At 39.6% G+C, this 144,179-nt stretch overlaps 1 protein-coding gene across 4 annotated transcripts; it reads left to right on the top strand.

Moving 5' to 3' along the window:
- Window positions 1–31,351: 31,351 nt before the first annotated feature.
- On the top strand, window positions 31,352–124,260 carry LOC132824245 (Wilms tumor protein homolog). Of its 4 annotated transcripts, XM_060838565.1 has the most exons (13): window positions 31,355–31,751; window positions 45,533–45,655; window positions 51,343–51,445; window positions 52,083–52,086; window positions 65,209–65,247; window positions 76,821–76,829; window positions 89,670–89,695; window positions 90,732–90,739; window positions 91,720–91,811; window positions 95,932–96,082; window positions 116,636–116,725; window positions 117,821–117,913; window positions 124,139–124,260. In XM_060838565.1, the coding sequence occupies exons 1-13, from the start codon at window positions 31,355–31,357 to the stop codon at window positions 124,258–124,260; spliced, it is 1,257 nt and encodes a 418-aa protein (XP_060694548.1). The 4 variants fall into 4 exon arrangements, with proteins under 4 accessions (XP_060694550.1, XP_060694551.1, XP_060694548.1 ...); XM_060838567.1 differs by lacking the exons at window positions 76,821–76,829; window positions 89,670–89,695; window positions 90,732–90,739 and adding an exon at window positions 65,686–65,729 and having other exon boundaries at window positions 31,352–31,751; window positions 91,709–91,811; window positions 117,821–117,904; XM_060838568.1 differs by lacking the exons at window positions 52,083–52,086; window positions 65,209–65,247; window positions 76,821–76,829; window positions 89,670–89,695; window positions 90,732–90,739 and having other exon boundaries at window positions 31,352–31,751; window positions 91,709–91,811.
- The last annotated feature ends 19,919 nt before the right edge of the window (window positions 124,261–144,179 follow it).

The raw sequence follows: 144,179 nt of genomic DNA, 5'->3' as shown, positions 1-144,179 counted from the left end.
ATTGTCCTCATTGTTAGGTAGATGCAGTCTTGACTAGGGGTAGTTGTGTTCTAGGCATAAGTCCTCATTATGTTATGGACTAGACCAGCCCCCCTCAAAACATTTCAAGAAGGTAGCCCAGACTCTAACTTTGCTAGTTGTTTTAAGCAGGTGTAAAGTGCATATTCCAGGAGAGGTGCAGCTGATCAAAATACTTAGTTTTAAACAAAACAAAACTTATTTACAAGATTACTGAATTAAACACAAACAAAAGAAAACAGAATACCGATTAACTTAATCCATCTGAAAGCCCAACAGATCATCCCAACTTAATGATGCTTGCAACAATCCCCACAAACACCCCTTGGCACAATAGGTAAAATCAAACATGTGTTCTTACAGGGTAGAAGTCAGAGAGACAATACCAGCCTGGACCTGCTTCTTTGGCTCCAGTAGTTTTTTTTCACATTATTGTCAAAAACCAAACCAAACCAGGAAAAAGCTGAGCTGGGAGAACTAGCCACACCCCTTTCAGTGTACAAGTGTTTTTTTTAACTTGAAAGCTTCTGCCTGAGGCAGTATCTATTAGCTGTATTCAAATTGGCCCTAAAACCCTGCACCCCAGAGTTTTCAGTGTCTGTATCGTTTATGACCTCTCTGAGAAAAATAAGCTAAGGATTACATAACCTTGTTAAAGGAGCAGCTTTGTCACGAGTTCTACTGATTGATGTTATTATTAATATAGATGTCATGGTGATGACTTAGAAACCTTTTCACTGTATTTTTCATGTAAAAATACACACAACAATAAATTTCTATTCTATTTATACTTTTATTCTATTATGAATGTTGTCAGGACGAATAGCCTTTATTCTGTACAATGCCCCTCGCCTTTTCTTGATATCACATGATGTGAATCAAATAAGCTGAAGACTGGTGTCTGTAATGCTTGGGACCTCTGAAGGAATCTGAGCTGAATTATTCACTCAGCACCTCTGGCTGAATATTAGAACATAGAACATAGAAAAGTACACCACAGAACAGGCCCTACGATGTTGTGCCGAGGATCATTCCTCATCTAAAATAAAATAACTTGACCTAAGCACTACTCAATTCACTGCTATCCATGTACATGTCCAGCAGTTGCTTAAATGTCTCTAATGACTCTTCTTCCACCACCACCGCCGGCAGTGCATTCCATGCATTCACAATTCTCTGTGTAAAGAACCTACCTCTGACATCTTTTCTATACCTTCCTCCTAACACCTTAAAACTATGACAGTCAATCCTGCCTGGGGAAAAGTCTCTAGCTATTGACTTTATCCATGCCTCTCATTATCTTGTATATCTCAATCAGGTCACCTCTCCTCCTCCTCCTTCTCTCCAGAGAGAAATGTCTGAGCTTAGTCCACCTCTTTTTGTAAGACAAGCCCTCCAGTCCAGGCAACATTTTGGTAAACCTTCTTTACACCATCTCCAAAGCCTCTGTATCTTTCCTGTAATAGAGTCACCAGAAATGGACACAATATTCCCAAGTGTGGTCTTACCAGGGTTTTGTGGAGCTGCAGCAAAACCTTGCGGTTCTTAAACTCGATCCCCCTGTTAATGAAAGCCAAAACACCATATGCTTTCTTAACAACCCTATCCACTTGGGCGGCAACTTTGAGGGATCTATGCAGTTCAATGCCAAAATCCCGCTGTTCCTCCACACTTTTTCAAGAATCCTGTTTTTAATCCTATGTTCAGCATTCAAATTCGACCTACCAAAATGCATCACTTCACATTTATCCAAGCTGAAACTCCATTTGCCATTTCTCAGCCTAGGTCTGCATTCTGTCTATGTTGCACTGCAGCCTGCAATAGCCCTGCTTCCCCTATCTGATCAGACTCCACACACAAGTTCCCTACGCTATCCCTGATTGGCCCTACCTTCTCCCTGATCATTCTCTTATTCCTCACATATGAATAAAATGCCATTTGGTTCTCCCTAATCCTTCCCGCTAAGCTTTTTTTGTGCCCCTTCCTGGCTCTCCTCAGTCCATTTCTGAGCTCCTTTCTAGTAAGCCTGTAATCCCGTAAAGCTGTGCTAGACCCTTGCTTCCTCCACCTCACATAAGCTGTCTTCTTCCTTTTGATGAGACGCTCCTCTGTTCTTGTCATCCAAGGCTTAATCTTACCCCTTCTTCCCTGTCTCAGAGAAACTAATTTGTACATCACTCGAAACAACTGTTACTTAAACAGTCTCCACATGTCTGATGTGCCCTTTCTGAGGAACAATTGCTCCCAATCTGTACTTCCCAACTCTGTCTGATAGCATCATAATTTCCTTGTCGCAATTAAATATTTTCCCATAGTACCTGCTTGTTTCCCTCTCCATGGCTATGGTAAATGTGTGGCAGTTATCATCACTGTCACCAATGTATTGTTGCAAATTATTCAGCCTTCTCTTTTGCACTGATGTGTTGGGCTCCCCCATCATTGTGGATGGGGATGTTTGTGGAATCTCCTCCTCCAGTGAATTGTTTCATTGTTTCATTGTTGACCGCCATTCACAACTGGGTGGCAGGACTTCAAACCTTAGGTCTGATTCAATTGTTGTGAAATCATTTAGCTCTGTCTATCACTTCCTTCTTATGCTGTTTGTGCTGTGCCTTCACCATGTTGTTGGCACATTTTTAAGTATGTCAGGTTCTGCTCCTGACATCCCTGTGTGGGAAATGCTGATCCTACATTATGTTGGAATACAATTCTGCTACTGCTAATCACTTACAATACGTTGCAATTAGCAGGAGGTTTCTCACCATGTTTGACCTGACACCATGAAATTTCATGGAGTCCAAAGTCAGTATTGAACCCTCCTCACTGCCAACTGTGACTGTGCCACAAACTTTGCTGGGTTCAGCCAATGACACAGGACATAAGCAGGGATGGTGTTGGCATTGCCTGGAATTACTTGTAAGGTATGATTCTGTGAGTATGACTATGTCTTGACTGGTTTGTGAGACATCTCTCTTAATTTTGGCACAAGCCCTAGGATGTAATAAGGAGGGTTTTGAAGGTTTGCATAACTGAGTTTACCATTATCATTTTAGGTTCTGTGGTTGATGCCAGGTTTTCTGTCCAGTTGCATTTCTTTTTTGAGACCTTCTAGCAACTGATATAACTGAGTGGCTTGCTAGGCAAGAATCAACCATATTGCAGAAGGTGAGACCAGGTAAGGATGGCAGTCTTTCCTTCTGTAAAGGACTTTAGTGAACCAGATGGGCTTTTAACCACAATTGTTTCATGGTCAACATTTGACTTTTAAGTTCAGATTTTTATTGGAGTCAAATTTCACAATCTACTGTGGTAGGATTCAAACCAGGATATCCAAAGCATTACATGGATCTCTGGATTAATAATTTAGTGACAATGCCATTCCCATCAGTACAGCTGAATGTAGCGATCATTCATTGACTTAAAATTTATAGTGCTAGAAAGGGAAGCAGTCCAAAAGGCAAATGCAGATACTGTTAGGTTCCTGCGCTTACTTTAGCTGTAGGTGAATGCTTTGAAGCATTTGAAGACTTTTGTGTATGAAAAGATCCCACATTGAACAATAATTGTGTCATGTGGAAGAAACAGGGGCACTGACTCACAGCTGTTTCTAAATGGGAATGTTGCTAAAGATAAGTAAACCGTATGTGGTTTGCTGCTTAGACAGCATTCGATGTACAAATGTGCATTTGTGTGTGCAATAAGTCGAGAGTGTGGTGCTGGAAAAGCACAGCAGGTCAGGCAGCATCCAATGAGCAGGAGAATCGACAATCTGGGCATAAGCCCTTCATCAGGAATAGTGTGCATTGAGTGTCAGCCATGCCACCTTTATTCCCTCAGAAGCACTGGTTTATTCTTGCTTTCCCACTATCTACACAGTTCAGCACAACTCCTGACTGAAAATACTTGATTGGATGCATAGTTGGATTCAAAAATGGTGATGTCACCAAGAATCCCAAGGTATCCTGGCAGTGCCAAGAGTTTTTGCCTATGGCAAATGGGAGAATAAGATAAACTGGGTGCCACAGTGCTGGTGTCTTGTGGCTTGTGGCAGCTCTCAGCCTGGTCTCTCAGCAGCTCATGGTGGGTCCCAGGCCTGGTCTTTCAGCGGCTCTTAATCTAGTCTCTTGGCAGTATGCTGGCTTGTCTCTCAGCAGCTCATGGCAGTGTATCCACTTGGCATGTGAGTGGATCCTGCCTGAGCAGATCAGAGAGGCAGCAGTTTCAGCAGCAGAGATGAGATCTGTGACGGTGATGTTGAGAACAGACAGCAGAACGAGACAAACGGAGAACTTATCAAAGTCTGTTGAACTTTAACTTATTCCTTTATTTTCCTAGTTTAAACTACGAAAGATTTTAATGTAAATTATCACTATTTCTACATCTTTCTAATACTCTATGAAGTAATACTTGACTTTTTAACTCTAATTTCTCTTATTACTTTGTACCTAAGTTTCTTATGTATCTAAGATGGCACCATTATACAACTTTCATTGTAATCCTGTACTTCTGTACTTGAGTACACGTGACAATAAAATGTAAAACCTAAAATCTAGTTAATGAGGCATGTTTGGGACAATAATATGAGATAACTCACTTAGGCTCATGGACAGAAACCCCCGCATGAAACTTGGCAAAAATACACTTAGCCAATTTCTGGTAAGTTTCAAACCTATCATTCCCTACTAAATCATTTCAGGCCATGAAAATCCCAAGTATAATATTGAGATGTTGGAAGTTAAAATTTAATTGTCCATATTTAAAGTGTTTGAGGCACCCAGTGATTTTGAAATGTTATATAAATACAAATCTTTCTTTATGCCTTTTGTTTACAAAGCATATAATTAATAAAAAATAATGAAATGATAGCAAAAACTAATGTCAGGATGTACTAGCCAAAAACTTTATTTTAACTCTATCAATCATTTACAATTGTCAATTTAGTTCTTTCACATAATATTAGCGAATTCATTGGGCATGTTTCCAATAGGCAGCTTAGGTGCTTTATTGCTATTGTTGTTGCTTTATCATTCCATGATTAAATGTTACAACAATCCTTGTATAAATATCAGACACTAGGTACAATCTGTCCTGCTAAATAATGTGTGTGATCTATGAAGCAGTTATAATAATCATGAGACCACACCATACATTCTGCAGGAAAATGCAGGAGGATTTAATTTTTGACGTATATATAGGCTGGACATAACATTGGTCTAGAACAACAAACTCACACACTACATGGGTTTATACCTGTACAGCATGTACTAGCTTGACTACACTATTGTCTCTGAGCCAAATGAGTTCATGTCCCCTTTTTAACTCATCATATATCAGACGCTTCAATTAGAGGTACCCATTGATTTAGATATTCAACTAAAATTCTCTCTGGAGTATGGTGAAGATCACAAACCTCCTTTTGAAGAAGAGGGAGGAGTTCTCCTAGCACTCTGGCTAACATTGAACAAAAAGAAAGATTAACCTGTCATTCATTAAATCACTGTTTGTGGGGCATTTCTGTGTGGAAACCAGCTGTCATTTTTAGTGTTTGCATTATGTTTAAAAAGAATTCATGTGAGGGGCTTTGATGTATTTCTCATGGAAACAAAGTGGTGTAATATGAATGCAAGTCTCTTCTAAATCATTTTCCAAGTATTTTTGTTACAGTTTATTGGACCTTGGGCTATAACTGTGAAAGTTTACTTAGTTTTCATTGAATGCGTCACTCTAATATAATACTTCAACAATATTACATATTGAGGATAAATTGCACAGCTTTTTCTAATTTTGTTTTTTGCCATTTTCAGGATGTGTTTTCACATGCTATGAAATGTGCACAACAGCATGCCAAGAGCTGCAGCAGGTACAAACAATCACCATCATCCCATGGGACTGTTCTCTCATTCAAAAGGACCGACTGGTGATAGTTTAACCTCAGGGTCACCATGATTCAGGTGAGGAGAGACATTGAGAAGGAGAGTCCTTCATGGTAAACTCAGCGGATCCCACTCTATTGGTGTCACTGCATCACCAACCAGCCATCCAGCCACCTGAGCAAGCCTAAAAATGAGGTATCAACCTAGTGAAGCCACATACAGAACTGCTTGCATGTCTCATTCCATAGTGCAGTATTGACCTGTCAGTCTAGTAGACCTTATAGACCTGTCAGCTCAACCCTCTGGAGACTTAATAGCTGTAGGGTTTCAAACACTCACTGATCAGGAAGTCAGTGCCTCAGCTTAACACATCATTCCATTGATGGCATCTCTAGTATTTTAGCATTTTCTTTTTTTTAATGGACATTGTTTCAGCTCCCAGTGCTTAGTATTGCCTGAACTACAATCCTATAGTGTATCTATTGGGCACATTTGGAACACACTTCTAAGATAGTTAAGCACTTTTGCACTCTGAGTTCTCTGATACTTTACATTGTAACTCTGCTGACAGGCTGCTTTGTGTACAGGGATGGGCACCCATCTCATGAATCAGATCTGGGAGAACTCAGGGCTCTGAGCTTGCTTTCTGAGCACTCAATCAATTTGCATCTCCTTGGATGCTCACAGTAGCTCTGGCTTGCCGTGCAACACAGAATGTTCATCAGGCACCTTGTCAATGTTTAGAAAAGGGAAATGTGATTCATTAGGGGGCTGGTCTTTCATCTATCAGTAAAGGTGGTGAGGTGTCTTGTGTGAGTGAGTAGGAAGCACAGATGGTTGGAAGGGTTAGCAATTTGAGGTGCAGATGGTGTGGGTGAGAGCCATTGAGGAAAGATACTGCATCTAACACTGAAAGTGGTGGACCAGTATGCTTGGTGGGGGGTGGGTGCAGAGGCAGAATTAGAGTGAGCTTGAGGAAACAGAAAGAAAGAAGTTTACTCTTGTGGGGCACTGTTGGTCATTAACCCACTTGTGGCATTGTTACATGTTCTTCCAGACCATGGACACTGCACTGATCCTGGTGAATAATTCAGACCAGAATGACCTAGTGTACAGCTGAGGTTTTAAATATGACACCCGCACTTTGAATCTTGGATGGTCCTGGCACCAGCCATTTCATTGTTACTGTACACAAGATAGAGTGAGCAGACTGTCATGGAGGTATGGTGTCTATGTAATGAGATGAGCAATGAATAATTGAGTGAGACGGCTCACTAGAGCTCACTAAGAAAATATTCTCCATGAAACTCCGCAAATTGACACCTGCTGATTTTTTGTATAATTAGCCCAACTCAGTTTCTCTCTCTCTCTCTCTCTCTATATTTCTACACACACACACACACACACACACACACACACACACACACACACACACACATATATATTGCTTGGTCTGCTGAGTATTTCCAGGATTTTCAGTTCTTTCTATTGTATAATTAATGCTAGGTTTGGACCATATTGATGTAATTTAAACAATATATTTTATTTTAAGGGATTGCTACTTCCAAACTACTAGGACAGCACTTGTAGAAAATCATTCATAACAAAATATTAACAATACTTACTCCATAATGAAAATCTTTCCCAAATCAAACTGGGGATTGGAGACTTTCAAACATGAAGAAAAACATTTGGATGATTTGAAAAGTTGATAATGTTGAAAGCGAGAAATCATTTTCACTGGTGGAGCAGTCTTGAGGGGAAAGAAAATCTTAAAATTAGGAATCTTTTTTTCATAAAAGGACAGTGAAAATCTGGACCTCTATCCCCTAAAATGCTGTCAATTTGGGGGTTGATTGATGTTTTCAAAGCTGAAATTGAGAGGAATTTTTGTTCTAGGTATGATAGGTTCAAGAATCCAGATGGTCAAATGGGATAAGAAACAGGTCAACCACCAGAGATAGTGCAGGCTAACAGGACTAAAGTTCTCTTTCTGTTTCTCTATTTCTGAAGTAAATTAGCATATAGAGAAATCCCTGTGCTGAAACATTAAGCTGTTTCTATTTAAATCCTTGTTTATATTGATAGATACGTTTTGGAAACAAGTGATTTAATGCACTCTGAAATTAATATTTTTATTCGATATTAAGGATCCTAGAAATCTTCATTCCAGAGATCACAACAAGCATGTTGTTCTCAAAGCAGCAAGAACTTGTATATTTAAAATGTTCTATTATGTAAAATAAAACTTGAATACTGTCATATGGCTTTGTTTTAAAAAAGACGATAATATGCAACCAGTTAAAAAATTGGATTTTATGTCAACATCACCTGGTGCTTATGGTATGTCATCCATGATAATACACAATCAAAATGTCAATAACTTCCTGGTTTGAAAAGAAATGCAATTTCTTTGGCATTTCATAAAAGATTCAGTTCAGACTTGTGACCTGTTAGAAACCTCACTTCCGATGCACCTAAGAAGGGAAATTTACTGCCTGATTGTGACAGGGTATATAGCGTTCTTTAACTGAAGCATTACTTGTCTCACAGACATGCTTGGATTTTAACCTTTTGTATGACTGACAGATTTGTTTGTGTTTTTCTCGCTGGATGTTCATCTTCCTGATTTTAATGATACTAAACATTGTGGGGGATCCAGGACAAGGTCTCCGTGGCCTATTTTGAGAATTGGTATTGTGGGTGAGAGTGAGAGTTGGATCAAGAATTCAACTTTAAATAAATCTCATTGTAAAGTTTGGCAACAAGGCTGGAAAAGTGCCATTTGGCCCTTTGAGCCTGCTCTGTTATTTGATAAGATCATGGCTAATCCAATTGTGTCCTTGCTTCCATCTCCCAGCCTACAAGCTTTGACTCTCTTGTTAGTCAAAAATCTATTTAATTCTGCCTTTACAAATACACAAGGATGCTATCTTCACTATTTATTTATTCATTCACTCTCTTTATTGGCTGGGGTTGGCAGATGTTTGGTGCAGTTGGGGAATGGGGAGGAAGTGTGCTGTGGGGATCAGCTTCTCATAAATCGTATATGTATCAAGGCTGATTATAGCTTTGTATGCTTTTCAATTGTTTTGTCACTGCTTCCTTTGTAATCTGTTGACACCAGAATGGATTGCAACGGACATTGTTGCAAATTATGTTGATTATGGATGCCAGATAACCAGGATTGTATTTACTGTAAACCCTACTGCTATCTGTTTGCAAAATCCCAGTCTCAATTGAAGTAAGGCAAGAGGCTCACTCCTGTTGTCAGACAAGCCAACATCAATCATCACAGTCCCTACCCCCTTCCCCCAGTCCAATAAACTTCTACCACACCTGGGGAAGATTTACTCAGTTGATTTGAGAAGTTCAACTTAAACAGGTGCAGAGACTTAATTTTTTTAAAAAACAATAAAGTATAGATGTAGAATAATAGATACCAGGAGCAAGTTACAAGGCTGTAATTCATTTGAGATCCTGATGATGTTATAAACTGTGAGCACATCATTCAAGTAGTTCATGGACGCGACTGGAATTTTTGATTGAATTACAATCTCAAAGTGGAGTTAAACACCATTGGTGGGTCACTCATTTCATTACTCATTCCTGTCAGTTTAGTTACTGTGAAACGTGTTTCAGCTGTTTCTCCATCCTCTTCAAGATGAGTCTATACTTACCTATTAAATCGATACGACCCACCAGCACCTAGCTTGCTTGCTGAGAATCATAGTGAAACCAGGTAGCTCTGAACTAGTAGTTCAATGTAAAACTTAGCTCTAAAGCATCAGCTTACTTTAAAGAACTATTAGTCATTTGAAACAGGATGTTACACAAGTCCGGAGCGTACTCATAAATTCACTGTGGTTGATGAATGAAAAAAAGCAAATTGCTTTGCTTTTGCATCCTCCACAAAGTGTTTTACTGTCAATTATGTTTTGAAATTTATAAACTTTTGTAACACAGGCAAATGCAGTAGCCATTTGTGCCTAGCAAGCTCCAACACAAGCAGATATAAAGATAAATGACTCCAGAAATCTTTCTGGATTGAGAAACAATTAAGTGTGGGTGGATTGCTACTTTTCAAATGGCACTACATAGTATTTAGCATGCATCTAATCAAGCAGGTGAGACATCGGTTTAATCTCACCTGAAAGATATTACCTCAATAAATTATTCCCTCACTGACATGTCAGTTTACAAAATGTGCTTCAGTTCTGGAGTAGAGTTTGGACTTTAGAGCCTTGTTTCCAGCCAACTCAGAATTTCTCTGCCATTGAATCAAGACCTTGCTCCACTGGGCTTTTATGGTAGTTGGTGTGTACAGACATTTTCAACCCTAACACCTGATGAATTTCAGGCTCCAGAACGTCAGGACCATTAAGGACAACCAACAATGTCAGACCTGAATGTAATAATGTTGTCATAGCCTAGAAACTCTAGCACAACATTGATATCACTGCCCTGAGCAAGATATGACTGGCAGGAGAAAGCAAGTTTAAAGAACAAGTTGAAGCTTATGCCTTCTCAATGGGGTTAGTTTTCCCATTAAAAAATGAACTGGTTGGTTGACTCAAGAAATCCATCTGTAGAGCAAATGAGTTCTCTTGACCTTATGGCTTACCATGGTTCAGAAGAAGTATCTCACAATCACCAGTGCTTATGCCTTGACTCTAGAGACAATGAATAACATAAAAGAGGCATTCTACACCAGCCTCAATTGATCACTGTCCCACATCTGAAAAGGAGATTCTCCTCAGTGGCTTCAATGTCAGAGTCAGGAGGGATGGAAACCTTTGTAAAGGTGTGTTAGGCAAGGAAGGCACTAGGAAAACAAACTCCAGTGGAGTCTTCCACTTGACGTAGTGCCTAGAACATAACCTTGTCATAAAGACACCCTACTCCAGCAGAGGGACATGTACAAAACTTCATGGCAACACATCTGCTCCGAGCACTGACACCATCTACATCATCATTCGAGTGAGGAGGGCAAAGGTGATCACATCAGACATGCCATAGCCAGAGCTACTGACTGCTGGACTGACCACCAACTGATTCACTCTACCAACTCCATCAACTTAGCCGCAAACCAGTGGAGGTAGTAAACAACTCTGCCACAGGTGAAATAATGTTGCTGGACTGAGAAGTGCCATTTGGTCCTTTGAGCTGCTGGACTGAGAAGTGCAATTTCCTCATCTTCTGCCTCGGGATCCTTCAACCCCATGGCATCAATGTGGACTTTCACCAGTTTCCTCATTTCCCTCACCTACTTTACCCCAGTTCGCACCTTCCAGTCAGCACCATCCTCATGACCTGTCCCACCTGTCAATCTTCCTTCCCACCTATCCGCTCCATCCTCCTCTCCAACCTATCACCTTCACCTCCACCTATTGCACTCTCAAGCAGCTGAAGGCTCAATGCAGCTTCCATCCATCAAAATACACAACGGCCAGGATTATCAGTGTGCGACAAATCCAAGCGAAGTACTGGGAACAGCACCAGTCTGTACATGGCCTTCTGTAATCACACAAAAGCCTTTGACTGTGTGAGGGAATGTGAAACATGCTTTTGAAATTAGATTGTCCATAGAAATGCATCACCATTCTCTGCCTGCTTCTCAATGACATGCAAGCTGTAATCCTTACGAACAGATCCACCACGTACCGAATATGAGTGCAAATTTGGGATCAAATAGGACCATGTCATTGAACGGAACCTCTTCTCTAACTTCCTTGTGGCATCATTTCACTCCATCTCCATGAAGCTTCCTGCTGTAGTGAAGGAATAATATATAGGAAAAGCAGAAAACAGTCAGCTCCTCCCGGCAAACCCAGCCCACGCTGAAGACAATACATGCATGGATGCATCCTTGGAGGCAAGCTACAAATTATCATTAATACATTCACCAAGGTGTACGAGAGAATGAGCCTCAGACTAAATATCTGGAAAAGAAAGATTGTCTATTAGCCCACTCCTGCCACACTACACTGCCCTGCTAATCATCAAAATCCATGACAAGCCTCTGAACAATATGGATCATTTCCCATTCCTCAGGAACCTCCTTTCAAGTGAGCAGACATTAATGATGAAATCCAACATTGACTCCAATGCACAATATGGCTTCAGATGCCTGAGCAACACAGCCTTCAAAGTTGAGGACCTCAAACCCAGCACCAAGCTCATGATCTACAGAGCAGACATTTTCCCCGCCCTTCTATATACATCAAAAACATGGATCATGTACAGCAGACACCTTAAATACCTGGAGAGTTATCACCAGTGTTGCCGTCACAAAATCCTGCAAATCCATTGACAGGATGGGCGTACCAATGTGAACATCTTCCCCCAGGCCAATATCCCCAGTATCGAGGCACTGGTCACACACAACCTGCTGTGACCGATGTGCACATTGTCAACATGTCCAGCACGCAAAACATCTGAAACTAATACTCTGCTCTAAGCTCCATAATGCTAAGTCATCATTAGGAGCACAGAAATCATTACAAGACACCCTGAAGGCCTCCCTAAACAAATGCAACATCCACACCGACACATGGCAATCACTTGCCCTAGAATGTGCAAACTGGTGAAGAAGCTTCTTTGAAGGTATCTACCACTTCGAGCACCACTGAATGGAGCATGTAGACACTAATGAACATGCAGAATCCGGAGCATCCCACCAAACACTGCCTGCCCCACCTATAGCAGAATCTCTGCTCCAGCATTGGACAATTCAGCACTGCAGAATCCACAGTTGCTCAAGAAAAAAGAAGTGAGTTTGGACGCTTTTTTTTAAGATTCAGACTCAAGAGTGCAGCCTATGAAATGGATTGAAATTTTGTGAACACACAATTGCCTGAGTCCAGTTTGAAAAAAACACAGTGGAAGAATTCTCCACTGCAGTCATCATATTTTACTTTACAATGCTGCACATTTTCTGTGAGAAACTAACTATGAATACTCAACTGAGATAATGAGCACAGTGCAGGAAGCAGCTTAATGTTACCTGGAAGAAGGTACAGAAGCTTTTTCTGATTTTCCTAATGCAGGGTGTTGAGGAAACTCCGGTTTCCTCCCACAGTTCAAAAATGTGCAGGTCCGGTGAATTGGCCATGCTACATTGTCCTTAGTGTTAGGTGCATTAGTTAGAGGGAAATGGGTCTGGGTGGGTTACACTTCAGAGGGTCGGTGTGGACTTGTTGGGCTGAAGAGCCTGTTTCCATACTGTGGAGAATCTAATCAATATCTATGGGGCGGCATGGTGGCTCAGTGGTTAGCACTGCTGCCTCACAGGGATCCTGGTTCAATTCCCACCTTGGGCGACCTTCTGTGCACATTCTCTCTGTGTCTGCGTGGGTTTCCTCTGGACACCCCAGTTTCCTCCCACAGTCCAAAAATGTGCAGGTCATGTGAACTGGCCATGCTAAATTAGGTGCATTAGTCAGGGGGAATGGGTCTGGGTGGGTTACTCTTCGGAAGGTCGGTGTGGACTTGTTGGGCCGAAGGGCCTGTTCCCATACAGTAAATAATCTAATCTTAAACCTCAACAGGTTAGCAGCATCTGCAGTGTGAAACAGAGGTAAGGTTTGGAGTCAGTTCTGAAGAGTCATACTAGACTCAAATTGCTAATTTCTTTTTTCTCCACAGATGCTGCCAGACTGCTGAGTTTATCCAGCATTATAAATAGTTATATCCAGTAGTCATAAATAGTTTAGCTCTTTTGCAGGTACTTGAGCACTGAATGTAGATTGGTATTTCAGCGCATCATATGAGAATATTGTGCTCTGAGGTATGTTTTTTCTGATGAGATTTTAACAGAGGTTAACTTGCCCTTCTCAAATAAATGTAGAATATCCCATGACACATCAAGTAAGCAGGGGAGCTATCCTCAGTGTCCTGGGTAATATTTATCTCGGAATCTGATTGTTTACCTCAATGTCGTTTTTGAGGGTTTGCTGTACACAACTTGGCTGTCACATTTTATATAACTGAGACAATACTTCATTTAAAATACAAACTGCTTTACTGGCTGTAAAAATACTTTATAATGTCCTGACACTGTAAAAGACACAATAAACAAATGGTTTTTTTTTGGTGAAATACTATATGTTTTTCCCAATCAAATAATGTAACTTTAGTTACCTTAATTCAATTTACAAGACACTTATCTAATATTAGCCTGTGGAGAGAATGTAGTAACTAATATTAGAGGACAAAACATCATTAAACCTTAATGAAAATGTTTATTTATTAAAAGCAGACGTTGTGAGACTGATGTATAGTCTAGTTCAGTGTACGCTGAAGAGTTGACAAGATTTAGCTTATGTTAATTGATTTCAAACATTATGCTAAACTCAAATCTAGATGCTGTCATCAACAAGGGAGCTATATGACATTACAGATTTTTATTTTCAAAATATCTGATTTAAACCAAACACAAGAGGCTAAAAGAAAAGGCTGCTCCAAGATGCAAGATCTAAACGAAATACGGAGGAACATGCCCAGATAGGTAAAGGTTCTTCAAAGGAGTTTGCAAAAAGATAATGGAAGTGTGAGAATTCAAGCTTCAGAGACAAAAAGCAGATGGGAGGAAGAATTTCAAAGGAACTCAGCATAATTGACTTTCTTGTTTGGTAGAATCCTTAATTCCTCAAAATTAACAAACCATCTTTTAGAGTTTTGAACTGTATGTAAAAAACTGGGTAAGGCCAGCTAGGATACAGACTTCCAATAAGAAGGCTTTGAGAACCATCCTCAGACAGGGAGTTTTAGCCAAGGGAGGACAAAGAGAAAAGATATACAAAAACCAGATACTGTTGAAGGAAAGTCAAGCAGTGTGAAAGTATCATAACCACAAAACTACTGAAGATCAACAAAACTCTCTCCTTCTGAAAGTCTGCATTCCTGCTCATCCAGGAAACAGGAAAACACTTACCATCTAACTACAGAAGCTTTCACAGCCATTGGATAGAACGTCAAATCTTTATTCCAGCAACAGGGAACTGGGCAATAGACCCAGTGGTGCACTTAATGTGTCCGTATCAAAATTTGAACAAAGCCTGGCAGATAAATGTTAGCAATAACTAATTGGCGCGTTCTCCTTGGCAAAGTATCCACCAATCAGCACTTTTATGCAGTTTCAGTATTAATATTTCTCTTGAACTGATTTCCTTATGAGTACAAGATGAAAAATTTTGCCGAAATGTGTAATGTTTCAGCAATACTCAGTTCCGCACTACCAAACAACTATATGTAAACTTTTACCTGCTTTTGTTTGCATCATTACAAGTTAACACAAGTTATCGTAATATACAGTTCACTGATATTGTGGAGGACATGCCTGATAGTTGCAACAATACCATGAAAACACTTCAGTCAAAAGATTATTTAACGTATTGCACAAAATGACTAGTGAGTTTGGGAAGATCGGAGTGGTTTTATAAAGCTGTGAATTTCAATGATGCCCTGAATAACACCTAAACTACACTCAATTTGAATTTTAAGTAATAGTCCCTGTCCAAAGCAGACTAATTTGAAAACAAGCAGCTTTGAAATCTGATGAAGATATACACTCAGATAGCACTTAATTGTCAATAGATATAAGTTAAATAAGTTTTGGGTTCTATTGCAACAATGTCAGCTATAGCTTGATGGAGTAGTTCTCTGCCACTTGAATCAGAAGGTTGTGGGGTTGGGCCTTATTCCAGAGATTTGTGCAGATAATGAAAGTTAACCATTCTGCTGGAGAATCTTTTATTTTTAGATTAGACTTACAGTGTGGAAACAGGCCCTTCGGCCCAACAAGTCCACACCGACCCGCCGAAGCGCAACCCACCCATACCCCTACATTTACCCCTTACCTAACACTACGGGCAATTTAGCTTGGCCAATTCACCTGGCCCGCACATCTTTGTGACTGTGGGAGGAAACCGGAGCACCCGGAGGAAACCCACGCAGACACGGGGAGAACGTGCAAACTCCACACAGTCAGTCGCCTGAGTCGGGAATTGAACCCGGGTCTACAGGCGCTGTGAGGCAGCAGTGCTAACCACTGTGCCACCGTGCCGATTTACTTGGGGGACATGGGCATTGCTGGCTGGACTAATACTTATTGCCTGTCCAGTGTCCTTGAGAAGATGGTAGTGAGCTGTCTTCTTGAACTGTTGGAGTTCATGTGCTTACATAGACCCCAATGCTGATAGAGATGGAATTCTAGGACTTTGACCCAACTAGATCTAAGTACTGATAGAGAAGTGCATTGTTGGGGGTGCCATCTTTTGGATGAGATCTTAAACCTTGCCTGTTCTCCCAGGACATAAAATGTCATGGCAATATTTGAGGAAGAAAAAGAAAATTCTTCGAAGTATCCTGGACAATATTTTAGTCTCAAACAATAACTTTAAAGGAGATTTCCTGCTTTTATACTGAGGTTTGTGGGAGCATGCTGTGTGCAAATTAACTGTTGTGTTTCTACATCACAACAGTGACTCTACTTTAAAGCTGTTTAATTTGTTGGAAATTCCTTAAGATGCCCCAATGTTGTGAAAGGTGTAACATCATTGCTAGTTATGCAGTGGCATCATCAGAAGATAATAAACTTGATGGATTTTATTTATTAATTCACATGGTCAGAGTATCGCTGCCCCATTTCTAATTGTTAAATCAACCACCTTGCTATGGGTCTGGAGTCATGTGTAGGCCCGGCCAGGTAAGGATGACTACCATACTTATGGAAGGATGTTAATGTGTTGGAAGCAGTTCACAGAACGCTAACCAGACTTATATCTGGAATGAGCTGATTGCTTTATGAGGAATGGCTAGGCAAGCTAGGCCTGTACCCTCAGGAGTTTAGAACAGTCAGAGATAACTTAGAGTAATAGAGTCAGAGAACTGTACAGCAAGGAAACAGACCCTTCAGTACAACTTGCCCTTGCCAACCAGATATCCTAATTTAGTCCCATTTGTCAGCATTTGATCCATATCCCTCTAAATCCTTCCTGTTCATATACCCATTCAGATGCCTTTTAAATGTTGCAATCTTACCAGCTTCCATCGTTTCCTCTGACAGCTCATTCCATACATGCAACACACTCTGCATGAAAATTGTCCCTTACGTCCCTTTGAAATCTTCACCCTCTCACCTTAAAACTATGTCCTCTAGTTAATTGAAATATATAAGATCTTGAGAGAACTTGATCTGATGGATGGTGAAAGCACTTTTCCACTTGTGGGAGAATCTAGAACGAAGTGTTCTGATTTGAAAATTAAGGGGGCACTCATTTAAAACAGACAAGGAAATATTTTTCTCTCTCAGAGGATTGGGAGTCTTTGGAATTTCCTTCCAGAAAATATAGGGGATACAAAATCTTTAAATATTTTTAATGCAGAGGTAGGTAGATTCTTGAGGATCTGCAGGAATGTAGAGTTGAGGTTAAAATCAGGTCAGCCATGGTGTTATTGAAAGGCAGAGCAGGCTTGAAAGGCTGAGTGGCCTATATATTTTCTCCAAACTAAAGGAGTTGCCATGGGCACCTGCATGGGCCCCAGCTATGCCTGTCTCTTTGTAGGATATGTGGAACAGTCCATCTTCCGCAACTACACTGGCACCACCCCCCACCTTTTCCTCCGCTACATCGATGACTGTATCGGCGCTGCCTCGTGCTCCCACGAGGAGGTTGAACAGTTCATCAACTTTACTAACACCTTCCATCCCGACCTCAAATTCACCTGGACTGTCTCAGACTCCTCCCTCCCCTTCCTAGACCTTTCCATTTCTATCTCAGGCGACCGACTTAACACAGACATCTACTATAAACCGACTGACTCCCACAGCTATCTGGACTACACCTCCTCCCACCCTGCCCCCTGTAAAAACTCCATCCCATATTCCCAATTCCTTCGTCTCCGCCGCATCTGCTCCCAGGAGGACCAGTTCCAATATCGCACAGCCCAGATGGCCTCCTTCTTCAAGGACCGCAGACTCCCCCCAAACGTGATCGACGATGCCTTCCACCGCATCTCCTCCACTTCCCGCTCCTCCGCCCTTGAGCCCCGCTCCTCCAACCGCCACCAAGACAGAACCCCACTGGTTCTCACCTACCACCCCACCAACCTCCGTATACAACGTATCATCCGCCGTCATTTCCGCCACCTCCAAACGGACCCCACCACCAGGGATATATTTCCCTCCCCTCCCCTATCAGCGTTTGGCAAAGACCACTCCCTTCGTGACTCCCTCGTCAGGTCCACACCCCCCACCAACCCAACCTCCACTCCCGGCACCTTCCCCTGCAACCGCAGGAAATGTAAAACTTGCGCCCACACCTCCTCCCTCACTTCCCTCCAAGGCCCCAAGGGATCCTTCCATATCCGCCACAAGTTCACCTGCACCTCCACACACATCATCTATTGCATCCGCTGCACCCGATGTGGCCTCCTCTATATTGGGGAGACGGGCCGCTTACTTGCGGAACGCTTCAGAGAACACCTAGGGGATGCCCGGACCAACCAACCCAACCACCCCGTGGCTCAACACTTTAACTCTCCCTCCCACTCCACCGAGGACATGCAGGTCCTTGGACTCCTCCACCGGCAGAACATAACAACATGACGGCTGGAGGAGGAGCGCCTCATCTTCCGCCTGGGAACCCTCCAACCACAAGGGATGAACTCAGATTTCTCCAGTTTCCTCATTTCCCCTCCCCCCACCTTGTCTCAGTCGGTTCCCTCAACTCAGCACCACCCTCCTAACCTGCAATCTTCTTCCTGACCTCTCCGCCCCCACCCCACTCCGGCCTATCACCCTCACCTTGACCTCCTTCCACCTATCATATCTCCATCGCCCCTCCCCCAAGTCCCTCCTCCCTACCTTTTATCTTAGCCTGCTTGGCACACTCTCCTCATTCCTGATGAAGGGCTTATGCCCGAAACATCGAATTTCCTATTCCTTGGATGCTGCCTGGCCTGCTGTGCTTTAACCAGCAACACATTTTCAGCTATATATTTTCTTGTTCATTTTTCCTAACAAATGAATGCCAACAATTCTGTTTGAGTTGCATTAGTACTAAATTCCAATCTTGAACTAAACATGAAATAATTCTTAAATTAGTTCCTTGTACTTTTATTGGCTGTTTATCTTATTTATATCACACAGCAGAATTGTGCTATGCTGGGTTCATTCAAAATTAAAACTTAGAATCATAGAGTCATAGAGATGTACAGTATGGAAACAGACACTTTGGTCCAACTCGTCCATAGCGACCAGATATCCCAATCCAATCTAGTCCCACATGACCCAGCATCTGAACCCTTCCAATTCATATACCCATCTAAATGCCTTTTAAATGTTGCAATTGTACCAGCCTCCACAGCTTCCTCTGGCAGACTATTCCACACATGTATCACCCTCTGTGTGAAAAAGTTGCCTCTCAGGTCTCTTTTATATCTTTCCCCTCTCACCCTAAACTTATGCCCTTTAGTACTGGACTCCCCCACCCTAGAGGGAGACTTTGTCTATTTATCCAATCATATCAATGCCCCTCATGATTTTATAAACCTCAAGAAGGTCACCCCTCAGCCTCTGACGCTCCAGGGAAAACAGCCCCAGCCTGTTCAGCCTCTCCCTAGAGCTCAAATCCTCCAACTCTGGCAACATCCTTGTAAGTCTTTTCTGAACCCTTTCAGGTTTCACAACATCTTTCTGATAAGAAGGAAACCAGAATTGCAAGCAAAATTCCAACAGAGGCCTAAGCAATGTCCTGTACAGCCACAATATGACCTCCAAATTCCTGTACTCAATACTCTGACCAATAAAGGAAAGCATACAAAATGCCTTCCTCACTATCCTATCTACCTGCGACTCCACTTTCAAGAAGCTGTGAACCTGCACTCCAAGTTCTCTTTGTTCAGCAGCACTCCCCAGGACCTTACCGTTAAATGTAGACATCCTGCTAACTTTTGCTTTCCCATAATGCAGAATCTCGCATTTATCTAAATTAAACTCAACCTACTATTTCTCAGCCCATTGGCCCATCTCTGATAACCTTCTTCACTGTCCACTACACCTCCAATTTTGGTGTCATCTGCAAACTTACTAACTATACCTCTTATGCTCACTTCCAAATCATTTATATAAATGACAAAAAGTAGTAGACCCAGCACCGATCCTTGTGGCACTCCCCTGGTCACAGGCCTCCAGTCTGAAAAGCAACCGTCCATCACCACCCTCTGTCTTCTACCTTTGAGCCAGTTCTGCATCCAAATGGCTCATTCTCCCAGTATTCCATGAGCTCTAACCTTGCTAACCAGTCTCCCAAGTATCCTGGCCAATATTTTAGTCTCCCATGGGAAACCTTGTCGAATGCCTTACTGAAGTCCATATAGATCACATCCGCTGTTCTGCCTCATCAATCCTCTTTGGTACTTCTTCAAAAAAATTCAATCAAGTTTATGAGACATGATTTCCCATGCACAAAGCCATGTTGACTATTCCTAATCAGTCCTTGCCTTTCCAAGAGCATGTATATCCTGTCCCTCAGGATTCCCTCCAACAACTTTCCCAACATTGACGTCAAGCTCACTGTTCTATAGTTGCTTGGCTTGTCCTTACCACCTTTCTTAAACAGTGGCATCATATTAGCCAACCTCCAGTCTTCCCACACCTCACCTGTGACTATTGATGATACAAATATGTCAGTAAGAGGCCTAGCAATCACTTTCCTAGCTTCCTGCACAGTTCTAGGGTACACCTGTTCAGGTCCTAGGGATTTATCCACTTTTATGCATCTCAAGAAATCCAGCACTTCCTCCTCTGTAATATGGACATTTTTAAGATGTCAACTTCTATTTCCCTACATTCTACATTTTCCATGTCCTTTTCCACAATAAACACTTTTACAAAATACTCGTTTACTTTCTCCCCCATCTCCTGCAGCTCCACACAAAAGCCACCTTGTTGATCTTTGAGGGTCCCTACTCTCCCCCTAGTCATCCTTTTGTCCTTAATATATTTGTAAAACCTTTTGGATTCTCCTTAATTCTATTTGCCAAAGCTATCTCATGTCCCCTTTTTGTCCTCCTTATTTTTTTCTTAAATATGCACCTACCGCCTTTATACTTCTCTGAGGATTCACTTGATCTATCCTGTCTATACCTGGCATATGTTTCCTTCTTTTTGTTAACCAAAACCTCAATTTCTTTTGTCATTGAGCATTCCCTATACCTACCAGCCTTTCCTTTCACTCTAACAGGAATATCTCAGATAAGATTAGATTACTTACTTACAGTGTGGAAACAGGCCCTTCGGCCCAGCAAGTCCACATCGACCCTCCAAAGAGCAACCCACCCAGACCCATTCCCCTATCTAACACTACAGGCAATTTAGCAAGGCCAATTCACCTAACCTGCACATTTTTGGACTACAGGAGAAAACCCACGCAGACACCGGGAGAATGTGCAAACCCTATCCAGACAGTTGCCTGAAGTGGGAATTGAACTCAGGTTTCTGGCGCTGTGAGGAAGCAGTGCTAACCACTGTGCCACCATACCGTGCTGACCCTGTACTCGTTATCTCATTTCTGAAGGCTTCCCATTTTCCAGACATCCCTTTACCTGCGAGCATCTGTACCCAATCAGCTTTCGAAAGTTCTTGCCTAATAACCGTCAAAATTAGCCTTCCTCCAATTTAGAACTTCAACTTTTAGATCTAGTCTATCCTTTTCCATCACTATTTTAAATCTAATAGAATTATGGTCGCTGGCCTGAAAGTGCTCCCCCACTGACACCTCAGTCACCTGCCCTGCCTTATTTCCCAACAGTAGGTCAAGTTTTGCACCTTCTCTAGTAGGTACATCCATACACTGAATCAGAAAATTTTCTTGTACACACTTAACAAATTCCTCTCCATCTAAACTCTTAACATTATGGCAGTACCCCAAGTCTATGTTTGGAAAGTTAAAATCCCCTACCATAACCACCCCATTCTTACAGATAACTGAGATCTCCTTACAAATTTGTTTCTCACTTTCTTTCTGACTATTCAGGGATCAATAATACAATCCCAGTAAGGTGATCATCCCTTACTTATATCTCAGTTCCACCCAAATAACTTCCCTAAATGTATTTCTGGGAATATCCTCCCTCAATACGGCTGTAGTGCTATCCCTTATCAAAAGCACCACTCCTCTTCCTCTCTTGTCTCCCTTTCTATCCTTCCTGTAGCATTTGTATCCTGGAACATTAAGCTGCCAGTCCTGTCCATCCCTGAGCCATGTTACTGTAATTGCTATGATATCCCAGTCCCATGTTCCTAACCATGGCCTGAGTTCATCTGCCTTCCTTGTTAGGCTTCTTGCATTGAAATAAATGCAGTTTAATTTATCAATCATACCTTGTTCGCTGTTTTGTCCATGCCTGCCCTGACTGTTTGACTCGGCTTTGTTCTCAACTGTACCAGTCTCAGATTGTAATCTTTCCTCACTATCTCACTGGGACATGGAGAGATTTGAAAACCAGATTAACCTATTAAAGTCAAAACATTAAATGGGAGCTAGTATTTGTCAGTGAATACAGGATGAATGTTGTATTATATCTCATGGCCATAATTACTATATCATACCATGTGACTTGAGGCCATTTCACTTGGGATCACTTGAATCATGACATTTTATTGAAAGCATACTGCTCTGTGTAGTTTACTGGTTTAACTTTAACAAAGATACTGATGTGTCTGTGAACATAACTTTACTGGAGCCAATATATGTCAGTGAGCACAAGGGTGATCGATAAATGGGAACTTGCTCAAGTTTGGATGCAGCTAACAGAGTTTTGGGTGAATTTAAGTATAAAATGGAAGTCCAACCAAGGGAGTTTTGGAGAAGTTTCTAAAAATGTCTATATGTTTATAAACTAATGGTGGGTGTCCTTTCCTTAGAGTAGGGGATTTCAAGATTAGGGGGGCATATTTTAAGGTGAGAGTAAAGAGATTAAAAATAGACATGAGGGGCAATTTTTTTACACAGAGTTCATGTGTAGAATGAACTTCCAGAGGAAATGGTGGGTGTATGTATGACTACAATGTTTAAAAGACATATAGATACGTACATGAATAAGAAATGTTTGGAGGGATATGGAGCCCAAGAGCAGGCAGGTTGGCCAGCATGGACAGGATGGACTGAAGGGTCTTTTTCCATGCTTTATGACTCTATGCCTCTATAAGTCAGAGATAGATTTCATGTATCAATGAGGGTTTGGAGAGATGATTCTGGAGGGAATGGAGGTGGTGGCCCATTAAGCAATGTTACAGATAGTCTGTTTTTAAAGATGTTGGTTGTGGGATAAATATTGGCCATTCCTCCTCTGCATTTCTTCAAAATAATGTTGAAATATTTTATGCAAGAACAGATTGAACCTTGGTTAATTTCTCCATGCAAATGGCTGCATCTCCAATCCTTCATTGCTCCCTCTGTGCTATACTAGAGTGTCCACCTAGATTTTTTGTTGTCAAGCACCTAGAAAGGGATTCAAAGCTTCAAGCTTACTGACTCAGAGCTGAGCATTCTACTACTGAGCCAAAGTTGAAACAAATTAGCAGTAATTCAAAGTGTGTCGCTTTAGTGATGGTTCAGAAATGTGGTCAGAAGCTCATCTGCAGGTCAAGTGTTGTAAGATGTATCTATTCATCACTGAAATCTGCCAGACCAATAAGCACTAATTCATTTTTTAAAAGTTGTTGTGTAACAAAGTCATGACTTACAATCTTGTAACAAAATTGCTGCTTTTTCAGTAAATAAATTGATGTTTGTATTTATTACCAAAAGTAAAGATTCCACCATAACAATTTAATTTAATTTCATAGGCCATTGCAGAACTTTGAACATATTCTACACACATTAAGGGAAAAAGACGTGGAGTGTGGCTGTGAGAAAAACTTACATGTAATGTGATACAATCTACCACAAGTAGCAGACTGGATTCAGCTCAGAAATACTTCAAATCCAATACATCATAACTTCTGAGCAGTTCAAAACTAAATTTATTTTAAATCACAAGATTTTTATTTAAATTCAAACTGCTTTTTATCTGTGTAAACTAAAGCTCAGCAGTAAAACTCTCAGCAGAATCGGTATGCTGTAGATTCAAGCTCCACTTTAGTGGATAAAGAGTGAAAAATGAGATAAATATCCCAGTACAATACGGAGGGAGTCCTCTGGTGTTAGAGATGTAATCTTTTCATTAAGGAAGTTTAACCAGGGCTCAGTCTGTTCTTGAAGTGATGTAAGGGATCTCATGGCACCATGTTGAAGATGAGCAGAATAGCAGTTGCCAGTGTTTATCCTTCAATGTATGCCATTGAAAAACAGACTATGTGATCACTGTGGAACTTTGCTACATGCAAATTGTTCTTCTGTTTCCTACATTACATCAGCAATGATTTATCAAGATTAATTGGCTGTAAAGTGCTTTCTAAGATAATGAAAGGTGCTATATAAATATAAGTCTTTACTACTTTTAGTGAGTACTATTATACCTAAGGTTACAATTGTGACTATGTATTCGCTCACTTGCATGGTACCCGTATTAAGAAGAACGTGTATGTTTTAAAGTTCTGATACCCAAATCCCAGTTTTTTTTTCATTTGAGACTTTAACCAATTGTGAGGAAATGAAGAACTGTTAAAGCAGGAGTCCCTGGCTGGTGGGATTTTTTTTATTTACCTCTAGCATCAGATTGAGGCAATATGCTACATTCTGATACCCTTGTCCTCTTGAGCTTCTTAGTTCATTTATTGCACTCATCTCAGTGAAACTCAATCTCCCTTGCATTATTCTGATCTGACTATCTCAATTCCCAAAGTTCTGGGAAAGGATCCACCTGCGAAGAGATTCCCAGATATGCTGGTCCTGTGGTAGTGCCAATACGATATGGAGGAAATAGGATAATAGTGGCTTAAGAATCAAGTGCAACTTCGCTCATATACATTCAAATTCCTTATTGTCACAGAGAAACTGCAAAATTAAAATTGTTTTTGAGGTAAATTGTGAATGAACAAGAAACCATTTAAAAATTTGCAGCTTCTGACTCTTTTATTAAGCCCCAGAATTCTCAACCTTCAGCTTCATTGCTGGAAGAATTTTGTCTCCTTCTTCTACTAGGTTTATAGAACAAAGGTGTGGATAGTTTGTGTTAACATTCGGGTCAGCCATTTCATAATTTATTTTTTATTGTTTGATGGGATATTGCTAGCAAGGCCAGTATTTATTCCTATCCCTAATTGTCCTTGAATTGAATGGCTTCCTAAGCCATCTCCGAAGGCAGTTAAAAGTCAAACATATTACTGTGGTTCTGGAGTCATGTCTAACTCGGTCAGACTAAATAAAGATAGCAGATTTCCTTCCTGACAGTGCATGAGAGAAGAAGATGGTTTTTGTCCATGATAGCTTTGTGACACTATTACTGAGATTAATTTACTCAGTTCTAGAATTTTATTAATTAAATTCAAATTCCATATTTTTAAAATATCTACTCTTGGGATTTAGCATTACCGATTGGGCCAACATGTATTGATCATCTCTAATTTGACTTTAACTGCTGCAATCCATATAGTGTAGGTACACACACATTTTGGTAAGGATGGAACCCAGAATGTTGACCCCACAACATTGAAGGAACATGATATATTTCCAAGTCAAGGTTATAATTGGCTTGGACAGTAACATGGTGGTTTTTCTTGGTGGGATTTAAACCCATCATCCATATTAGCTTGGTCCTCTGGATTACTAGTCCAGCAGGCTGGAGGTGCTGAAAGGCCTAATCCTGTGCAAATATATTTTCTATCTGAGTCAGAAGGTATCCTTTCACATTGATATTGGACTTACCTAGTTTAAATCAAGTGTGAGTACTCAACTTCTCTCTGGAGAAGGACTTGTCCTTAGGGAAATTCAGTACACTTACCCCCTCCAGTATCCCTAAATCTCTGCTGTAATGTTGGTGACTCTCCTGCTCCTCAGATGCAGCCTGACCGGCTGTGCTTTGGCAGCGCCACATTTTTTGACTCTGATCTCCAGCATCTGCAATCCTCACTTTCTCCTAACTGTATTGTTGGTGCAAAGCCAGCTCACTTTGTTCTGATAATTTATCTAAAGTGCAATGTGCTTGTGACAGTTATGATAATTCAAGATTCTCAACCATTAATATGGCCCTGAAATTAAGTGGAGATAAATGCAAAGATTGGAGATACCTGAGCACTGATATGTAAAGATTGAAATCTCCCATCCATATGAACAATTGAATAGTAGCTACTCAGTCACGGACTCCACAAGTTCCCAATTCCCTCTCCTGGGCTGGATAAATGAGCTTCAAACCAGATAGAAATCAAAGTGAACAAAATAAAAATACTGTGAAATTTGGAAGTCCCCCCAAAAAATCCTGGAATGTTAATGCTGATTCTTGCTCTGATGATACTGTCTAACCTGCTGAATGTTCCAGCATTTGTTCTTTTTTTAACAACACACATGAAGGACTGCCTGGTTGGAGTCCTCACACTCGAAATGCTTGACTGAAAGCCTGTGTAACTGATCTGAGAAACTTCAGACATAAATTTCACTGCACATTGTACCTGTACCTATCTTATTCCTTGTTGGGGTGATACTACATTGCAGCAGCACTGAAAGTACCAACTCTGTATTATCACATATTGAAATAGGAACATGTCAATTTTGCAACATGGTGCAACTTGGTACACTGAGTAACTTTGCGCCACATTTGCTGATTAGAGGGTTAAAGAGCCATCTATATATATATACCATTCCTGGTATGTCATTCCTGATGAAGGGCTCCTGCTCGAAACGTCGATTTTCCTGCTCCTTGGATGCTGCCTGACCTGCTGTGCTTTTCCAGTACTACTCTAATCTTGACTCTGATCTCCAGCATCTGCAGTCCTCACTTTCGCCTATATATATGCCTAGCATATACGTGCTAGTGCGATCTGCGTTACAAGTATTTTTCATAAACCCATTTGGATGAGTTATGACACATCTCTGGAGCAAGTGAGGTTTGAACCCGGTTGTCTTGGCTCAGACGTCACTTCACCTCCTGTGCTTCAGAAGAACCCCTGATTATATATCAAACATCCCGAGTGTAATGATCCATCTGATGTGTTAACAACGAACAGAAAAATAAGATGATCACTTGTGATCTTTCACGGACAAGATCCTCTTCCACTTCCAGTGCCAGAGTGTAAGAGACTGATCCTAACCTTTCCCATTGGCGTGTTGCGTGTCCATTGGGAGCTGCACAAAATGAGAGTCCGGTCCGATGGAGACACCCTGACGGTAATCACTTACCTGACCCACTGGAACCACTAAAATAAAGGGACAGAACCGATTGTAAAAACCGAACCGCAAACCAAAATGAACAAATTTGTCATTATTTCAAAATGGAATAACTTCCATTTCCAAACGAGTGAAATGTGATCAAAGTTCAAACCATCAAGGAAAAGCACCCCATTCAGTACAGACTAGGCTCAATTCACCGAGGTGGGCATGTGAAAAAATTGTTTAACTGCACCAATTGACGTTTTCGTGTTTCTTAATAAAAACTATTTGCTTTTCATTTCTGAGAAAGTTTGGGAGTCGAAGATAGTCGCTCAAATGTATCTATTCACACACAAAAAAGCTCGCCAGCGGAAATGGAGGTTTAAGTGTAAAAATTAGGGTGGTTAATTGGATATTTTCCAGTTCAAAGGGAAATTGCCCTTCTCTCTGGTCGAAGAAGGCACGTTCAGTTGAAGTGATCGTGAGTCCCAGCGATAAGGACATATTGTGAAGGTAATAGATAGTCGGTCCTCGCTAATCCTTACACTGCATGTGGGACTGTGAAATTAAATGAATGACGTTCTTTAACACCAAACTAAATCATAACCTTCCTTCTGTGAATCGCGCCGTTTCATTAACGACCCTAAAATCAATTGGCTACATATAAAATAAAAACTTCCAGTTTGACAGTAAATCCGCAAGGAATTCATACTGGACACACCTCTTCCAATGGTTTCGCGCACTTTTGGATGTCTCCACGAAATTCGCAAATTCTGACAATCAACTAATGGCAAAACCAAGGCCCTTTCCCAGCGAAAAAGGGGGGAACATTGTCTTCGTTGTCGTTGCTTACAGCAAATATGCAACAAAACTATAGCTTTACACCAGCGCTCAAAGTGAATCGTGACGTGGGAAAATGGCGAGCTTTGTCATTATCCCTCTCTATCGAGGCGAATTATTTCGCCAGGTTCCTTTTGAAGAATGATTACTTTTAAATGTGCAAGTTTTTCAAGTCAAGTTGTCCCGCTGTTTCAATATCCTTCAATCTGAAGCATCAACTTAAACTCCCCTGGTTAAGTTCCGGTCTTAATCTTCAGTCTTATTCACTTTTGAACAAATCCCCTAAAATTATTTCGAAATCATTTTCAATTTTCAAAATAAACATCCATGTATTTATAAATAGATGAAACGTCTAACTTTATGTTCATTTTTGTTGTTACATTCGAAAAGTTCTATTAAACTTTTTGTTTCAAGCGCTTCCAGCTTTTGAGGGGAAACTGCATTTTTAAAAAAGCTGACATTTATATATTCGGGCAAGTTAACAGTTTGTAAAATATAACAACTCCCAGTCTTCGGTTGGTTCTAGGCTCTTTCTCACAGTGACCTAATATCGAGTCCAGTCACACCCTGGAGGAATTTAATGAAGAAAGGTGCGGTGTAACTGACTGGAGGAAAAATCAGTCATATTATTTTTAAAGTAACAGGCACTTTCCTTTCATATTGGCAATACATGACTGGATTTAATGTTAAGACTACCTGCCACAGTAGATAACGACTGGAATCAACTGATCTTTCTTCCCGGTAGTCATTTCGGAGAAAACATAATGACTGTCTTAAAAATCATATAAAATTACATCAAACATAATGCGGTATTTTTGTAAAATCTTCCGGTGAAAATTAGAGGAACCTATTTTATATAGCACAGTAATATAATCAGTATATTGCAATTAGACGATTTTGTCTCAAATGATTGATATACTTCACTATTCTTCATGCTTACTTATTAATAGACTTTTACCCCGCCAAATCCTTTCATATAAATGTGCTGATCTTCAGATATAGCCGTAAAGTCTAAGAAAAGAAGGTGCAACTATAAGCTTTAAGAAAAAAAAATGCGTTATATTACTGGATCTGCTGTAATGTCATGAAACGGTTTTGCTTATAATTTACCGAGATAACAAAGCGTTTGCATCAAGGTGTTGGGAGCTGCTTGGGGCGAGGATTTAATTTTGCTCAAAACAAGTGATTTCCACCTTTTTTTCCCCACTTCCACGTAGACACTGATACTTAACAAATCATCGTGATGCAATTAGACAGGGGGGGAAGTTCAAACGTCAGAGGTTCACAATCGCAAGCCATTCCAGCAATTGCGAATTGTTCTTTTCCATCCCGAGATTATTATTTAGGAACCTAAAGAATAATGAATGTCCATGCTTCCCACAAAGTAGTTTGAGGTGAATAATTAATAGTATTATGCTGTACGCTTGTAATCACGCGGTTTTTGTTTTCCTAATGTTGCGCCTTGGAAATAAAGGCGTGTGACCTGTGTAATTTCACACCTCACTATATTTCACTTTGTACAGTACAGACAAACTCATTCAGTTACTGGCACAGCATTTTCACTGCACAGTAACTGCGTTCCATTACTTAGAAAGTATTCTGTGCAATAAGGTAATCACCTCCACTGTTAGTCGGTTATATCATTTGGTAAATTAAGACGTTTAATCTAGGTGGAAGTGCACTGCATAACTGCACTTTTGACAATTGTTTGCATCAAACTTGCTCTGGAAGGCTATCTTCCGGGCATTCGATTTAGCTTTCACCTGCTTGTATGAAAACAGATCTCAGTTATCCCAGAGCTTTTTTTTAAAAGAAAGCAAATTAAGGACTTCGCTGTTTAACTGACCGTCGGATTCCTGGACCGTGTGAAAATTAAAAGGAAAACATGTCAGGCAAAAAGTAATTGGCTGCGAGGGGAAAGTTCATTAACGTTTAAATGGCCGTTTATGTACTGCTCGTTTCTTTAATGGATTGTGGTCTGTCACTGTGGAACTGATGCGTCTCTTCTGTTCTCTTGCGCTTTTTTTTTCAAAGCTAATAGTTTATAATATATTTCCAATCGCAAATTCTCTACCCATCCATCAACAACCCCGTATTGTGCGTTCTCAAATAAAACATTAGGTGATAAGTTGCTGGTTCACATTTTCGAACACTCTAGCGAGGATATTGCACATCAATCCATCGACAAATCAACAGCCAACTGACATTAAACTAAAAAGCATTTTCCAGGTCGGAGCAGTATAATGATAGTCGAATTATATAAAACAAAAATGTTTTTGATTAAAAAATATATGCAAAGATTTCGATTATTTTCGGTGATTTCAAATATTACAAACATAAAAAAAGAAGCAACTGGCTTGCCCAGAAACAGAACGTTTTGTGCTTATGTTTTTTTCAAAAAATCAAGCAACAGTTTAGATCGTTCTTTGAGGTCCCACCAGCAGATATCGTGAATCTGAAATCTCCGACAAATGCAATGATAGCAAAGCAAAAATAACATGAAATTCTGTGACTTTTCGTTTTTGCTAGACATATTACAAGCGCCTGATTATTCCAGGGAGTCAATTTCGCCCCCATCCAGTATTCAGGTGTACATGTGCTATTATGTTCATGTATACAGATATCAAAAATATGGAGCGCCTTATTCTATATTTTAGTTCGACTTACTGATCTGATCCACTGCCTCCATTATTGCAGAACAAGCTCTTCAGAAAAATAGAGGACAAGTTTGGTTAGGTTCACCACAGAGTTGAGTCGAATGATAGCGCCTTTCGGAATTAGGGATGAATTACCCCCCCCCCATCCACCCCACCCATAAACACACACACACACCCTCGTCCCCATCTCTCCCTCCCTGCCCCCACTCCCTCGCCCAGATTGTTCCTTTCTCGCCAACTAATCGACAGATTACAGCACCGAGAGAGAGAGAGAGAGGGAGAAACACACACACTGTGTGGACAGGGAAACTGGTCCATGTAACCAGGGAGGACGGATCTCGATCAGAGAGTTTCCAGGCTCCACCTCTCCTCAGTATTTGAGGCTCAGAGTCACCAATCCAATCCGACACATGAGCCATAGTGTTGCTGCTACTAAACACGCACAACTCGCCATCCTATCATACATACCATTTGACAGCCTCAATACAATAGCGTTGCAGACTGTGTGAAGAGCCTGGAAGTTTGACCAACAAGAGGAGATCCCAGCCCTGGGAATATTGTGTTGGAGGGGGTGGAGGGTGGAACGGATTCATTTAGAGAGGAGAACAAGAAATAAACGATTGATTCGTTTTGGTTAAAAGATTGTTTGGACACCATGGGTTCCGATGTGCGGGACCTGAACGCTTTGCTGCCGGCAGTCTCCACTCTGACCCCGGGGAACAGCAGTTGTACCATGCCGGTGAGCAGCGCTCCCCAATGGGCGCCGGTGCTGGACTTTCACCCGGGGGCTTCCTACAGCGCTCCGATCGGCCACCCGTCCTTCATCAAGCAAGAGCCGAGCTGGAGCGCCAGCGAGCCCCACGACGACCACTGCCTCAGCGCTTTCACTGTTCACTTCTCCGGTCAGTTCACCGGCACGGCCGGGGCCTGTCGTTACGGAGCGTTCGGCGCTCCACCGCCCAGTCAGGCGCCTCCGAGTCAGGCGAGAATGTTCACCAACGGCGGCTACCTCAACCATTGCATGGACACGCAACCGCCAGCCAGGAACCAGGGTAAGAAAACAGCAGCAGACAAGGAAAAGATTTTACCATTTTACCTCCTCCCCTCCGCCCCCACAAACTGTCAATTAAACCCGGGGTAAAATTCAGAAAGAGCAGCAGAAGTGGATATTAACAGTGAGTGTCTCAACAAAAAGAAAATCCTAAAAGTATTCAGTTCGGGCGATTTTATTTGTTAAATTGGTTTCTCTTAATCTCCACCGTGGATGTGACAATGTAGAACTTAAACCAGAATTTAAAAGTTTGATTCAAAAAGGGAGTGATGCTATTGCTGGAGGGGGCTTTTTCACTGCACCAAAGTAACGGTTAATGGTATGGGTTGCAGGACACTTATTCTTAAAATAAAGTTGGGATCAGTCCGACGTAGATTGGGACACCCGTTGCAACACGCGTTTATGGCTAAAATGCAAAGGCGTTTAAAAATTCTATCTGTAGTTTACAACATGTTCCCACTTCTGTATTTTGCGTTTCTAGCTCGTCTCTCTCAAACGGCCTCACGCACCCAAGTTACTCTCAGAAGCGGCGCGACATTCACTGATCAGGCGCGGTGTACTTTTTTAAAACCAGACCTGAGCACTTTGGTTTTTTTAAAAAGACGTTCCCAAGGTTGTGCACCTTTTTTAATTCCGGCACTCGGGTTATAAAAGGTCCAACCTTTTATAAATCACAGTTCTTTGTTGCAGACAGTTTAAAACTGTGTTCCATTTTGGCAACGGAAAATTGGATTGAGTGCATGTAATTTCAAATGAAACTGAAATATAATTACTGGAAAGAAGAGTGTTTATGTGATTGTAAACGTCAATTAGGTGCTCACAGAGGTATAAAAGCAGTTGATATCCACAGGAATGGACGAAAGTGAATTTATCGACCTTATATATAAAGGTCGTATATATAAAGCGGGGTTCAATATGTAATTGTGAATGCTTTCTGCAGATTGAGGTGCCAGTGGGTGTGATTAATTATAGATGATTCTTTGTTGCCAGTTGTGTTATATTAAAGAGTTGCTTTGTAGAAACTCATTTCTCATTCATGGATGGGAAGGGGTGTGGGGGTTGGGGGCTGGAATAGTGTTCCCCTCAAATGATACTTGGAGGATTGCGTTGGGAAGAAACTTTTTTTTTGTTGTGTGAAAACTCATGTTTTACATTGAGGTTGAACTGAAACATCTCAGGCACCTTCAATTTAATACACGCACTGTCTGCTGACAAAGCTCTAATGGGGTTAATAGTTTAAAGGCAAGTCATTTTTGAAAGGGAAACAAATGCAGAGTAGTTTGTAGTTACTGGTCAGTAAACTGAGCGGATTGGAAACTGCGAAATCAAAACAGAACGGGGAAAGGAAGGCGCTGGCAGACAATGTAAAAATGCAAGGCATTTGTTTTAATGCAATAATCTGAATCCCCATGTGTCGAAAATCTCTCATCACCCGTTGCTGCTGTTGTGTTGCCGTTTAGAAAGCTCTTCTACGCAATACAGAACAGGGCAGCGCAGGAGAGATTAAAACGAGCTACATAGTCTAAGTGTTTGAGATATTTTTACTGCCATCCTTTGTACAGTGTATTTTTTGTGCATTGGGGATCTCAGACGAAATCCTGCTGGATTTTTCTTCCAATATCTGATACCGCTTGCAATATATCCCTTTTACACAATCACTTTTACAAATATTACTCTTACAGAAATTTCACAGACTTTTACAATCCCGCTGGTTTTATTTTCCTGAAATATAATAATGGGTTCAATGCCCTCAGCTTACAGCTCCCTGGGGGAAACAAGTTCAGAATTAGTAAATAATGTTTCCCTTCCCCGTGGATATTGCTGTGAAATCGATTGAGAATTCCTTCTTTGGAGGGTCTGGTATAAACAGCAAATCGACAGGAATGCCAACGAATTTGAAACGAGAGTATACAATGAGCGTCTATTTGCTGAATCCGGCGCATGGACAGCAAGGCGGAATTCATCTGCCCTGACCGTGGGATGCCTGGATTATTTCTGTCTAACTGCGTTTATTGACAAATTGGGGGCGTTTCTACGGTTTTTAGTTGGGATTCTTGAATGGTAGATAGTGCGCTTTTGTTTCCTGATATCCCCACAATGTGCTAGTGAATAACAAGATGAAATGGGCTGGAGGAGTCCATTAACGCCGGCATCGACCAGTTGGGCAGAATGGCCTGTTTCTATTTTTTATTTATTCAGCCAGGTACAGGGGCAGACTGCAGCTTGTTGGACGGAGGAGGGGACCTGATGTAAACTATCTCAAGGCTGCAAGTTTAGCAGTCTGACTAGCTTTTATAATCGTGGGAAAGGCGCTACCTTGGCTCGAAGATTGTTTTCTGCCAAGTCTAAGCCGTGAAATGATCAAACGGGGGCATCTCTGACTCAGGGACCAGTTGAAACCCTTTGAAAGACAGTCTCCCAGATTTTGCACAAAAGGTGGGACAGGGAACGTGTCTAATTCTTTGCCAGCACATTCTAGTTGTTTCATTTTTGGGCACTTTTTTTGACATTCTGGCAAGACCCTCAAATAAAAGAGACCTTGCCTTCAAATGTCTTGTTCAGCACTGAGAAAAGCTTGGGGGAGGAAGAGGAGCTTCCACACTCCAAAGCTGTAGGTCAGGCTGATGAGGGAAGGTCCCCAACCTCGAAAACAAAAAGCTTTGGGTTTTTGTTCAACGGGAAGGTCATCGGTTGATTGGCCAACGCCACTGTGTAACCTCCGTGTATCAGGTGCTGCATTTTCCAATACACTGGGCAGAGGAAAGGGATGCTACAAATGTTCCCCAAAATAAGGACTAGATCATTGGGGAAGCACACACGCGCGCAAAGCCATTAAATGAAGGTGTGTTGTCTATTCGGTTATGAAGGGTGTAGAGGGATATGGGCCAAATGCTGGCAAATGGGACTAAATTAATGTAGGGTATCTGGCCAGCATGGACAAGTTGGAATGCACGGTGTTTATAAACTGTATATCTCTGACTCCGTTATTTGTTGAAAGGTTTATTGCTTAGGAACATTAATACTGTTCAAAATCTCGTTTAAAATCCTTGCAATTCTTACCTAAAGATAAAAGTACACATGAAACTTTAACATTACAACCGGAGGAGATATCTGGAAAAGAAGTTTCCCGTTTTGTTTTGCTGTATTGGCGAACAAAATGATGGATGGCTCTTTAAGGATTAATTAGCAATATAATTCTGAACCACTGCTTTGCAAATTAGAGCTCGCTTTTAATACTGGCCGTACTTTCGATTTCAAATTTTCAACTGGAGTTTGAAGTAATTGTAAAAGATCGAACCCACTCGTTAACAAAGCCTATTGAGAAATATTGCGTTTACTCTTTGAATTAGAATAAGTTGATTTTCTTGTAAAGCGCGCCATTGTTTCTCCCCGCGAAGGACGTGGTACATTCAGAATTAAATGCAGAAAGCTACATTTAATGTTTCTCACGGGAAGGTTTCGTGGAAATAAATACGGTCAACTTTCACCCAAGCGAGTTACTGTGAATGTAGCGTGTGTGCATCTGAAGATGCCCTGATAGAATTTTGTCCGTCGACCCAATACTGTGAGATGCTGCTCACAAATTCATCAGTCAGTCTGAGCGAACTTAACTGTATATTTTTCCATCCCGTTATATTCTCAGTTTTGAGGAGAGACTGTCAATACTGCGAGACAAACCAGCAGCGGCAGAGAATTAATGATTAGTTATAATGTCGGCAGCTCTGTTTCAGGCACTGATCTCCGTTTTGTTGTGAGACCGTGCAGACTCGGCATACCTGTATTTCAAAGGTGCACCTTCCTCCCACGCACACACACAAATCTTGGTCACAAAACAGAATCTTCGGCATAAATTTGCAATATGTGTAATTGCGTATCCTTTGGGAAAACAACTTTAACCTTGTGGCCGTAGAGAGATTTGGAGGATGTGGAGATGCTGAATTTAGTTTTTAATGTACTGCTGTTAAAGTGACAAATGAATTCAAGGTGTAATGAGTAACAGGGACAATTTGCTCTTCAACAGGTAACGCCAGTAGACGGACGAACTCTCTTCCCGCGTAATATGCCAATTTACCGCAGGGACTTAACAGTCTAAGATTTCAAAATGCATATATCGAACCCGGAAACGCGGTTCATTAATAACAGGCTTTCACGCGAGTGCACTGTCTTCACAGTCCATGTTTCCCCAGTAGGTGACTGGGTTAGAGCGAATTGGGAATGGAGAATTGAAAGTGACAATAGTTTCGATTTATGGGAACCTGGCTTGTAACAAAACATGTTCCATGGTCTCCCGGTTGAGACTAAACGGAGAAACTCAGACCTTTTAAAACACCTAGTTAACTTTTCAAATGTCCACTTATTCGGCTAAAGCAAATTCTATTCTAATTATACGTTTGTCCACATAATATCAGCATAATTACTTCATGTAATTCGCTGCATGTAGAGTCTTTGAGGTGTATGGTATCTCAAAGAGATCAAGCTCTCTGGACAGTCGAGATTTTTAAAAAAAATTGTCCATTGTGACTTTGCCCCATCTTTGACTCAACGCAGAAGACGCCACAAATGGCACGACAACTGATCTTATCAACCAAAGGGGTTTATTTAAGCAAAAAAAAATTATGCGTTTTAATTAAAGTAGGAATCCGGTACGTGTTTTTTTTAAAAACGTCTAGTTAATTGAAAGTGGGTGCTGGAAAGGTTGATTTACAGCGGGGTATCCTGGAGGGGTCAAATGCAGACGCGGGTCTTTTTCTGTCACTTGCAGGTTTCTCACCCCGGCTTGTTTATTTATTTATTGATCAAGACAATTAGCTTTCTGTGGTGGGAGGCTGTTTAATTTGATGGAAATGTGGAACCTGTGCGGCGGAGGTCCCTTTTAGATTTGGTATTAATTTGTCAGGATCAGCAGTATCAAGACACGGAAACGGGAGCAGAGAATTGTCATCTGCTGGACAGATGGAGGCTGTCTTTCTCCGGATAAATATTATTATAACAACAAACTATAAGCGTCCTACTTTCATTCCTATCAAAACAACACAAGCCAAGTCTTCCTTCTATAAATTACTATATATACATTTAGAATCCATGGCCCCCTTTTTGATTGTTAGTTGAAAGCACTGACCAAACCACTCGACTTCCAGCATTTCAAGATATGAAACTGATTTTATTTTAGCTTATAACTGGAGTAAAACGATGCGTCAGTCTTCTGGGGAGGGTTTTTTTATGTTGCAAAGGCGTTTTATGGTGTTCCAGACTTTCAACGTACATAAGACTGTAAGATAAAGAGCTCAAGAATTTCAGTACCACCAAATTAAAGAGTTGTAAGGTGTAGAGTGGAAGTTCCTTACGTTACGATCGTAATGCTTATTCATGGAGCAGGTGCCCCCCTCTCCCCATTCCTAAACTCACCCTACCAAATTATAAGACAGAAACTCGACCGCGCCCGTGAAGATTTTACAGAAGCGATTCGAACTCGATATTTAAAATTTAATACTAGGAATTTCAAGAAGGAAAGGTTGCCTCAGCATGGAAATAATTTCATTGTCTGGAAATATTCCCCTGTCCGATTTCCGCGCAATACAGTCCGTTTTACCCGATCATCGCATTGTATTTTTTATTTGGCACCACCAATTTAAATGCTGCGGAAAATTGAACCTGCACGTTTTGAGATTTGCCAATGACCAATCTGACTTGCTTTAGGGATATTTTCAAATAAAAGAATTATGGTTTCCATAAAAGGAACTCGTCCCTTTGAGCAATCTGATTTTTAACTCAAGTTTCGGGAGCAAAGAAACACTGCAAATTTCTTCAATTTCACTTGTAGCTACTGAAACTTGGTTTCAGAACGCTTTTTGAAATAAAATTCCAGTTTCACAATTCTCAGTATCAGTTCACTATGTCAAAATCGGAACTTTTACAAATTTCTAAAATAACTTCATTACTGGATTTTTTTGTACAATCTTTATTCTTTTATGGGGAATATAAAGAGTAGACTGGGTGATATTAATGAGCAGTATATTCACAATTCATTCTCAAAGAAACAAATTCCGAAATACAGGCACATGGTTACACACTGGGAGGACTGAAACGTGGGTTTGAAAGACGATGATGATAAAGGTACTGTATAACCACTGGAAAAGATTTTTGCAATGGTTTACTACAAATGATAGAAGTCGCGTGTCTATTGCTTCAGGATTTTTGTTGTTAATGTAGGGTGACAACCTAAAGCTGGCTTTTAAAGTATTGGAGTGGCATCTTTGCTGAGCAATTCACTGGGATTCAGTCCATCAGTTCAGTAGAAAGTGGGCTCTGTGCAGATAGCGTTGGGAATTCCAGCAGCTACCAAGAAAGACCAACACCAAAATACATTGAAACAGTGACAACCATTTACAATTTGGCGTTTTGAACTGCGCCATTCATGCTTTCTGAAACCCTATGGCGCACTTGTTGTCCTGGTTAGCTAGGGCGAGTCTCCAAGCTTGCGTTTTCAAAACGTGGTGTGAATTCAACTGTGTTTTCTTTTAGATTTTTTTTTGGTTGTCAATTTAATCGCAACATTTTTGTATTGATGTCGATTCCAAATAAAGTAATCGACCATTTCAAAACTCAGAATTCAGAGCTGAGCGATAAGGAAATGTAAAAGATTTGTACCTTTACCCTGTCCCTGGGTTCGTAACTTTTATTTCAATGATAAAGTTGTATTTTTAGCAAATGTGTTTTTAAATAGTTACTGAACTTCAGTATGCCCACCTATTTAAAGGAAAGCAACTTGAAGCAAGCAACGAAGGTACAAATCACTGGGAAGTGGTTAAACCTTTGAATTAATTGCAAACTCTTGTGGGACCTGATTTACCACCCATGATCTATATATGTTATTTAACCCATTGTTGTTGGAGGGTGGAAGGTGGGTGGGTGAACGAGAGCTTCCGACTCATTAGGACAGATGGGCTATGCTTTGTGGAATTCCCAAACGAATCTTGTCCAACTCCTGGGATGACATGAAACAACTGTAATGATTATCAGAAACTGCTTCATAAGAAAGCAGAGAGCAAAAAAAAAACTGTCCTCCAGTTTACAGAATTTACTGAACACATGCCTATATTGGAGTTTGCTTCAAGGAATTATTGAAAGTATTTAACTAAATGTCAGAGTTTACTAAGGGAAGGGAATAATTCTCTCTTGTGTCAAGGTTTCGATACTTCATAACGGATACTGTCAATATTAATATGTAGATATTGATCATTTAAGACCATCTGATTTCTCTTATTAAAAAAAAGAAGAAAGATTAAAGGACATTCTTCTGAATATCATCCCAATATTCAGATGCCTGCAATGCCAAATATTGCATTAACATTTTGCTATTTCCACCCATTGAGTCCAAATCTGAGGTATAAAGTCTGTACAAAATCAATACCTGGATCATTGATTCATAGTACATTTGGGCTCGAAATTCTGTATTCCTTCTTGTCAAAGCACTTTTCAAGTTATGAGTTGGATTTTGGGGGAACTATTACTGTACTAAGAAACACTTTACCAGGTCTGTAAACATCTTGATACGTCAATCTGGAGCTCATTGATAGCTCTTGGCTTTCTGTCCAAATTTGGAGATGGTCTCTATGTTGAGGTTGTGGAGAATAATTGGAACATCAAATTAATTTTAATTTTATTAGCTGTTTTAATATTTCTATCATGTCACACTGTTTATATTAAGAAAACCCAAGCTCCCACAACCCACTTTCATAATGTGGAATTGCAGGATTATTAATTATTAGTTACCTTTCTGTCTACTACTTTAAAACATACACATGCTACTGAAGACTGTTACAGTAAACTAATATTACTAACTTGGAATAATAATCAATGTTTCTAGCCAAACGCTATCATTTTATTTGTATTATTAATTGCCTTGCTACACTGCAGGCAAGATTTTAGTGAAAGGGTCAGCTACCATTCCTAAATTATTTTTCTTTTATGCTGCTTGCAAATATTTGCTTCATGCCTAATGTAACATTTTATTAGTATGCATCAATGGGGCAAGTTGACATGTTGATCCAAACTAATGTATGGTCTTATCAGTTTTTCCTTTCTCATCAAATACCTAGAGACAAAATTGGATTTTTTTGTGTGAAATAAAGTGATTTATATACTGCCTAATGAACCATTGAGTTTCTACTAAGTAAAGAAAAACAGAGTGCTTTAAGAGTGGAGCTGAAAGCTGTAACACAACTGAATGCCTCTGACATCAGTGAAGACATGAGTTCACCCCAACTAACAATGCTGTATAAATTCATCAAAATCCAATTATTATATTACATCTTGTAGCATATTCCTAGACTATTTGTGTCTGGTACATTTACAGGTAGCATAGGTACAAATCTCCTGTAGCATAAACATATGAAGAGTCATTGTAGAGCAGGAACACAAGGTTATGGGACAAATGGTTCTTTTGGCACAAGAACTATCTGACCAGAAATGCTCATGCACACAATACACAAACTAACTGGTGCTTGAAGTGTCCATGGACATACTATAAATCAACACTAGATTATTTTGTTTCAAATAGTATTTCTATTATGTGGACCTGTAATTTTTAGATAGTCTTCCACTTAAATTAATTTTATGCAGTATTAATAAGTAACCCATGACCTGGAATAGAGCCATTTCATTCACTGATTACATTTCTGACTTATACTATAATAAATTTTCCCTATTTTTCAATTGCACTCATTTATTGGACTTCACATATTTTACCATAACTATGTTACTTCAATTGAGTTTTCTCATACTTATTTTAAGCTCCTCAAGCTGTCATCAAATTTTATTATTTGAGTTGATTGGGTTCTTATTTCTACTTATTGTCATAAGATGGATTCTTGTGTTCTGCTTTCAAGGCCAAGATATTTTTAAGTTGATGAGAGATTGAAACTGAAACTATAACACAGATATCAAAGGGAATGGAGAATATAATGTAGAAAACAACATGAATATGATCCTGATATAATCAAATTTAAAAGACACAAACACTTAACACCACCTGAAGATCTGAGCATTTTGGTTCACAGACGTGAAATAATATGACAGAAACAATGCCATTCAGCCCATCATACCAGTCTAGCTGGATCATTCAAATTGTTTTGCAATTAATACTATGCCATGGTTATTTCCAGATGGGCATTTTATTAATCTGACGTATATATTCAATTCCTCTTTCAATGCAGTTCTGACATATTTCTGGCAATGCATTCCAGATCATTACAATTTCTTTTAATTTCTCTTGACATTCCTTTGCAAATTATTTTAAATTTCTTCCAAGATGGTGCTTGAATTTTTAACTTGTCAAGTATAGTTGTGCTTCAAATATTTGAAAAGTATTTAGAATTTGAACATAACAGACTATTTCCATTAGTAGAATGCCAAGCTTCTCTCAATTCTTATTAATACCAATCTTTGCAACATATAATTTGATTACTTACATATTTGATTTAAATATTGTAGGTATCCAATTTGTATGAACTTGAAGATGATTTTGAAAGTTGGAAAGTGAATTAATGGAGAATTGATCTGTGCAAAACTCCAAGAATCATATTCCTACATAAAAATGCTGTGTTCTGTGCTTGTGGATGTGAATATTTTAAAGCTGGCAATTATAAGCATCCGAATTTACATTATATGTAAACTGTATTTCCAGTTATTTTATATCCAGTTTCTAGTTCTACTCATGTATTAATGAGTAACCTTCTGTAAAGTTGGAGTTCACAATAACAAATCGCAGAGCTGTCTCTGTTGTACGCAATCCTTGAGTAGCAGATTACAGTCATATTATATTCTGAACCTTTCTCTGAGCTCAACCAAAACTTGCATGCAAGAAAGGCATATGAAGCTCCTTTCCCTAGCTGGAAATTTTTAAAAATATTGATACAAAGGAGCAAGTGGGACCATCTCATTTTTCATCATGTTGGCAAAACTCACAAGCATATTTATAAGCTCCTAAGAGGTCAATAATTTGAGTAGATATGCTCAAATAGATTAACATTAATTATCTTTAGAGTGACCTTACCAGGTACATAATGAAATAATTAATATTGAAATGCTTAAAATTTCCTATAGTTTTTTTTCTTTGGTGTTGTTTTTATAATCATATAAAATGAACAGTTATAAGGCATGGATTATTCTTTACAGCTTTATGTTCATTCTTTTTGTACTCTTCTGTTTTGACCTCTTGAAAATAATTACTCATGCTGAGGTAGTATTAAAGTATTTAAATTTATTAACCAAGTAGAGTCTATTTTATGCCTTAATGGTAAGTTTTAGTGGACCTTTTAACCACAAGATAGCTCAGTTTAGTGATTCCAAATCCACCTTGATGCATTATATATTGCATTATATAAATAGATTTTTCTTAGCCACTGGACAGACCTTAGCAACAGGCTGAGATTTTGTTCCTTGCATGATGTGCTATAGCTTTTGCAATGCAATTCATTGGCCCAGATGAGATCAGATAATTAAATATTTTAGTCAGAGATTAGATAAACTGCCATTTCTGTACACCAGATTCTTCAACAATAATCCACCAGGGAGGTTTTATAATTAATTTTGATATATTGCATAGTAAAAACAGAAAATATTGGGAATACTCAGCAGATCAGACCATTGTCTATGGATGGGGAACCAAATCTTTAGCTCGGTGACCTTTCTTGTGGCTTTATCTTTACCTGTGTCATATTATAGGCAAGGTATGGTGGATTATTTCATAATACTTTGATATTTACTCTTTTCTTGATGATAAGAGATCTTATCAAAAATCATTCCATTGCTTGTTGGTTTTTATTTGTTCAATATTCATGATGTTCTCCTGGACTTAGTGCTTTGACAGAGACATTTCCAATTACATTGTGAAAATGTGAAATATGACTTTTAATTCTGACGTGAAAGTAAAACTAAATTAAACTTAAAGTGTTAGCTATCCAGGAACTTACAAGGAAATTGATCTGTCCATCATTCAGCTTTGATTACTTAATGAATAGACATGCATAAATATGTATTCCCTATTTCTTTCAACATGCTTCTGAGTCTCTGCTTTTCTCTTTAGCTCCTTCAAAATGTTCTCACTCTAGACTACAATAGGGCTATACTTCAGAAGTAATTCATTGGTTGAAACTTAATTTAGGATGCCTTGAAGTTGTGCACAGTACTGTTTCAATTCAAATTAATTATTTTGCTTTTATTCTAGCCCTCCCCCGCAACACTGTTAAATGTACAAAATATTTTATTTACTCTCAATTTATCATCGTATGTTATTTCATCTGATGATGTCAGGTCTCCAGACATCTCTGCTGTAAAGCCAAGAAGGAAATCTCCCATAACTGTTACTCTCAGCTCCTCAAGTGTTTTGTCTTCCTATTGTATCTGCGACACACACACGCCCCTATTCTATCAACAAACCTTTACAGGATTAGGGTTGAATTGGGTTCCTCGCTGTACACAAATGTGTCCTCGCTACTGCTTCTTGTCTGGGAAAATAGCCTGTCACACAGCTCTATTATCGTGTTCTTTACTCAGGATAATTTGCCTGCAACTCACAAACTCTTATAATGCTGATTTGGAGATGCCGGTGCGGGACTGGGGTATACAGAGTTAAAAGTCACGCAATGCTAAATATAATGAAAGAAGTGCCATGGAGAAAAGAGAATAACAACCTTTATTTACAATGGATCCGGAGGGAAAAATCGTTATTTAACCATGCAATAATCTTTAACCATCCACTATCTGTTTAACGATTTGGATTTAAATCGTTTGAGATGTAGTTAAAGCGGTATTTCACCTCACAGTTTTATTATCGCTTCCTTCTAAATTACAGAAAATTATCATTTGCTTATTTCTACTTTGTTAATGATGAGTTCTGGTATTTTTTCTGTTTTGCGTCCATTCTCGCTAATCAGTACTTTGCGACTATTCAAGGTGAAACAATCCCGTGGCCCCAAATTAAACGCATTGCCTCAAAGCAAAAGTTGAGATTGTTCCTCGATCGGTTGAAATGATTCACAAATTGCACTTCGGCTGCATTTCGATTCTTCCAATTGTACTTATTTGTCGTGGGGCGTCAACTTCGTGTGACCCTCTTTGTTTGCACAAACATTTTTGCATATACTCGTTTCCTCCCCTCAAACACTGTAGGACCCCAAATAATTTCTGCAGCGAATATGCATCAACAGTTGTGCGAGTACCGATTAACACCCAAGACTTAAGACAGCTTTCTGCTTGCTGGAACACTGATTGCTGGATGACTATGATTTAAATCCTCTCGTTTCAGTTAGCTGTCGTTGTCCAATCTGTCCATATATGTTTCCTTATGTTTGAACGTCAATTCCGAAACTGAACAGAAACATTTCGATTCACATTTTTGAGAGCTTTATCCACTGTACTCTTTTTTTCACACTTCGATCTTATTCTATTCAGTTTCAACTTCCTTCCGCCTTTTATTTTTTAAACTGGTTTCTGCTGTTTGAGGTTTCCTTCCATGACTCATAGCGCCTGTATTAGCAACAGCGCACTATTTGCCTTAACTGCATTGGTCCGAGACCCAGAATCCATCGGTCTCCTTCACCTTCCCCAGCTTCCTCATTCCGAACCAGCTTTGTGTTTTTGTACTTTGGAGGAAAAGCTATTCAATCATTTCCATTGTCATGCGGTCAAGATAATTGACATACAGCAAATACAAATCAAACATATTTTTAAATATGGTTTCTAACCAGTGGATTTTTATGGGCGAAATGTGATTACCAATGCGACTTTATGTAGCAAAGCATTTACACAGCGCCTCGTCATAGGCATCAAATATCCGAAGCCTTCTCTGCTCTGAGTTGCTTTGATTGACAGTGAGAATTATTTTGTGGGGACGAAATTAGTCTTCTGGGCACAATGCGGTTGAGTTAGCCATGGCGGCTGTAGTGCAGTGTTGATTGAGGTAGAGTCATAGAGATGTACAGTACGGAAACAGACCCTTCAGTCCAACCCGTCCATGCCGACCAGATATCCCAACCCAATCTAGTCCCACCTGCCAGCACCCGGTCCATATCTCTCCAAACCCTTCCTATTCATATACCCATCCAGGTGCCTTTAAAATGTTGTAGAGTTTGCATTTACACTATAGTGTAAAATGGCCAGTAGAAGACTGTGGTTTGCAGCTCTCGCTATCTCTTTGATATCAATGGGATCGATGAAAATGTGTTGTGGACTCGTTACATCTCCCCACCCATTTAACACAATTGCACTAAGTCAAGATCTATCCCCGGTGGGGCTTTTAACTGGCGACCATGCCACAATGCAGCCTCTTTGCATTTTGGTTAAAATTGAATTATAAAATTCTTGATGTCTGCCATTGGTCCCTTGAGCATAATCGATCCCATGGCTCGATTGGAAAACGTCCCGGGAAGGTCCCTTGTATTCTGGTCAAGGCTCTTCCTTGGGGCGAATCCATGAAAGTTGCTTGCTGTGTAAAAAGCAAAAGCTATTGCATTTACACGACATCAGCGATCAAGTTCTTGATTGATGCAAACTGGTTGGGACTCCCCGAGGAAGTGGAAAGCTCCATATCAATGCCGGATCCTTAATTAGGTCCATTTAAGTCAATCCCACTTTACCAGGTTAAAAATCACACAACATCAGCTTGTAGTCCAATAAGTTGATCTGGAAGCACTAGCTTTCGATGCGCTGCCCCTTCATCAGGTGGTTGTCCAATCCAAACCATTTTATCAGGTTCTGACGCGACTTTTGTGTTTGTTTCAGGTTACAGCGCTGTGGCTTTCGACGGGACTCCAGGTTACGGTCACACTCCAAGTCATCACACTCCTCAGTTCTCGAATCACGCCTTTAAACACGAGGAACCCATCAACCAACAGAACAGTATAGGTAACAATTCAGTACCTCAGAGGACAAAGCAACGTTTACTCACGACAAAACAAAACTCACAATGTTTCTCTAGTGTAACTGTTGAGCTACTGAATAATAATTATTGTCATTGCAACAATAATCAGTTCCATTTTAAAATCTCTTAGCGCAGTTTGGACGGGAAATAGCATCACTTTTTTTTTAAACAAAGTTCCTGTATTTGGAGATGCCGGTGTTGTACTGGGGTGTACAAAGTTAAAAATCACACAATACCAGGTTATAGTCCACCAGGTTTAATTGGAAGCACTAGTTTTCGGAGCGACGCTCCTTCATCAGGTGATTGTGGAGGGCTAGATCGTAACACAGAATTTATAGCAAAAATTTGCAGTGTGATGTAACTGAAATTATACATTGAAAATTTGATTGTTAAGCCGTTCACCTGTTAGAATACAGTGATAGTTTCACTTCTTTCATGTGTAAATCACAAAACACTTTTTTAAAAAAGTTGCATTCTCGGGTTAGCTGTTAACAATGGTGATAGCTAGACAATATGTTGAACATATTGTTGAACATATTGTCTAGCTATCACCATTGTTGGCAGCTAACCCGAGAATGCAAATTTTTAAAAAAAGTGTTTTGTGATTTACACATGAAAGAAGTGAAACTATCACTGTATCCTAACAGGTGAACGGCTTAACAGACAATCAATTTTCAATGTATAATTTCAGTTACATCACACTGCAAATTTTTGCTATAAATTCTGTGTTACGATCGAGCCCTCCACTATCACCTGATGAAGGAGCGTCGCTCCGAAAGCTAGTGTGCTTCCAATTAAACCTGGTGGACGATAACCTGGTATTGTGTGATTTTTAACAAAGTTCCTGTAAACTCTTTTCGCTAACATGAAACGTGCTGGTCAATTTTGTGGAGGAACTTTTTGAGACGCCATAGTTGAAAGCTGGAATGAATAATAAACGCTTTTTCAAAGTTGTAAAAAGAATCCCATGAAATGCACTTTACTGATGGCGATGATACATATCAATGCCATCACTATTGTGACATTGGGAGCAACACCAAACAAATGGTTTGCTGGAATTACAAACGGATATGTTCGTAAAAATTGCCTAGTATGTCTACGCCTCCACATTCAGTCCATCACAGGCAGCGGTCTTTGTAGGATTTAATGACTGGGACGTTGGATGATTGGACCATTTGTATAAAGATAGCGGGCTAAAGTACTGGGGGAAAATGTAGGAGATTGGCATTAAGTAATGATGCTCGCTTGATGAGCCCGTGCAGGCACGAATGAAATCATACTACGCCGTGTTAATTACAGCGCTGTAAAATGCCATACACCCTGTATTTTAGCTTATATCGATACATTTCTCCTTGTCAACATGTCTCTTGGGATATAGGCAGGTAAACGTCACTGAGCTTGTCTGAAATGACTACTGAACCTTAGTTAAGATGTTATTTAAGGAGGCGAGGCCGTGTTAACAGAGAGGTACGTCAGAAGAAGTTAGATATTCATATTCCATTGTCTGACATGTACGCTTTCAAGATATGCATTAATAATCTAATACAGTGGCGTACAGGGACACATCTGATTTCTTCAAAACGTTTTTACTGTAACTCTTAAAAATACACCAGAGAGCTCTTGTTGCACTTACTAATATTAAATGTTCAATGAAAAACACTGAGGCGACCCAATTTAAAATGTCTATTGAATGTGAGAAAACATTTGTGAGATGTAATTAATCAGTAAGAGCCTGATCAATGAAATCGATAGTGGGGTCGGATTGATTGTCCTGTAGATACAATAGACTTTTCATATTGATGTAAACATTTTTGTCTACATTGAATTGCTGCAGGTGTGAAGGAAGAGCAGGTTATTGAAAAACCTCTGCACATAGTTGCTAAATGTCCCAGAGAGAACCTTCTCGCTTTCTCAGTTATCCAGTCAAGGTCAGGTTTGGCAGACCTGTAGATCTAAGTGAGGATTTAAAACTCCATGATTTCAGGTTAAATTAGATTCCCTACAGTGCGGAAGCAGGTCTTTTGGCCCAACCAGTCCTCAACGACCATCCGGAGAGTAACCCACTCTATTCCTGAGATGCTGCCTAACCTGCTGTGCTTTAACCAGCAACACATTTTCAGCAGTAACCCACCCAGACCCATTTCCCTCTCACTAATGTACCTACCTCTATGGGCAATTCACCTAACCTGCGGAAGGAAACCCACACAGACACGGGGAGAATGTGCAACCTCCACACAGACAGTCGGCCGAGGCTGGAATCGAACCTAGGACTGTGAGGCAGCAGGGCTAACCCCTTTGCCATTCTGCCGGAAAATGTTCTTGTTAAATTGTTTTTAAGCAACCTGTTCTGACATGCTGTGTGACTGACGTCAGGGGCAGGTGGAATTTGAAGCTGGACCTTCCAGCCCAGAGATAGGGACAATACTACTGCGACACAAAACCCTCCTGCTCCAGCTGGTACAATTACACCCAGTTGTGCAACTGGTCACCCACAAAACACTCATTTTCACTGAATGGAACATTTTCAGAAAATTACATGTTTATGAGGATACTGGCTAACAACTGTCCCAAAATAGTATGAGCTGTAATTTTAAATCCAATCAGCATTGCCACGGGCAGATCTGCATGGCAGGCTGTAAAGTGGGTGATCTCTGAAACCTATGATAGGAAAGTAGGCTCGGATAGATCAATATTTGCCATCCGCTGAATCCAAAAGTTCCACGTTTTATCTTTTATTTTACACCTGTTATAACAACCTCAACTCAACACAAACTGCAGCTGCTGAACATTCTCTAACTCGTTTGTGCATGTTTACATTCGCTTCCAGTAAGGATAGCCCGTATCTCGGAAAGCGAGAGTGTCTGTTATAAATGGGAAAGGCATATACAGTAGTGCTTTGTTACAGAACTACAGCTAAATCGCGTGTTAAACTACAGCAACAGTGCAAAGCACCATATAAACTGAACTAAATTTCTATGATATCGCATGTTCCAAATGCAGGTTACACGTTACTATAAAGAAACATTTATTTGTTGACATCTTCAGCTTATCCCTTTTAGACAGAGGTAAAGTAGCATTATGTGTATGTAACTGGAAGAATCAAGTTCTGCTTCATTATCGTCATACGGGATAAATGAATGATTTCCTGTCTCACAAAAATGACAACTTTGTGTTGAGGTTATTATCTTAAGAAGCACCTTTGTTTATTATAATAATTGGACATGCTACAGCCACGAAGTCGAATTATAAAATTATTTCTCAGGGCTTCCATTGCACTGTTACCTTGATTTGGAGATGCCGGTGTTGGACTGGGGTGTACAAAGTTAAAAATCACACAACACCAGGTTATAGTCCAACAGGTTTAATTGGAAGCACACTAGCTTTCTGAGCGACGTCCCTTCATCAGGTGATAGTGGAGGGCTCAATCCTACAACACCTTCAACATACTCTAGATTAGTAGTGCTGGAAGAGTACAGCAGTTCAGGTAGCATCCAAGGAGCAGCGAAACCGACGTTTCGGGCAAAAACCCTTCATCAGGACATATTGTCTAGCTAGCACCATTGTTAACAGCTAACCCGAGAATGCAACTTTTTTTAAAAAAAAGGTTTTGTGATTTACACATGAAAGAAGTGAAACTATCACTGTATTCTAACAGGTTAAGGGCTTAACAGACAATCAATTTTTCAATGTATAATTTCCGTTACATCACACTGCAAATTTTTGCTATAAATTCTGTGTTAGGATCGAGCCCTCCACAATCACCTGATGAAGGAGCGTCGCTCTGAAAGCTAGTGTGCTTCCAATTAAACCTGTTGGACTATAACCTGGCGTTGTGTGATTATTAACTGTTACCTTGAACATTCAACACTTTAAACTAAAGTCACAAATAATTGAATAAAGAAGAAACGTGGTAAAGCTAGGCGAAGCTATAAAAGGAAATCTAAATTTTTAACGGCGTTATGGGATTAAGGAGCGGTATTGGTGACTTTGTACAAAAAAAAACCCATCGAATGTACGGCACAGATGTGGAGCATCCCGATAACTGCTCGTCATAAATTTATGATCCACACGAACCTCCTCCGACCGTAAGTCATCCATTGCGTCTGTATTTCCTTCCGGATAACACTTCACATCTTAATTGAAGTTCGTGATTGACAATTAAAATCGCAATTTTACGTAAACAAATATTGACTTTGTAAAAACAAATTGGGCACATCTAAATTGACATTCACTTCCATCTTCACAGCTGCCAGAATATTATTATCCGTCCGATTTTAACTCATTCAGTCCTCACGCACTGACAGAATTAAATCAAGATTGTGCTTGTGTGCCATGTATTAGTTAAAGATAACGTAATTTCAAGGCATATGCTAATTCTTCAAGCGATGTCGTAACTATGATTACAACTCTTGGGGAGGGGAGACAGTTGAACATATATTAACTATTTTCAGAAAACAGCCTGAACTGATATGAAAGCAGGAAAGTAAAAGCGCTTAACAAGTTCACATTTAACAAGTTAAAAGTAATTTTACAATGTTTGAATCTATGTAGGTATTTAACTGGCTGACATACTACTCATAGGTGGCTGTTGGTAATCAGCATTCATTTCCTCAATGGTTCATAGAAGCAGAAACAATTCGCCAATCGCCTGCTCTACTATTCAATAACATTATGGCTCATCTGATTATGGCCTTAAACTCCATTTTCCTGCTTATCCACAAACTTTTGACAATATTGCCGATTAAAAATCAGTCTAACTCGGACTTGACCTGCCTCCCTGCTTTGGAAAAGACTTCCAAAGACTACCAACTCACTGAGAGAAAAAAACAAATCTTCCTCAATCTTTATTTTAAATGAACATCCTCTTATTTCCAAACTGCGTTAAGTTGATTTAAATCAAGGCAGATTTTGCAAGCTTTTCGTAAAACAATAATTCCTTTGTGTGTACCCGGTTGAATTCTCAATAAAATCACAAGTGACATAAGATGATACTTTAATTTGGGGAGTTTCAGATATGCAGATACCAGAAATTTGTGTACCAGTTAGATCAGAGATTTGCATGTATTTTCGAGTAATCATTTTGAAAAAAAAATACACTGGAGCAGAGCTGAATAAAATCCAAATAAAAGGTGGTTCCATACATTGATTTTTTTATTCACACGTCATTAATCAGGACGAATTTTCACTTGATAGTTAGTGTAAACAATGAGGTCTGCAGATGCTGGAGATCATGCTGGAGTCATTCCTGATGAAGGGCTTATGCTCGAAACGTCGAATTCCCTATTCCTGAGTTGCTGCCTGGCCTGCTGTGCTTTGACCAGCAACACATTTTCAGCACTTGATAGTTAGTGACTGGTTAAGTTGTTTGTCTTTGTGAAAGTATACATAAATACATCTATTTTGGCAGAATCTTCAAGAGAGTAAAATGCAACATGTTGTTCAGGCTTGGTAAAGTTTGTTTACAATTGATAGTAATGATAATTAAGAACAAAAGTTTGTGTGTGTGTTAAACATCTCTTATGCTCCAACAGAATGAAACCCAAAGTCATGAGATATCTGGAGCACATTTGTGCTACTGAATACTGTCATTATATCACAGCATTAGCAGCTCATGATTTACAATTTCTTGGCAAGTTTAGGAATAATTTTTCATCTGTAATTTATTCTGCAGGAGAGCAACAGTACCCGGTCCCTCCGCCAGTGTATGGCTGCCACAACTCTACAGACAGTTGTGCTGGGAGTCAGGCTCTGCTGTTAAGATCTCCATATAACAGGTAATGTCTCTGCACTGCACAATGCTGAGTTCACATTGAAGACATTTGGTCATTTATTTATTAATGCTGCTCATTATTGGAGAAAGGTGGGGTTCAAGTTATTTATCCTTCCTCAGTCAAAATTCTCACAGTTTGCTAAGGGGCTCTATTGTCTGGCAAAAAGTAACCAGCTGATTACCATTGCTCACTTATTGGAAAAATAAGTTGACCAGCTCTTTCATTGAAAGATCTACAGCAGATCTTGTTTATCCAAATTGACTGTACTCATTGATATGTATATCCCAGTTGGGAAATTCCTCAAGTTTAAAATTCTCATCCTCTCCTTGAATCTCTCCATGAATCTGTTTCTTTAGACCACAGTTTTTATAACATACTACATCTCAATAATCTTCCAAATTCTGGCATTCTACTCATCCCATATGTTCTGGAATTTCCCACCTTGCCTCCACTCACACTTCTTCCCATCCAAATCTTTTTAACTCTCTACTTCTTTCTCCTCTTTTAAAACATTCATTCAAATTAAACTCATTGACCAGATGTCCAGGGTGGCACAATTACATTTTGAAATATTGATGTGTATCTGTGCCACGACTGAATGAGCAGTTGAACGGGCTCTCAGGTCTCTAATCTTGAGGAGTGATGTCAACATTCAGTACTTTCCCCGAGGAACCTTGCGTTCCCCTTATGTGGCTGGTACCAAAGTTTGTTTGATAACATTCCTGTAAGTGTCTTGGAATGTTGAAGGCTTTCTAAACACAAGTAATTATTGCCAGCTATCTGCTCTTGGCATTGCTTGATTGATGACAGTTCATTCTTGCACACCCACTTTCATTCTCACCTTGAGCTGGATGTGTTGCAGCCAGCCTATCTACTTCTCTCTGTTTTACTCTCCTTCCAATGTTGAAAGTTTCACACAATGTTTGGTAAAAACAAATAAAAGCTATTAATTACCCATTTCTGCTGGAGATACCCACCAAGGCTCCCTTAGCTCAATGTTTTCCCTATTAATTGTTGGACTGCAATTGGCTAGCCCATGGATCCCCCAGTCAAACATGAGTACATGATCTCCAAGTTGTGTGTTAGTATTTAATGGAATGAATAGGAACCTCATTGGTTCTTCTTGGACTCATCAGAAAGTCTGTTTGTTAGCTTTTGAAACATTGCTAGATGATTTCTATTGCTAACTCAGACTGGCATTTGAACTCCCACTCCTCTGAATTATGGATACAATTGTCATTTGGAACAATGTCAAAATAACCATTAACAGAAACTGACCAAATAACTTGCAGAAATGTAGCAGAATGTCACAGGATAAATGATGAAGAACTGATGAATTAAGAAAAATAGGCTACTTTTCTACCAGTTGTTGAATGTTGAATGATGCAGCATTTGTAAGTAATAGAGTTGAATATGACTCAATTTCTTTTTGTATAATCTATCATTTGTTGTCATTCAAGCCAAAAACTTCAAGCACAAAATTTAGCCTAGTACTGAGTTCTATGTTACTCATATGAACAAAGAACCTGCATTTCTGTACCACTTTTCAGAATATCATGATGCCCCACAGCTAATAACTAATACTGATTTGGAATTTAATGTAGAAAACATGCAGCCAATTTGCACAAAGCAAGCTCATGCAGATTGCAGCCTAATACTGACCAAACCATCTATTTTAGTGAGGTTGATTGAGGGATCAATTTTGGCTCAGCGTAATGGGGAAGAAATTCCTTACTGCTTTTCAAAATAAAGCCGTGGAATCTTTTATGCATAAGTACAGTCTTAATGTAATGTTTCATTTGAGCAAAGGCACCTTTGATAGTGCAGCATCAAATTCATGAACAGCACTGAAATACTATCTTAACTATCATTTTCAAGTTTCTAGAGAACCCATTCATTGGTGATGTTGCTACCCAATGCCATATTTAATTAGACCTAGGAAATTATTTTACTATTGAACTGTAATAATTAGCTGATTTGGACAGTGAGAAATGACAGTGGCCAAGGACAAGTACAAATTTTCTCAACCCATGATACTAATAGCATGCCTGGGTCAGAACTGCTGCATTCTTGAGCCACTTGCTAGCTACCTCTGATTTTACATTCCATTTTAATTAATTTGTACATTTTCTCCTGTTAGTTTAAGATTTTATGTTGAAAAAAGAGTACATCTGTATATGTTACCATATAAAACAACAAGTGGTTCAAGGTTGCACCAGAATTGCAGGGATCAGTTGACCCTTGCATAATACACACAAATTTCCTCTTCAGGATTGATAATGTCATCTGAATTTCTTGACCATATTTGTGATTTTCTTTGCAATCTGCTACTTGAATCGTTATTTTGAAAATGGAGAGATTGTAACTTCAAAGTTGTTGCTTACTCCCATGAAAACATTTGCTCAAATTTTGAAACTGAAATAATGGCAAGTTTAAAGACATACAGCTAGTAATGTAGAATTGTCCAGTATGAGGTGAGAAAGTTATACCCCATGAGTGACTAATAACTGAAAATGTTTACAGAGACCCATCACTATTTTTTTGAGAATGACAGCTCACCAAGGATTTTGCTGCATTAAGTGTCCAGTGAACTCATTGGAGATATTTAGGTTTGAAATCAAACAAATTAATTCCTTTATTACAAGTAAGATTTATATTTGTAAAATGCCAATCAGTCTATCAGGCCAGGACAAATTAAACTATATAATTTACTTTCTACAGGCAGTAAGGAGATTGATATTATAGAAACAATAAATGTAATTTTTTGTCTTACTTTTCCATATGTTTTCTCTCTCCTCATCAATCTTCCTTTCCCTTTATTTATTACTTTTCTGGACCTGCTTTGACTCTCATTCATTCCATTTCCTTTTTTTCACAATCCTTAAATCTCACCAGTTATAAAGATGGACTAATAGTTCCGTCCTCCACTAAGATCCCAGATGTTCTAATATTGGATTGCGTATTGAACAATTTACACCACAAGATGTTTTTATGTTGAATTGTGAGGGCAAAAAAATCTAACTGGTCATATATTGAGGATCTGGGCGTTATTCACAGCGAATACATGAATATGTAATGAACAGTGAATGCATTTAATGGGAGTACATTCAGCAAAACAAGATAAAATTAAGAAAGGTTAATCAGACACACATGCATCCAAAAATACTTTGAATACATACTACAGTTTACGTCAAGGGAAGGAGGTAATGATGTAATAGAGGAAGGAAAGGAGCTTATCAAGATGGGTGATGTATGGTACTTTATTGACCGCGAGAATCTGAAAGCCAGCATTCGTTCAGAGTGCACAGAATCTATAAATATGATTTGTGATGCAGTTTTGAGCATAACATTTCATCCAAGTGCTGGCTTGGATGACCTTCCGTGCAGGATACAGACAGTAATACCTGGGCAACAAGGGAAAAGCATTTTTGTTAATGCTCATTGTGGATTGTGGCCAAGGAAGAAATAACGCTGGAAATCACAATGGAAATTAAAATAAGAATTTATGTCACTGCCTTTTTATAAAAAAGAAAATAACAATGTATTGTTGGTCTTGTGGAAAAGTTCACGCTAAAGAAAAATAAGAGAATGCTTGCTTGTAACAGTAAATCCAGATTTTAAAAAAACTCACTGAGTTAATTATGCCTCCTCTACTTGTTTTTACTCAAAAGTTTGAAAGTTATTTCACACACCTCCTCCACCCACCATCCCCCACCTCCATTACATGGAGGAATTCTGCTGAATTTGGCTCTGGCTTTTTAATGAACTGTTACAGGATTAGGATCAGAGTTGAAAATATATTAATTGTTCTGTAACAATATCATTAGAGCTCAGGTTACTTTTGGGGATTAGACATTTACTCTAGTTAAACTTGAAGCTAGTTTTAAAAATTGCTTTATTCCTTTGTCTCTCTGTGCAATGTAATGGTCACAATCAGCGCCCTTACTCGATTTAATTGTTCAGAATAAATGAAATGCTTTTTGCCATGTGAAGGGTTACAATATTGTAATATTCAATTGTAACTTTTGAATGGAAAGCAGGTAAACATCTGAAGGAGCAAAAAATTATAGAGGAATGCGAAACATCAGAAGAATGGGTCTAATCGGTTAGCTCTATCAAAGAGTTGATAGAGGTATGTTGGGTTGAATAGCTTCCTTCTGTATTTGTATGTGTGAATGTATGATTGAATGATATAGTATTTATAAATCTTGCACCACATAATGTTCTTACCCTCTCCCACAACAAACGCAAACCATTCTAACTTTGTTGCAGCTATTTGACTGGGCACATCCAAGGTATGAGCAGTAAGTCCTGCTCAGGAAGATCCTGCCATTTTAAACTGTATCCGAATGAATACTGTTTCTGCATACTGGTTCTGAAATTTAAAAAAATAGATTCAAGAGATCACACTTGGACTTGGACTTTCATCTACAAATTAGGTCGGCTAGATTCTAGGACTAGACTCAATTGCAATGAAACTTTAACTGTGTTTCTCTCTCCACAGGTGCTGCCTGACCAGCTGAATATTTCCACTACTTTCTGTCTTAGTCCTCATAGCAGACAGGTTGTTGGGGGTGTCTTCAAGTCAAGGAGGCATGAACTTAGAGTCAGAGGTAGGCCATTTAAGGGGTAATATCAGGAAGCATTTCTTCATGCAAAGTGTGGTGAAAACTTCTGACTCCCACATGTAAAGTTAATGAGACCATGGGCCAATTGAACATTTTAAAACTAAAATTTGTAGATTATTAGATAGAGAAGGTTATTAAAGATTATGAAACCAAGGTGAATGGGTGGGGTTAAGATACAGAGTCGAGAGTGTGATGCTGGAAACGCACAGCAGGTCAGGCAGCATCTGAGGAGCAGGAGAGTCGACGTTTCAGGCAAATGCCCTTCATCAGGAATGGTGAAGGGCTTTTACCCGAAACATCAATTCTCCTGCTCCTCAGATGTTGCCTGACCTGATGAGCTTTTCCAACACCACACTCTTGACTCTAATCTCCAGCATCTGCAGTCTTCACTTTCGTCTGGTCAAGATACACATTTGTCTTGATGTAATTAAACGACACGACAAGTTTGAGAGGTTGAATAGCCTCTTCCTGTTCCGGACTGACGGTGAATGCTGTTTGAACAAAGCAATAAGCAAGCAGACACTCCTGTACAACTGTTCTAAATGTTTTTATGATATGACATGAAAAACAGGATTTGCAGCATCTTGGGTGAAAACCTCCTTTTGAGATAATTCTACCTATGCTATAGACATGCATGCTGTTAGCTACAGCCCTAGTAAGTTACTGTCATTGGAATAACCACAAGAATACAAGTCTATAATCAGGGCATGGATAAATGATAAATAAATGTACTAGGTTGATGAGAAAAGGCTAGAGAGAACAAAAAAGAGTCGAGATTGTGGGGAGACCTTTATAAATGAAGTGTCAAAAAGAGAGCGAAGAAAAAAATCTCCTGCAGCAAATGTATTGGGCTGGCACCTCCCAATAAGAAAAGGAATCAAAAGTCCTGAAGGAATTAATTACATGAGTATTACAGGAAGAATTTGTGGAATTGCAAAGCATGTGGCACAGACCAGCACGAGGAGGCAGCTGCTAATGGGGAAAAACTCCAGGAGAGTTTAATAATTTCCAAAACAGATATGAAGGCAGCATAAAAGAAATGTAGTCAGGATAATGGATAACGCTGTCGAAAGATACTGATATATATGCGAGGTGGGGTCTGTTTTAGTGCTAGATCATTAAAGGTGAACGGCAGCAGAGAGGTACACTGAATTCCAGCTGATCTCTTCTGTTCTTTAGTGAAGTGTGTCCTGCTGGAGTTAAAATTGAAAATTCTTTTTAGCTAATGATGGAATGGGTAGAGTCTTCGGCTATGAAAATAGAAGGTACTGGTTTCATTCATCACACCTCTGTCGCATTTCTCTTCTTTTGTCAAGCCACACAGAGCTTGATCATCCATCACCAGCCACCTTGGAGTTTTCAGTTCACGAGTTGAAAACTATCAGCACATTTTGCACTTACATTTCTCATGGGTTAGTTCATTTGTCCTGCCTCTTCCATATTTTTATGTCAGTCCCCATTTCCCTTCCCCCCATTCTAAACAGTGGATTCCTTGAACAGATTACTTTTTAAAAATTTTGTTAGGTATCGCTTGTAAATCCTGTGCAGTGATATAAATGTTAAAATGGGCCTGTCTATATTAAAATAGATGTGACTGAACCTTAGGCCATCCTCGAGGGCAAATTAAACTAGTCTCTGAAAAGACAAATGCACATTTATATAGTGCTTCACAGGATCACACAAGAACCTAAGAACTAAGAGCAGGAGGAGGCAATTGCCCCTTAAGTCTACTCCACCATTGGCTGAACTCAATTGTGTTCAGTTCCACTTTGCTGCTGCACTCTGTAAACTTTCAACCCATTACTAATTAAAAATCTGTCTATTGCTTCCTTAAATTTACTCAGCGTCCTGGGATTCATCGCAATCTGGGGTAGTAAATGCAATGGATTCCTGTCTTACTGAGAGAAGTAATTTCTCCTCATCTCAGTTTTAAATCTGCTACTCCTTGTCCTAAAACCATGACCTCTCATTCTAGATTACCCCACAAGAGGAAACATCCTCTCTATGTCAATCTCCTTTAGCATCTTCTCTACCTCAACTCTCATTCTTCTAAACTCTAGAAAGTAAAGGCCTAAACCGCTCAATCATTCTTCATAAGACAAACTCCATGTCTCTAGAATCAATCTAGTGAACCTCCTCTGAATTTCCTCCACTGCAATTACAACCTCTTTAAGTAAACAGACCAAAAGTGTACACATTACTCCAGGTGCAATCTCACTAATGTCTTGTGCAGTTGCAACAACATTTCCCTTCTTTTATTCATTATTCCTTCAGCAATAAATGCCACAAATCCATTTGTTTTCCTTATTATTTCCTGCACCTGCATACTAGTTGTCAGTGGTTTGTGTGCAAGGGCATCCAGATCCCTCTGCACTGAAGCACTCTGAAATTTCTCTCAATTTAGATAATAAGCTGCCTTTCTATTCTTCTGACACATTTATCCACATTAAACTCTATCTACCAAATTTAGGCCCATTCATTGAACCTATCCATATCTATTTCCAAACGTCTTATTTCTTCATTGCAACTTATTTTCCCAAATATTTTAGTATCATCTATAATTTTGGCTGTAGTACTTTCTATCCCCACATCCAAATTATTAATATATAATATAAATATTTGGGGCCTGAGGACAGAACCCTGTGACACTCCACTAGTTCCATCTTGCCAATCAGAAAAAGACTAATTTATCTCAACTTTCTGCTTTGCGTCAGTTAGCCAATCCTCTAACCAAGCTAATAAATTACCCCAACCCCATGTGATCTTACCTTATGCATTAACTTTTTTTCTATTCAACATCTTATTGAATGCCTTTTGTAAATCCATATACACATCTATAGGATCCCCCTTGTCCATTTTGATTGTTAAAATCACTGAACATCTCAAAGTCCTTTAGAGAAAATGAAATAATTTTCAAGTGTAGTGATTGTTTTGATAAATGCATCAGCCCATTTGCATGCAGCAAACCTTCATAAGCAACAATATGATTATTTTTGTGATTTTGATTGAGAGATACATTTTGACCAGGAGACTTATGATAACTTCCTTGCTCTTTAAAATGTTGCAGCACGGTCTTGAGAGAACAGACAGGGTCCAAGTTTAACAGCTTATCTGAAATAACAACACATTTTTTTCTCAGTGCTGCACTGAAGTGTCAGCCTTATACTTGTGCTCCAGAATCTAGCATTGGTTCTGAAGCCCCTTCCAATTTTAAAATCTGGGGATTTGTGCAAAATGTTTTCTTGTTTGCAGAGAAGAGATTAAATCAAGTGAATTTAGAGTCATCTTTATTTTGTGACATCAAAGTAGATCCAAGTAAATGAAATGGTTTCCTGGTTTAAATGCAGTTTTCCAAAATCCAGTTATCCCCAATCACATTCTAGATGAAGGATTAAGCTCTCAGTATTGTGACCGAACCTCAGACCAACAACTCCTGAACTTAATTGGCATCATTTTTCTATTTCTTGACACTATTCCCTCCCTGTGTATTTTCTCAGCAAACTTGACAGTTCAGCATTGAATTGTGTTGAATGATGAGATTTTGTGCCATGGGTCCATACCCACAAGGAATTAGATAAAGACCGGCAAAAAAAATTCATCTCACTTTAAGACTTTTTATAGCTGAGAGAAAGTGAAGAATGTTAACCCATAATCATGGGTTAGTTTTGAAACCAGAACTGAAAGAACAATTTGTAGTGTTTTTCATGTGATGTTATAAACGGCAATACAAACTGGCCGGTGTCCACATGTCTTTCCCATTTAAATTCAAGTCAACAGTTTAAATTACAACTTTCTATGCATTCCTATTAGTTGTTTCCTTTAGACATATAGTTCCATGTTCTTCTGTTCCACAAAAGAATCACAAATGTCTGGCTCATTTGTTTTGACAAAGACAATCTTACCTAAGTGGACATTACCCTCACGTCTAGTCAGAAGGTACCTGAGAGTTTCAAGCTTCACTGCTGCCATTTGAGGACACAAGCTGGATGACATTCTTAATATGGTATTGAGGAGCATATTGTCAGAAATGCTGTTGTTTAGATAAAGCATTAAACTGAACCCTTGCCTGCCCTCATTTATCTCTAACATTTATCCCTCCACTATCAGAACTGTATCACATGATCTGGTTAGTTGTCATGTTGCAGTTTGTAAGAGATAGTTATGTACAAGTTGCTGCTGCAATTCTTACATTACAACAGTGACTACATTTTAAACATATTCATTAGCAGAAGTTTGGAATATCTTGAAGTCATGAAAGAAGCAATATTAATGTTTTAAGCCATAAAAAAAATCACTGTTTCACTTGTTGCAAAGAGCTGCATTCAAACTTTTGCAATGGATTTTTGCTGCAAAACCTTATCTATTACTTTTTGACACATCAGTGGAGCTTGATGATTGTTGGTTTTGGAAAGCTGCTATACTCCCCACTGAAGCTCTTCCCCCAAAATATATCTTCTCTGCAAGCAGACAAAGGGGCAGACAGACAGCACACGCACGCACACACACAAACATACACACGCACTGACAGCATGACTGCATTAACTCCAGTTGCCTTTCAAAAACATGTCAGCCAAAAAAACTCTATTTTTCAAAACTACTGGGTTTATACTCTTGAGTTCTTAATGTAATGTTAGACACTGTTATGTCTGTTCTGTAAGAAAGAAGTACATCAACCTTGACAGAGTTCCAAGATATAAAATAAAGGAAGAGGTCATCTCCAGGGAACTGTGAGAAAATTGGACATGAGACAGCATTAATGTATTGCACCATAAGACTAAGTGTGCTCCAAGAATCTACAAACAGTCCCAAATAGCATTTTACTTACCCCTTTAAAGAATTTAATCTTTTGCGAGTTACATTTTGACAGAAAAGTCTGAACACAAGCTGAGCAATCTGTGGCAAATAGGATTCCACAGTTTCTCAGGCCAATAATGAGGAACCAGTGGAAAATCAGTTCTAGACATATCCTCATTATTAAAAAGTGAAGCCAAGGTATTTAGCTGCTTTCTTAAACTGATGTTTAAAATATACAATTGCCACTACCACCACAACTTGTTGCCGGGCATTTTATCTGACAGAGTGATGATATGTTTATTAAAAATGTCTTTGGCATGTTAATCAGAGAATAACCACTAAAGGCAATCTCCCAATCTTGAGGGAACGTGTTTTAAAAGCAGTATGACTGTAATTGCATTTTATGAGCAATGTATCCTATCGTACTTGGCAGACCCACAGGAAAAATGCAGTTCCCTTTCTGCTGAGTGTAGGAGCTTGTCCACCAGATGTCAACAAGTTTTGTACTGTAATCCATCTGGAGCAGATCATCCTGTGTTGATGAGTAGACATTGGACTTGTGTTGGTGGACTTGTAGTCTCGCCATGAGGATTAGTCATTGCAGCACAAGTATGCTAACCAACAAAAGCTCTTTGAGTTCAGGAAGAAAGCTCAAATTAGTTCTGCTCATCTATCCTATTACTAAGATATCAAAGCATTATCTATTTCTGAATTTTGCAAGATGGCCACTCCAGCTACTTGAGAATTAAATCTAAGCTGACACTCCTAATGTAATACTGAGGGAACTCTGCAATATCAAATTTGCCATCTTTCGGATTGGACAGTAAACTAAGACCCTCATTGCTCTCCCAGGATTTAAAATATCCCCCTGCAATATTTTAAAGTGGAGCAAGGAGTCTGCCCTGGTTTTCTAATATAGGCCCCTTATCCAACATCTAAAATGGGGTAAGATCAAACCACTCTTGTGAGAACCTGTGTGCAAATTGGCTGCTGTGTTTTCTACACACAACAGTGGCTGCACTTAAAAACTATTTTGTTGGTTTTGAAATATTTTGAATGTTCTGAGCCAAGAAGGGCAGTACTTGATTGTAAGTTCTCTTCTTCGCTATTCATAATCAGACAAATACTTGATATTTTTTCACTTGGAATTTAATGTAGCAGTCTGATAATCTGATGAATATTTTTAAAATTTGAGAGGGATAAGTTTCCTCTGGGGACGCTCTGATAAATGTGTTAATATGAAATTTGTTTGCTCCCAATGTTAATATATTCATCTATTTGTGCTTTGTGTGCTAGTTATTCGTAAAAAATGCGTTATTATTGCTGTGATGAATGTCCCAAAAGTACTTCTTATATAATGGTTACATTATATAGGTTCACGCAATCTGTTTGGTAATGTTTTTACACACCTCTGAAGTAAGTGGGACTTGAGGCAAGGGCACTATCACTGTGGCACAGAGGTATGAGCATGTAATCAACATTTAGGTTCATAGTGTTAAATGAGTGATATGGCAGCCATTTCTCATATACACGGACAAGCATTTTAAAAACAAAGTGTTTCCTAGAGCTCCTTTCAATCTTTGAATTCAAGCAATTACGCTTTTGTTATCATGGTTCACTTTCAGAAGCTGTGTGCCTTTACTACACCCTTCTGAGCTTCTGCTTGCAGCAATTTCCAGGCCAAAATAATGTTGGGCTGAAGGATGCAGGAAAATATCCAACTAACTGAGCAGGCTTCAGCAAATTCCAGCTCATTAATTTTTATCTGAAGAACAGTTTGGCTGGTTTTATTTTGTTACAGACAGGGAGAGATGATAGGCATGGCTCCACTTTTTCACCTACCCGCTGATAGCATGTTTTTAAAAAAAGGATATTTCAATTTTTGAATGTTTTAATTGTCAGTGACTGGCTTTTGTAAGTTTTAAAGGAAAGATTAATGCTTATTGCTCAATATATGCCCACACACAGATAGACATATACTGTGGAAAAGATTAGAATTATGAAAGTGTCATGTGTTTATGATTTTTTTCAAGTGTTCTTTGTGGTACTTGCTTTCTCCTGGTGTTGAGGACTTGAGACACTGCAGGCCTTGAATTCTCTTTGCTCATGGGCAGAAGTGTTGGCACCTTAGAAAGATGGATTTGCTGTTATTTTGTGGTTATGGTAGCAGATTTCTCAACTTATGCTTTACTTAAGGTGCAATAGTAAAGCTCTGGTACAATTCCTTAAATAGGGAGTTCAAGACCAACTTGAGGCTCTGCCTACATGTGGCCTAAGTATATGTTCTTAGGGTGTTTTCCCTTTGTTGGCTCAGACGTTTCTGTCTCTCTGACTGGTATATGACTTATTAAAGTCTTAGAGTCCTTAGCTGAAACCTTGTCTCTATCATGTAACCAAAATATATTTTTTCATTATCTTCAAATAGTTTTTGATGGTTAGGTCATTGGCAGACGTTGGTGTCTGAAAATCACTCATACACATACCATGTTGATAAATCAGAGCTGTTAAAACCAATTATTTCAAGTTTGCAACTACTGAAGCTGTAACTGATTGGACCCAGTTTTCTTAATCAATTGAAGAAATATTGCATTATCACAAGAAGGGTTATTTGAATTTCAATGACTTCACCAGACTTGACCAGACATGAAAATTTGTTCATTGCTTTTAGACTTTTTATTAGCAAGAACAAAGGTTATCTGACTTCTAAACTCCATTTTACATTACAGGAAATACTTGATTTCAGATCTAAGCCTCTCCCTCATGTGTCTTTTGTCTGAAGGCAGGTCTGAGCCACAGCATGATTTCCTCCATAGGTGGGGAGGAGGCAGATCCTGAATCTACAAGAGTGATCCGATTTTCAAAAGTCAAATACAGAACACATTGAAAAGAAGATAGAGTTCCACAATGATTGATATGTTGAGCACTCACTTTCAGGAATCTGAAGTAGGGGGAGCATTTTAAGGTGGAGATCTTGTGATGACATTTTCCAGCATATATCCAGCCAGTGTTGGCAGCATTATTATGAAGATAATTGAAAAGTCATCATCAGTAACGCAACTATCAGTGGCAAAAATGTCATGACAACTTCTGTGGTAACATCAAGTGAGTAGTGGGTGTGGGCTGGGATGTGACAGAGATGGAAAAATGTTCAATGCATGCAGCATGATGTAATAGGTCGTTACAGGAAGAATGATGGAATTTCAGATTGTTTTCTCCATCCCGGCTGAGTTTATATTTGACAAAAAGGGAAAAGATGGATTCTCAACTATTTTTAGGAAAGTTTTAGGCCAACGTGACAGTTAAATAAAAATAACTCCTGTCCAGCAAAGCAGAGTCATCTTGTCACTCTATGATGCCACCTGAACCAGAACAAGAATTGAACGCCATGCTGTTGCCACTAATCTGATCCACACCAGCTATCTGGCCAACTAAGCTAACTCATTCTTAAACTCAAGCCCTACCATGGACTTACTCCATCCTCGCTTCATACCTTCTTCACTCAGTGAGGGGAGATCCTGTGGAAGTCTCTACCATGTAAAGCAATGGAAATCAAATCACTCTAGGACTAGTTTAGTTTGGGAAACTTGGTTAGCATGGACCTATTGGACTGAAGGGTCTGTTTCTGAGCAGAATGACTCAATGACTTTAGGTACATTTCTAGACACACAATGTGTCATGGAGTATGGGGATACAATGGATTTACCAAGTTGCGATAGAAGATCAGCCTTGATCATGTTGAATGGCCTAGTTTTGTTTTTTTATGTTTCTATGAGTGGAATTTTCCTAGCCCCTGAAAGATGTGGACAATGGGAGTCAGTTTGGAAAGGTGGCAAAGTCAGAAAATTTAGATTTTCGACATTGAGAAAAACTAATGTGGCTTTGTACCCAAGGTTTGAATGTGAGATGAGGGTTTTAAAAGCGGGTAGCAAGAGGCTTATTTTCATGCATTAACATTTCATTATTACCTATTCTTACCTAATTTCTATGCAGTTTGCTGTTCTCCCATACAGCGGAGAGAAACTAGATGGCAACAATTCCTGACATGAAAGTCAATACAAGTACCTTGCTGCTGCAGCTCTTCTGGGCCCCCATGCAGACCAAGTTTCCCCAACATTTTAGGGCAAGCTCCGTGGATATCAGCCACCTACATGGCTCTTGCCTCAGAACTTGGCACTGTACTTGCACCTGCTTCACGACATTATTATGGTACATCTCTGACTAGCTTAGAATACCACTGCAGACTTCAGCACTTTGGAGCACACTGTCACCTTTCATTGCAATGCTGCTCCTGCCACATTGTGCACAGCCACCCATCTCATGTGTCACAGCAAGGTGTATATGAAGTCTCTTCACTTACTTTCTGCATCTCTACCTTGTCTTGCTGTGCCTTCCCTTTGTGCAGTTAGAACGTACAGACTCACAGGACTTTGGCCTTGCCATGATGCTTCACTCTGACACAAGCCACGCAGCTTGTCATCGTTGTCAGCAGTGATCAATCAAGGAGAAGAATTGAGGAGAACAGTTCTGATGAAGAGTCATACAGGACTCGAAATGTTAACTCTATTTGTCTGTCCACAGATGTTGCCAGACCTGCTGAGATTCTTCAGCACTCTCTGTGTTTGTTTCAGTTTAACAGAATCTCCATAATTTGCTTTTATGCGAGGTGGACATGTTGCTGTGTGGTACTGTGCTACATCAATCTCACATCTACTATACATGGCAACAGCTTATGCAACACTGCATGTGCTTTGACTAAATTGCTATGTCTGAAAGTCTAAGTCTGATCAACGCAAGGGGAGCTGATGTCAATCATTTGATTAGGACGGCACGGTTAGCACTGCTGCCTCACAGCGCCAGACATCCGGGTTCAATTCCCGCTTCAGGCGACTGACTGTGTGGAGTTTGCACATTCTCCCCGTGTCTGCGTGGTTTTCCTCTGGGTGCTCCGGTTTCCTCCCACAGTCCAAAGATGTGTGGGCCGGTGAATTGGCCATGCTAAAATTGCCTGTAGTGTTAGGTAAGGGGTAAATGTAGGGGTATGGGTGGGTTGTGCTTCAGCGGGTCGGTGTGGACTTGTTGGGCCGAAGGGCTTGTTTCCACACTGTAAGTAATCTAATCTAATCTAATCGCACCATAGTCAGTATTGGGCAGTGTCCGACCTCAGTCCAGGGTTTGGACACAGTAAGTTGGCCATTAGGGGAGGTTGATGTCAAGGGTTCAATATCATTACAATCTGCAGGGTGGACCATGGTCAGTTTTGCAAATCCATTTAGGGGATTTGTGGTAGGTCAGTTGTGGATCAAAGAGATCAGACTGGGGTCCGGTCACTCATTAGTTGGGGCTGCTCGTTTAAGTCAGTAAAGTAGCTGTGTCACAGTAAGGCCTAAGGGGCCTGTCACTAAAGTCAATGGGAAATATCAGGGATCATCACTGCGGTAGACAAGTTGGGTAAGTCAACTGAGGATGTTGGAGGTAGTATACTGGGATGCAGAGAGAGCAATTATTGTGACAAGGGCCAATTCAACATATAAGTGCATTGGAGAGCATGGTTTACTGTGGAAGGAAGGGGCTCATTGTTGGTCACCACCTTGGCTTCATCTGGTGTGGGGGAGTAGGGGTTGCGGGGAGAGGGAGCAGTGCATAACTACAGTTGGCATGGTTAAGCTGTAGACCTGGGCCCCAGGAGACAATGATAAGAGATGAGGATTGAAATGAAACAGTAGAGTAGGAATTTGTGGAAGCTTAAAGCTGATTGGGTTAACAAGGAATGCAAGGAAGAATAAACATGAAGATTTGGGAGTCACCTAAATTAACACACTGCCTGTCACTCATTCCGTATCGCACAACCTGTTTGCTTCAAATTGATCAGAGTCAGAAATGCACAATGGAAATGAATGATAGCTGCAATCTCACTCCAGGTGGGTGGAGTAAGTGACTTTTTTTTTATCTGAACATGCAGGCTCTACCTGTGAGCAGTATGAGGCCCTTCAAAGGACAATTGCATTAATTAGACATTAAAACAGCGCAGCTTACAGATATCTCGAATCATAGAAACCCTCTTGTGAAATGCATGCAGTCGCCAACCATGTGGGCTCCAAAATCTGGTAACAAACAATCTTCGAGTAAAAAGTGAGGTCTGCAGATGCTGGAGATCAGAGCTGAAAATGTGTTGCTGGTTAAAGCACAGCAGGTCAAGCAGCATCCAAGGAACAGGAAATTCGATGTTTCGGGCCAGAGCAAGGGCTCTGGCCCAAAACGTCGAATTTCCTGTTCCTTGGATGCTGCCTGACCTGCTGTGCTTTAACCAGCAACACATTTTCAGCTACAAACAATCTTCACCAGGTATCATTGGTCATTACGTACTGACCATAGTCATCTCTGTGAAGCAAAAGTCATCACAGGTGATCTATAAACTTTTACCTGTTTTGTGAACATAACTGGCTTTCCTGAGGTGCAGGGCACTGAAGAATGTACACATGTTGTTTCAAGAGCACCACATCATAATGCAGCTGACTTAATCAATAGAAAAGACTTCCATTCCATCAATATGCAAAATATTTGTGAGCATCTGAGAAGTCTTTGCCAGGCACCTTGGAAGGTGCCAAGAAGCCTATATCTTGAAGAGTCCTCATGTTCCTGCTTGAGGCTGTGTAATTACAATATAAGCCCTTTCTGATGAAGGGCTTATGCCCGAAACGTCGAATTTCCTGTTCCTTGGATGCTGCCTGACCTGCTGTGCTTTTCCAGCAACACATTTTCAGTGCTAAATACGATATAGCCCATTCATCCACGAGGACCATTGTGGAGCAGCCGCCTGAAGACCAGTTGTGATGCTTGCATTGGTCTTAAAGTGGGCCTTGAAGTACAGGTCAGGTAACGTGTGCTGCACAATGCTCGCATGCTGTGCTTTGCACGACTGGAACAGACATAGACAGATTGTGATGGCTGTTGAAGTGCTGGGACTACAGTAGCAGTCTTCCGAGCAGGAGGCTGAGGACATGAAACCGGAAGAACATCACAGCATGATAGAGTGGCACAGCATTATGCGCAACAGATCAGACAGAATGTAACTGACAGCCACTTCCAAAAGATTTTAGCTGGGTGCAATGAACATTCATTGGATGTAAATTCTTTGCTGCTTATGGGGAAGCATGGTATTTTAGTAGTGTCACTGGAGTAGTAACCCAGATCACTAGACTGATGTTTTGTAGGTTTAAATTCCACTATGGCAGATGATGACATTGAACTCATTAAAAATCTGGAAATAAAAACTGGTCTAATGATGACCGTGTAACCATTACCAATTGTTGTAAAATCTGTCTGGTTCACTAATGTCCTTTGCTGTCCTAACCCAGTCTGGTCTACATGTGATTCTGAATCTGAATGTGATTGATTCTCAAGGGTCATCTGAAATAGCTCAGCAAGCCACTCAATGAGGAATGGACAATAAATGCTGGCCTTACCAGAGACACTGATGTTCTATGATGAATTTTTAAAAAAGGCAAGCAGGCCCCCTTTTCTTCCAGAAACAAATCATTTCTTTCTTTGTTTTTCTGTTGTTCACTTAAAAATAATGTTTTCGAATGTTCTAAGGCTTTCTAACATGTGATGCTCCAACACTGAATGATGACAAGACATTATACAATACTGGGCATTAGGACAAGAGTAACACTCCCTTAGGGTTCAAATATGATTTGGCGCTAATGTTGGTAGCCTCTGTAGTTTCATTTTTGTGGCTGCAGCTGCAATGAAAGTCAATCAGATGGGTGATGATACAAGATGCTAATGCATGTGTAATTGTGAGATTCTATTTTCAATGAAGTTCAACAACACCACGTATGTACCCTCAGAAACTGTTTCTTTTAATTTCCTCCCCACTATATGTACAGTGACATTATTTTTGTGGTCAGCAGCAATTGTCCTGATGCATTTCTTGGCTTTAAAAGTTAGACAGTGAAAATCCCAGCAAGTTCTGACATTGAGGAGTACTTTTGCTACTGGTGAGTGCTCAATAACGCAAGAGAAATGCCATAGATACAAATTGCATATGTAATGAGATAAATAGCACAGAATTGAATGAAATTACTCACTTTGTTTGTGGAGAGTTAAAAATCACACAACACCAGGCTATAGTCCAACAGGTTTAATTGGAAGCACACTAGCTTTCGGAGCAATGCTTCTTCATCAGGTGATTGTGGAGGGCTCAATCGTAACACAGAATTTACGAAACACAAAATTCTGTGTTACGATCGAGCCCTCCACAATCACCTGATGAAGGAGCGTCGCTCCGAAAGCTAGTGTGCTTCCAATTAAACTTGTTGGACTATAGCCTGGTGTTGTGTGATTTTTAACTCCAATTAAACCTGTTGGACTATAACCTGGTGTTGTGTGATTTTTAACTTTGTACACCCCAGTCCAACACCGGCATCTCCAAATCATGTTTGTGGAGAGAAATAATGAATGAAATTCCCTAAAACTGACCCATAGCCCATTTTTGATAAAATTCAACTTGATGTTTCTAGCTTCACAATCTCTTCCTTCCTGATAACTCAGTACTCCTCCAGTTGATTCAGCCTATGCATTCCATTTTTCAAATTATTATTTCATTGATGGCTGTGTCTTTAGCTACCTTGGGCTTAAGCTCTAGAATTTCTTCCCTAAACCTCTCCACTCTCTCATTATTTTTTAGTTACTCATTGAAACCTACTCCTCTAAGCAAGATTGTGGTCTACTATCTTAATATCTCCGCATGTGGACCAGTGTCAATTTTCATTGAATCACAGAATCATAGAAATGCTACAGTGCCAAAGAAGGCCCATCATTTCTGCACCTACTCTCTGGCCATTTCAAATTGACATCAAATTTCCTTGTAATCCTACACATTTTCTGTTTAATTGATCATCTAAAGCCCTGTTAAATGCTTCAATTGAACCTTCCTCCATCAGACTTCCAGGCAGTGCATTCCAGACTCTTAACTATTCACCGTGTGAAAAAGAATTCTTACCTTGCAATTGCTTCCTTTGCAAAACACTTTAAAACTGTACCCCTACTTCTGGATCCGTTTATGAGCTTCTCCAGTTTTAGTCTATCTTCTCTCACTAGACCTCTCATGATTTTGAAATCTTCTATCATATCAGATAATGTCTTAAAATCCTTAAAGATAATTTACTCCCTCAAAGAAACTAAATAAATGTAAGGAGCTGTTGGTTGACTTACTTCGTCTTTATAAAGTTTTTCTATTTGAATACTAGATATTTGCTAAAATATGAAACAAACAGATCGAATGCAGGAGAAACCATTTCTGAAGAACAATCATTAGATTAGATTACTTAAGGTGTGGACTTTCCACACCTTAAGTAATCTAATCTAATGATTGTTCTTCAGAAATGGTTTCTCCTGCATTCGATCTGTTTGTTTCATATTTTAGCAAATATCTAGTATTCAAATAGAAAAACTTTATAAAGACGAAGTAAGTCAATCAACAGCTCCTTACATTTATTTAGTTTCTTTGAGGGAGTAAATTATCTTTAAGGATTTTAAGACATTATCTGATATGATAGAAGATTTCACATAGGACTTTCCACACCTGCTGAAGTGCAACCCACCCATACCCCTAACCTAACACTATGGGCAATTTAGCAAGGCCAATTCACCTGACCTACACATCTTTGGACTGTGGGAGGAAACTGGAGCACCTGGAGGAAACCCACGCAGACATGAGGAGAACATGCAAACTCCACACAGTCAGTAGCCTGAGGCTGGGAATTGAACCTGGGTCTCTGGCGCTGTGAGGCAGCAGTGCTAACCACTGTGCCACCGTGCCGTCCACCACCATACCCGACTTGAAATATTAACTCTGTTTCTTTCTCTACAGTTGCTGCCAGGCATGCTGAGGTTCTTCAGCATTCTCTGCATCTATTTGCTGTTTTTTTCTCCATTTGGCAACTGAATGTTGTCAGGAGATGGGACAAGGTGACCAGTTTTAAACATGATGCGTTGTGACTGAAGTAAACTGCACCACGTCAAACACTAGTTTTACATCGCAAAACTGAATTGTAATATATGTGCTCCATAAATTAATACAGTATGGGAAAGCTATGGATTGAAATAATGGAGATCATTCGCCATTATCATGGGTTGCTGCAGGAATGTGTAATCAAAAAATTTGCTCTGTCAACTTCAAATTTCAGCAGGTAATGTAACAAATGAAGGCAAAGATGTCAACAACAAAAAAATGGGGAAACATATACCTGAACAAATCAGACATATGTCTCAGTCAGGAAATGAAATACTTTTTTGAAGTATAGTCACTATTGTGATGTAGAAAGTGTAACAATCAGTTTATACAGAGAACAGAAATAGGGATATGAACAGATAATTTGGGTTAAGGTTACGTTTTGATCTTTATGCACTGTTCCTCTTCAAACAGTGATCTTTCACATCTATTTTCAGGCAATGAGGTGAACACCTCTACCAAAAGAGGTGTTGCACTGGAGAATCCGCCAAAATAATGTCTTGAAATGTCTGGATAAAACTTGAACCAATTTTTGATTCCAAGGCAGGAACATTACTCTCTGAATCACTGACAAACCCAAACAAAATTTTACAATAGGGAATTAACAAAAGCAATGGTCACTGTTTTGTTGCAAAGCCAAGCTTCAGCAAATGTAGTGGGCTGTGTAGGAACCATAAAAACGAAGCACTGCAATGGATCCAAGTAGGACAATACTATCAAAGGCAAGTAAGGAAGAGGAGATAAATGTGGTTTTGGAATGTGTTATATTCTATGGACATGCTTTTTAAAAATGGTTTACCCCTGATTTCAAAATAAGTGTCCCAGAAAAGTGTCCCAGTGGCTAGAGATTAAGACACTTAAACTGTTCTCTTTGATTAGAGATGAATGATTTGATGGAGCTGTTCGCAATCTTGAAAATCAATCTTGATAGAGTAAATAAGCAGAATATGTTTTTAATAGCTCAAGTAATCTGAGGACAGAGATTTAAGGTAATACAAAGCAAAAATTCTCAATGGGTCTGGCAGCATACATGAACTCTTTTTCTCTCTCCACAGATCCAGTCAGATCTGCTAAGTGCTGCTAGAACTTTCTGTTCTTATTTAAGATTTCTAGTATCCACATTACTGTGCTATTGTTTTTTGACAGGTCTAAGGTTATTAGGAAAATAATAAGAAAAACAATTTTGATGCAGCAAGTAATGATCTGGAATGCCTTCCATAAAAGGACAATGGAAACAGAATCAAAAATAATTTTCAAATTTTAAAGCACAGAAGGAGACGATTTGGTCCATTTTACCTGTGTCAGCCATACATGAATCACGTTCCACTAATATGTATGCGGAGATGTTTTATCTCACATGATTTTAAGAATTTTTCAGTTGGTAAGGAAATAGACTAAGACTTCTACCATTAATGGAGACTTCAGGAAGCACAGCCAACAAGCTCGACCAATGATCTGGGTCTGCGAGTAGATTAGCCATAGTTGATTGGCGGAGCAAACTCGCTGGGCTGAATGGCCTGTGCTCCTTTATCTTATGGTCTATGGTCTTATCATTGACCTTCGCTTTGTGTTCAGTGATAGTAGTTTGACACTTGTAGCTCAATGAACATGTGCTGTAGACCACTTGATTCTTTTGGTCAAGAAAGTAGATGGGAGATTATAAACACTCAAATAGTCTTGAGGAATATGAATTAACAGTTGGACCATCTGAAATCTTGCCCTGAAAAGAGCAGTTGTTATCTCAGAGGAATCCTTTAGAAGAACATTTTAAATGGTATACACCGCACATGATTTAAAGGAATAGCTGGAACAACTGAGAGATTGTTATATATTGTGGGGGAAGGAATCTTACTGTTGACTGGTCAGGCCATTGTGCTTGTAATAGGTCAGTTTATGGCAATATTTTTGTGGCTGTTTGGTCAATTTATATATTTATATTCTTGCAGCTATAATTGGTCAGTATATATGTAATCATTCTTGCTGATGATTGGTCAGTAATGTGGTGCAGTGGTAGTACCCTGTGTCTGAGGCAGTAGACCTGGGTTACATCTCACCTGCCTCATAGGTGTATAATATTATGTCTGAACAGGTTGATTATAAAATATCTATACCTTAACATTATTGTTACCGAGTGCTTGATTGTTTAGAATGGATGCAATTTTGTTTCTTGAGAAAGTATAGCCTGGTGTCACTGATGGAAAAGCTGCTGTCCTGTGGAATGGTATGATGTTGATAGATCTCTATAGCCTCCCTGTATGTCTTATGTGCCATGATCTGATGTGTGAGATAATTTGAGAGTTCAACCACAGGATGTGGTACATAGCTGTGAGATATGTGACAATAGCTGACTTGTCTCATTCACTGTATTAAATGCAGGTTTGAAGTTGTTTGTGTCAAATATTTATCCTGCTTCCCCAGTGTGAACAAGTCTGTAGTTGTGTGATATGCTGTAAATGCCTGGTTAATACTCACATTAACTTTGTGGGCATGAAAAATGGAGTGGAGTAGAGGATATATTTCTGACTGCAGTATCTGCTGGCTTGAATATAGATTGGTTCCACCTCAGAAAGATTGCAATGTATGGGATGTTGGATCTTGTCTTGAATAACAGAAGCCGAAGTATTTGTCTTTTAAGAAGGGAATTGATAGCATTTAAGTATAGAATTAACACTACAAAGTTCTTGGTGTCAAGTTTCTTTATCACAAATGGAGTAGATTTTTCTAACAAAGATGATGGTGATGGAAAGATTGGCAGTCAGGGATCAGTTAATACAAGTAGGCTTTATGGTATTTTATAGGAGATGTGCATTTAATGACAGTGACAGACTGCATATAAAGGCACTTATAGCAGAGGTAGGTGTCAACATTCTAAACACTGTACATTTCTCTATATGCTTTGCTTTTCATTTAATAAAAGAAGTGCTATGAGAAATTTTAAACATATTTAAATTATAATTTTTTCATGCAGTGAGTGGTTCAGTTCTGAAAGGTAATGTGGTGGAGGCAGTTCAATTGAGGAATACAAGAGGGCACTGGCTGATTATTTGAACAAAATATTTTGCAGTGTTAAGGGAGAAGGAAGGGAGAATGGCACTGAGTCAAGGTGCTCATTTGGAAGACCAATGCAGGTATGAAGGACCAAAAGATTGTGTTCTGCATCATGACAATTTTATAATTTTGCGATCAAGCTTGTGAATCTACCAAAGCTGAGTAAACACAACTTTCATTCTACACCTGTAAATGGTCAAAGGAGTGAGTAATATAATTCTGTCATGGTAAGGCTACTGCTTTCAAAGAAAGAAAATTAGTCCAGACAGATTACATTACATGTGTAAATAGATGGATGAAGCTCTGTGACAGCCCATCATTTAATTCATATGTATAAATCCTTGGGGATTAGAATCAGTTGCTGATTATAACTCATGTTCAATTTTACTACATGATACGGAGCTTGGAATGATTATGACAGTGGTAGATTTAGAAACTAATGCAAGCTGTTTGCCTGTGAATGTTACTGCCTAAATGAGAGGTGCCTGAGCATTCACTGTGATTGCAAACTGCTGGCCTGGCTACAGCTGCTTTTACACGTCAGATTTGTCCTCAGTAAAATAAAAATGCTACTTTTCAAAGTGCTTGCTGTCAATTTTCTGCACATTGTCAAATGGGTGTTCTCAGCAGTTATTAAGTGTGATGCTTTAATATAATATATATATATATCTTTACCAACAGAAAATGTTGTCAGGTCTGAGATAATGAAATAGGACTGAATTGTAGTGTAAGTACTGAGCTTTACTTTTTCCGAACCATCCAGTGGTCCAAGGAGTTGCCTTTGTTTTTGGTATAACAATATCCTTAACGTGTTTATATAACACCAAAATGAAATCTAGCCCATTGTGAAGCATTGGGATTCCATTTAATAGTAGTACAGAACAAGTTAAATCCAATAAGGAATCTTGACTTTATATATAATGTGTTTAATTTCTGTTAAGTGAAATGGTGGTTAATCACTGAAACAGTTTCACATCAGGCTGCAAAGACTCTTTAACAAGAGAATGTAAGTTTATTACACAAGAGATAAAGAACGCAAGAAATATAATTATGGAAGATAGTCCAGACAGATCTTAACATTAACAATAAACAAATTTTCTATTTTTTTCCCAATGCCATCTGTTATAGAAACTCAAACCTGGAGAAATTATACTCATATCTCAATCCTTTAAGTAGCAACTTAATTGACACCCTGAAGTGAAGAGATAATTTGACGAATCATTTTTGAGTTTGTTGGAGTAAACCTTTAACAATTCTGATGGCCTAAACATTTTTTCAGTCAACTAAACAACTCGCAGCTTTTATCTCAAATTTTCTTGGAAGCTTCACAAACATTAAAAAAAACCTACTGTTGCAATGGCTGGTTCCTCTAATCTGAACTGGAAAAAGCATCTGCCAAGCGAAGACCTTTCTTGCTTATGAACTACACTCCACTGCTCTCTTCTGAACTGAAGTCAAAAATTAATGAGCCTACCATAAACTCATATGCATAAACATTTTATTCAACTAATGCCACAGGGGTCTGCTGGCACTTGATGGCAGTCAGATGTCTTCTTGGGACTGATTGCATATAAGTCACTGTTCCAGAATGATTTTCTGCGTTTTTTTAATAAAGTCACAGCACTAATCAAAATCCAAAAGCATGATACACACCTCCTCTGAAAGAAGAAATGAAAATGTGTCTTTAAGAGGATTTTAAAATTTTCTATCAAAACATTATCTTAACACAATTTGTATGATACATCAATAGTAGTAACATGCTTACATTAAACATAAACTCATTTCCTGACAATCATATCCTATACAATTCAATTTTGATCACATAATTTGGCTTTAAGCATTTTTGCTCTTGTCAAAGATTCCAGTATAATTTTGTCTTTCCAAGCCAAATAAATGATTTTAAATTGTATGACTGTGATATCAAACTCCAACAAAACAGTCTTGAATTTCTGTCATACTCTCCAAAATTTAAAGAGATTTCAGCAAATATTACATATCCCCAGTGCAGAAGATGATGTTTGTGCACCCTGAACCACTGCATTGTGTGTGGTGAAGGTGTTCCCATAATGCTATGAGGTAATTGAACCATATGAACTGAGACTAAAGTGGAGGCCGGTGGGACATTGGTGAGACCTCTTCTAGAGTACTGTGTCCAGTTCTGGTTGTCTCACTACAGGAAGCATATTATTGAACTAGAGATGGTTCGTAAGAGATGTACCAGGGTGTTGCCAAGTTTGGAAGGTTTGGGTTACAGGTTATGCCCCAGTGATGATGAAGGAACAGTGATGAATATATAAAACAAGAACAGCAATTTGAAATCATGTAACACCATTCTATAGAAGAACATTCCAAGGAGGTTCATAGACATTTTACAAGGTGGCAGTTAGACAAAATCACATTGAGATTTTAGGGCAGATGACCAAAATCAGGCACAGAGAGGGAAGTTTTAAGGATTATCTTAAATGAGGAAAATGAGTCGAGGTTTAGGGATGATTCCAGAGCTTGTTGCCTTGGTAACTGATGACCAGTGGTTGAGCGATTAAAATTGGAGGAAAACAGAACAAGAGAAATTGAGGCAACTCAGAGGCTGGAAGAAGTTACGGAAATAAGGGGATGTTGTGAGGCTGGAGGAGCTTACAAAGATGGGGAGGGTTGTGAGGTGGGAGGGAGTTACAGAAGTAGATAGTAATTTTGAAACCTGGGATGAGAATTTTAAAATGCTGGTGATACTTCACCCAGACATTGGCCAGTGTGAAAACAGGTGTGGTGGGCCTCAAGATTACAGGAAGGTTAAATGTGGGAAGCCAACTAGGAGTGTGTCAGGCTAGTCAAATATAGAGGTAAAACAAGTGAATGGATAAGAGCATCAGCACCATATGAACTGAGACTAGAGTGGAGTCCGGTGGGACATTGGTGAGACCTCTTCTGGAGTACTGTGTCCAGTTCTGGTCATTCTACTACAGGAAGGATATTATTGAACCAAAGAGGGTTCATAAGAGATGTACCATGAAGTTGCCAAGTATGAAAGGTTGGATTATAAAGAAAGACTGGCATCTTTTTCACTGGACTGTAGGAGTTTGACAGCTGACTTTATAGAGGTTTATAAAATCATGAGGTGTGTAGATCATGTTCAAAGTAGGTGTCTTTTCCTTGGATGGGGGAATTCAAGACTATGGGGCATATTTTTATCTTTAAGGTGAGAGGAGAGAGATTTAAAAAAGACATTAGGAGCAAATGTTTTACAGAGAGGGTGCTTCGCGTGTGGAATGAACTTCCTGAGGAATTGGTGGATGTGGGCACAGTTACAATGCTTAAAAGACATTCGAATAAGTATATGAATTAGAAAATTAAAAGTCACACAACACCAAGTTATAGTCCAACAGGTTTATTTGGAAGCACTCACTTTCGTATCACTGGTGGTTGTGGCCACAACCACCTGATGAAGGAGCAGTGCTCTGAAAGCTAGTGCTTCCTAATAAACCTGTCGGGCTATAACCTGGTGTTGTGTGATTTTTAACTTTGCACATTCTAGTCCAATACCAAATCATTCATGAATGATCCATGATTCATGAATCATTAATGAATAATTCATGATTCATTATTATATCATGAATAAGAATGCTTTGGAAGGATATGGGTCAGCAGCAGGCAGGTGGAACCAGTTTAGTTTGGGATTATGCTTGCTATGAGAAAGTGAGGATTGCAGATGCTGGAAATCAGAGCTGAAAAATGTGTTGCTGGAAAAGCGCAGCAGGTCAGGCAGCATCAAAGGAGCAAGAGAATCGACGTTTCGGGCATAAGCCCTTCTTCAGGAATCTTTAGACCCTTGTAGAGGGAGGAGGAGAGCTTCTTCAAGGAAGGCATTCTTGCAAGAGGATTCGCAGTAGGTTAAAATCAACTAGGAGAAAGGGAGGACTGCAGATGCTGGAGATCAGAGCTGAAAAATGTGTTGCTGGAAAAGCACAGCAGGTCAGGCAGCATCAAAGGAGCAGGAGAATCGACGTTTCGGGCATAAGCCCTTCTTCAGGATTCCTGAAGAAGGGCTTATGCCTGAAACGTCGATTCTCCTGCTCCTTTGATGCTGCCTGACCTGCTGGGCTTTTCCAGCAACGCATTTTTCAATTATTTTTGCTATGGACTGGTTGGACCGCAGATGTGTTTCCATGCTGCATGACTCTTAAAATCATGCGGTTATGGTTTGTATAAAACAAAGTCTCTTCGTAGTTCTTGAATATCTCAATTGTAAATTTTTGTAGAGCCAGCACAGCCTCTATATCTCTGTCTGCACTATTGAATATTTTTATTGACTAACATTTAATTTCTGGGGAGAAAATAATTTCTGACTACTTATTTGATCCCTATTTCATTTTCTTATAGTAAAATGACATACATGTCAACATCGCTGGTCTGAACAGCCAGTTTGAATGGATTGTCATTTTTAAGTGTTACTAGAAGGCAACTCAGTTTTCAGCACAGATTTCAAGCTGTCAGATGTACTCTAACATTCTTTTGCACAGTTATTTCTTTCTTCAATAAATTTCTTCACGGAACCACTTGAGTACTGAAGTTCAGAATAAACTGCATTCAAGCCAAAGTATTGCAGAACTGGGCTGGTGATGGCCTGTTGGTATTACTGCTAGACTATTAATCTAGAGACCAAGGTACTTTTCTGGGGACCAGGATTTGAATCTGACCATAGCTGGTGGTGGAGTTTGAACCCAATTAAAAAATCTAGAAGTAAGAATCTAATGATGACCATGAAACTAGTGTTGATTGTCGGAAAAAGAACATTTGGTTCACTGATGTCCTTTAGGGAAGGAAACCGCCATCCTACCTGATCTGGCTTACACATGGCTCTCGACCTGCAGCACTGTAGCAAACTCTTATTTGCCCTCTGGGCAATTAAAGATTGGCAATAAATGTTGGCCTAGCCAGAGATGCCCAAATCTCATGAGTGAATAAAAAATACCATGATTTGTCTTAGGCATGGAAAAATCCAAAATAGTTTTAATTTTCACTTGGGTATTTCCTGATCTTATCACACAATGTGTATCAAATTTACTGGATTTGTTTCAAATTGGCTCCTTGTAGCTGATCAAACAATTGATGTCAATATTCACCCCAGGTTTGCCTGAAGACAGGCAAGTCATTGAAATAAACATTTCTGTTACGTAGTCCTTTAATAACTATGGTTAATATTTGAAAAGTTGCTTGTATATTTTTTCATTCCAAGCCTCATGACTTTGCATTGATGAACTTCATCCAGTGTTACAAAAGCAGATATTTCTTTGGCTGTATCCATCAATTGAATTGAACAATATTCTTTTAACTAGTCAATTTTGGAGTTTTTAAAGAATTTAATGTGAGTCCATTTTGAATTGTATTGAATTTGCAATAACAAATACAAGATTCTTGTGAACCATCTAGGGTTTCAGTGCGATAATAATAGGTAAGCTCCTGCTACTATGTTCTGATTCAATAATGCCGTTATCTATCATTAACTTAATCTCTTACCTCACTTGAGCTAACCTGTCCAGATTGAATATGTAAGGTTATCGTTTTATGGTAACTCATCCCCTACATCAGCATCATGTATAGCCAAAGACCTCCTAATCTACTCACATAAATCAATTTATAAATCCATAATAGGTCACTTAGATAGTTTTCTGGAAGATAAGAATGTTATGTTCTCTCACATTTTAAGCACCTCCAGAATCTCCATTCTGATTACTGACAATTATATGAAGGGAGAAAAGCTGCAGATACAGTCAGGCAGATGGATTAACTCCTGTAAAGGTAGGAGGGGTAGGCAGGTAATGCAGGAGTCTTCTATGGCTATATCTATCTCAGCCCGAAACGTCGACTCTCCTGCTCCTTGGATGCTGCCTGACCTGCTGCGCTTTTCCAGCAACACATTTTCAGCTATATCTATCTCAAACAAGTATGGTGTTTTGGAAATGTAGGGAGTGATGGACTCTCAGAGGAATGTAACACAAACAGCCAAGTTTCTGGTAATGAGACTGGCTCTAATGTAATGAAGGGTACGTCAGGAGCAATTATGATCGGGGACTCTCTAGTCAGAGGCACAGATTGACATTTCTGTGGTCAGCAGCGAAAAATCAGAATGATGTGTTGCCTCCCTGGTGCCAGAATCAAGGATATCTCAGTGAGGGTGCAGAATATTCTCAGAGGGGAGAGAGACCAGCAGAGGTCATTGTACACGTTAGAACTAACGACAGAGGATGAGAAAAGGATGAGATTCTGAAGGGAGAATATAGAAAGTTAAGCAGGAATTTAAAAAGGAGGCCCTCGTGGGTAATAATATCCGGATTTTCCCTGGTGCTATGAGCTAATGAGAGTAGGAATAAGAGGATAGAGCAGATGAATGCATGGCTGAGGAGCTGGTGCAGGGGAGAAGGGTTCATATTTTGGATCTTTGGAATTCTCTTCTGGAGTAGATGTGACCTGTACAAGAAAGATGGACTGTGCCTGAATTGGAGGGGGACTAATATACTGGCAGGGAGATTTGCTGGAGGTGCTTGGGAAGATTTAAACTAGTAAGGTGGGGGGGAGGGGGGGAATGCTGGGACCCAGAGAAATAGTGGGAAAAGAGATCAGCCTGAGACTGGTACAGTTGGGGAAAGGATCGAGTCCATGGTCAGGAACATGGGATTGGGATAATATAGCAATTACAGAAACGTGGCTCAGTGATGGACAAGACTGGTAGCTTACTGCTCCAGGATACAAATGCTGTAAGAAGGATAGAAAGGGGGGCAAGAGAGGAGGGGGAGTGATGGTTTCGATAAGGGATAATATTACAGCTGTACTCAGGGAGAATATGCCTGGGAATACATCAAAGTAAGTTATTTGGGTGGAACTGAGAAACAAGAAGGGGCTGATCACCTTGTTGGGATTGTATTATAGACCCCCTAATAGTCAGTGGGAAATTGAGAAATAAGTTTGTAAGGAGATTTTAGTTATCTGTAAGAATAATAACGTGGTTATGGTAGGGGGCTTTAACTTTCCAAACGTAGACTGGGACTGAGTCGAGACTGTGGTGCTAGAAAAACACAGCAGGTCAGGCAGTATCCAAGGAGCAGGATGAAGGACTTATGTCTGAAACATCAATTCTCCTGCTCCTCTGATGCTGCCTGACCTGCTGTGCTTTTCTTGCACCACACTCTTGACTCTGATCACCAGCATCTGCAGTCCTCACTTTCTACATGGATTGGGACTGCCATTGCGTTAAGGGTTTAGATGGAGAGGGATTTGTTAAGTGTGTACAAGAAAATTTTCTGATTCAATATATGGATATGCCTGCTAGAGAAGGTGTGAAATTTGACCTATTCTTGGCAAATAAGGCAGGGCAGGTGACTGAGGTGTCAGTGGAGGGGCATTTTGGGGCCAGTGACCATAATTGCATTAGTTTTTAAACAGTGATGGAAAAGGATAGACTGGATCTAAAAGTTGATGTTCTAAATTAGAGGAAAGCCAATATTGACAGTATTAGGCAACAGCTTTCAAAAGCTGTCTGGGAGCAGATGTTCGTAGGTAAAGGGATGGCTGGAAATTGGGAAGCCTTCAAAAATGAGATGAATAGAGTCCAGAGACAGTATATTCCTGTTAGGGTGAAATGAAAGGCTGGTAGGTGTGAGGAATGCTGAATAACTAAAGAAATTGAGGTTTTGGTTAAGAAAAAGAAGGAACCATATGTCAGGTGTAGACAGGTGAGGTTGAATGAATCCTTAGAAGAGTATAAAGACATCAGGAGTACACTTAAGAGGGAAATCAGGAGGGCAAAAAGGGGACATGAGATAGCTTTGGCAAACAGGGTTAAGGCGAATCCAAAGGAATTTTATGAATACATTAGGGATAAAAGGGTACCTTGGGAGAGAATAGGACCCCTCGAAGATCAGTAAGGCAGCCTATGTGTGGAGCCACAGGAGATGGGGAGACACTAAATGAGTATTTTCCATCAGTGTTTACTGTGGAGAAGGACATGGAAGATATAGAATGTGGGGAAGTAGAAAATGACATCTTGAAAAATGCCCATATTACAGAGAAGGAGGTGCTGGATGTCTTGAAATGCATAAAAGTGGATAAATCCCTGGGACCTGATCAAGTGTATCCTAGAACTTTGTGGGAAGCTAGGGAAGTGATTGCTAGGCTCCTTGCTGAGATATTTGTATTATTGATAGTCACAGTTGAGGTGCTGGAAGACTGGAGGTTGGCTAATGTGGTGCCACTATTTAAGAATGATGGCAAGGATAAGCCAGGGAACTATAGACCAGTGAGCTTGACATCAGTGGTGGGCAAGTTGTTGGAGGGAATACTGACGGACAGGATGTATATGTATTTGGAAAAGCAAGGACTGATTAGGGATAATCAGCATGGCTTTGTGCATGAAAAATCAGTCTCACAAACTTGATTGAGTTTTTTGAAGAAGTAACAAAGAGGATTGATGATGGCAGAGCAGTAGACGTGATCTATATAGATTTCAGTAAGGTGTTTGACAAGGTTCCCCATGGGAGACTAGTTAGCAAGGTTAGATCTCATGGAATACAGGGAGAACTAGCCATTTGGATACAGAACTGGCTCAAAGGTGGAAGGCAGAGGCTGGTGGTGAAGGGTTACTTTTCAGACTGGAGGCCTGTGACCAGTAGTGTGCCACAAGAATCGGTACTGGATCCACTGCTTTTCATCATTTATATAATTGATTTGGATGTGAACGTAGGAGGTATAGTTAGTAAATTTGTAGATGCCATCAAAATTGGAGGTGTAGTGGACAGTGAAGAAGATTTGCTCAGATTACAATGGGATCTTGATCAGATGAGCCAATGGACTAAGGAGTGGCAGTTGGAGATTAATTTAGATAAATGTGAGGTGCTGCATTTTGGAAAAGCAAATCAGAGCAGGACTAATACACTAAATGGTAAGGTCGCGGGGAGTGTTACTGAACAAAGAGAACTTGGAATGCAGGTTCATAGTTCTTTGAAAGTAGAGTCACAGATAGATAGGATAGTGAAGAAGGCATTTGGTATGTTTTCCTTTAATGGTCAGAGGATTGAGTATAGGAATTGGGAGGTCATGTTGTGGCTGTACAGGATATTGGTTCGGCTACTTTTGGAATATTGCATGCAGTTCTGGTCTCCTTCCTATCGGAAGGATGTTGTGAAACTTGAAAGGTTCAGAAAAGATTTATAAAGATGTTGCCAGGGTTGGAGAATTTGAGCTACAGAGAGAGCTTGAATAGGCTGGGGCTGTTTTCCCTGGAGCTTTGGAAGCTGCGGGGGGACCTTATTAAGGTTTATAAAATTGTGAGGGGCATGGATAGGATAAATAGAAAAGTCTTTTTCCTGGGTTGAGGGAGTCCATAACAAGAAGGCAAGGTTTATGATCGGGGGAAAGATATAAAAGGGACCTAAGGGGCAACTTTTCCACACAGAGGGTGGTGCATGTATGGCATGAGCTGCCAGAGGAAGTGGTGGAAGCAAGTACAATTGCAACATTTAAAAGGCATCTGGATGGGTATATGAATAAGAAGGGTTTAGAGGGAAATGGGCCGGGATGTTGGCAAATGGGACTAGATTAGGTTAGGATATCTGGTCAGCATGGACAAGTTGGACTGAAACATTTGTTTCCATGCTGTACAGCTCTATGACTCTGTGACTCTATGACTACTGGAAGATAACATTCTTTTAGTTTTACTGTCTCCACTTCCTCTGAGTTTTCAATCTCACTCCCTATTTCTTTCAGACCATAAAACACTTTTCTCCTGATATTCTCACTTTCACAATATTTCTTTAACATATTAACATGAAACACTCACTGATTTTTCTTCCTATCTGGAGTATTGATTGTAAAATGCACATCATTGAGTTTTGTTTTGATTCTTTAAGGTCTAGTGAATCTTTTAATATTTTCCAAGAGATAAGTAACATTACTAACATCTTGTCTTCAGCAATAATGTTTTGAATTTTATCCATTTTAGCTGTTCTACTTTTTATTGTTCATCAATCACTTTTTAGCTGCTTTTTAGACAACTCTCTTTCTTTTGTTATTTTCTCTCTGAAACTCAAAACACAGGCAGGAAGTGTAACCTCTGATCCTTGTTATAGATTTCTCTTTGATCAATTTTAAGGGTCCTTCACCTCATGTCCATATATCAGTTCAAAAATATTAATTTTATGGGCTCATTTGGGGCAGCCCAAATGGAAAACAGAAACAGAGCAATTGTTTACCCCAATTTTTGGACGTAACTGACAGTAACCTCGAATCACGGTCTTTAATGTTTGATGACAATTTTCTCTGAAGACCCTACTTCAAGAAATCTGGTTGACACCTCCATATTTGTTAAAGGATACTGATTCCCTCTCCTGGTTTTATGCAATCTGTTAAGACTCTGTTAAGTGATTCTTCAAAAGCTGGTATTGAAATTAAAAGTGCAGGTTTAACTGGTGGTGGAGTTTTCCCCACTGTCTGATGTGCAGTGGCATCTCTGATAAATATTTACCACATCTTCATGTAATCTTGGCCAATTTAAATGTTTTAGTTTTTTTTCTAATATTGAAATAAACTGTCCTTGAAATTTCATGAGTCACTCATAACAATTTGTTATGATACAAAGGTGGAACTTTTACCTGATGGACCACCACATATTCCTCATTGACTGGTGTTTGAGGTTGTCTCCATTTTCTGATTAATACTTTGTCTTTCAAATAGTAACCATCAGGAATTGATTCTGATTCAATTTTTGAGTAGTGTGTTTGGTATAGCTCTCAATTTATAATCTGCTGCATTTTTTGAACTAAAGAAGGACTAAATATGTCAGCCCCATTCTCTCAACCTTCATCCTTTTTATTTACATTTTCAAAAATGGTGACAAATAATTGAATTTCCAGTCATCTCCCTTTACCACAGATCCCTCCTGTTCTTGACTGTTTCTATGCATATGAGGTCTAGTCAAAGTACAGTCTGGCTACAATACAAATGCTCCTTTTGTAACATCTCAGTTTCTTTTACCTTTCCTGATTATTCTACCATCGTTGGTGAGGCCAGTATGTCTGAACCAGCCAGATCATTTCCAAGATGAATTGAATCCTCCTACAGGAATTTGTAGCATTACTCCAATGACAATGCCTCAATTTACCAATTACCTCTTTCCTCTAACTGCAGTGGAACTGGTTTGTAATCTCCATCTACACGTCTAAATAACATTTTCTCCTAATTAACTCCTCCGGAAGATTTGTTTTTTTTTAACAACTTGGCATACACATTTGTAGTTGTACCTGTTACAACAAGTTACAGCTTTAGGTTCCAAACATCTTTAGCCATTTTATCTGCCAAGGTACCTGTTCAAATGAGGTGTCCAATCTTTCAACTTTATCCTTTGTAAACTTAGACATCAAGCATAAATTTCCAGTCAAATAAAATTTCGTTTTGAGATCAGAATCAACATCCAACCTGATGCCTTTTTTCTCCCTTTATTTTAACATTTTCTCTTACCAAACCATGTTGTCTGATGTTCTTATCTCTTTAGAGTTTGAGCATTTTAAATTCTATCTCCCTATCTTTATTTTTGTTATCTTTCATTTTTCTTTATTTCTCTCTCTCCTCATAGACTAATTCAAATTTCCTTATTTCTTCTTCCTTTGTTTTCCTCCCGTTGCATCTCTTTTGTCTTCTTCTTCCAATTCAAGTCTTTTCAGTTTACTTTCTCTCTCTCTCTCTCTCTCACACACACTATCTCTCTCTTTCTTTATCTCTCTGAGTTAAGTGCATTCCTTTCTAGCTAAACCTTAGTTAATTCTAGCAATAACTCAAAGTTCAGGGTGTCCCACATTGAATACTGAATGCTGGGTAATTACTTCAATTGTTTCATGCTTACAAGCTCAAATTATTTCTACATTAAGTTTATCTGTAACTCTCTCAGTTTCGTCCGAGTCAAGATTTCAAATAATCCACTGTTACATTTGTTATTTACAGAAAAGGCTTAGTAACATTTAAGGTATTTTGAAAATGCAATTCATGCAATAAACCTCGTTCCTGTTTTATCTTCAGTATCCATGTACCTAACATGACATGAATCCCTCTTAAATTCAATGAATTCTAATCCCACAAAGAGCCCTCACTTTGTTATCATCCCAGTCATGGTAATGCTGATGAAGGCAGATTGCAGAATGAAACATGGCTTGATAGATAATTTATTTAATTTTTTTTAGTTAATTAACATGATGGTTTATCATTGAAACATTTTCACACGAGGCTGCAATGTTCTTTCATCAAAAGAAAATAAAAATACCCATGTGACATAATATTCATGACAGTTTAGAACAATCCTAACTGCAAAATAAAGTTTCTATCAATTCCCAGTGTTACCTGTTACAGAGACTGAAGTCCAGGGAAATTATTGTTCCTATCTCAACTCTTTTAAATTTCCTTAGTAAGAATTGCATTTTTTTCATTTTTCTGCAATTTTGATTGTGGGCTGAAATGGGAAGAAACCTATTTTAAAAACCAAGGAATGCTGAGGGATTGCTGCACTTTTTAAAAGTCATCTGACACAAATTGTAAGTACTGTTTTCATAGCAGCTTGTTCAAGCAATAGTGAAATCCTCATTTGCAGATGAATTGGAGTCGAGGTATGTACAATTGGAGCTTTGGCTGGCAACAAATAGCTGATTGGTCTATCGACTAGAGACCAGTTATCAATGACAATAGCCTTTTGCCTGCTGACCACTTTGTGATTGGCTCCCAGTGGATGAATAGTTTGGGGATGTGAATTATTTGGCACTAAAGACTTCTGGAAGTGAAAGGGCTTTTTAACTGCTGTAAGAATAATTTCAAGCCTGAGGCTAGCCTGTTTATTTCCCCTTTTCCAATTGCCATCAGTTGTGATTTTTATTTGCTAAGTCAAAGACCTCAATAAGTGGGAATCAGTTATCCTATGTCTCTGGAGAAGGAAGATCAAGAAGCAGCATTTTGATTGGCATAAGATCATTTCAGCAAATCTTGTGGATAGGGTGCACTGAACTGCCTTCCAAGTCTTTCCATTCACCCATGACACCCACCTTTTCCCCCCTGTCTCTGTCTGTCTATATGCATGTGCAGAAGGGATATTTATAAGGTGGTTAGAGTTTTACTTTGTTGAGTTCTACGTTGATGGTTCATAACTGTTTATCTATAGGTCATATCAATTTATTTGTCATAAGTACGGAAACCGTGCATTCTGTAAACAGGTACAAAGACAGATATGCATGCTTTTTGCAATTTCTAATTTTTGTGATGACTCTCAAAATAGCAGAGCTTAATTTTCAATGTGTTACTTCAGTGAGGCATAAAACAATTTAGCTGACTCTTTCCGGTTTCCTTCTGTAAAACTGTAGAGACAATTTTATGATTCCTTTCTGAGTCTGATGGCATGAACCTCTCTCAATTCTGACACCCTAAACTTCTTCAGTTCTAACATCCTGAAGCTTCCAACCCATGTTCTCATTGCTTGGAGGCTTCCCATACAAGAAAAGCACAGCTGCTGCAGTGATTAGTACATCCAAATGGAACTGAAATGGAAAAAAAAACCTTCCTGCTCAGAAATCTTTTCTCTTTTTAAAATTAAACTCTTGTTTTCTTCTGAACTGAAGCCAAAGCAAAACTAATTGTTTTATTTTGTTTACTCTTATCATAGACTCAAAAATATAACCATTTTATTTCATTGCCACCTACCTCAGAGGGCTGCACGATAACTGCAGTCATATGTTGTCTTGATGTATAAAGATCACTGTTCCAGAATGATTTTCAGAATTTTAAAAGAACTTCATAGTATTAGTTTAAATCGCTCCAAAAATATACACCTTTTTGTTACAGGATGTAGAAGTTCATGATGCCACTGATTATGCCAAGCCTGAGCTGGTAGTGTTCAACTGTGCTCTTCTCTCCACATCCTTCACCCCCATCTGTCCTCACAATTCCACCCCCACCCAAATTGGCAAACATGTCAAATAATGGATAACTAAGAAACTTTTGAATTGAAATAGTACTTTATCTTTAGTGCAAATGTTCACACTGGTTAAAAAAAAGTGCAAAACTTTAATGTTCCCAAACTAATGGGACAAGTGCTCAAGGATGACAGAGAAAAAGGTGCTTTCAAACTATTGAAGGAAAAAGTTAAAACTTGCTTTTTTTTTAACAATCTCAGGACATCCCATTTACTTTGTTCATCACTTATTTGTGTTTAGTTACTGTTTTGGGAAAATTGGCAGCTAAATTTGTGCAGAATGATTTTGATTAGATAATCTGCTCAGTTGACTGAGGGATAATTGGTAACTAAGGCACCATGAATCGTAGTTATATAACCATATAGCATTGAAACAGACCCTTTGATACAACTTGTCCATGTTGACCAAGTTTCCAAAATTAAACTAGTCTCATTTATCTGCATTTGACCCATATCCCTCTCAACCGTTCTTATTCATGTACTTATCCAAATGTCTTTTAAATGTTGTAATTGTACATGCATCTCCACTTCCGCTGGAGCTATTCACCTTATGGTTTTATAAACCTTTATAAGGTCATCCCTCAACATCCTTCGCTACAGTGAAAAAAGTCCTAGCCTATCCAGTCTGTTTTTATAACTCAAACCCTCCAATCCTGGCCATATCCTGGTAAATCTTTTCTGAACCTTCTCCAATTTAAAAATATCCTTCCATAGCAGGTCAACCAGAACAGTACTCCAAAAGTGCCTCACCAATGTCCTGTACAGCCTTGGCATGACATACCAACTCTGAAATACAATGATTTGAGCAATGAAGGCAAGTGTGCTTAGTACCTTCTTAATCACTCTGTCTTCCTGTGAAACAACTTTCAAAGAACTATGTACCTGAACCCCTAGGTTTCTCTGTTAAACAACACCATCCAGGACCCTACCATTAACTGTATAAGTCCTGCCCTTGTTTGTTTTACCAAAATGCCATGCCTCAGCCCATTGGCCTAATTGATAAAGATCCTTTTCTAATCTTTAGATAACCTTCTTCACTGTTGGCTATGCCACTAATTTTGGTATCATCCACAAACTTACTAACCATGCCTCCTAAATTTTCATCCAAACTGTTTGTATAACTGACAAACAAGTGGACCCAGTAATGATACCTACCAAAAACCACTGATCACAGGCCTCCAGTCTGAAAAACAACCCTCCAAAATCATGCTGTTTCCTGCTGTCAAGCTAATTTTGCATCTAGTTGGTAAACTCTCCCTGAATCCATGTGATCTAACTTAACTAATCAGTCTACCATGCGGAACTTTGTCAAATGGCTATACTAAAGTCCATTTTGACAACATTTACTGCTCTGCCCTCATCAAGCTTTTTGGTTACATCCTCAAAAAACTCAATGAAGTTTGTGAGACATGATTTCTCAAGCACAAAGCAATGCTGACTATCCTTAATCAACCCTTGCCTCTCCAAATGCACATACATGATATCTCTTAGAATCCCCTCCAACAACGTACCCACCACTGATGTCAGACTCACCCGTCTATAGTCCCCAGGCTTCTCCTTACAGCCTTTCTTAAATAAATGCACAATATTAGCCACCCTCCAGTCCTCCAGCACCTCATCCATGGCAATAAAGTAAACAGATATCTTTGCTAGGAGCCCCGCAATTTCTTCCCTAACGTCCCACAAAATGCATCCTGGGATACACTTGATTAGGTCTTGGTGATCTATTAATCTTTATGCTTTTTTAAGACCTCCAGCTCCTCCCCTTCTGTAAAGTGGGCTGTTATCAAGACATTAATATTTATTACCCTGAGTTCCCTAGCCTCCATGTTTTTCTCCATAGTAAAAACTGATGTGAAATATTTGTTTCGTATCTGTCCCACCACGTGGTTCCACAAACAGAACACCTGGTTGAACTTTAAGGGGCTTTACTATCTCCCTAGTTGCTCCTAATGTACTTGTAGAATCTCTTTGGATTATCCTTAACCTTAACTGCCAAGATTATCTCGTAACCCCTGTTTGCCATCCTGATTTCCCACTCAAGAATGCTAGTGTGCTTCCAATTAAACCTGTTGGACTATAACCTGGTGTTGTGTGATTTTTAACTTTGTACACCCCCCGTCCAACACCGGCATCTCCAAATCAAGAATGCCCCTATACAAGTTATACTCTTCAAAGGATTCACCTGATTCCAGTTGTGTATACCTAATATATTCTGGATCAGTGGTGCTGGAAGAGCACAGTAGTTCAGGCAGCATCCAAAGTGCAGCGAAATCGACGTTTCGGGCAAAAGCCCGCTTTATTCCTGATGAAGGGCTTTTGCCCAAAATGTCGATTTCGCTGCACTTTAGATGCTGCCTGAACTGCTGTGCTCTTCTAGCACCACTGATCCAGAATCAGGTTTCCAGCATCCGCAGTCATTGTTTTTACCTTGTTTATACCTAATATATGCTTCCTTCTTATTCTTGAGCAGAGCCTCAATGTCATTATTCATTTATTGTTCCCTCCTCTTACCAGCCTTACCCTTCACTCCCACATGAAGATAATGCTTTTGAACTCTTGCTATTGCACTTTTGAAAGCCTCCCACTTACTAGTCATCCCTTTACCTACAAACAGTCTGCCTCGATCAACTTTTGAAAGTTCCTGTCCCATACCATCAAAATTTGCCTTACTCCATTTAAGAACTTTAACTTTTGTACAAGGCCTTTCCTTTTTGATAACTATTTTAAACCTAATAGAATTATGATCCTTGGTCCTAAAGTGCTCCCCACTAACACTTTTGTCACTTGTCCTGCCTTATTTCCCTGGAGAAGCTCAAGTTTTGCTCCTTCTCTGTAAGTACATCTATGTATTGATAAAACCCATTTTCTTGAACATATTTAACAAATTCCTCACTGTCCACACACTTAATACTATGGCAGTCCCAGTTTATGTTTGCAAAGTTAAAATCCGTTAACACCAGATATAATTCTGCTGTGCTTTGAAATAGTGTTATGGGATCCTTCACCTCTAGCTAAGAGAGTGAATGGGGCCTTGGTTTAATATCTCATTGAAAAGACAATAATGAATGCTAGTACAGTATTTGTTTGTTTGAGATGTTGAGGCAGGTTGACCCACAACCCTTTCTTACAGGGGCCAACTTGCTACCCTCTGAGCACAGGTGCATCTAAGGCAAATGAAACGTCGTAAGGATTTTTATTAAATTTATGTGCACATCACAAGTAATCCTTCATATTCTCTAAATGATAATTTTGGCATTTACTTGTGCATGGTAGTGTAATGTGCATTATGGGAATAATAAGTACTGGGAGTTCAAAACTAATGATAAGCAAGTGACGAAATCCAATCCAATAAATCTGATATTTTGTGGACTGACACCTGGAATAGCTTCTGGAATTTTTGTTGAATCATTTGGGCTGCGTTGACATAAAAGATTCCATCCCTCTATTTAAGAAGAGTTAGGAGTTCTCCCTGGTGTTGTGGCCAATATTTATCCAGCAACCAATATCTCTAAAACAGATTATTTGGTCAATTATCACATTACTGTTTGAGGGAGCTTGCTGTGTGCCAATTGGCTGCTGTTTCCTTTGAGAACAACAGTGACTGCAAATAAAACAAAATTTCATTAGCCATAAAACATTTTGAGATGTCCAAAGTTAAAATTACAGGTTTCTTACTGTATTGTACATTCATCTATTAAGGTAATAGATGCCAGCATGCAATGCCAAATTCCAGCAGATGGAGAATATGATTACTGAGAATCATTCTGTTCCTACTATCCTTACAGCCACGCGACAGGATATGAGACTGACAATCACAATGCTCCTATGTTGTACAGCTGTAGCACGCAATACAGAATACATACACATGGGGTGTTCAGAGGGCTTCAGGTGAGTGTTGGCAATATTTCTTTCTTCCAACATGTGTGTCTGTTACAGTCTTTCAAGAAAGTTAAACCTTTGCATCTGACCTTGGGAAAGCTGATTGTAGACACTGTGAAAGCAGATTGGCCTACACAAACTGTTCGTACATACAGATGGTTCTAATTTAAGATTTTCTCAACACTACAGGAGCAGCAAAGGAGATTCTGTTTTCTATCAACAGATTTTAAAAATGTAGGTTCAACACTCATTCTTTCATTTACTTAAGACACAGACTGAAAACCAACCAAAGTGGCAGCATTTTGAAGGTTTACATTCTTCAATCTTACCTGCTGCATATTTTTGAGGAGTTGGCAAAATAATTTCAATCAGTGTTGATTTTGTCTGCATTTGTAATACTTGATATTAATCATTATAATATCCTATCAGTGAAACCTTGCTGTCTGATATATTGCACACTGATAAAACATTATTTATGACTTCCTCTCACACAGGGAGATCGTGATTAATACTTGTGCTGTATAGTGTTCTTCCATCTGCAGGACATTTCTTTCAATAGAAACTGAAATGACAAACAGTTGATCCTAATATTTCCTTCTATACTTTTCTAAAGAGATAGTATATTGGGCCTTGCAGATGAGTTCCTTGAATATGAGTATTACAGGAGTACTCAATAACTTTTAAAAAAGGATTATATACACAAGGTTTTGTAAAGTTGCATTATTTTTTTAAAACACAGTTTTTCCTCATTTTCTTAGAGCAGAGGAGACAGAAGTGGGATTTAATTGAGGTGTTTAAAATTATATGAGACCTAGATAGAATGGATAGGAAGAATCTATTTTCATTATCAGAGAGGTCAATATGCAGGAGAACTTAGATTAAAGTAATTCAAAGAGTTAAGGAGTAAATTTTCACCCAGAGAAGTCACTGCCTGAAAGGGTCACAGAGGCAGAACACACATTTCATTAAAAAATTCTTGGCTGTGCAGTTGACACAATGCAACCTACAGGACTACAGACGAGAGCTGGAAGATGAAATCTCATTGAATAACTTGTTTTGGCTGGCATGGACACACTGGACCAATTGGCCTTCTTCAATGCCCCAAAATTTATATGCTATGCATGAAGATTGTATTGCTAACAAAATAGAAAAGATCTATTGTTCTCCCCTAGTCCATCATTCTTTTAGTTATATCTTATTCCTTCTCTATGGAGTCCTATGGAATATGCCACTTTTCAACCAAAGGCGAAGGCTTCTTTTTGATCTCAGAAAGTTGGCACATCATCTAGTTTTCTTCACTCTTGGCTAAACTTAGCAACTCACTGTGCGGAGAGGTATGGGCTTGAACTTACCACGTTATTCATTGTCCTCAGTGTGTTTAAGATTCTATGTAAAAGTTCTGCCATCAGTGAAGCCTCATAGCATCAATCTTAATTTACTAGCAAACCACTGAATTCCAAATGACCTTGTTCAGATAATAAGAAGGAATTATGTGTGTTTTGGACTGTTGTGAAGGCATAAGTCAGAGGCAGACACCTGTTGTAATAGAATTACTAATAGTAGGATCCAAGAATATTGAATAGTAGGGGTTTCACCTATTAAGTTAACAGATGTACTGATGCATTACAGATGTCATAAATGTCTGACTACATTATGACAACAAAGAAAGATTCATTAGAACTGGTGTCACAGGATGTCCAATATTTCTGGCTATTCATAAACCTGGAAAAATGGACTTCAATAAAGTGAGAGACTAGAGAAGCTGAGATAATTTACCTAAAGTTAGGCGGAGACTTGATAGAGGTGTTCAATGTCTTGAGGGGTTCATGGACCAAAGAGGATAAAATATTTGTACTTCCAGGAGGGCAATAACCAGAGAATAGGGATCTAGGATTATTGCCAACCAGAAAGAGACAATTCACCCCATTAAGTCTGCTTTTCCTTTCAGTGAGGTCCTAGCTGATCCTCAACTTCACTTTCCTGTCTTATTCTCATAACTGTTGATTCCCTTACTGATTAAAAATCTCCACTTCAATAATAATTAGTTCCTCTATTCTTTTTACCAAAATGGGACTTCACATTTTCCCACATTATATTTTATCTGCCAAGTTTTTGCCCATTCCTTTAACCTGTCTATAACCTTTTGCAGATTCTTTGTCTCATCCTCAGTGAATTCCAACCATTTTGTATCTTCTGCAATCTTGGCTATAGTGCATTTACTTACCTCATCCAAGTCACTAATGTATATTGCAAATAATTGTGCCCTAAGCATTGATCCCTGTAGCTCTCCACCACTTACAGGTTGTTATCCTGAAAATACCCTCTTTGTTGCAACTCTTTTTTTTATTAGTTAGCCAATCCACTATCCATGCTAATATACTGCCTCTAATATCATGAGCTCTTAACCTATTAAATAGCCTAACATGTGGTAACTTAACAAACATCTTCTGAAAATCTAAATATATTGCATCTGCTGCTTCTCTTTTATTTATCCTGCTTACAACCTTCTTAAGGAATTCCAATACATTTGCTAAGCCTAATTTCCCCCTTCATGAAGCCATGCTGACTCTGCTTAATCACATTACATATTTCTAAGTACTCTGCTGTTGCATCCTTTATAATTGACACTAACAATTTCTCAAAAACAGATGTTAATCTTATTGGCATATATTTGCCTGTCTTTTGTTTGATCTCCTTCACTTTGTAAATAAATATGTCATATTGACAATTTTCTGGCATTTTCCAGAACCTAAGGATTCTGGGAAGATTACTACCTGGGCAACCCCCGTCTCTATGGCAACTTCTTTTAAAACCCAAGAAAGCATTCCATCATGTCCATGGAATCTATGAATCTTTACCACCATTAGTTTCCAAAGTACTTTTTCTTTAGCTGAAGTTATCACAGTAATTTCCCTTCGTTTTGCCCCTTAATTAGTTAGTAGTTTTGGAATACTACTAGTGACGTTTATTGTGATGCAAACTATTTATTCAACACTTCTGCCATTTCCTAGTTCTGCATTATTATTTCTCAAGCCTTGTTTTCTAAGAAGCTCATATTAATTTTGGCTCCTCTGTTCTTTTTTATATATTTAAAAAAGTTCTTAATGTTTGACTTGAGATGCAACTTGCAAGCTTACCCTTAAAGGTTACCTTCTCCATCTTAGCATTTTTTTTGGTTACCTGGTTGGGTTTTAAAACTTTCCCAATCCTCTGACATACCAGTATTTTTTGCCACAGTTTTTTTTTGCAATTTGATGCTATCCTTAACTTGCCAGCTTAACCATGTTTGGTTTATCCCCTTACTAGAATCCTTCTCTCTCATTGGGTTGTATATTTGTTATTAGTCATGAACTATATTCTTAAATATCTACCATTGTTCCTTGACTGTCTTTGCGACTAAACTTCTTTCCCAGTTGCTAATTAAGTTTCACACAGTTATTTCCTACTCAAATTTATCTTCTCAACCGGAATTTCAAATTCTATCACGTTATGGACAATGTTTCTTGGGAAAATGGAAGGGATACGAGGAGTCAAACTGTCGCACAGCAAAAAGTTGCGTCTGGAATGCACTGCTTGAAAGGGGTCACAATGGCAGGATGGAGGAAAAAAATTCAACAGTAACCTTTGAAAGGGAATTAGATATTAAAAAAGAAACAGATATTTAGGGTTTGTATAGATATTTCAGGGAAAGTAGGACTGATTGGATACATCTTACAAAGAGATGGCACAGACATGATGGTCGAATGGTCTCTGTGCTGTAAGATTCACTGACTCTAAGAGAAATGGTTAGATATGCTTCTGTTGAATCTTTGCTTCAAACAGGTTAGCTTAATATTTAAGATTTAAAAGCTACAATGCAAATTCATACCCTAATTAATTTTATATCCAATCTATCAAGGATAAAGATGAACTGAACTATTGTTAGTTTCATCAAAGTTAGTCTAATCTGTGTATTATGATTCTACTCCACAACCACGTGATGAAGAAACAGTGCTATGAAAGCTAGTGATTCCAAATAAACCTGTTGGACTATAACCTGGTGTTGTGTGACTTTCAACTTTGTCCACCCCAGTCCAACACCGGCACTCTCCAAATCAGGTTTAATTTTTATTTGTGTTTCTTGTTTCAGGATGTTCGGAGGGTCCCGGGAGTTGCACCAACCATTGTCAGAACAAACACAGAGGCTAACGAAAAGCGTCCATTCATGTGTCCCTATCCTGGGTGTAATAAACGCTACTTCAAACTCTCTCACCTGCAAATGCACAGCAGGAAACATACAGGTAATGGCAGAATGGCACCAGCAAACTGAACTGATTCCTATAATTTACCAGCGCAGGCAGTATACTTATTTTATAACTTCTGTAGGTCATTTGTGACAATTGTATCAACAGCTATTGGATGCAGGATGTCCCCAAAATTTTGGGAGCCAGAGATGTCAGAAAATCTAGAGGGAAAGAAGATAGAACCAAAAATTTGAATGCAGTTTGGTTTACATTCCATTCAGTTTGGCTGTTTTCAGCTGATGATCAGTACCAATGTTCTGTCTAGCACTCCTGTCTTTGAAAGGCCTTTTGTAAGGAGGCTCACTAGCCCAATATAAAGGAGGCTGATGACTTACAATCATGGTCAACTTCTCACTGTAGGTAACAGCAATCAGCTGCACACTTCATTGGTTGGAAATCCATAGCACATGCATGGACTCTCTTTAATTACCGAAGAATTTATGAACATCAGAACTAAATGTTCCTGCTTTGAACCTGTGTCGTTTAATTTATTGTCAATTAAAGGGGTTTGCATTTACCTTTCTGCATCATTCATGGCAACTCCTAACCACTTCACATTTCCCTCCAAAGTGTCCATTCTATCCAGCCCTCTGGTGTTAGCAATCTGTCAAATGATTCAATGATTAAATCGACGATTCCCCTAATACGAGGGATTAGACCTAGACTCATACAGCTATGATTGTAGTGGTAGCACTGTCATCCCTGAGTTAGGATGCTTTGGATTCAAAGCTAATTCTAGTTAATGAATGCAAACAAGGAATCCTGGCTGATGCTTCACGCAGTATGAAGGGAGACCTAGAATATTGAATAAGAAATTAAACCAAAGCCCCGCTGCTGTCTTATATGGAAATGAAAGCGGTATTAATTTCAAAAAGATCAGGGATATTTTCGCTGATGTCCTAACCAATATTTATCTTGCACTGAACATGTAAAGAGAATAGATTACGTTGTTTGTGGGAGCCTGTAAATTGACTAACATTTACTAACCTGAAGACATTACAACTTCAAAAGCATTTCATGGCTGTAAAGTGCTTTGGGACATCCTGAGGTTGTGTAATGCACTATATAAATGTAGGGTTTTTTTTCTTTGCAGTATTCAAGATAGTTCTGATTAAGACACAGCATAGTTTGAATGTGATTTGCTTTGTTTGTTCACAGTGACTGGAGATGCTGAAATTTAGGCCTTCAAAAATCCCAACATTTCTTTTTAACATTACCACTAACTATTTCAATATAATTTATGAACTGCTGATAATGCTCATTTAGTTATCCATTAGGCATTAATCCATGTTAAATTTATCATTCATTTACATATTTAAAAGTCCCAGTTAGGTGTTTCAAGACTACTTTCTAATCTAGTATCACCTATACATTTTACCAGTCTATTGTAATTCAAAAATGGAAACAGTAGGAATAACAAAGAAACAATTCCTGGCACTCCACTCAGAACTCTCCCACTGTCGCTCACTAAAAAGGATGGGATGTAATTTATAATGCGTATTTGGGGAATCACCAATAAAAATAAAAATCATACTTCCATAAAAACAGCATCTCAAGGGCAAGGTGACATCAAAAACAACTTCAGCTGATATTCCTGGGCTGTAACACTGAGTTGTAAATTTACCCAAATACTCTAAGTAGAATATGTTATGGTAATACGATAAATATCTCCATAAGTAATTCATGAGTGACAAAGGTACAAGTGAGTTATTGTTGTCTCATGAATGGAGGTATTTATCCAGGATTGTTTCCAGCAAATGGGGAGATTTGGGACATATTACCTTGAAATCCAAATTTCCTATTTGAAATTTTGCCAAATGTCTAAAAAACTTATGGCTATTAATGGTTTAAATGCCTGCCAATGATAAAATCCCAATCTCCTAACCCCAAAGGCAACTTTATTTATCGCATGATATTACTCGCCAAGCTCTGTTCTTTATGTACTTGCAACAAGAGGATTGTAAAGAAACGTAATGGAGTTTATTTTATAGCTGGTAAAACACTCTTTTGCTTTGAGCAACAACTGAAATCTAATATTAAAATCACACAGAAGAGAAGAAAATAATCTTTTGTCGTTATGAGCACCATTTGGTTGATGAGAATCAATGGCTGCAGTAATGATGAGTCCTGGCAGGACATGAAGAATACTGTCAGTATCAGGAAGTAAGAACTCTAGTGGGAAAATCAAATGGAATAAGCTTGCTGACAAGCTGGAAATACTATACACATTAATTTAAAAGAAAATAGCTGGGGTGAGGGTGTGTATGCATTTATATTTTGATATTCATAACTTGTTGTTTTTTGCACTTATAAGAAGGACATTTCTTCTATCCCCTATCTGTAATAAAATCATAAATATATTCGTAAACACATTTATGATTTTACTGCACACAGTAATTATATTTGTGATGTCATCTAAATAATCAAGTGCATTCCAACACTCAGACTTGTTTTTCTCTTTTTTAATCTATTTTGCCTCTAACATGAGGGACAAAGTATTTGATAAACTAATGGGACTAAAGGGAGGCAAGTCATCAGGCCCTGATGGCTTGCATCCAAGGGTTTTAAAGGAATGGAGATGCAGAGATAGTGGAGACATTGGATGAAATATTCCAGAACTTACTCAAGTCTGGAAGAGTTTCAACAGATTGGAAAACTGTTAATGTGACAAAAACTGCTAAGGTCTCTGTTCAAGAATGGAGAGTGATAAAAAGCAAGAAACAATTAGTCAATTGATCTAATATCTGCTGTTGGGAAATTGCTAGAGTTCATTATAAAGGAAGAAAAATTGGGATACTTAACATAATCACAAACAGAGTCAATATAATTTTGTGAAAGGGAGATCATGTTGACCAATTTACTAGAGACCTTTGAGGATATAACAAGTTGATAAAAGGGAACCAACCGATGTAGTATTTGGATTTCCAGAAGACATTTGACATAGCATGATATAAAGATTGTTGCACAAGATTGGAGCTCACAGCATGTGGAGTAATGTATTAGCATGGATTGACAATTGGTTAACCCATTGAAGAGAGAGATTCTGGGTTAATGGTTCTTTTTCAGGTTGGAAAAACATAGCTAGTGGAGTGCCACAGGAATAGTTCTAGATCCTCAGATATTTACTATCTATATTCATAATATGGAGGAGGGGGCAGTGTAACGAATCCAAGTTTACCAAAAATAGAAAAATAGATAGGAGGGCATGTTCTGATAAGGACATAAGGAACACACAAAAGAAAGTAGATTAGTTGAATGAGTGGACAAAAACTTGGCAGTTGGAATTTAATGTAGGAAAGTGTGAGATAATGTACTTAGTTCGGAAGAATCAAAAGGCAGACTCAAATTTAAGTGAACAATATCCAAAAGAGTGCAGCACCAATGTTTTTGGGTGCAGCATGTAATTAAGAAGGTAAATGGAATTTTGCTATTCATAGTAATGGGTTGGAGTTTAAAAATACTGAAGGCTTATTACAACTGCACAAAATGTTGGTGAGCCCACACCTGGGATACCGTGTATAGTTCTGGACCCTGAATTCTGACATTAGAGGCAATTCAAAACAGGTTCATTCGATTGATTCCTGGGATGAAGGATTTACAAGTTGGCAATTATTTGTTGAGTTTAGAAGAATAAAAGATAATCTTACTGAAACAGGCAAGATTCTGAGAGAGCTTCACAGGATAGATATTAGGTGGATGTCTCCACTAGCGATGAAATCTCAAATTGGAAGACATCGTTACAGCATAAGGGGACACCCATTTAAAATTGAGATGTGAAGATAATTTCTCCCAGAGGGTACTGAGTATCTGCAATGTTTGACCTCAGAAAGTTGTAGAGGCTTGCACTGAAAGTATTTAAAGCGGAGGTAGTTAGATTTTTTAAATATGAGGAGTTTAGGGCTATCATAAGCTGGGACAAGGAGACATTTAGGCCTGGGGCAGATTGATCATGACCTTGTTAAATGTTGGGTCAGACTTGAGGGGCTGAATGGCTTATTTCTGCTCCTACTCCTTATGTTCTTATGTAACATGATTGGGAAAGATATGAGCGTGAATTTGCATGCAATCTATTTTTAGTCAAAATCTGATTACTCTCTTCTTTAAGTCGCTATTATTCTGCAATTGCTGCTCCTTTATTCTTAACTGTTCATACATTCCTTGAGGCAGCCACCAATGTAATGAAAAAGCTGGCAAACTTTAAAGCTGAGACTGGTTTAAAAAGGTACCTTCAGAGCAGAAACTCCATTCCATCTAGCTGCATGTTTCAGATAAGTTAATTGTGACTTATAATTAACAAACTACATATCTCTGGGGAGGCTGCTGTGTGTCTAGTTCTGAGTATCTGTTTAATTGTGTCTTTGCCCTCGATAAGGTGCAAAAGAGATTAATTGTGATGATGACGGAGATGAAAAAGTTCCATGAGAGGTTTTTGTATTAGAATAGGTAAGATTAAGAAGACATTTGATAGAGAGGTTCAGCTTTATGAAGGACTCTGATACCTTCAAAACTGAAATAATTATTTCCATTCATCAATGAGTCACAAACTAGAAGCCATAAACTTAAAATCACCCACTGAACAATGAAATGAAAGGGCAGGAGGTCAGCAGATTTTTTTAAGTAGAGGTTTGTTGGAACATGAATGGCTCTAGCAGGAACAGAGTCTATGAGGAATATTAAAACATTTTTGGTATAAATTAAATGAAACAGAAATGCCAGAGGCTAGCACGAGATTGCCCAATTGACTCTGAGGATGATAACATAGCAGTTAAATTTGATGTTCTTGGTCCCTCCCTAATTTATCCACTGTCGTGGGCGTAGGGCATAGTCAGTAAAGTGTTTTACCATCCACCGAAAGATTTAGACTTGACTAATTCCAGAAAGTGATGAGTTTATGGGAATATTTTTCCACACGCTACTGGCATTTCCTCTTGAAGCTGTCAGAAAAGCATTCCACTATGAGTTATTTGTGACTTTTGACCATTCTCATGCCAATGTTTATTTTTAATTTTAACTGCAAGGGATGATTAGTCGTCCCTTTGCACAAGTTGTTATCATTTTTCTTTTACAAAACTGATCTTACAAATAGAGTAGTTGTTGCAACATGATACTCTGTTGGCCACCGACTTAATCTTTGTACTGTTTATGATGGTTCAACTTTTAGAAGAAACTGCAAATTAGTTATTTTCAGTTGTGCAATAATGTAACTAGAATAGCTTTAGTAAGTACCTTAACAAACTAGAAAAGATAATATTGAAAAGCATTTTTTCAAATATATTGTGAAATGAATGTTTTCATTACCTTTAATATTTTATTAAAGGTAAATTGAGAAAATATACTTCCCTTGCTCAATGAGTCCCTATCTAGAGGATACATTAATGTGAATGTTATAGAAATAAGGGAGAACTTAGGAAATTACTTGAGAATCTTTGGAAAATTAAATACTTTATCAGAAACATCATTTGACGTAGAATCATTTTACTCAATGGACTAATAACTGAAAAACAAAAGAAGGAGATTGGGGAAAAAGAAGGAGGAATGGAATTTAGTAGAAAGCTTATTTACAGAGCTAGTACAGATATGATAGGCCAAATGGAAGTAAAAATCTACAGTTTATGTCAAGGTATTGACAACATTATTTGCTTTCAGGAAATCCAGTAAAATGTAACTATTAGGTATCAGTTGATAATTCAAATCTATGACAAATATATATATTGACAGTTCCAGGGGAAGTTTGGTATCCTTCCAGTTGCATTGACTGTGCAACAAAAACATATTTCTCTATTAACATGAAGACCTGCACTGGGATCAAGTCACATTTGCACTGTCCATTGAGTTTTCATTTTGTTCCTTGAGGCCTCAGTCTTTCTCTCAGTGTCTGTGCTCATCCATCATTTCTCCTCCAAGGCTTCAATGAAAGAAATAGGCATAAATTAAGTCTAGTTTGGAGACATTATAGAACATAAATGAAAATACAACCAGAAAATGAAAAGGAAAACATATGCTTATCTCGTTCTGAGACAACTGACTCTGTAAGCCCTTCCCTTGTCCATGCCTTTAACCCATAGCAGTAATAGTGGATTATCACCTCATCTGATCCATTGAGACAGCTCCACACAGATTAAAGACCCTTCGCTTGATAAGATAATTCAACATGATTTCAACTCAGGTAACGTCAAACTGCTTTACAATCAATGAGGCTTAACATTGCTAAAACCAACCTAAAGCTTTTTGTCATACTCATCAGGACTAGGTCACAAGAAATCAGCATGAAAAGTTGCTGAGTGTTAGATTATCATTGTCAAAGAATTACAGCAAGAACATTATCTGTCAGACCAAGCAGGTAGGTTCTGATTGGAATGCAGCAGATTAGCAGTTTCCACGACCTCTTTCCCAAACAAAAATTTACCATGTGTGTACAAATTCCTTTTGCCTCATAGTTTGCCTCATGGCTTTTACGCATTAATACTCTTCAGCTGCAGCACATATAGATAAGCCAGACTACAAGGTCAGCCTTTTAAATAGGTTTCCAATGTAATTCTTAGAACAGTCCAAATTATTTAATAAATGTTGTCCATTAGCAGAATCATATCTAATGTCGGACATGGTGTTCTGAGACCTGCAAATGTGGGCTAGTTGAGCACAATCGACTTCTCTGTTGTTCAATGGAACATGTGCTTGAATACAATATGCCAGTCACTGGGATGTATGGCTGACGAACCTAGGACCAAGCTAACGCTGAAACTTTATATCATATTATTCATCTGTGTGGTAGGCAAAATATCTTTATGGCTTGTTTCTTTTGTGAAAAGCATATGGGTGTTCACTGCGAAGTATCGATATGAGACAGATTATGTGTTGCTAAAACTTTTAAAGTATATTTACCTTCCAAGATAATCTAGCATAGACCGGACACTGTTCAATGCCAATGGTTAAGGTACATTGGTCCTTTTATGCATTTGTGATATACAATGAGCGATGATTCGATCAGAGGAGCTATTTTAAACAAGATGGTTTTAATCTGCCCTATCTCAGCATCAATTCCAATGGTTAGGGCCTTTTCACATTGAGGCAAAAGTGAGGACTGCAGATGCTGGAGATCAGAGACCAGATTAGAGTGTTGCTGGAAAAGCACAGCAGGTCAGGCAGCATCTGAGGAGCAGGAAAATCAACATTTCGGGCAAAAGCCCTTCATCAGGAATGGGGGTATCTTGTAGCAAGTGGAACTGTAGGAATACATATACTGATGAATGTTAATCAGGCAATCAGTATCTACTTGCCTGATCTGAGAACAAAAAGTGGAAAGTTGTAGAGAAGTGGGCTAATGTGAGATCGAAGGCAGAATTGGATGAGTCACCTATTTAGATAGGGATGAGGAGGAAATGTTTCAAAGAGATGCCATGATGGTCAAGAGGGTTGACAAATGCTGGATGCCAATGTCTGTGGATAGGATGTGCATGTGGCTGAAGCCCTGAGGTGCTGTTTGTTCGTACACAATATGGAGATTTTTCAGATGAATCTGTGGAATTCTTTACAGCAGGGGCTGTCGAAGCTGGATCATTGAGTCTATTTCAAAGCGGAAATAGACACATTTTCAATCTGTAAGGGAATCAAGTGTGATATGGGAAAGGGGATTACCATGTTCAACCATGATCTCAAGCTGAATTGATGGGTTGAATGGCCGACTTTGGCTCCTAAGTCTTAGGGTCTTACGATCTTAAAGGAACACTCACTTTATTAAAGTTCTGCTTTCTATCTTACCAAATGTACTAAACCAGCTAGACTTTGAGAAAATTTGATGGAGAAACCAGAGCAGGTACTGAAAAATTCAGCTTTATGCTTGCTCTGACGAATCTCCATGTTAACAAATGGCAGTGCACTAAGTCAATCTCACACCTACATCATGTGCCAGCAGCTTCAATGTCAAACACACTGAATGTATAGTAAGCAGCCAGCCATGTCTCATTGTCTTACGGATGTTCTCCTCGCTGAAGTCCATGTAGGTCCATATTAAGGGGTGGAACCTGTATCTGCAATGACAAATACAGTAAAACATGGATAAGAAGGGGGATCATGTGAGAGGGGGTGGTTTCGTTCACTGTCAGGAGCATCCTGGCTTCAAGGAGGTCACAGTTTGAGACCACACTTGACATGATCGTCTCAAATGCCTGGATGGGAAAGATAGAGAGTGCAGGGATATTTAGAAAGGTTGGTTTGGAATCTGGGGACATTGAAGTTTGGGACCTCACTGACGTATAGAAATGGATGGTGAAAACTATCTCCTCCTGAAGAGTAGTTACCCTCTGTCATCTTGGAAATCGAAAGTAGGCGACAGCGAAAAAAATGGCTATGACCACAGTTGGAGAGGGTAGGGTAAGTGACTCAGCCTGTGAGGGTGGGACTTCAGGGATCCAATGATGTTCAGGCTTTTAAAGGGAGAGAACCATGAACTATACAAACACAGAGTTGTGGGGATCCTTAATCTCTGGCTATTCTAATGCATTGCCCGCAAATAAAAGTAAAATGCTGAAAGTCTGAAATAAAAACAAAAAGTGCGGAAGCAACTTAGCAGATTTGGCAGCATCTGTGAAGAGAGAAACAGAGTTAACATTTCAAGCACAGTTTGACTCTCCTTCTGGCCAGTGGTTTTAGAAATGATGTGCCAATGAGTGACACTGACAGTGAGGTTACTGTGAGCTTCAGTTGAATAAAAAGTGGTGCTTACTTTGTTGGTGGAACATGGATGTTTTGACATCCCTGCTGGACCAGTTCCAGTCTCCTCCTGTAAGGGCCAGGATTCTCTCCTCTTATGGGGTGAGAGCTTAATATCAAGCACCCCTTCATTCATACAGGTTCTTTCTGCCCTGTTATAGATTTTCTTCTCTTGTAATGAAAGGGAAGAATTGAATGAGATCAAAGTGGACCACATAACTTCACTGTTACTGAAGGTGGGTACAAGAAGGTAAAGTGTTCCAAGGGAGGGAGTAGGCCGCACAGAAGTCATGCTGGCTTAGTGTTGGAGATTGTGGGAGATGAGAGTGAGTCAGGTCGAGATATTGCAGGCACTAGTGAGAATAGTAGTGTTGTTGGGCAGTGGGTAGGATAGCAGAGATAGAGTGAGTGTGTGCAGTAGCACAGAGAAGCACGTGGCACATACCCTCATGCAGCAGGCATGGTCACTGACTTTCTTCTGACACTGCTGGTCATTCCTCCAGACTGTAAAGATCGCATTGGACAATACTGCCTCACCTTTGTATTATCCTGTCTAGCAGGACCTCTAGATCCCTTTTGGAGAATCAGAGTGCCATTTTTCCTTTCACTAACATCTTCAGCAAATATCCTTGACTGCAGGCCACCTTCAGAATACCAGTGTTTGTCCAGGTGTACAGCAGCCTTGGTACATTTCTTGGCTAATATCCACTGAGTGGCAAGTTGTTCTGGGAATGGCAAGAGGGTAAGTTGGGGCCAGAATCAGACATAAGGATGCTATTAGCGCAGGATATGTAGTTAATGAGGTGAGTTTGATAAAATTACAATGAGAAAATTCACCAAGCTTTATGGCAGAAATGCCTCCAAAGAAATCATGCAATTCTGACTTAATCAGTAAAACATATGATTCAATCCCAAAAAGGTTCTCAGTAAATTATTCCTTCTGCATCTCTACATTGATAGTGGCACAACCTACCTGTTCTCATATTGTATAAATTGATGCTCCTTTTCCAAGGCTAGTATCTTGCATTCTTGTCCCACAGAGTCCAAGGCAAAAGGTTTCAACTCCATGTATCCTTTTAGTAATGTTTAAGTTTGGGATTACTAAGCATTTATTTAACTAGTGAGGTATTTTGTTAATTCTAATCAGTGAATTTAATGTGTATGGGTGAAGGGTAATTTGGTTGGATAAAATGGACTTGACTACTGCTAAAATATCTTTGATCTAGAAATTGGCATCAATAGTGACTAGTTACAGACATTACAACATTACAAGGTAGGGCAGAGAATGCACATGAGATATTGGCTGAAAACATGCCTCGCATCAACTCAATGAAGCTACAACAGAAGGTGCATTGCATTCCAAATAGTGGAAGCAATATGTGACAGTATGAAGTGATTTCCCCAACATAATTATCAAAATTTTGTTGTCCTGCCACATCAGTCATGAACGGCGTTGGGTATTCAACAATGAACCAGAGGAAGAGGCTGCAAAAATATTCACAATCTTAATGCACATCAGTGCACAAAACAAAAGTGAAGCATTTTGAATTTCAGCTAGAATTATTTAGGATATTAACAGTAGTCACATGGGAAAAGATGGGTTGATTAGAAAGAGTCAGCATGGATTTCCAAAGAGGAAATTATATTTAAACTAATTTGCTTGAGTTAATCCAACATGGATTTTTGAAAGGGATATCATGCTTGACAAATCAACTGGAATTTTTCAAGAATATAACTGGTAGCATTGATAAGTGGGAAAGCAGTGGATGTGGGTTACTTGCACTTCCAGAAGGTTTTCAGTAAGGTCTTACATAAGAGTTTTGATTAAATGATTTAATATAATGTATTAACATGGATGAAGAATTGTTTGGCAGACAGGAAACAAAGAATAGTAATAAACAGGTTTTTATCTGAGTGGAGACAGTGCTCAGATGTGTGTGGAATCAGTGGCATCAATGCTTGGGCTGCAGCTATTCACAATTTTATTAATGATTTAGATCAGAAAACTAAACGTAATCTCTCAAAAGTTCGCAAATGGAGCAAAGCTGTGTGGAAGGATGAATTGTGTTGACGATACAGAGGAAGGCGCTTCTCTGAATGGCGATAATTTGGCAAAGGGGGAGTTACAGTTAGACCTGGATGTCCTTGTATACAAATCACTGAAAGTAAGCATGCAAGTGCAGCTGGTCGTGAAGAAGGCAATATGTGTGTTGACCTTCATAGTGAAGAATTTGAATATAGAAACAGGAATAGCTTGCTGCAATTGTACAGTGTCCTTGGTGAGACTACATTGGAAATATTGTTGGAGTTTTGGTCTCCTTATTCTGAGGAAGGATGCTCTTGTATAGAGAGAGTGCAAGAAGGTTTACCAGACTGATTCCTAGAACAACAGGACTGACATGAAGAGAGACTTGATTGGTTAGGACTATATTCACTGGCGTTCAGAAGAATGAAGGGTGATCTGAAAAAATGTTTAAAACTCAAACAAAAGAAATGTTTCCAATGACTGGTGAGTCTGGAACCAAGCATTGCAGTCTAAGGATATGAGGTAGACCATTTACGCTTGAAATGAGTGGAAAAATTTCTTAATTCAGAGGGTGGTGACCCTCTGGAATTCTCTGTCATAGATAGCAGTTGAGGTCAAAACATTGCATGGGCGCAAGAAGGTATTAGATATAGCTCTTATATCTAGAGGGACCAAAGGCTATGGGGAGAAAGTGAGAACAAGGGACTGAGCTGCATAATCAGCCATGATCATATTGATTGGTGGGGCAGGCTCATAGGGTCAAATGGCCTACTCCTGCGCCTATTTCCTATGTTTCTGTATTTTGAAGAAGGAGCAGAAAGGGTTGATGAAGTTAACACTGCTAATGTAGTATACCTGGGCCAACAGAAGTCCTTTGATACTGTACCAAACAACAGACTTGTGGGGAAAGTCATTGTCTTGGTATAAAAAGGACAGTAACAACATGGATACAAAATTGGGTGTGATAGAAAACAGGGAATAATGGTCAATGGATATTTTCCAGATTGAAGAAATGTTTGTAGTGAGTTCCCTACAGCACACAGACTACAGTGTTTAAGGAAGCAGCTCACCATCATCTTCTCAAGGGCAACTAAGGATGGGAATAAATCTGGCCAGTCAAGTGAATTTAAAAAAAGTGATTGAGACCCTAATTTTCCCAGATACATAAATGATCTGGATCCTGGTGAACAATTTCAAGGTATACAGATGACACAAAGCTCGGAAAAATTGTAAACTGTGAAGGAACAGTGTGGAACTCCAAAGGACATTATAAATTTGGTTGAGTGAGTGGATAGTTGACAGATGAGGTTCAATGAAGAGAAGTGTGAGGTGATGGTCAGAAGAAAGACAATGTAAAATAGACGATAAAATTCTAAAGGGAAACCTGGGTGCACATGTGCACAGATCATTGAAGGTGGCAAGACAATTGGAGAGAGCAGTTAAAAAGAACATCGTGTCCTTGTCTATATTAATGGGGTCATAGACCAAGGAGGTGACGTTGACCTGTACAGGTCGTTCTACTATGTGTGTTTTATTAACATGAAATCACTATAAAGCAATTGATGGACTGGGGATACTGTTTCTCAAGTGCAAAGTTCTAAAGCATGTGTTGGTTATAATGCGATTCTGGTCCCATTGGTTTAAATGGTGCTGCTATTACATAATTTTATTTTAACACAGGATTGCACGAGATTGGAACTACCACAAAATAGCAGAACTGACTGTATAAGACTTTTGTTAGATCTCAGCTGTAATATTGTGAACAGTGTAGTGTACAGGAAAGATGAAAATGTAGTGTAGAGTGTGCAGATGATTTGTAAGAATGGTTCCAGGAATAAGAAACTTTAGTGATGAGGATACATTGAAGAAATTGGCACTGTCCTCTTTGGAGCAAAGAAGGCTGAGAGGAGATTTAATAGAAGTTTCCAGAATTATGAGTAGGCTGGATTGAGTAGATTAGGAAAAGTTGTTTCTGCTTGTAAAAAGAACAGGAAAAAGAGGGCATAGATTTAAAGTGATGTGCAAAATATGCAAGGGTGATGTGGAAAAAGCCTTTTTGTATAGTGAGTAGTTATGATATGGAATACCAGCCTGGAAGTGTAGAGGAGGTAAATTCAGTTGAGGCATTCAAGAGGACATGGGTTACTTACCTGGATAGAAATAGTGTGTAAGGGTGTGGGAGAAAAGCAGGAAATTGACTTTAGGTTAATGATGCTTGCTTGAGGAGCTGGTGCAGGCATGATGTGCTGAAAGATCATCCTCTGCACTGTAACAATTTGGTGACTCCAGTGGAGATCCCTCTCAGATTCAGTCTCCTGAGGTGTCCAGCATGACACATGACACTCTTCAGCCAATTAATTTCACTCCGTGTGATATTAGGAAATGGTTGAAAGCACTTGATACTGCAAGGACTATTAGTCCTGATAATATTTCGTCAGTGATATTGAAGAATTGTGTTCTACAACTGGCAAAGTTTCTTGCCAAGCTGGCATCCATTCAACAATTTAGAATGTTAGCTAATTGTATCCTGTCCAGAAAATGCAGGAAAAGTCTAACTAGCCTCATAAGATTACTTTTGATCATTATGACAATGAAAGATATCATTAACAGTGCTATCAGATGGCATTTACTCGGAACCTGGTTACTGAAGCTGAGATTTGGTTCTGCAGGACACTGAGTTCTTGATCTCATTATGGCCTAATTCAAAAATAAGCAAAAGAGCTGAACTCAAACAGTGAGTTGAGTGTAACAGCCCTTGACATCAAAGTAGCATTTGACCAAGTGCAACATCATGGAGTCCTAACAAAACTGCAATCAATAGAAGTAAGTGTTAACACTCTCCCTTAGTTAACACAATGGAAAATGGACCTAGCAGAAAGGAAGCTGGTTGTGAGTGTTGGTGGTGAATTATCTCAGTCTAAGATGTCTCTGCAGGAATTACTCATGGTAGCATTCTAGGCCTGACCATCTTCAGATACTTTATCAATGACATTCCCTCCATCATAAGGCCAGTAATGGAGATGTTTACAAAAAATTACACAATGTTCAGTGCCAATAACTACTCCTCAAATACTGAAACATTCCAGGTCAATAAACAGTAAGACTTGGACAGCACTCAGACTTGGATTGATGAGTGGCAAACAGCATTAATGCTGCACAAGACCAATCTCCAACAAGCGACTAACTGCCTTCAGAGAAGGAAATCTGCCATCCTCACCTGGTCTGGCCTACATGTGACTCCAGATCCACAGCAATGTAGCTAACTCTCAACTGTCCTCTGAAGTGGCTTAGCATGCCATTTAGTTGTATCAATCTCTATAAAGTCTCAACAATGAAATCAAAATGGAAGGACTACCTGGCATCAACCAAGACATCAGAAAACACAATGGCAAGAACAATCCTGTTGACCCACCAAGTCCTCCTGACTAACATCTGGAGACAAGTGCCAAAACTGGGACAGTTGTCTCACAGACTAGTCAAGTAATGGTCTGACATAGTCATATTTATGGAATCATACCTTACAGACAATATCCCTAACACCACCATCACTGTCTTTGGATATGTCCTGTCCCACTAGCAGGACAGACCCAGCAGAGATAGCAGCACAGTGGTATACACTTGGGCGGGAGGGAGTTGCCTAGGAGTCCTCAACATTGACTCTGGACCCCATGAAGTCTCATGGCTTCAGGTTAAACATGAAGAAGGAAACCTCCTGCTGGCTTCCACGTATTATCCTCCCTCAGTGATGAATCGGTACTCCTCCATGTTGAGGAAGCACAGGGGTTGGCAAGGGCGCAATATGTATTCTGAGTGGGAGATTTCAATGTCCACCACCAAGAAAGTTTCAGCAGCAGTTCTACTGATCAAACTGGTGATGTCCTAAAAAACATAGCTGCCAGATTGGGTCTGTAGCAGCTGGTGAGGAAGCCAACAAGAGGGAAAGACATTTTCAACCTCATCCTTACCAATCTGCCAGCTGCAGATACATCTGTCCATGACAGTATCAGTAAGAGTGACCACCTCATAGTCCTTGTGGAGATGAAGTCCTGCCTTCACTTTCAGAATACTCTCCATTGTATTGTGTGGCACAATCGCAGTGCTAAATGGAACAGATATAGAAACTCAGGAGTGGGCATCCATAAGATGCTGTGTGCCATCAACCGTACTGATCAAACTGGTGATGTCCTAAAGAACATAGCTGCCAGATTCGGTCTGTAGCAGATACATCTGTCCATGACAGTATCAGTAAGAGTGACCACCTCATAGTCCTTGTGGAGATGAAGTCCTGCCTTCACTTTCAGAATACTCTCCATTGTATTGTGTGGCACAATCGCAGTGCTAAATGGAACAGATATAGAAACTCAAGAGTGGGCATCCATAAGATGCTGTGTGCCATCAACCGTAGCAGAATTGTACTGTAACACATCTGCCTGGCATATTCCCCACTCAACCAGATCAACCCAGGTTCAATGGAGAGTGTAGGAAGGCGTGTTAGAAGCATCACCAGGCACACCTAAAAATAAGGTGTCAACCTGGTGAAGCTACAAAACAGGACTGCATTTCCATGCCAAACTACATAAGCAGCAAGTGACCGACAGAGCTAAGCGATCTCACAACCGATGGCTTTGATCTAAGTTCTGAAATCCTGCCACATTCAGTCTTGAATGGTGGTGGACAATTAAACAGCTCACAAGAGGAGAAGGCTCCACAAATATCCTTTTACTCAATGATGGAAGAATCCAATACATCACTGCAAAAGATAAGTATTTGCAGCAGTGCTATGTGGATGGTTCATCTTGGCCTTCTCCAGTGGTCCCCAGCATTATAAGGCCGGTCTTCAGCAAATTCAATTCACTTCATGTGATATCAAGAAACGGTTGGAGACACTGGAGACTGCAAAGGCTATGGGCTCTGACAACATCCGAGTAATAGTAATGAAGACTTGTTCTCCAGAACTTGCTGTTCCCCTAGCCAAGCTCTTCTAGTATTTGTACACCACTGTCATTTTACTGACAATGTGGAAAATTGCCCAGGTATGTTCTGTACACAAAAAGCAGGACAAATCCAATGGTTTCTCAGTTCTGAAGAAGGGTCACTGGACCCAAAATGTTAATCCTACTTTTTCTCCACAGATGCTGCAAGACCTGCTGAGTTTTCCCAGCAATTTCTGTTTTTATATCTGATTTCCAGCATCTGCAGTTCTTTGCTATTTATGTATAGATTATGGGCGAGAGCACACTTGGAGTATTGTGTACAATTTTGGTCTTTTAATAAAATATATACTTGCCATACAAGAAGTATACTGAATGCTCCCACACTGATCTCTGGGATGGTAGGTTTGTCATATGTGGCTGTTGACTGAGTCTGTATTCACTGTTTAAGAAGAATGACAGGAGATCTCAATGAAACATAGCAAGTTCTGACAGGGCTGGAGAGACTGGATGCGGCGATAATGTTTCCCCTGACTAGGGATCTTGAACAAGGAGTCACGGTCTCAGAAAATTTGGCAGGCCAGGTCAGACTGAGATAGGAGGCATTTAGAGTCATAGAGATGTACAGCATGGAAACAGAACCTTCGATCCAACCTGTCCATGCTGACCAGCTATCCCAATCCAATCTAGTCTCACCTGCCAGCACCCAGCCCATATCCCTCCAAACTCTTCCTATTCATATACCCATCCAAATGCCTCTTAAATGTTGCAATTGTACCAGCCTCCATCACTTCCTCTGGCAGCTCATTCCATATACGTACCACCTTCTGTGTGAAAAAGTTGCCCCTTAGGTCTCTTTATATCTTTCCCCTCTTACCCTATGTCCTCTAGGTCTGGACTCCTCAACCCCAGGGAAAATACTTTGTCTATTTTCTCTATCCATGCCCCTCATAATTTTGTAAACCTCTATAAGGTCACCCCTCAGCCTCCGATGCTCCAGGAAAAATAGCTCCAGCCTGTTCAGCCTCTCCCTGTAGCTCAAATCCTCCAACCCTGGCAACATCCTTATAAATCTTTTCTGAACCTTTTCAAGTTTCACAACATCTTTCCGATAGGAAGGAGACCAGAATTGCATGCGGTATTCCAACAGTGGCCTAACCAATGTCCTGTACAGCAGCAACATGACAACTCCTGTACTTAATACTCTGACCAATAAAGGAAAGCATACCAAACACCACCTTCACTATCCTATCTTCCGGCTACTCCACTGTCAAGGAGCTATGAACTCCAAGGTCTCTTTGTTCAGCAACAGTGTGGAGGCTAAGTCACTGAAAAAAGTTAATAAATAAATAAAGTTCATGAAGTTAAAGATGTCAAGGGGTATGGGGAGAGAATGGGAGAATGACATTGAGATAGAGGGTCGGGCACAATAATGTTGAGTGGCAAAGTCGGCTGAATGACTATGTTTGCTCCTATTTTCTATTTTTGGATTAACTATCATAAATTGAAATGTTTGAAATGAAGGCAGAATTTCAAAAGTATTCTAATTTGGATACTCTTGTTTCTTATTTGGGACTAGGCTAACACTAAAGTACAATTTATGAAAATTAAAATGCTGCCTTTTTTTCTTACAGCTGTTGCATTGTGCCAATATATATGTAAATGTGAAGCTACTGATGGAGAAATAGGAACGTTAGTACATAGAAACAGAGATAGGCCATTCTGCCCCTCAGGTCTAAGCCTCCATTTATTTTAGATCATAGCTTAATCTGAACCACAACTCCACTTCCCTGCATTAGCCTCCTGTCCCTTGATACACCACACCTGACAAAAATCTCATGGTTCATTTTATTTTAACTAAAACATAATTTAAAAGTATTGCCAAATGCACGTATTAATGGCCTTTCCGCTGACTCTGCCTGGGGATACAGAAATCGGCTCTTGCTGATGTCGCTTTTATGAAATTGACCTGCAATTGACATTTAGTTGCTGCAGAAACTCATCAGAAAAGACTGAAGCTTGAAGAAAAAGCTGTTCGAGGATGAAGACTGCAGCGAGAGACGTCAGGTTGATTTGAGATATAGCTAACTATAGCCAAGCATAACATCTGACACAGCCCAAGCCAGATGTTTTAAAACATGACTACTTAAATAATTCTTTTAAGGAAGAACATATATTATCTGCAAAATTTAATTCAATCCAATGCTCTTTTGCCTTCATTCTAATATCTAAAACATTTGGTTTTGCTAAAAAGCAGCCTTATACTGGACTATTAATGATACCTATTAATTCAGACTGCTTTAAGCACAGAGACATTTTGAGCAATAGTTTGCTTTTTAAACTAGAATTTCATTTCTTAGGGTAGTGCATTACCACAAAAAATTGTTTAAAATGTCAAAGACTTAACTCTGCCCAGAGACCATTTCCTGCAAAGAACTGCAATTCCTGGGGGAATCCCTGTGGTCAGGGTTTAATCGACCATTTTCAGCGCCAGTGGCAGATGCAGTGAATACATGATATCAATTAAGCTGAATCGACACTGAAATGTTGCATGACCCCTAACCCTTAGGTAATTCATATGTAGTCAGTTCTACTAACTATTTTCCCCATTCACCTCAACATGCAGTGACCATTTTGCATATTTTCGCAATTGACTAAACTCTTAACTCCTAACGGACCACCACAAGGAATAATTGAGTTGAATCGCATGGAAGATTTTAAGTGGAAGTGGCATAGGTGCATGAATGAAAAAGGGATAGGTTGATAGCATCAGACAAAGTAAGGTTGGAACAGGTTCATGTGGCATATGAACGCTGGAATTGGCTATCAGGCTGAATGGGGAGTTTCTGATCTGTTATCCAGACCTATTTTAAGTTCTCTACATGAATCTGTTTAAAAAACAAATGCATTTATAGAAAGTCTTTAAATACCAGAGGATGACTTGAACTGCATTACAACTAAACATGCACTTTTGAAGTGTAGTCTTTGTCATAATGTCGTAAACATGGTAGCTTATTTTCTGCATGGCAAGGTCCATCTGAGAGCAATTAAATAAATGATTGTAATATCTGCTTTTTCCACATTGGCCAAGAGTTAAATATTATCCAGAACATACCTCTATACTCTTCTTAAAACATTGCCCATGGGATAGTTTACATCCACCAAAGAGAGAGTCATAGAAACTTAGAGATGTAATCTAGTCCCATTTGGCCCGTATCCTTCTAATACCTTCCTATTCACAGACCAATCCAGATGCCTTGTAAGTGTTATAATTGTACCATCCTCCACTACTTCCTCTGGCAGCTTGTTCCATAAACGCACTATCCTCTGCGTGAAAAAGTTGCCCCTTTGGTCCTTTTTAAATTTTTCCCCTCTCACCTTAAACCTGTGCCCTCTAGTTTTGGACTCCCCTACCCTGGGAAACAGATTCACCCTATCCAAACCCCTCATGATTTTACAAACTTCAAAAAGGTCGCCCCTCAGCCTCCAATGCTCCAGGGAAAATAACCCCAGCCTATTCAACCTCCGCCTATAGGTCAAACCTGCCAACCCTGCCAGCATCCTTGTAAATCTTTTCTGAACCCTTTCAAGTTTCACAACATCTTCCCTCCATTTATTGTTTCTTGTGAAATGTATCATCTTCAACAGTGGAGCATACTCTCAGTACTACATTGACATGACAGATTTGATCAGGTGCTCAAGTCTCTAGAGTGAGGCTCAATGCTACAAAACCCTGACTGAGAGGTAAATACACTTCAAATGCAGATTCCTTTTCAGTAATCATTGTCACACATCAATTGTCACAAAACACATAGATATATCTAAGATAAAGGAATATGCCTTTCAATGCATGTTTCTATCCTCAAGTTGCATATCTCCATGGTTCCAGGAATGAGAAACTTCAGTCATGAGGATAGATTGAAGTTGGGATTGTTCTCTTAGGAGAGACGGCAACTGAGAGATTTGGTAGAAGTTTTCAAAATCATGAGCTGGCTAGACAGAGTATAGAGGAAGAAGTAGTTTCTGCTTGTTAACAAAAATAAGAATAAGAGGGCATTGATTTAAAGTGATATGTATAGGGTAAGGAGGTGGCAGGATTCAAGGGGGCAATGGATGATTATTTGAATAGAAATGGTGTTCAGGGGTGTGGGTCAAAGACAGGAGATTGGTACTAAGAAACAGAATCAGTGCAGGCATTATGGCCTCCTTCTGCACTTTAGCAATTCTATGATTCTGTGGTTCTCTGGTATGCGAAGCCACTAATACTATCTGATGTTGGTGCTCAGCTGGCACTAAGATGTTTGAAAAGAGCTTTGGTAGAGAATAAAGGTTATTATTCCCAGAGATCATGAACTTTGAACTTACTGCCCAGAAATCAAACTATTATTATAGTTTGTTACAGAAACTGACCAATTTTCTGTTCTAATATAATCAGTGCTCCAGGCCTTTTCAAGACAGAGGAGTTGATTCCCAAATACCAATTTTATGTTCCATCCCTTTCTTCATAACTTTCACCTGTCCTACAACTCTTTAGAAACATTCCTTCAGCTCTGGCTACTCAATTATGGTGGCTGTTCCTTCAGCTCTGGGCACTAAACTTTGGAATTCCAAATTCCCATGTTAAATCTCACATCTCTCTCCTTTACTTCGTTGCTTGGAGTTTGTCTCTTTGATCAACTTTTGACCACTTGCCCTGATGCTGTCTCTGCATTGCAGTGTCAAGTTTCTTCTAATGCCCCTTTTTCTATGTTAAAGCACTTTATAACATAAATTGTTATTGTCTGTAGAAGCTAAGATACCATAAGAAACACTTTAAATGATGTTTTCACTACTTCAACTGAGTAACAAATCTGACATACAATCTTTTTTTTCATTTCTGATAAGGTGAGAAGCCTTATCAGTGTGATTTCAAGGACTGCGGTCGACGATTTTCCCGTTCAGATCAACTTAAACGACACCAGAGAAGACACACTGGTAAGAATGTCTTTTTATTCACTGAGTTTGTGTGATCATTAATGATCATTCATGGTTGATGGGCAAGAAAAGACCAGCTAGTAAATCAGGCCTGCCCACATTTCATGGTTGCTGGATTATAATGGCTAAATTCTTCTGATATCCCCTTGCCCATCATTTCCACCTCAACCATGTAATCTCCTGGGAGAGACAACACAAGAGAAAGCACTCAAGAGCAAGTAACAAAAGAAAATACATTGTAAAACTTGGTCTGACCCTCTCAGGTATTGAAGCCAATCTGGGAGATCACATGGAATAAGTGCTATCCATAAAAAGGACATTTTCCATCTGATACATGTCAGGAATAGATATAACTCCCTCTTGAAGGTGAGGATAACATCATCAATCAAAATAGCAGGCAACAATGTATTTCACAGTCTCACTATTTTCTGTTCATGGTCATTTCCACTGAGGTTTAATGCATAGACTATACACAGTGCTAAAAATGTTTGCCAGTAATGAATGAAGAAGTCAATCTCAACGTGTATTACATGCAGAATGCTAACTACAGTGAGAATATTTGACTGTCTTTTCTCTGACAGACCAGTATTTATCTATTTGTCCATGGGGTATAAGCATGACTGGCAATGCTAGCAGTTATTGTCCATTCTCAACTCCTTTGAGAAGCTGCCTTTTTGGTTGCCTGCATTCTATGTATTTAAAATTGCTTATAGTAAGACATTTCCAGGATTCTGACCCAGCAACAATGAAGAACAGTTATATATTTTCATATCAGTCTATTGCATCACTTGGAGTTGATCTTGCTGGTCGTGGTGCACCCACCATCTGTTACCCTCGTTCTTATTGACGGTCAAGATTACAGGTTTGAGTGATACTGTCAGTGGAGCTTTGACAAGTTTCTGCGGCACATCTTGTAAACGGGATACATCCCTATCACTGTGCACCAGGTGAAGAAAGCATATGCTTAGGTTAGCATATTACAAGCACTTATACTTGCCTGTTGAGCACTTTAACACCTTTGTCCTTACTATGTCTTTATGCATGCTTTCTAAGCTGGACAAGCTGATTAGAATTGCTTTCTGTTCCCTTCCTTAGGGGTAAAGCCATTCCAGTGTAAAACATGTCAGCGTAAATTCTCCCGCTCTGACCATTTAAAGACTCACACCCGAACTCATACAGGTAAAACAAGTGCGTAAACTTTTTTTTTGACATTTTACTTTCTTAGCCGCGGATTTTAATACTTTAACAGCTAATATTCACGCTGCTAACGTAATACGTCAACCCTTTGAGCACTAAACGTTATTTTTGGAGCTAAATACTTAACCTTTTAAAAAGAAGAGGATAATTCTTAAATGAGGTGTCTTTTGAGTTTTATCACCAATTGATTCCCTTTATTCTCCCCACAGGAGCTGCTGGCCGAAACGCAGCCTCCTTGAGCTGGGAGGGCAGGATGGTTGGGCCTGCGGACTTCTCCATGACCACCATCAATGCCACTCCATGAAAGGTCAACAGAGAAGTGTGTTTGTAGCAAGGGGAGAGACAGATATGCCAGTTTTTGTTTTATTTAAATACCCACCCCTAATCTGCACCCCACCAACCCTAAAAGTGGACACAGAAGAGAATTTTGTTATAATCTTTGATGCTTTGTTTGGAAACCAAATCAAGTGAAATTTTCACCAGTAGGATTCAAGTGCAGTCCATCACACCCTCCGAGATGAGTTTTTCTGAAATGTTATTTTTATGCTTGTTTAGAATGTAACGATTCCACCACCTCCAGACCCAGTTCATAAATATATATAAGTTCTATTTGCCCAATAAGGAGGCACTCTGTTTACCTAAGATCAGAGAAATTTGGAAATGGTTGGCAAGATCCAAAGCTTAGGGAGCCTTTAAATATTTAAAAGGTTGTGCTGGAATCAAATTAGTTAACAGTGAGCAAGCTTCCTCTTGGTGGAAGCACTCTGCCATGTTCCCTTGGCTAATGTTTCACAGAATTACCTGAACTGAGTTGAAAGAATCCCCTGTCCTTGAGGGTAGAACTACTTTCACAGATTTTATGGAAATGCACAATTGGTTTGAAAATCAGCAGTGCTTTTAAGTACTGTGGACTCGGCTAACTTAGATTTTAAATGTTCGAGTTTATCATGGAGGGTTGATTTTCTTGTGCCCTTCCAGTGCTAAGTATAACTTGTTGGAACTGTTTGGATTCTAAGACCCAGCTTAGTTTATCTGCCACCTGACACCCTTTTCCCCAAGTGGGATTAGAATTCATCCTAGGAATGAAAAAATATTTTTCATGATTTTATTATTGTTTCAAAAATTTCAAAAATTTCTGTGTAAATTGTACTTTTGGCTATCATTTAGTTAAAGTAACATAGTCCTCAAAGGGTTAAAATTTGCTCCAATCTTTCACAGCATCAATGATTTGTGAAATAACAAATGTTTTTAGTTTGATTTAATTTAATTTGATTGCACTTATCCTTTTGTTGACAGCATTTTCATATGAACACATGTAAACTGTATAGCTTCTGTCTAATATATATAAAACTTAATATCAAAGTATAGCAGGACTTTAATAGTTATGTAATTCATGGGCAGCTTGACTTAAATTCAACCAATGTACAAAATTAAATGGTTATTTGCCTTAATGCATGGATACAGATACCAGAGTCTTTGGGTTTGGGAGAGGGCATGTGTCCAGTATAACTCGGCCCACCAACAGAGGCATCTGTAATAATTGATTGCAATTATACTCCATTGAAGCCAATAATATGCAAGATGTAAAACTGACATCTCAGCTAATGCTCTTTGGTTGGGTTTCAATCCACATATTCAGTTAATGTTTCCCCAACTGACTGCAAAAATATAACTGAATGAAAATTCATGAACATTCCTTTTGAGTTGAAGGTCTTGTTGGTTGTTGTTATGCGAAAGCCTAATATTTTAATGCCAAATTTCTGTTGCTGACATTTTAATGGCAGTGCCAATCTCTTTAAGACATGATTACTGGGTGAATACTAAAATAGTGGCAATGACACAATCACATAATCAACACAATTTCTTTACTTTCAAAGGTCTACACCATAAATTAGTTATAAACACCATGTAGTATTGAGATTATGCAAGAAAATAGACTAATGCATCCTAACTATAATAAATCTTGATTCCATACCTGGTAGAGTCAGTCAGAAAGGCCAAAGGCCATGATGTTGAAAATTGAACAACAGTTGTGTTGGTGCTCTTTCTGGCTTACAGTTGAGATAACATGTTGGTGCAGAGGGAAAGGCTTTGGAATCTATATAGAGCTGTTACATGATGCCAACGTCCCCAATTCCTCATTAAAGTGATGCTTACAGGGATCATGTATGTACCTTAGAATGTTCACGTACCTTAGACTTATTCATTGAAAATAAGATATCTAGCGTTCAGAATCTGCCAAAATGTCATTTGTGAGGGTCAGTATGACAGGGAACGTCGGATCACTGTGGACTGACTACAATTAAATAGAATCAAATGATAGTACAACAAAGAGGATGGCTCTTTTTAAATATTAGATTCCTACAGTTTGGAAACAGACCCTGCCCGTTACACCTGTTTTGTCTCAATGAAAGAACTAACCAATTAATTCGACCTCGTACTCTATTCCTTTAGCTCTGCAAATTTTCCCCATTGAGTATTTGGCCAGTTCCCTTTTGAATCTTAACAATGACTCTGCTCCTACCACCTTTCAAGCAGTGCATTCCAGACAGCGCTCAGCATAATTTTTCATTCTCATCTCATCTCTAGTTCATTTGACCTTAAGTCCTTATCCTTTCATTGTCAACCCCCCAAATCCTGAAAATATTTTCTTGTTACTATTTCACTTAGGTAGTGAAATATGGAAGTCTTCATCAGACAGGACTGTAGACTCTGGGTAGTTAGGAATATTCAAGACAGAGGTACTATAGATAGATAGATTTTAATCAGTAATGGAATAGAAGATTATTGAGAAAAGGCAGGAAAGTGGAGTTGAGAAATATTATATCAGACTTGATCTCATTGGTTGATGCAACAGGATAACTTGCTTCTGTTGAAAATGTGTTGCTGGGAAAGCGCAGCAGGTCAGGCAGCATCCAAGGAGCAGGAGAGTCGACGTTTCGGGCATGAGCCCTTCTTCAGGAATGAGGAAAGTGTATCCAGCAGGCTAAGATAAAAGGTAGGGAGGAGGGACTTGGGGGAGGGGTGTTGGAAATGCGATAGGTGAAAGGAGGTCAAGGTGAGGGTGATAGGCCGGAGAGGGGGTGGGGGCTGAGAGGTCAGGAAGAAGATTGCAGGTTAGGAAGGCGGTGCTAAGTTCAAGGGATTAGACTGAGACAAGGTGGGGGGAGGGGAAATGAGGAAACTGGAGAAATCTGAGTTCATCCCTTGTTCTGCCTTGGATTGGTTGGTCCAGGTGTCCCAGAGGTGTTCTCTGAAACGTTCCGCAAGTAGGCGGCCTGTCTCCCCAATATGGAGGAGGCCACATTGGGTGCAGCGGATGCAGTAAATGATGTGTGTGGAGGTGCAGGTGAATTTGTGATGGTTATGGAAGGATCCTTTGGGGTCTTGGAGGGAAGTAAGGGGGGAGGTGTGGGCGCAAGTTTTGCATTTCTTGCGGTTGCAGGGGAAGGTGCCGGGAGTGGAGGTAAGGTTGGTGGGGTGTGTGGACCTGATGAGGGAGTCACAGAGGGAGTGGTCTTTTCGGAATGCTGATAGAGGAGGGGAGGGAAATATATCCCTGGTGGTGGGGTCCATTTGGAGGTGGCGGAAATGACGACGGATGATACAATGTATATGGAGGTTGGTGGAGTGGTAGGTGAGGACCAGTGGGGTTCTGTCCTGGTGACGATTGGAGGGGCGGGGCTCAAGGGCGGAGGAGCGGGAAGTGGAGGAGATGCGGTGGAGGGCATCATCGATCACGTCTGGAGGAAATTGCGGTCTTTGAAGAAGGAGGCCATCTGGGTTGTACGATATTGGAACTGGTCCTCCTGGGAGCAGATGCGGTGGAGACGAAGGAATTGGGAATATGGAATGGCGTTTTTACAGGGGGCGGGGTGGGAGGGGGTGTAGTTTAGGTAGCTGTGGGAGTCGGTCGGTTTATAGCTTGCTTCTGGTCCTTTGTCCTCTGGGCTTATTTACTGATCAGAGCCATTCACAAATTCGCCCTTTGTCAGATCTTTCCTTGCACCTCTCTGCTGTGAGGACAAAAATAAAACAAATTTTCCAGTCACACAACATAACTAATGTCCCTCATCCCTGGTACCATTCCAATAAATTTATTCTGCACCCTGTCCTAGGCCTCACCATATAATTTCAGTGAATTTAATTTACATTCTATTAGCCTAAGTTGGATCGTCAAGGAATTGAAACTGAAATGATGGTACGTAATCCTGGCAGCATCTGGTTTTAAAAATCGCATTGGCGTAGTTCAGAGAAAGGGGAAGGATGATTCATGAATCTTGGGTTCTGATCTATGACAACAAGTTCAGAATAATGAACTTAGTTTGCCTCGAAGACAGATTGAGGGGGTGATGTGATTCTTTAAAATGCTGAGCAATGTGACATACGTAGGTGTAACTTGGGCTTTTGATACAAACTAAAGGGAATTCAGAAAATTAAAAATTCAAAGAAAAGAGAAGACATTGTTCTCCATTGAATAGAGGCTATATGCTGCAAATTTATAGTATGGCTTCAAAATAGCATTAATAAATGGATTGAGCCATTCAATCCATTTAGTTACTGGCTGATTGGCATCACAACTTCAGTTTAGCTACATTATCTTTCATGCCTTACATAACACAAATTTGATCTCAGTTCAAATTAGCTCTATTTGTCTTACAAGCCATAACCTATTTCAAGGTGAGTTCCAGATTTCCACAACGCTTTTGTGAAAAAGTACCTTCTGATTTTGTTCCCATATGGTTTAGCTCTTACCAGAATGAATAGCTTCTTTATTTGTTCCCTACCACATCCTTCTAACATCTTAAGAACCTGAATCAGCTCACTCCAGGAGTTCCTGGTTTCAAGGAAATGTTTTGCAACATGTCTCAAAACATAAAGTTCTAAAAACCATAGAAGGAGTCCATTTGATCCAGCATGTCTCTGTTGGCTCTTTGCTAGAATTCAAAACAACTCTCTTGGTCTTATTGATGCCCATGGCCTTGTATATTTTTCAGCTTCAAGTATTTTTATCAAACAGTACAGAAGTTTCTGCTTCAACCACCCCCCTGAACTAAACATTCCACACTCCCACAATTTTGTGTCAAAAAAACAGATTTCAAACTCTATTCCAGTGATGTGCTTAAACCATTGAATTCCCTTTTCTTTGACTTCCTAATCAGAAGGAACATCCTTAGCAGTTTAATAAAATCTACTCAGGCTGTATGGTAAGAGCTGGTGCATTGCAAATCATCCTTCTTATATAGTTTCCCATCTTTGACACAATCATGGAGCAAAATCAGGTTAAATTAATTAACACTGTCAACAAAATCTTATATACTGTCTGGTTGAGAATAGAGTTGGAGAAAACCCAGGGATAATTCCAGGGAGTAGCACTATATAAATAATTCCATTTAAGATCTTGTTTAAAAATGGTGAACTGAATGGCTCTCCTTCCGTGCTGTAACTATTCTGTGATTTAAAAGCTAGGTATCAGCCAAGATGCTAAGATTACCTATGGGACAAGATAAAATCTAAGGGGCTGGGCTTCGGACGTAGGAAACAATGGGTCAGACTGAATAGCAGTCATATCTAGTTGATGAATATCATTTTGTAGAATTTGCAGGAATGTTTAAAAAACATGGCTTTTGTTTGATAAAGCTTGTATTAGCATGTTCAGATTCCCTCAGGAGGTTAAAAGGGTAGGATGTGGGTTGTGAAGAGGGAATTATAAATGGACAGGGTAGAAATAGACCTGATATACAGAATGATCATTTTTCTTATTCATTGTTTTTCTATATTGGTATTCTCTTCTGAAAACACTAATTCCAAGAGAGTGATATATCAGTGGCATCAAAAGAAAATGTACGTGCTCTAAATTCTTGTCCTACACATAATGACATTGATCCTTGCCTTATTTACTTTCCTTGAGAGTTGATGAATAATGACACCAATGATACAAGTATGAAATTTCGGTAATAAAATAGTTTTGCGATTTGGTTTAATTATTGTAATATGTGCATATATACTGACAAAGAAACAAACTACAAGGGTGCTTCCCATGAATTAAACCACTACAAAAAGTCCTGTGTAACACATTCAAAGAGAATATAGATCTCAAAAGTAGATCAAAATTCTAATTGATCTAATCCTTAATAGATCATGTTTAAGTAATATCAGCGGCGGTACCTTGAATGTAAAAAAAATAAAAGTTCATTAGGGCTGCTGTTTTAACAGGTGAAAAGCCCTTTAGCTGTAGGTGGCCAAACTGTCAGAAGAAGTTTGCCAGGTCCGATGAACTGGTTCGTCACCATAACATGCATCAGAGAAACCTGACCAAGCTTCAGCTTACTCTCTAAAAGGTGAACATGACTGCAACAAACTCCAAGAAAATGTGATGACACACACTGCTGGGGAAGTCTACTTTCTTCTGTTCACCCCTGCTCTAAATGTTCAATCACTCACAGGTTAACGGGACAGAATCAATGTCCACATTTCTATGCCTACCTGATACACGCACCACCAATTTAGTCGTACTGCACCTCTTCTTCCCAGTTATTGTTCAAGCGAGGGTTGCCAACTCTGCTTGGATGTACTCAGAGGTTTTGTCACCTTCTGCCTTCAAACTCTACTTGACCCCCGCAATCAAATGAAGTCTCCTTATTTTCGTCCTCCTTGAATACAGTATCTTAAGCAGACAGCAGAAAGAAACAGAGGTGTTGAAGGGAAGTATAGACTGTCTGTAGTACCCCATATGATTCAACTCCTGGACTATTTACAGCAGGGTCAGCCAGAAATTTCTGGAAACTCCAGGACAATCTTGGAGAGTTGGCAACCTTGGTCTGAGTGTGAAAGAAGAGGTGGATTCAAAGCATGTAGCCATTGTTGTGGAAATCAGTAGCAAGGCACTGCACATTGGGCAGTGGTGGTGCTCACTGAATCACTGTTCTTGGGTTGTATGACAGTACAGCAATACACCACTCCTTTGTAAATATTTTGTAAATAGGGACCTGTTGAAATTGAATACCACTGTATCTTCTTTGTTTTTTTTAAAGAAATGGAAATCTAAATGTATGATAACCATGTAACACGAAACAAGTGAAAATAAAAATGGCAAACATGCAGGTGGGCATTAAAACTATCAGATTAACTTGTCTTTCGAACCCTACAGAAGATTCACGGAGAAACAATGAAGTGGGATAATGATGTTGTTTATCCGTTTGAAGTGTACTTTAATCAGACTATATTAAAGGAGAGGTAAGGTTAACCAGCAATGCTTTTCAAAGACCCTGTTAAAAAAACTGTGCACAATATATCGAAAGGCCACGCTGGTTATGTGGCTGATTAGCTGTAATGTTAACAGACGTAGTTAAAAGAAGAAGGCTGGTCCACAACTATCATTAACCATTCCTCTTGAAAATAAGTAACTTAATGACTTTCAGCAATCTTCAAGTATAATATGTGATGAAATCTTTTTAGTGTAATGGATTGTACTGTACCCAATGTTTCTTTGTTCATCTATTTACTGCTACCAGCTGGAAATTATTATGTATATATCTGATAATGTATTGCTGTGCCCAGAAATAGGAGGGTTATTAAAAGTAGAGAATAAACAGAAGAATAGGTACGTCACAGATCTGGTTTGTTTGCTTTTATGTGCTCTGATAACACTGAAAATGTAAGCAGCATTCTCCCTCCCCACCATACCCCCTCCCCCATTGCATTCTTAATTAAAGATGATCACAAAGGAGAAAACGATAGAAGTCCAGCAGCTGTTTTATTTAATGGTTAATGTCCTATTTTTGGTCCCTTGTTGTTGCCTGAATGCCACTTTGTACTGCTGAATGCTTCCAGCTCTGGTTAATACGTCTCCGCTCCCTCCTGGTCTCAGCAGCAGTCTGCTTATGTCACATGAAACAAATCAACATCAATGACAAACTAAATGAATGTTTGTAAGAAAGATTTTAGATGGTGGGGGAGGGAGGTCGGATGGAGGGTGTTTCAGTCAACAGCTGGAGAATCAGTGAGAACTGCACATTCACTGCTTTTTGGGAAGGTCCTGCCACATCTTGTACTCCTCATCAGCTGACAGACCATTGTAGGCCTGCCTTTGGTATCTAGGGCCCTGGATGTGGCACTCACGTACACCATATGCTTTCAGCCAGTCAGGGACTGACAGATCTGACTGAACAGCATAGTCACTGGTGAGGCGGTAACTGCTGATTGTACACCATCCACCCAAAGCCAAGGATCATGGCTGGATTCTAGTCCCATGGTGAATAATGGTGTGAGAGATTTGCAGGAAGTAGATGGTAGGAAGGTTAACACCTAAGACAAAAATAGCTCTCATCTAGCTCCCAACACCTCCTTTCCTGATTTACTGAATGCCTTTGACCAATTACTCCCTTGGAAGTCTGCAAACAACCCCAGCATGGTGAACCTGCTGGATTATTACCAATGGCTGTAGAATGAGGTCCTTATATGCACATTAATTGCACACTTAGGAAATTGTTCGATAATTGAGCAAGACCTAGATGGTTAAGAGTATGATGCTTTTAATACCAAGCAGATAGGTTTGACCTCCATACTGGCCAACATTTCTGGCTTCTAACCAAGACTTTCAGAGCACTCTGTGATGCAATGGTAGTGTCCCACCTGCTTCAAAGGTGTGTAATAACTTTACTGAACAGGTTGATTAGAAGATAGGTTAAATGAAAAAAAACACTCACAAATCCCTCTGCCACAGATAGAATCAAGGTGGAGGCAAAAACATGATGGAATTCCTACCTGCAACTCTCCCACCCAACTAAATACTCCCACATCAATATCAAGGGCACAAGATTCCACCCTTCATCTGATAGAAAGTTCAACAATGTTCATTGTTTGCCAGCATAACTTAGCTTCTTTGAAGAATACGGCTTATTAACTAAAAAGCTGGGGTCTGCTGAATGCTGCTGGCCCTATGCTAAAAGGCTGCTCAGAGGTAAGTGTTTGAAATCATGCTTCTTTAAGAAAGACCAGCACATGGATAGAGTCTTCGACAACTATTTCATGTCACCATGTGCTGTTCAGCCAAAAAACTACTTTTTTTGAGTTACGAATTGGCTTTCACAGTCATATGAGGATCCAAAGCAGAAACTCGTGATCCTGAGTATCTTAGAATCAAGGGAGAACCAGCAACAATTTTTGAAGAGAAGTCGCTATTATAATGTAGGAAATAGAAATATCAATTTATTCTTGGCAACTGCTGTGTGAGATCAACCAAATAATTTGTTTTAGTGATGTTGTTTGAGGAAATATTGTTGGTCATAAAATATTTTACTTTACTCAAAATAGATTGGTGGAATCTTTCAGTTTCATCTGAGAAGGTCAATTAATGTCTTATTCAAAGGTTGGCACTCTGACAGCACAGTAGTCCTTCAGTGAAGCAGGAAGTCACCAGACAGAGATAATTGGTGGTTTTAAGCTGAGGGTTACCATACCTCAGGTGAGGGAAGAGGTTGAGAAGGAGAATCCTTCTTGGTAACATCAGCTGGTGTGAGAATTGAACCCAGGCTATTGGCATCTCACACCCGCCATCCAGCCAACTGAGGTAACTGACCCCCTAGTGGAGCAACTAGAAAACACCTTCTACTTAAAGGCAGAAGCGCCAGCAACTAAGCCACAGCTGGCAAGTACAGCTGAGCACAAATGTTGATGAGTCCCAATGCTACATGTATAAGATCTCTATAATTAAAGCATCAATTGCTGTTTTTTGTTAAGGCTGTGTTTATTTGCATCACAACTATTCCAACAACATGTCATATCAGCAGCTGGAGTTACACTGTTTTATTGATTGTAAGTTAACTCCAATACTTTGCGATTTTTCACATCCAGTTGGGACTGCAAAGTATGCATTCTGCTGCAAATGCCAAAATGGACAAGATGGCATCTTTTTGAATTAGGTTCAATATTTGAATATTGCTGAAAAAAAAATTGGTGGAGTATCTCATGCAATTATCAAGACAATTCATGGCAATTGATACATGCAAGATGGAAAGCTTCAACAAACCATTATACTCAATTTCTGTATTTTTTAAAAACACACAGTTGTAAACAGAATCTGTAAGTATATCATCAAATATCTGTTATTGTAAATAAATCTCAGGCTTTCTTTGAGATATAAAGTAAAATATTCAATGTTCAAATGTGAAACTCAACAAGGTGGCATGAAGCAGGAGAATATATTGAAAGGTCAAAGTGGAAATTAGAAAGAAGAATTGCTGTAGAACTTGAATATGACAGTAAGAATAAATCATCTCAGTCTTAAAGCAGTGCGAGAGGAAACAGAAGAAATTCCAACTTTAAAAGCTACTAATAGAACTGAAACAGAAGTCTAAATTGTAATTATTAAATTACCATTTCTTCTGGTATTGATCAACAAAGACCTATGTAATACGCAACAGAAAAAACTTACATTCATATCATACCTGTAACCCGGCCTCATGTCCCAAGATATTTCATGGAAACCAAATGAAATTCAAACTGATGTCAAATTAAAGAAAAAGACATTGGGATACTAGTTTAGTCAAAACAGGTTTGTTTTAAGCAGGTTATTAGAAGAAGGTGGAGAGTTGGAGAACCCTAGAGATTGAGATCTCAGTGAAAGTGCAGTGAAGGTGAAGGTGCAGTTATCAGTGATGAAATGAAGAAACAAAGGGATGCTGAAAGGCCAGAATTCAAGCAAAATGAACAGCAATAATCCAAAGATAAATGAAAATGTTGGCATTAAATGAACTCCTAGTGAGGCTACCAGGGTTTAAAATCAATGGTATTGCCCAAATAATAAATGAGACCAAAGGTGGCTGAGGGGTGACCTTGTAGAGGTTTATAAAATCATGAGAGAAATGGACAGGGTAAATAGCCAAGGTCTTTTTTCTCAGATTAAGGAGTTCAAAACTATCGGGCATAGATTTAAGGTGATGGGGAAAGATTTAAAAGAGATCTGAGTGGCAACTTTTTCACACAGAGGGTGATGTGTGCCAGAGGAAGTGTGTTGGTAATTAATTGATATATTTGGGTGGCACGGTAGCCTCACAGTGCCAGGGACCTGGGTTCAATTCCAATCTTAGGCGACTTTCTGTGTGGAGTTTGCACATTCTCCCCATGTCTGTGCGGGTTTTCTCCAGGTGCTCCGGTTTTCTCCCATAATCCAAAGATGTGCAGGTCAGGTGGATTGGCCATGCTAAGTTGCCCATAGTGTTTAGTGCATTAATCAGAGGGAAATGGGTCTAGGTGGGTTAATCTTTAGAGGGTTGGTGTGTACCTGTTGGGCCAAATGGCCTGTTTCCACACTGTAGGGAATCAAACCCAAAACATTTAAAAGGCATCTGGATGGTATATGAATAGGAAGGTTTTAGAGGGATATGAGGCAAATGGGACGAGATCAGTTCAGGATATTCGTTTGGGATGGACGAGTTGGACTCAAGGGTCTGTTTCCATGCTGCATGACTCTGTAAGAGACTTTGTGAGATTCTGAACTCTGGGAGGTGGCAGCAGATTGGAAACAGTTTAAAACATTGTCCATTTTTAAGAAGGCCCTGACAACGAACAAATTAATTATGTAAGATAAAATAGTAATCAGGAGAAAACTTGAGGATTACCTCTTTTGTAATCTATTGTAGCAGAAATTCCAGAAGAAAATATTTGCCTGTCCACTCTCTTAGACATTTTTTTCAGGAATGTTTTGGTCATGGAGCGTCCATCATTTGATTTCAAGCCAGTATTTAATAGATAAAGTGCTACTTAAAGAGAGCAGCAGGGATTCAAGGTAATTGACTTAAGCAGAACATACTTTTTTGAGAAGTGATCTTTAAGTTATGTGGTTTTGTGTACCCAGGGATCCTCTTGGGTTTCTTCCTTTTCCCTGTATTACTACAGTGACTACACTTCAAACATACTTTAATAGTTTTAAGGTGATTTAGATGTCATTTTAATCATAGACGATGCTATTGAAAAGGAACCTGTGTTTAATGACATTCATTCAGCGAGGGAATAATTTATCTCCTTATGCAAACTTGTCAAATTCATACAATATCTAACCAGGAGGGCCAATGGAATCTGTAGAGATATCTCAGGAACTGAGCAATGAGCTAGATAAGAAATGTAAGCAGATGAAATAATAATAGGTAAATTTTAATATGCATAAGTATTACATGCGATGCATCAGAAGAAAAATTAGTGACATGAGTATTTCATGATGATTCCAGAATTGTTGAAGGTGAAGCTAGATTTGTTTGAGAGCCTAGTTCAAATACAATGAAACAGTAGTCAACAAAGCAAATGGAATATTTAACTATAGAAGAATATAGAAAAAGTCATCCTTTAATTGTATACCATGCAGATCAATCCTAATGTTGTGAGGTAGCAATAGAAGAATAGATATCAGCCCTCAAGCCTGCACTACTTTTCATAGCTGACCTGCTTATTTTCTTAACACCTTTGTTGAACAAAAATCTTAAATTTGAAAAGTTTAATTAATACCTAACCTCAACAGCTTTTTGGGGCAGAGTTCTAACTTTCCATAACTCTTTGTGTGAAGAGGTGTTTTCTGCTAGTACCCCTGAACTACCCAGATCTAATTGTAAGGTTCTGCTTCTTTGTTTGTGATTATAACAAATAGACTATAATAGTTTGGTCTTATCTGCCATACCAATTCCTTTAATTGTTTTAAGCACCTCAATTCAATCAACATCAACACCAGCAATGCTACCACTTAGTGAGACAACATCACCAACATCAATAACAAGCATTGAAACACCAACCAAGTCACTGAGAAGTGACCAAACATTGTCATCATTAAGCACAACTCTTTTTTAATTCCAGAAGCAGCAGATACAACACTGCCCATGTGTTGTGTCAACTCATCACTGACAGCATCATCTACCAAATACATTAGATGGAAGCACAACACCCCACGAACTAAGTGTTGCTGAGCATAATATTTTCACAAAACAAAAGCTATTTAAAAAACTCTTAGCGTGTTCAGTTTATTTATAAATATCAATTGCTAATCTTTAGATTAGGAAAAATGTTAATGATTAGAACAATGTCATTGATGCAAAGGCATTATTTATTTTTTCAAAAGTAGGGGGTTATTATAATGGTGTTATAATTTTGATAAAGAGCTGAGAGCTAATTGTTATTTCAATACATATCCTTGGGTACCTCATTCACTGAGCCCTGCAATCATGTTCCAAGTACCAATCCATCAGTCTATCATCGGCATGGAGAGCTGAAAGAAAAATACTCTATGAAGCTGCAATGTGGAGCCTTTTGAGTCTAAATGTGTGATTATTTCTGGCTTATGGAAATCAAAAGTCTTAACATCAAGTGGTTGAGCTTCTGTGGAATAATTTAAGACATAATTAAAATCTGTAATAGGGAGGGATAACTGGATACTGTAGTGAAAAATAAACCAAATTACCTCCCTCATTCATAATCATTCTCTTGTGATTAAACCTGTCTAAAATGACATGCATAGAGACAATCTCTGGTTTCAATAGGTACATTTACCATTTTCCCCTATATATCTTGTTTATCGCTAGGCAGTTGGTTTGAGGGAGAAGCCAATCCCTTCATTTCAGATAGAGGCATGTTCATTGATGAGTCTGCTGGTTTCTGTTGAACAACTCTGTAAATTCAGAATATGTTAGTAATTGTATATATAATTTGCATTTTTCAAAACAACATGCTCTATCTGAGTCTCTGAAGACATCATTACAGAACTTTAAAAACAGTAGGAGTTTAGGTATTTGACTCCTAAAGCTGGTGAGAAAAGGGCAAAAGATTCATTGTGGAAGAAGATTGATTACAATTAATTTAGCACGTAGCTCCAAGTGATTTATTATTTTCTACTATACAAACAGTTAGCAAAGTTAGCAACTTGTACGGAAATATATGTTAGTTTTCAACTATTAATATGCCTGTTCATTTACAAGTCAATACATTCATTTGGCAGTAAAATCTAAAATAAGGCCCACAATGGTGCTACTCTGTTTCTTCTTGCAGACAAAGGAGATCATGTGGTGACACACGATACAAATGAGCTATGGGAGTGTTTCCATTCATTATACTAGGCTGCTACTAAACATTGCTTGATATCAATGGACTTCAGAGAACAGAGTGAGCATATAGTTGTTTATGAGAGTAGTCTATATCTAAGAGTAAATGTATGTAAAATGTAACATGGAGTCTTCAATCCAGAAACAGCCAACTGTTCATCCAATGTATTCAAGACAGTGTGTAGCTAAAAAAAAACCTCTTCCTACTCCTTCTGAGATAATGTTATCTGTCTTGTCTCTTTTATTGGCTGGCACAGCACGAGAGCCATAGAGTCATAGAGATGTACAGCATGGAAACAGACCCTTCAGTTCAATACGTCAATGCCGACCAGATACCCCAACCCACTCTAGTCCCACCTGCCAGCACCCAGCCCATATCCCTCCAAATCTTTCTTATTCATTTACCCATTCAAATGCCTCTTAAACGTTGCAATTGTGGTGGAGGCTGGTACATCTTCTGGTGGCTCATTCCATACACGTACCACCCTCTGCATAAATAGTTGCCCCTTAGGTTTCTTTTATATCTTTCCCCTCTCACCCTAAACCTATGCCCTCTAGTTCTGGACTCCCCGACCCCAGGGAAAAGACTTTGCCTATTTATCCTATCCATGCCCCTCATAATTTTGTAAACCTCTATAAGGTCACCCCTCAGCCTCCGATGCTCCAGGGAAAACAGCCCCAGCCTATTCAGCCTCTCCCTGTAACTCAGATCCTCCAACCCTGGCAACATTCTTGTAAATCCTTTTTGAACCCTTTCAACTTTCATAACATCTTTCCGATAAGAAGGAGACCGAAATTGCATGCAATATTCCAACAGTAGCCTAAACAATGTCCTGTACAGCCACAACATGACCTCCCAACTCCTGTACTCAATACTCTGGCCAATAAAGGAAAGCATATCAAATGCCTTCTTCACTATCCTATCTACCTACGACTCCACTTTCAAGGAGCTATGAACCTGCACTCCAAGGTTTCTTTGTTCAGCAACACTCCTAGGACCTTACCATTAAGTGTATAAGTCCTGCTAAGATTTACTTTCCCAAAATGCAGCACCTCGCATTTATCTGAATTAAACTCCATCTGTCACTTCTCAGCCCATTGGACCATCTGGTCCAGATCCTGTTGTAATCTGAGGTAACCATCTTCACTGTCCACTACACCTCCAATTTTGGTGTCATCTGCAAACTTACTAACTGTACTTCCTATGTTTGCATCCAAATCATATATGTAAATGACAAAAAGTAGAGGACCCAGCACCGATCCTTGTGGCACTCCACTGGTCACAGGCCTCCAGTCTGAAAAACAACCCTCCACCACCACCCTCTGTCTTCTACCTTTGAGCCAGTTCTGTATCCAAATGGCTAGTTCTCCCTGTATTCCATGAGATTTAATCTTGCTAATCAGTCTCCCATGGGGAACATTGTCGAATGCCTTACTGAAGTCCATATAGATCACATCTACTGCTCTGCCCTCATCAATCTTCTTTGTTACTTTTTCAAAAAACTCAATTAAGTTTATGAGACTAATGTTGAGTTCTCTCCTGACCTGAATGACTGGCAGAAAGAAATATTTACCTCTTGTCTCTCAAACTGCCTGACTTTCATTCCATGAATTTCAGTGGAATGTATATAGAGTGGGCATCTACTTTCAATTGTCAATTGACCTACTCCTATTTGTCCTAGTTTATGATCAAGTACACTTTTTTAAGGATGGGTAGGGTAGATCCCCTCAATGTCAAGGCCAATATTTGTATATTTCTCACTCAAACAATATTACTGAAACAGGTCATATCACATTGAAAACAACAAATGCTGGAGAGCCCAGCAGGTGAGACAGCGTCCATGAGGGGGGAGCATGCTGTCTCTCTATGGATGCTGTCTGACTGGTTGTGATTTCCAACATTTGTTGTTTTCAGTATGGATTCCAACATCTGCAATAATTTGTTCCTATACTCATAATCACATTGCTTGTTTTGCTCTGTGCAAATTGGCTGGCACCTTTCCTCGATTACAACAGGGACGAGATCATAAAAAGTACTTGATTGGCTGTGGAATACTTTAAAATTCCTGAGAATATGAAAGGCACTATACAAATGGAAGTTCTTTCTTTAATTCAGTACGTATTCTGGGCTGTTCCTCATTTTCAGTTCTAACTTTGACACTCTCAAAACTGGTTCTTTTGATTAATTTCTTAAATATGGTAACGAACAATCTTTCAGTCACCCCCAATCTGTTTTTTAAATCCCCTGTTAATTAGCCAATTGAAATGGTCATTAAGAATTCTTATTCCAATTTCCAACAGATGGCACACTAGGAGCTATACTAGGAATACCTAAAAATAAGTTGTCAACTTGGTGAAGCTACAAAACAGGACGACATTTGTGTGTCAAATAGCATAACCAGCAAGACAGACAGAGGTTAACAATCCCACAATCAATGTTATCAGATCTAAACTCTGCAGTCCGGCCACATCCGGTCATAAACGATGGTGGACAGTTAAATGGCTCACTAGATGAGGAGGCGACACAAATATTCCCATCTTCAATGATGGAAGAGGTTAGCACATCAAATGTAAAACATAATGCTGAAGCATTTGCAATAATCTTCAGCCCAGGTCAATCTTCCAGCTTTGCTTTCTCCGGACTTGCGCTCCAGAACTTGCTGCACTCAAAATCAAGCTGTTCCAGTACATCTCCAGCACCACCAACTACCCAACAATGTAGAAATTTTCCCAGGTATGTCCTGTACACAAAAAAGCAGGACAAATCTGACCTAGCCAAACGCCATCTCCCATCAGTCTACTCTTGATCATCAGTAAAATATTGGAAGATGTCATCAACAGCATTATAAAGCATCAGCTATTCAATAATAACCTGCTCAGTGACACCCAGTTTGAGTTCTGCCAGGGCCATTTAGATCCTGACCTTGTTACAGCCTTGTTCAAACATGAACAAAGGAGCTGAATTCCAGAGGTGAGGTGATAATGATATCCCTTAGCATCAGGGATGCATTCAACTGGGTGTTGCACCAAAGAGCCCTAGAAAAACTGCAAACAATGGGAATTGAGGGAAAACTCTCCACTGATTTGAGTCATACTTGGCACATAGGAAGGTGGTTGTGGTTGTTGGAGGTCAGTCATCTCAGCTCTAGGATACCTCTGCAGAAGTTCCTCAGGGTAGTATGCTAGGCATAACTATTTTCAGCTGCTTCATCAATGACCTCCCCTCCATCCTAAAGTCAGAAGTGGCAATGCTCATCAATGATTGTACAATGTTCTGCACCATTCACAATTCCCCAGATACTAAAGCAGTCCATGTTTAAATGCAACAAGATATGGATAATATCCCAGCTTGGGTTGAAAAGTGTTAAGTAACATAGTGCCGTTCAAATGCCAGGCAATGACCATCTGCAATAAAAGATAAGCTAACCACTGCCCCTTAACACTCAATGCTTTTACCTTCACTGAATCCCCCAATATCAACATCCTGGGGGTTGCCATTGACCAGAACCTCAATTAAACTTGCTATATAAATACAATAGCTACAGGAACTGGGCAGAAGCTAAGAATACTGCAGCAAGTAATTCACTTCCTTATTCCCCAAAGCCTATCCACAATCTACAAGGCACAAGTCAGGGGTTGATGGAATACACATAACTTGCCTGGGTGAGTGCAGCTCTGACAATGCTGAAGAAAACTTGACACCATCCAGGACAATGCAGCCCACTTGATTGACATTACAGTCACAACTGTTTGGTCACTCCACCGTTGATACACAGTAGCATCAGTGTAATGATCTATAAGATACTCTGCAGAAATTCACCAAAGACCCTTAGACAGTACCTTCCAAGCCTACAGTTATGGATCAGATCAGGTCCACTCAAACCATATCAAGAGATAACCCAGACCCTAAATTTTATCTTATTTAAAGGTGAGTGTAAGGTACTGTGTTCCAGATAAAACTTAATTTCTCAAACTACTAGGCTTTAAGCAAAACACAATTGTTCTTACACCACTGTTTAAATACAAACAAAAAAATTGCATTATTTTACCTTGAAATACCCAACAGAATAATTTATTACAAAAACTTTATTACTCATCAACTGTTCCAGTACAGCAGCATCTCATAAACACGGCCTTGGAAAAGGCAAATTCAGCAAAACAGATATTCCTTACTATCTCTTCCAATCTAGGAGAAAGAAGAACTGAATGAATGAGTCTAGCAGCAGAGACAGAACTCAGATCTTTGCAGTAGAAGAGAGAGAGTTGTATCTTGCAGATTCAGCTCCAAAACCCCAACTTCAATAACTGAAAGTAAAACTAAAACCTTGGGTATGTGTGAGAGTGAGTCCACACAGTCATGCTTCTTCTGTCTAATTTTTTAAAAAATGAAACAATTTACTCAGCTTTCCATGGAGTAGGCACCTTGTCATCAGGTTTATAGCACTTCTCTTGATTTAAAACAGGACAGAACTTTCCTTAAAGCTACATTTCATCACAACAACCAGTTCTATCTAGAACAACAAGTGTAGTAGCTTATGGGAATGCCACCACCTGAAAATTCTCCTCCACTCACTGTCCAGTTTTGGAAATATATTACTGTTCCTTCATTGTTGCTGGAATCCGAGAATTTCCTCCCTAACAGTATTGGGGGTTTACCTACAGCACATGGAATGCTGCATAAAAATTAGGCAGCTCACCAGTATCTTGTCAAGGGCAACTGGAATGGATAATAGATGCTTGCCAGGCAGCAATGCCTACATTCCATACATGAATTTTTAAAAAACCACGACTTTGATTCCTCTTACCCTTCTTAGGTTTTTTAGATCTGTTAGCCATAATTCAATTGATAGCACTCCGATCTCGGAGTCAAAGTTTGTCAACTCAAGCTTCATTCCAAAGACTTGAAATCAAACTGGAAGCTGAAACTCCAGTTGAAGATGGTTTCATTTGGCTGGCACACTATATAATCTGTCTGCCATCTGAAGAAACGTGGGATCTACAATACATTCTTTATGTCAGATTTTCATAGCCAAATCTAATCAACAGTATTCTCTAACTTCCCCCACCATTCCATTTCTTACAAAGCTTCCTCTCCAGTCCTAAAAAGTTTGATGTCAGTTGAGACAATTTTATCCCTGCTCTTAACTTCTGTAAATCCACCTTTCCAGTTATTAAATGCTACTTTATTGAAATAAGCCTGATGTTTAATCTCTTTCCCAGCATAGTATTCATTTTGTTAACTGCCAAAGCTCTCATAACTTCCTTGAATCCTCTTTTCCGCCATTTGTTCCAACAGGGTTTCCTGGAGAGAACTCTGGTCATTTTGGCTCATGTTTCTCTCTTTTTCTAATCTCAATGACACTTACTTTAAAAAATGCACTTCAATGCTTCATTCTGTCTGACAGTTATTACTGATATTAACTTTAACCTCATCCTGAGTCTGGAGACAATTAAGACCTCTCGTTTTGATGGGATTAGTCCCATTATGTCTCTGAAATTAACATGTTCAGGTTCATCTCCTCAGCCTTACCCTTCGAACCCCCACCTGAGCATACCCATGTTGATGAACTTCCACAAAATTGTAGATGCAGCCATTAACTCACTAATTAACTAACACATTAAAAGTTACTAATTTGTGAAACTTGAAAGGATTCAAAAAAGATTTACAGGGTTGGCAGATCTGAGCTACAGGGAGAGGCTGAACAGGCTGGAGCTGTTTTCCCTGGAGCATCGGAGGCTGAGTGGTGACCTTATAGTGGTTTACAAAATTATGAGGAGCATGGATAGGATAAATAGGCAAAGTCTTTTCCCTGGGGTCGGGGAGTCCAGAACTAGAGGGCATAGGTTTAAGGTGAGAGGGGAAAGATATAAAAGAGACCGAAGGGGCAACTTTTTCACACAGAGGGTGGTACGTGTATGGAATGAGCTGCCAGAGAATGTGGTGGAGGCTGGTACAATTACAACATTTAAGAGGCATTTGGATGGGTATATGAATAGGAAGGGTTTGGAGGGATATGGGGTGGGTGCTGGCAGGTGGGACTAGATTGGGTTGGGATATCTGGTTGGCATTGACGGGTTGGACCAAAGGTTCTGTTTCCAAGCTGTACATCTCTATGGCTCTATGACTCTATAATTTCCTACTGGAATAGTTCACAGCAATTACATTCTATTGTTTTTACCCATCTCTAACTCTGCTTATTGGAAACATAACTGCTGCTTCCTAGGAAAATCTCACAGCCTTTCACAAGGTTTGGCTCCAAATACATATTTCATGCTGCAGCTGTACAAAACTCTGATGTGGCCACACTTGGAGTATTGCGTGCAGTTCTGGTCACCATATTATTGAAGGATGCGGAAGCATTGGAAAGTTTCAGAGGAGATTTACTAGGATATTGCTTGGTATGGAGAGAAGATCTTATGAGGAACAGCTGAGGGAAATGAGACTTGAGAAGAAGGTTGAGAGTAGGTTTAATTGAGGCATATAAGATAATCAGAGGGTTAGATAGGGTGGAGAGTGAGAGCCTTTTTCCTCAGACAGCGATGGCAAGCATGAGGGGACATAGTTTTAAATTGAGGGGCAGTAGATATAGGACAAATGTGAGAGAATAGTAGGGGCATGGAACGCCCTGCCTGCAACAGTAGTAGACTTACCAACTTTAAGGGCATTTAAATGGTCATTGGATAAACATATGGATGAAAATTGAATAGTGTAGGATAGACGGGCTTCAGATTGGTTTCACAGATTGGTGCAATCTCGAGGCCCAAAGAGCCTGTACTGCGCTATAATATTCTATGTTTTATGTTCTATACTATACTAAACAACTTGCCATCATTAGGACTACCATTATGGCAGTCTAGTTTCCTCTCAAATTTTACTGCCGAGGGAACAGAAGGTTATGGTGATAGAGTCTGACAGTAAAGTTGAAGTAGAAGATCTGCTACAATCATGTTCAAAAGAGGAACAGGCGATGTAGCATACATCCAAATCCATTTGTTAAGGTCATTTGTCATGTGCTGTAGATAATTAACCTTAACATTAACTGCTTTATTCCTGCACTTCCTGATAAATATTAATTCCCAGACCTTGGTTTTCAATGTACAATTTCAAAATTCATGGGATGTACAAAATTTGAAAGTATAGTCTGCCATGAGCAGGACTATAAAAGGATATCGACAATTGTGTGGAATGGAGGACAAGTGGCTGATGAAACTTTATACAAGAAAACATTCATCTTTGCAAACAGAATACAGAGAAGCAACCCCCTGTTTCTAACACCGAACATACAAAAGCAAAATCATAAAATCTCTGCAGCATGGAAACAGGCCATTTGGCCCATTGACCCTCTAAAGAGCATCCCACGTCGACCCCATCCCTGAAATCCTACATTTCGAGTGGAGAACCAACCTAGCCTGCACACATCCCTGGTCACTATGGGCAATTTAGCATGGCCAATCCAACTAACCTGCACATCCCTGCTCACTATGGGCATATTTGGAATGGCCAATCCACGAACCTGCACATCCCTGGTCACTATAGGCAATTTAGCCTGGCCAATCAACCTAACCTGCACATCCCATGTCACTATGGGCTATTTAGCATGGCCAATCCACCTAACCTACACATCCCTGGTCACTATGGGCCATTTAGCATGCATGGCCAATCCACCTAACCTACACATCTCTGGTCACTATGGGCAATTTAGCCTGGCCAATCAACCTAACCTGCACATCCCATGTCACTATGGGCTATTTAGCATGGCCAATCCACCTAACCTACACATCCCTGGTCACTATGGGCCATTTAGCATGCATGGCCAATCCACCTAACCTACACATCTCTGGTCACTATAGGCAATTTAGCCTGGCCAATCAACCTAACCTGCACATCCCATGTCACTATGGGCTATTTAGCATGGCCAATCCACCTAACCTACACATCCCTGGTCACTATGGGCCATTTAGCATGCATGGCCAATCCACCTAACCTACACATCTCTGGTCACTATGGGCTATTTAGCATGGCCAATCCAACTAGCCTGCAAATCCCTGGTCACCATGGGCCATTTAGCATGGCCAATCCACCTAACCTTTACATCGCTGGTCCCTATGGGCATTTAGCATGGCCAACCCACCTAACCTGTGCATCCCTGAGCACTATGGGCCATTTAGCATAGCCATTCCATCTAAGCTGCACATCCCTGGTCACTATGAGCGATTTAGCATGGCCAATCCACCTACCCTGCACATCCCTGGTCACTATGGGCCATTTAGCATGCAAGGCCAATCCACCTAACCTACACCTTTCTGGTCATTATGGATTATTTAACATGGCCAATCCAGCTAACCTGCACATCCCTGGTCATTATGCATAATTTAGCATGGCCAATCCACTTAACCTACACATCCATGGTCACTTTGGGCCATTTGGCATGGCCAATCCACCTAGCCTGCACATGCCTACTCACTATGGGCAATTTAGCATGGTCAATCCACCTAACCTACACATCCCTGGTCACTATGGGCAATTTAGCCTGGCCAATCCACCTAACCTGCACATCCTGCTCCTTATTGGTAATTTAACCTGCACATCACTGGTCATGATGGGCCATTTAGCATGGCCAATCCACCTAATGTACACATCCCTGGCGACTATGGGCAATTTTGCATGTCAATCCACCTAACCTACATATCCCTGGTCACTATGGGCCATTTAGCACAGCCAATCCACCTAAACTGCAGATCCCTGGTCACTATGGGCTATTTAGCATGGCCGATCCACCTAAGCTACACATCCCTGGTCACTATGGGCTATTTAGCCTGGAAAATCCACCTAACCTGCACCTCCCTGAGCACTGTGGTCCATTTAGCATGGCCAATCCACCTAACCTGCACATCTGAGTTCACTATGGGCTATTTAGCATGGCCAATCCACTAAACCTACACATCCCTGGTCACTATGGTTAATTTAGCATAGCCAATCCACCTGACCTACACACCCCTGGTCACTATGAGCCATTTAGCATGACCAATCCAACTAGCCTGCACATCCCTGGTCCGTATGGGCAATTTAGCATGGCCAATCCACCTAACCTGCACATCCCTGGTCACGATGGGCCATTTAGCATGGCCAATCCACCTAGCCTGCACATCCCTCGTCACTATGGGTAATTTAGCATGGCCAATCCACCTAGCCCACACATCCCTGGTCACTATTGGCAATTTAGCCTGGCCAATCCACCTCCCTGCACATCCCTGGTCTCTATGGGCAAATTAATATAGCTAATCCACCTAACCTACTTATCCCTGGTCACAATGGGCAATTTAGCATGGCCAATCCACCGACAGTGCACATCCCTGGCCACTATGGGCTATTTAGCATGGCCAATCCAATTAGCCTGCACATCCCTGGTCACTATGGGCCATTTAGCATGGCCAATCCACCTAACCTTCACATCTCTGGTCCCTATGGACAATTTAGTCTGGTCAATCCACCTAACCTGCACATCCCTAGTCTCCATGGGCAATGTAACATGGCTAATCCACCTAACCTGCACATCCCCCGTCACTATGGGTAATTTAGCATGGCCAATCAACCTAGCCTGCACATCCCTGGTCACTATGGGCCATTTAGCATGGCCAATCAACTTAACCTGCACATCCCTGGTCATAATTGGTAATTTAGCATGGCCAGTCCACCTAACCTGCACATCCCTGGTCATTGTGGGCAATTTAGCATGGCCAATCCACCTAACCTGCACATCACTGGTAACTATGGGCCATTTAGCAAGGCCAATCCACCTAGCCTGCACATCCCTTTTCACTATGGGCATTTAGAATGGCCAATCCACCTAACCTGCACATCCCTGGTCACTATGGACTATTTAGCATGGCCAATCCAACTAGCCTGCACATCCCTGGTCATGATGGGCCATTTGGCATGGCCAATCCACCTAGCCCATACATCCCTGGTCACTATTGGCAATTTAGCCTGGCCAATCCACCTAACCTGCACATCCTTGGTTACTATGGGCAATTTAGCCTGGCTAATCAATCTAACCTACACATTCCTGGTCACTATGGGCAATGTCGCCTGGCTAATCCACCTAACCTACACATCCCAGGTCACTTTGGGTAATTTAGCATGGCCAACCACCTAGCCTACGCATCGCTGGTCAATATGGGCCATTTAGCATGGCCAATCAACTTAACCTGCACATCCCTGGTCATAATGGGTAATTTAGCATGGTCAGTCCACCTAACCTGCACATCACTGGTCATTGTGGGCAATTTAGCCTGGCCAATCCACCTAACCTGCACATCCCTGGTAACTATGGGGCATTTAGGATGCCCAATCCACCTAGCCTGCACATGCCTGGTCACTATGGACCACTTAGCATGACCAATCCAACTAACCTGCACATCCTGTACCTTATGGGTAATTTAGCATGGCCAATCCATCTAACCTGCACATCCCAGGTCACTATGGGCAATTTAGCATGGCAAATCCACCTAACCTGCAAATCCCATGTCACTATGGGCCATTTAGCATGGCCCACCCACATAACCTACACATATCTGGTCACTATGGGTAATTTAGCACTGCCAATCCACCTAACCTGCACATCCCTGGTCACTATGGGCTATTTAGCATGGACAATCCACCTAACCTACACATCCCCTGTCACTATGGGTAATTTAGCATGGCCAATCCACCTAACCTACACATCCCTGGTCACTATGGGTAATTTAGCATGGCCAATCCACCTAGACTGCACATCCCTGGTCAGTATGGGCAATTTGGCATGACCAATCCACCCAACCTTGACATCGCTGGTCCCTATGGGCAATTTAGTCTGGCAAATCCACCTAACCTGCACATCCTTGGTCTCTATGGGCAATTTAACATGGCTAATACACCTAACCTACACATCACTGTTTACTATTGACAATTTAGCATGGACAATCCACCTAACCTGCACATCCCTGGTCACTATAGATAATTTAGCATGGCCAAGCATGTAGCCTGCACATCCCTGGTCAAAATCGACGATTTAGCATTGCCTATCCACCTAGCCTGCACATCCCTGGTCACTATGGGCCATTTAGCATGGCCAATCCACCTAGCCTGCACATCCCTGGTCACTATGGGTAATTTAGCATGGCCAATCCACCTAACCTACACCTTTCTGGTCATTATGGATTATTTAACATGGCCAATCCACCTAAACTGCACATCCCTGGTCACTATGGGCCATTTAGCATGCATGGCCAATCCACCTAACCTACACCTTTCTGGTCATTATGGATTATTTAACATGGCCAATCCAGCTAACCTGCACATCCCTGGTCATCATGCGTAATTTAGCATGGCCAATCCACTTAACCTACACTTCCCTGGTCACTTTGGGCCATTTAGCATGGCCAATCCACCTAGTCTGCACGTGCCTACTCACTATGGGCAATTTAGCATGGTCAATCCACCTAACCTACACATCCCTGGTCACTAAGGGCCATTTAGCATGGCCAATCCACCTAAACCGCACATCCCTTGTCACTATGGGCGATTTAGCATGGCCAATCCATCTGACCTGCACATCTCTGAGTCCTGTGGGCAGTTTAGCATGGCCAATTCACCTAACCTGCACATCCCTGGTCACTATAGGCAATTTAGCCTGGCCAATCCACTTAACCTGCACATCCATGGTCACTATGGGCAATTTAGATGGCCAATCCACCTAACCTGCACATCCTGCTCCTTATTGGTAATTTAACCTGCACATCACTGGTCACGATGGGCCATTTAGCATGGCCAATCCAACTAATGTACACATCCCTGGCGACTATGGGCAATTTAGCATGGCCAATCCACCTAACCCGCACATCCCTGGTCACTATGGTCAATGTGGCATGTCCAATCCACCTAACCTACACATCCCTGGTCACTATGGGCAATCTAGCATGGCCAATCCACCTAACCTACACTTCCCTGGTCATTATGGGTAATTTAGCAAGGCCAATCTAAATAACCTGCACATCCCTGGTCATTATGGGCAATTTAGCCTGGCCAATCCACCTAACCTGCGCATCCCTGGTCTCGATGGGTAATTTAGCATGGCCAATTCACCTAACCTGCACATCCCTGGTCACAATGGGCAATTTAGCATGGCCAATCCACC

Source organism: Hemiscyllium ocellatum, chromosome 18, assembly GCF_020745735.1.
Source record: "Hemiscyllium ocellatum isolate sHemOce1 chromosome 18, sHemOce1.pat.X.cur, whole genome shotgun sequence".
Lineage (NCBI taxonomy): Eukaryota > Metazoa > Chordata > Chondrichthyes > Orectolobiformes > Hemiscylliidae > Hemiscyllium > Hemiscyllium ocellatum.
Note: the sequence above shows the minus strand (reverse complement) of the source record. Positions and strands in the feature narration are given on the sequence as shown.

Excerpts from the sequence above, each read along its gene's own strand:
- LOC132824245 (XM_060838567.1), top strand. The coding sequence starts at position 31,355 with ATGGGTTCCGATGTGCGGGACCTGAACGCTTTGCTGCCGGCAGTCTCC. Across the intron at positions 65,730-91,708 it reads TCACAGCGCCAGACATCCGG|CCACGCGACAGGATATGAGA; the intron begins GTTCAATTCCCG and ends CTATCCTTACAG. Across the intron at positions 116,726-117,820 it reads ACACCAGAGAAGACACACTG|GGGTAAAGCCATTCCAGTGT; the intron begins GTAAGAATGTCT and ends TCCCTTCCTTAG.